Raw genomic sequence first — 141,036 nt, 5'->3', positions numbered from 1 at the left:
GTACAAGTAGCGACGAAAAAAATCTACTCAAGTACGAGTAGAAGTACTTCTTTCATAAGCAACTTAAATCTACTTGAAGTAGAAGCAGAATTGACTGACTTTAAATCTACTCAAGTAAGTAAATAGTTTTGAAAACAGTCTTAATTCGTTCGCATGGACTGTCAAAAGCTGCAAATTGAGCTATGCGGGAGGTGCAGAGAGCTTGATTCGTATTGATGCATCCCAGGAAGTATCAATCTCCGACAGAATAAGCATACGTTCGCATCATGAGATGCAAATTATAGTGTTGATGTGAAAATGCGATACTAACCCTTTGTTTACTCGAACACCCCGTTTTAGAAAATATCATGACATGGCACCCTACCCCATATTATAAGGCCCCTATATAGTTTAGGGGAAGAGCAATACGGAGAGGTTGTATCGGATACGGTTTCAACACTTTGCACAATTGCAATCTCAGAAAAAAACTTTTCATATAAACCCACTTAAAACGTTGATATATCGGGCTACAACTTCGAATATACTCCGGCACCGAAATCAGCGAAATCTTACGGAGGTGTTGTACTTTACATTGAAGAAAAAATTCCTTACGAAACTTGTATGGACTACAATCTGAATGTCCAAGATTGTGAAGAGTTATATCTGGAAGTTGATCATCCAATTGAAATCCACAAATCATTTTTGGTGGCCGTATTATACCGTCATCCCACGACAAATATAAACCAATTTACAAAGTCATTGGAACACTCGAAAACCGCCGGTCTCGACCGAATGATCATCGAGCGTACACGCATAACCGACAAGTCAAGGACTCTGATCGACCACATATATACTAACTTGCGTGAAATGAAAATCATTCCATTTTTGATTTTGGCAAAAATCAGAGACCACAACCATATTAGTTTTCTATCACACGAACAGCAAAGGACACCACCGAAACATATCACCTCTGCAGACGACGAGAGTCAGTGGATGAAGAAGCGCTCGATGATGCCGCATCCAACCAATTTAAAACATCGGCCAATCCCCACATCTCGATAAGCAACTTTCACGAAATATTTGTAGAGTTTGTGTCTGCTATAAAATCACTTCTGGAACAATTTTCCCCTCTACAGCGCTTATCGTTCAGCTTATACGTAAACGAAACCGGGGGCATGACCGATTAGACACCAAGAATTGCCCAGAACATGAACGAGAGAGATTTCGACGATTCAGGAATCGCACCTGCATTTCATTTCCGAGGCAAAAGCAAAATACAACGAGAGATTTTTCAACAGAGACAAAAAGGACACTCGTGAAACTTGGTCAAGACTTAACTCTCTCCTACACCGGAAAAAAAAGACCATAAGTCTGTTTCGGAAATCGTGAATTCGGATACCGGAAACAAACTTTCAGATCCGGCGGTCATCGCGAATAACTTCAATGAATATTTTTTGTTACGTAGGCCCTAATATTGCTCCTTCTATTACAAAACCTGTGTCGGTCAGATCAGAGGTGAGATCGATATCCCAGTCTATTGTGCTCGACTCACGACCAAATATACGAAGTCGAAGTAGCCATCTACAAACTAAAACCGCACAAGGCCGTCGGCTATGACCAAATCCCATCATGGTTTTTAAAAATGATAAGCTTGCATATCGGACAGTATATCGCCTATTTTTCAACTTCATGATTGAAAATGGTGTCTACCCAAGCTATCTAAAATAAACAGAGTAGTCCCTGTGCAAAAAGCTGGGGCTAGAACTAATGTCACAAACTACCGTCCTATATCCGTTCTCCCATGCATCGGGGTTGTATTCGAAAAGTTGATCCTCTCCCGCTTATCCTCATTCCTCGCCAAAATGTCCGTCATTTGCCCTCAACAATTTGTCTTCCAAAACAAACATCAAACCTCACATGTCCTCTTAACAGTGGCTGAACAGTATTATGATATCTCAGAGCAAGGGGATGTGTGATGTAGCATTTTCTCGATCTAAAACAAGCGTTTCACTGCTCGGATCATAAAATTCTCATCTCGAAATTGGCGCGTTACGGACTTCGGGGTCCACAACTTGATCTCATAAAAAGTTACCTCACTGGATGCCAACAAATGGTTGCAATCTCAAACACCTTGTCCTCTCCTCATCTGGTGACTTGTGGTGTACCCCGAGGTCCAGTACTTGAACCGGTCCTCTTCACCTTATATGTCAATGACATTTTTGATACCTCCTCATTGAACACCACTCTGTTCGCTGATGATACTCACCTCCTCTCTTCCGCATCTTCGACGGCGGAGCTGGATGCCCTGACTAGTGACCAAATGCCCAAATTGCATGAGTGGACGGCCCAAAATAACCTTTGCATAAACGCCTCGAAATCCCAATTGCAGAATTCGAAAAATAACCTAACCGTTAACATCGCTGGTCAGCCCTGTTCCAAAGCGCACAAGTACAACACACGCGGGTCAACATCGTCCACATATCATATGATCGACCGAAAAGATCATCCCTCGATCAAATATGCCGGACCTGACGTGTGGAACAGTATCCCGCTGGCCATCCGACAGTCGACTAGCATGTCCAGTGTCCACATTCAAGTCGAAATACAAGTAATTACTACTAAATAAATATTAGTCCATCCTCAAGATTACCGGAGCTCGACCTGACCTATTGATCTCGCCTTCCATGACATGTCACCGCAATTTTATCGCTTGCTTTTTCCAATGCTATCTTCTTTTACTTTTCATTCAGTGTGCATGCCTCCTCTTTACATTGCCTAGGCCGATGTAGGTGTCTGGTTCCATATACTATACTCCAAGTCACTTCGGCACCTTGCTATCTTTTCATTGTATCGCATTTTTGTGGTGTATGAAACTGATAAAATTGCTAATAAACCAATGATGATGATGAAGATTAGTATACGTTAATAAAAAATATGGTGGATCGTAAAATTTTAGATAGTGGAGCTTTATTTTAGGAAAATAGAGTCAATACTACATTTACTTTTATACTTCAATATTATGTTCTGCAGACGAAAGAACTGAAATTAATTAAAACTCAAAGTATGAAACTCGGAATTGAAAGAGAAGGAGCGGAAAATATATTTGACGTCTTTTGTCCAGAAAGGTGGTCTGCTAAAACAGGTGTAACGTTCAAAAAAAGCCAGCGTCCACTTTTCCAGATTAGGACACGTCATGGGCTGCTAGATTAGGATGTGATAGGCAATAGCTAGATTGTGAAACGGTAGTTTCAAGCGTTATGGTGGGCCATATTTAATGTGAAGAAATATTTGAAAGGAGCGACAATGCGGTGTGAGCGGAACCACGCGATCCAGTGCATAGATTATATTCACCGATACTTTCATAAAAGCATATATTTTTCACTCCAAAACTACTGTGCGCGAAGAGCAACAAAAGTTCTGGGTATTACTTGACTTTTATGAAAATTAAATGTTGGTACTTCGTGAAAACAGTCCCGAAATTCGTCAGGCTATCTTTCTTATTGGAGGATTAAACTACTTCTACTTGACAAACTGAAAATAGTGACAAGTAAGTAAGTAAATTACTAGATATTACGAAGTAGAAGTAGAAGTAGTGAAAATCAGATCTACTTGAGTAAGTACCAGAAGTAGAGGAAATCTACTTGAGTACTTCGAAAAACTAGAAGTACTTCGTTACTGACCACCTCTGTTCAGGACCACTCGCATTTAGTAGTGCCCTTGCAATCTGATCACCACGGTGCATATTCGAACCGCATAGGAAAACAATGTGACACATAAAGATATAGTACAATTTTTTTCTCGTACGTTTAAACGATTCCAATGTATTTTCCGTATAATGACAATCCTGATGAGTAGGGAGATTTTTTGACATGTCATAATAAGTCAAAATTTTGTGAAAATTGTACCGGTAGGTCAAAACATTGTTAAAATTGTTTACAAAATCGTTTGTATCGTAGATGTCTGCACTGTCGATGAACCATAGCCTGCATAAAGCCTGTGGATGAACTTATCATTTTACATTTTACATCTAGTTGCCTATTGTATAGGCTAGTGGTCGGGATCCTTTTTCGTCTGAAGAGCCATGTTGGCCCTATATTTTTCATTTGAACTCTCAAAGAGCTATACAATCATACATGTCAATCAATTGTTACGTCACAATTGAAAATTCGTGACGTCTTTGTAGTACTGATTCGAACTCACTACATGGGATTTGTCGTGGGCGCAATACTTTCTCCGTCAAAACTCGTAGGCTGATAATCATCCTATTCATCGTAAATATAGCTCATAATTTATAATTAAGTAATAACTTATAATAATCTAATATACCTATAGCAGTGATTCCGAAAATCTAAATATTGATCGATTTCTCAGCAGTGGCGTAGCAGCCACTTGGCGGTTCTTGCTCTGCGCCAGGGGCGGCAAAATAAGGCTGCACAGTGAGAGAGAGATATATATGATATTTTTTTCGCCTACACCATCGAGATGTTTTGACGACGGAGATGCGATACGGACTTCATATTAACGTCATCTAGTTTGCACCCTTGTTTTTTTCTTCTCAGTGATTGCTGAGCGCCTAGCGTAGTATACGTAGTGGTTCCCAACCTGGAAGGCGCGCCCCCCTTGGGTGGGCGTGAAAGCATCTGAAGGGGGCGCGAAGAATCGGTCAACTGAAAAAAAAATCGGCAATTCACGCGTGTTTTTCTCTATATAGACCGATTTTCATATTTTTGAATTTTCTCATAAACAGTCATAACCCGTCCATGCCATCAAACAATCTGTTGGGGTTGCTAGCATCCCCGTTGGATTTTGTGATATGACGATAAGTGGTGCGCGAAATGTTTCACTATCATAAAGGGGGGTGTGTCTAAAAAAAGGAGGTTGCGAACCACTGGCTTAGCGGGATAACCGCGAGTACCAGTTTTCGAGTATTTGGTCTGACCCGGCCGGGGATCGAACCCACGACCTACCGATCAAGACGCCGGACCCATCACCGTTACACTATCTCGCTCGGCACAGTGTGCACATAGCCGGCTAAAAGAAGCGTAATTGGTAGTCCTATAGCGGGCATCCCGTGAGATAAATTTAATCAAACAGGTCTCGATCGAAAGCTAGTGTCGCGCTGATTCCGAAAACACGAATTAATGTGTTAACATGGCGATGGAACCACTCCGAAATAGCCGTCAAGGCCGATTGTTCGGAGAGTACGCAGAAAAAGGTGAATGCCTGGCGAACAATCAGAAGATACTGGCCTGGTTAGTTAATGCAAATCTACATGATTCGACACCATATTTACGCTCGTGTCTGAAACTTTATCTGACCATTGGTGTTTCAATTGCGAGCTGTGTGAGGAGCTTCTCAAAGATCAAACTGAACAAGTCTTATTTACGTTCTACCATGATGATGATCGGCTATCAGCTCCATCCATTCTGTCCATAGAAAGAGACTTCGTTCAAAAACTTGAATTTGAGGATATTATCGCTGATTTTGCTTTGAGGCGGCTATTGATTTTCTATTTGCACAATACATTCATTCGCTATTTCTTGTCTTTATTATTTTTGGCCTTATTAACGTTGAGACGGTGAGGCTGAGACGCGGCATATTATGCGTAATTATTTTTTATTGTCAAGATTGCTTGAACATGAATCTATGTTGAAATTTGCTGCAGTCTACTTAGGGGGGGGGGCGGCATTTTAAGCGAGAGCCAGGGCCGGCAGCATATGCTGCTACGCCAGTGTTTCTCAGTATTCGGCGGTAACATAAACGTTGCACTACACGCCTACATTTTAACAGCAGTACTAGAAAGCTACTCACAAATGAAGAACGTGGACAGCGAAGCGTTGTTTGTAATTTGGATTTGTAATTGGCATGTCACCTCCAAGGCAGTCCATTTCTCGGTGTAGATCAGAAATACAATGTGTATCTGAAAACTAGATTTTCATATAGGCGTCCTCATGTCTGCTATTCTCTATCATCGACCAACGTATGGTGCAATCCAGGATTACGCAGCGCGCGATGTCGGGTACATCAAATTCGCAAGGGATATTGGTCGCTGGCGCTACAGCAACTTAAATTTTAGGATTTTGCAAAGAAGTACGAGCCTGTAACCCTGGATACGCCACAGTCTTGACCTCTCTAATATACATGTTTATGCTGACACGAGAAGAATTATTCCGGTCGTTGTGAAAATTTGCTAACAAGTTGCTGCAATATCGGTGAAATTGAGTACCAAATTACAAATATGTCAAAGAGCCATATCTAACACACAAAAGAGCCATATATGGCTCGCGAGCCATAGGTTCCCGACCACTGGTGTAGGCCTACCGTTGTAGACGGCCCACTGCCTACTCATTGTGAATCATAAATTGTCTAATGAAACAAATAGGTTGACATGGTGTTATGCTCTACGTAACGCAATATCCTAATTGAAGCAAGACTGCGTGAGCATTGTTTCTTATGTCAACGATGGAAAAATGTGATGCAGTGTAGACAACATTGTCAGAATGAAGCAACATGGTGTGTCACCAGCAGTGTACGCACAACTTCCGTGTTGCCAGCCAACAATTGCAGCTGTTGAACGTTCTTTCTCCATTCTTGGCAAGCTACTTAGTAAGGACAGACACACTCTACCCGAGAATATCTATCGTTGTACTGCAACAAATTATAAAAAAATTTACCATAAGGGGTGATGTAGCTATTCGAAATCTTCATAGGTCCAGATTTCGTTAAAATAAAGTTTTTTCATGTAAAATTTTTCAGTTTTTGAGTCAAAAAAGGTTTTTCAGGCCAAATTACTTCGTAAGGACAGGCAGTTCAACCAGATATGACGATAAGTGTACTATTCTAGCATTATGTGGGAAACACCTAATTTACATACATGAGGTCGGGATTTGGTCAAAATTATGTTTTAAGGTCAAAAAATGTCAGAATTTTCATTTTCAGGTCAAATATGTTGTCCCACCCGAAGATGCATTATCATCATTAATTAGCTGCCCTGAATTTTCGAAAACAGCCCTTCCGTCAGCTCTACCGGTAAATCTGATCACATAGACGGAGAAAGGATAAATATTTTATTTTAACACATGCGACCGCCAATATTATTGACGAAATTCATGTGTGAATATGAAAAAATATCGAGCCCTTCGTGTTTAGGCAACGATTCTTAATAGCTTTTGCTAGCGTTAATACTCGCGATGTCGGTGCGTACGGAAAGCCTGCCTACGCGTTCCGCTTCTACAATTCAAAACGTACTTACGAAATATAATTTTCGAGTGAACATTGACGCCTCATAACACAACAATTGCTTTCCGAGATGAGAAGTCCCCGATAGCCAATTTAACATGGATATTTTCCGTCGAGCTGGTATGTCATGGTGGTATGTCCGTAGCAATGCTGCTATAGGCCATATATGAAATCGAAATGTTGCCGCGAATAGCAAAAAAGTTAAACATCCCTGATCTTCTAAAACAGATTGGTACTGGACAGCTTAGCATAAAAATTGAAATGGCTTACCAAAATATACGACGAAAAGAGTAAAGACTCTTCCTTGGCAGCTCCGTAGTTGCTTTTACGGGTTATCAAAAGGGATTATATGCGTGTTACACAGTTTTGCATTATAAAGTGTTTGATGAATGGCTTGGTATATTCAATACCGCACAACACTCCTAACCTGAAGATATAAATAATGTGAGTTCTATGCGATAACGTCAGCATGGTGCAGCAGCATTTCCTTTGATAGGCAACAGCACCGTATTTTAAATGCGATGCCTGCCTTCATACGCATAACCAAGAAGCGAGCAATTGATTTTCTACTCGATGCGGACAAAGTCGTTTGTATAGGCTGGCACGACCTTATATGAGTTCATTGTCGATTGTTAATTGATGGATGGATTTTTTTTCACCATAATCACTCATTTCGTGTGAAACGAGCGAAATAGTGTTTATTACACCATAACTTAACGATAAGAGTTGTCCGCATTGAGCTGAGAATTGTCTGAGTTAACCGGAATTTTTACTTCCGATTTTTACTTTTGTTCCGTTCCGAACATTTTATTCGAACAGAGCGATTGTCCGGGTTATCCTGTGCCCGATTTAAGCGAAGTCGACTGTAGGTATTAGCAATCCATCTTGAACAGTTCTAGGGATGACTAAAATAATATTCCATTGCTTGCTGACACACGCAGCACTAGCAATTAATTTATACGGTGACGTCACACCCTACTTTCGATTGAAACTTTTCAGATGGCTTGAAATTTCTAGAATAAAAATTTGCAATAACCTTAGTAGACGGCTTGTGGATCGACGATAGATACTCACTCGATCTATACTAGATTGTGATTTAAATAGATGACACGCGGTTCAAATTCCCGCGGAAATCACCGAACGCCACCATTCGTATCGCGCACGCAGTAAGGAGAAACTCATTATATTCGCAAGGAGTTCAAATTGAGTAATTATTTGTATCGATTTCTATTTACGGTATGAAATGGGCTAAACAGCGTTGATGAGCTTTAGTTGAATAATGTGCAATTATATTGTGGGTATTTTACCATCATAAACGTGTTGAAGCTCGGTATGACTCAAGCGAAATTGAGAGAATAGAAATTATCCACAGCTAGTAAGCTACTATATGGTACGTAATACATATTTCGAGTGACTGAGGACGAAAAAATGCGAACCTCAACTGTGACCTGGTGGTCACCAACAGATGAAGTGTGTATATAATCGAACAGATTCTTGGTGGTATTTATTCGTTGTGTTACTCCGGGAACTGCATATGTTATATTATACTAGATAGGTTTTGTATCACAGGTAGAATATCTCTTTTGACCCTTCTGAATTGACGATGAGAAAACAAATAGCAGTGTAGAAAAAGTAATGATATCTTAAATAATTTACTTCAATGTGGCGGTTATATCAGAAGTTTTAGCGAATTAATGCACCGCCATGAACACTCGCAATGAAAACCGACCGATTCAGCCTTAGGTTAATCGAAATTTGAGAACTATTTTGCATATACAAGAATTTGCCTTCAAAAGGACGATGGCCAAACTTTATAGCTTTACGAGGAATATTGACTATGGCATAAATTGAGTTTTCCGATTAAATACTATATTCACATTGATATAAACCAAAATATATTCGACTGACACTCGCCAGGTGTAATCACGAACAACTAGCAGAGCACCCAAAGGCACTTCGTTCATCAACAAGTGTCGGCCTAAATATTCAGGCTTATTTCAATATGATTTTTTATCAAAGAGCTTTCTGAAGATACAGAACTTCAATATAGAATTGAATAGTATATTTATATCAGTCAATTTTATACTAAAGTTCTCTACCTCCAAGAATCTCAGGAGTTTCACAAGGACCATGGAATAAGCTTGATAATGGAAAGAGCGATTATGTAGTGACACAACGTGTGAGGTGTTTGCGAACCGCATTTCTTATTATGGAGTCAGAAGCAGTAAATACCTTGATACCTGGTAAATATTTTTTGGCAATTAGGCCTACTTGTAGTCGCGTAGTTTTCGGTCTTTGTTGTGATACTATCATTCAGTATACCACCTCTCTTCCATATTGCGGGTCCTCAACATACACAGCTAGCGCGTAGGAGAAAAACGATAAGCACTTCCGGCTCGGATTAAAAAATTTGTTGAATCTTCCTTATCGACACCAGGGTTGAAATGACTCCAGTCATGACTCTACTCAAGTCCGATTCGAGTCGCGATTTTTTGGGTAATCGACTTGACTCGAACCATTTTTCAAATGCGTAGAATGACTCGACTCATACACGTTGAGTCAATACATAAATGGACTCGACTTGTCCTAGAGTCATTGTGCATGACTCGATCCAAGTCATACGACTCAAGACTAGGACGGCCAATACGGACATTTCATTGTAACTTCGAAGAATAGTAAAATCATCACATTATTGGTAGAATGATTCGTCTGTCAGTCCTGATACTTGGAAAATAGAGCAAGAAACTGTTAAGACTGAGGAAAATGACTATATTATGAATGCGAGCCAATCTATCACTCCTGTGGAGTTGAAAAAGTGGATTGAACCATATTGCCCTGAAACTGAACAGTGAACACAATGATTTGGACTTGGAATCGAGTCACAACACTATGACTCTACTAGCTGACTTGGACTCAGACTTAATTGAAACTGAATCGTCTTCACTCTAGTCAATACCATAAAAGTGACATTGACGTGTGACTCGGAACCTTATGTAAGCGATCTGTTTTTGTGATGTTTGTAACAGCCATATTATCTGAATTGCAAGTATTTTTGTGTTACGTATTCTAGAAGCGAGCACCAACTGTTATCTCAGCACTGTGTACTGAAGGTCGCACCCGGTTATATAGCAATAGATTTTTGCAACGGATATATCACGATTTCAAGTTCTTTTACGATGAATCCTCATTTCAATCGTTATAACAGTGAAATTGACTTCGAATAATGTGTCAGGCCAATTCTTAAGAAGCAAATTAATGAAGTCGCGATCGCTTTTTTCCTGCCTTCGTAATCGACTACGGCTAGCTTTTGCTGTAATCGTAATTATGCATTTTCGAAGTAATCGCAGTAGGAATCGATTCCATCGATGTGTTTATCGTCCGATGTCTGCAGATCATCATTTTCTAATCTTATTGTTTTACTCTTTCTTCATATTATTCAAAGTTTTACATTTACGTACGAGTTACTTTGCGTCATCTTGGCAACTTCATGCAAGTCAACAATCACAACTGCACCACCACGACAACAGTAAGAAATTTCAGTATTCCAGGAACTTATAATGTATATGAATTTGTACGAGAAACCGCACAGCGCAACTATATCCAATATATATGCAGAGGTAGTTATTGACGAAGAAGCACTACCTATTCAAAATCCGCAAGTCGGTTTTGCCTAGCTTTACTATGTATGGGAGATGTGGTACCGATGGATCAAAAATGGAAAAATGATCTCTGGCCCTCAAATCTTAAGCCGAGAATAGCAGATCTTTTGCTGTCTCAACACTTCGATACAAGCTCTGCCTATCGCGGATATTTACGTGGATATCCGCCATAAAAAAATATTTATATACGTTTAAAATTTGTTGCTCGAGCGTATCATCCTCGGTCCCCACCCGGTGGGTCCAAAGGCACACGACCACGGTACCTATGAGACATACGTTCAAAAACTCAAGTTTGTCAACTTTTTTTGTTGTGTACTATAATCTAAGCTGCAGCAAGCCAAATAACAATGTTTTGTCACCACCTTCAAAAATGAAATAGATTATATCAACACAAATGTTGGCATAAAATCACGTTCGATTTACGCCCAAACTTACAAAATCAATGTCACTTGTCACATACATATTATTCGCAAATCGACATTTTGACTTTCAAATGCCTTGTAACAGCGATTAAACACCACAGGTAACTATGATGTACAGCCTCTATATATGTAGGCGCGTTTCTGTTGTTAAGTAATTATAGTTGGTCCATCTATTTTGCTTGATTTGGCTCTGGTACCATCGGTCCCCCACCCTATAAATATTGTAATTGTATTGAAAACAGTCCACTCGAAGATGATATTGATTCAAAAAATATGTGACATTATATACCCTGATACAAGCCCTATACTTCAAACCAAAAATAATGGCTGGTTTGTTAGTCTGGAAGGTGATATAGAAAAATGTATATGTCGATCTAAATTTACTTCACAAACCCCATAACTCACGCAGGTCGAAGTTTTGTGCATGTAAGGAAAGATTCTGCCAGCATCCCATTGTTGACAAATTCGCGTAGTGTAATCATGGGATTATCACAGAGAATTCTACAAGTATTTTCGGTGTGAGTGTTTCATAGTTACCACATCCTCCCTACCTACGCAAGTGGTTATGTTTCGATTTTGTAACGATTTTGTGACTGAATTTGCGACAACATCTGAATGAAATATCCTCTCTCTCTCTCACGTTAACTAAATGTATTTTAATGCTCGTAGCTATTTGTATAACCATTAGTCATTTTGCGTTAGTCGGGAAGATACATCTTACGATCTCGAAAGTATCCTTCAGTCTGCAATCCTTCGACAAAATATTATTTTTCATACTGCATACTTCGGTTTCTACTTACACTCAACTCCTACATATGATTTGTGATGATACCGCTGGTTGCGGGCAATTAGATCAGCAATGGAATTGTGAATATTGTGATGGTACGTCGCGTGCGGTGGCGTACACAGAAGAGATGGGAGTTTGAAATCGAAACCCCAACCTACTGCAATACAAATTTTATCTCCAGTATTTAGATTATTATTTCTAATTGAGCAATTGGTATCACGCTGTTGCGTTTCGACCGAATATTACGATTACACTTTCCGAGGTGATATAAATATTCATAATCATAGTTTCGTTGTTTGTGAAAATTAGACTACTCCAAGTTCGTTGTTTGTGAAAATTAGACTACTCCAAGTCGCTTCGTCACCTTCCTGTCTGTTCATTGAATCACATTTTTTGTGGTGTAGGCCTATTGAACTGATCAAATTGCTAATAAACCAATGATGATGAAGATGAATGTTTTGATGATTTCGCGATCTTATCACTCTGCTCACGCAGAGTGTGTACCAGTAATCTACAATAATGCATTAGATGTGTATTGCGACAGATGTTTGTGTTTATGAATAGCCGAAAATGTGGCGTTTCGCGGAAATCCTGCAGCTCATGGTAACATGTGTTCCGTGGCTCGTGGGTTAGCATAGCTGCACCAGTGCTCTAATTGTAATTGAATATAAAGGAACGGCATTTCTTCTAATTCTAGACGTGATCTTCAATGCTGACTGCTTTGACCATCTTTGAGCGTGTACGTGATAAAACGTTCATTGAACGACTACCAGATCCAAAGAAGGATTCCCTAACACGAATTTATCATTCGCGTATCGTTTAGCCAGCACCGTCAGCACTTGCTTTGTCGTTAGAAATTCTAACGTCAATCGTCGCTTTTTTCCTGTGCTTGACTTGTTTGCGCACGCGTTATTCGACCTATCAAACATGTGCACAGTGCATCGCATAGGGTATAATCGACTATCATTTGAATGCCCTTAGTGTGAATCGTGGCAATTGATACAAACGACATTATCAGAATAGTGTGTCGATTCACAGGAAGCAATCATGACACCATTCATTTCACCGTCGATACATTCAACAAAATAGGTGGTAGTATTACAAGCATTTCTTATTTGAGACATATAGTGTGGATCTATGAAATTCACGTCGTAATTCCTTCAGTAATATTTGGGAATCCTATACTGAAGTAATACTTCTCAATTATTCAACGGAATGGTCTTACTTATTAGTTTTATTGGAACACATTATAGCTCTTGACACGCCTCAAGCGTAACCTATTTCTAATTTGAGTTTCAATGACTGTCGGATCTATTTCCGTTTTCATAGCGAATGGAGATTACTCATCTTCTATGTATTCTACTAAAAGCAGTAACTTTCATCACAGAACACGCCATTGAAAGGAAAAGCCGATCCGTTCCAGTTCTTCGAGGTGATGCATTGTTTTGGGCAAATGACCTGTACGATAGCAACTCGCTTCTCTTACTAATGACGATAATCGACTGGTTATTGGCTGTGTAACTAGTAACAGCGCTCGTTAAATATTACGTAACTCCGTGGCCACCAGTTTCCCTTTCTAAACGGACGACGCGTACCGCGTGTAGGCAATGAAACACCGGAATCCTAAATAACATTGTTATACGTTATGAGTAATACGCCTCGCATGAATGTGACCAGAAGCCATGTGCCAATTAGTATAAATTAACGCAGCACACATAAGCCTAGTAGGGCGGAGCATGGACCGGAGCCGTATTTGATATCCGGCCGGATATTCTCATTTTTGACCGAAGCCGGTTCGGGGCCGGATCAGTACTTTTTCTGATACGGCCGGAGTCGCATCGGAACCAGATCAGTAATTTTAACTAAGAAATGACAGCCTTACCCTCTTCCACACTCGAATCAATAGTTAAAGTGAAACGCTTATGGAAATAAGCCACATGCCAAGTCCAAGTTGGCATAAATACTATAGATAGGGGTTGGGTTTGGTGTTTGAGTTGTTAATTTCCTATTTGCATTGTTTCAACCAATATTCAATACCATCCTATGCGTAGATAATTATCATCGGAGTTTATCGGGCCGGGTCGCGGTTATTTCTAGAATCTGGCTTTCGGGTCGGACCAGCGCTTTAAAAACAGGATCGGAGTAGGACCAGCGAATTTGTCGATCCGCTCCGCACTAATGCCTAGGCAGCACTGTAGTCAATTCTTCAAACTCACGAAGTTATTTCAAAATAATGTCTTTTATTGGTGGTGGCGAATATTCACCCGCAACTTATACGGTGAAACTTTTGACGGTACGCAACTTAAGTATACACTGGAATATTATTTCATGCTGAAATAGGCAAAAACATTTTCTGCTGACACTTGTCAGCGGTAATCGTCAGCAACAACGGTGGAAATATAACGTAAATCCAGCATCGGGAGTCTTCAACATGTTTTCCGGCGTTCACATTGCCGGAAAGCGTATGTGGCGCATATTGTTGCTCCCTGTAGATCCGTGGGTGGGGATGGGGTCACAGGAGTCACAGATGTCCGTGGCTGAAAATGACTCAAAACACGAATTCTTCTGGAATATATATCAGGGGTTCTGTTTTCGTGTTCCATCCAATGGAATCCAAAAAGGTGGTACTCGCAAACACCCTTCGGATATATGTCTATAGGGATTGGTGCGTTTGAGTTATTTACACTAGTTGGAATGGCTGAGAAAGCTTTATTTGAAACCTGAAAATCCCGTATACCTGACTACACCTCACACTGTGGTGGAAATCTAAAGTCTCCACATATTTGTCCAATGTCGGCTCATGGATTTACAATGTATACTCTTATCGAAAAGAATGTGTATCCACACCCTAAGGGCGGGAAAAGGTGGCACACGAAAACACAACCTAACTCAGAATTATATTGCGGCCGTATACCTTGCATACCATGCATATACCTGTTTACGTTCCTAGGTGCATACATAATTTAGATATAAATGTTGAACTCGATTTATACCGCGGTATAAGCCTGAGGTAGGTTCTGGTTTGGTCTGGAATGGGTGTTTATTCACACACGTATATCAAAGGCGGTACATGGGTGAAAATACACTCTATTTTCGCTTAGAGTGTACAGCTATAGGAATTCCCATTATTTCCACGTTTCCCATGTAATGTGAATGCATGCCAAATAACTTATGCATGCTGTAATCTAAATGCAATATCTAAATAAATATTAAAAATATAAATCTCTAAATGACAATGTGAAATCGCATATATGTTCCAATTGTTCAGGTGATTCACGAGCCATGCTACCTGTTAACGGTGCGGGTGATACGAGGGAGAGGAATCACGAAAGGGAGCCTTGGAGACTTCTGTGAGTGTTAACCGTGGTGTTTGCTACGAGTTTGGTCGCTACCGTCGAGTCACAAGTCAGTTAGAGTCATAGCAAATTTCCTACATGACTCTATAGCAGACTTGGACCACTAGATAATTCTAGAATCATTTCACAAAATAGATTATACTTTGATTACTGACATTTCGCTGTCATTAGTCAAATTTGACAACTAGAATTATTTAGTTGCAAAGTCTGTTTGCACGAAGATATTTTGATTGCAAGCAGCACCAGTATCTTTGCTTACTAGCATTGGCCAAGACTTATCGCGAGCACAGTCCTGTACCGTGTAGACTCCGCTAAACTATAACAGTGGTCAACAAAATGAAAAAAAATAATTGGCAGAACATCTAGGAGCCGTTTCTGGGGTTTTCAAGGTTGCTGATTACGAATATCACATTGGTTTTGCCAGATTGGCTCTAGAAAAGAAAATATTTACACCCCTAAAAAGCTTAGAATCACTGTATTTACCCTCGAATATTTCACTTGGTAGGAAGTAAATCTTAGATTTTTTTACTTTTATACTGCACATGCACATAAATGGACAATTGACTATGATGAACACTCATGTCAATCTCAGTTATTCCATCAATATTAACATGACCTGATGCGAGAACTTGATTTGTTAAAAAGCAGTTTATCAAGCCTAAAAATGATACTTTTGCACAATGGAAATATATTTTCTCCTGTATCAATTGGTCTTTCTACCAAGATGAAAGAGGAGTATAAAGCTATCAAGTTTGTCCCTGGAAAGTTTAACTAATATACTCATATGCGTCTCATTTCTTTTCACTTGTAAATGGATAATTTTCCGTGAAGCCAACAAAGTTGGTACGGTATACCTAGTATCCATAACAAATGAGAAGCATAAATCAGGAATCTTTGATGGATCATAGATTCGAATACGGACTGAGGATTACAATCAGACTAGATGACCTTCACGGTCTTATCGATCATTCCTATCTAATACCGAATACTGTGAACGCATATTTTCTGTACCACCATCACTGCCGTTTGTTATGTATTTTGGTTCGATGAAAATAAAGACTCTCTCTCTCTCTTAGGAAAGGTGCTCACTGCATGGAATCTCTTCTGGGATGTAGTAAATATAACTTTTAGGAAGATCACAAAGCACCTAACTACAAACAGTTCGTCAGAGAATTGGTATCTGCATATGGAAACCTTGGAGCAAGCATGACGATTAAATCTAACTTCCTGTTCAGTCATCTTGATATATTTTCTGATAATATTGTTGATACGAGGGAATAGAAAAGGGAAAGGTTCCACCAATACATCAAAACAACAAAATAAATATATCAGTGCAGATACGACGAACATATTATGGCAGATTATTGCTGAAACCAGACAAAAAACTGCATTAAATTGCTTACAACCGAAAATAGTACGAGAACCAATTTTGCATTAAGATAAGTTATTAATCTTATATTCTAATTGATTATTTTGAATTTAAAATAGGTGGTTTCGAAAATGCAGCCCATGAAACTGATTCAATTAATGCAACGTTATTTGAGTATTCAGGTAAATACTTATACGTGATTGAAGTTTATTTATTTACATAATATCCGTAAAAGTCTCCAATTATGATAAATCTAATACCCCGAAATGTAATTCTGTTGATGTATTTCGATTTAAAACAGGCTTCAGCGTGTCAAAATAAAAAGTAGATTGAATTTATAAACTTTATAGTACAACTGAGCCGATTTTTTATCCATTCATTACAGCGAAAATATGAGATTTTAGTGAAAATAACTCCATGGATTATCTCCATAAATAGAGCCAATTTGAAAAAACTAAGGTCATATTCGGAATCAGTGCCCTTCAGAACCCCCAATACCACTCTTACTTTGTCTGCCTAAAAATATGTGTTGACCACTGTAATCTATTTACCAACACATAATCCGTTCAATTTGGACGAATCATGCTTCTCATATATTCATATTGGATCCATTCATTCCGTGCTTTGAGAACATACGGTCTTGCTAAGCAAATCATCCACGTGTGATATTCGCGACGGCTAAATCGAACCTAGACTGCATTCAAAAGGGCGTCGAACGCACCTGATTCCAATGCACACAATTTCTTCATGTCGACTGCATCCGTCTGATGTCGCCAAATTATCACTGCATTATTGCGATATTCGCTTAGAAATATCTACGCAACACTAAAGGTTTCGTGGGATTGCCAATCGATAATCGTACGTCTTCCAATTGCAGTTGATCTTTCCGACTCGTATATTGTCGTGAATGTCCCCGGAAGTCCCGAGGCAACGAAGCGCACGAGGAACGTGAATAATACGCAAACCCCGGAATGGAACGAAATCTTGAAATTCTATATGGCCGCTCGTCCGAAACCAGGCAATATCGTAGCGAAGGTAACGTAACTTGCTCCATACAATATATCCATTCAGGCAATCCATGATGCCTTAAGATACTATTGATTTCTGATTTACCAAAAACAATAACCATCACACTTTGTTGACTAGTAAACATGTATTCACCAGAAGATAAATATAATGGACAAAGGGATTCTGTTTATCCGTCCTTTTCAGCCAGCTGCATCTAATACCTTCACCAGATATAGACTTTGGTATGTCCAATAGGTACATATAAATTAATAAATGAACAGGCACAGTGCCAAACGACTCAGTTGACGATATGAACCCCTCACATACAAACCAGAATTTAGTGCATTGATGGCGATGGTGTAGGGCAGTGGTTCCCAACCTTTTTCGACTCATCGCCCCCTTTTGAAGCTCCACACAGATCATCGCCTCCCAAATATTGGGAACCGAAAAGTAGCACTTCGTCATCCCTACCCCCTCCGAAAAAAAACGTTGGTCTTTGGCCCCATAGGGTGATGAGCCAAACCCCAGACCCCTCAGCCAGTGGGCTTTTTGTCGCTACATATCAGCTATACCCTATTTCATGTACTGTTTGGTGAGTCAACGTATTTAGCCTAAACGCGCCAAGCGCGACAAATTTATATAATTCATGTTTGAATCGGTCAATATGGTCGATGTGGTATGTTGGAAAATGTAGTACCCCTGAATAATAATTAAACATCTTCGGGTGGAATCGTTGTTATATTGACTTCTTCACATGATGCTATTTCATGACCTCCTCCTATCTGCTATGTCAGAAGATATGGAAATCGTCAAAACGTACCAAAGTAAAAGAAGTACATGATTTCATATTGGTATTTCTTTACTGGCAAATAATTTTTTCCTCGCCGGATGGCATTTTTCCTGTAGGGTTAAGGTCGCCAGGACAGGAACATTCGACGCCAGCGAATGAGGCGCGAATGGACAATTAAACATATTGTATATGTATGGAAGTTTTCGGTCAGCACAAGGGCATTCCTTTTCGGCCAAGGTCTTTTCGCTGCTGGTCGTTCTGGCACACTTCTCGGAGTCGCATGTTACATGGCCTCTAACTTCATATGTCTTGGTGTGTCGTGGCGCAGTAATGGCCGACGCCAAAGTCTCCCATTTCCATAAATCATGCGTATTTTTGTTGGGTGAAGGGGACCCCAACATCAAGATACATGAAAATATTAAGTCCCACCAAGTGCGAAAATTTTTTGAAAAAGTCACATGAATTTCTAAAAAATTACTCTATCATTCATGTTAATTCACGAAATAATTTTGGGCTTCCTTGGTTTCGGGCCCCCACCCCCAATTGGGGGGTTTGTGATGCGGAAGTTACGGTCCCGACTCCAATAAAGTCGTTTTAACGCGCCGTCGCCCCCCTATCGCCCCCTTCGTTGTTTTCGCCCCCTATCGCCCCCTTCGTCCGTTTTCGCCCCCCCTATCACCCCCTTCGTTGTTTTCGCCCCCTATCGCCCCCTTTGTCCGTTTTCGCCCCCTATCGCCCCTTCGGTATTTTCGCCTCGCTAGACCGCCAAATCGCCCACGTTGGGAACCACTGGTGTAGGGTGTCTCTGGTCTGTGTTTTTCGCTTACGCGTACTGAGCACCCAACTATCCGAGCACCCTGTACAGTCGGTTTATAGTCGTTACGCAATCAATAATTGCGTGTAATGTTGCTGCTGTTACAGATTACTCTTATGGACGCCAACTACACATTTGACGGGAGCTTGGGTAGCGTCGAATATGATATCAGCAATATAACGGAAGACCTCACGCTTTCGGAGACTTTCCAATTTTCATCGGTAGGGTGTTATGATTAGTAGTAATAACATTATAGTAAAAACAGCATGGTTTGGAATAGTGAGTCCGCTGCCTTTCATTGACATTGTGCTTTGCATTTACAGTATTGAAATGTCTAATAATTACTTTTTGACTTCAAGATAATTACGATCGTATCGTCGGTACCAGTCGGTAACGATACAACCATTAAATCATAATATATCAACTATAAAAAGTTTCATATAAAATTGCAGTAAGTCCTTCCGACTGATGTCGGGAGTTAATTATGTCATAATCAATGCGCCAGCCGACACCAGATTTTAAGACTGCATCATTTGTTTTAGGTGCGCGAAGTTGATTTTGAATTCACATTGGAAAAGATGTAAGTATATTGAATATATTTCCTAAAAATTCATAATTTTTAACTTGGTGATTTTGTAAAAAAAATATGATGACTATCGGGATTTTCACTATACTATCAATATGAGGATCAGGAATGGTGCTGATTTCCTAATCATAATTTATAACAGTATACGATTGAACGATACCAAGAATTAGGCAATTTTATGAAGTTGATTTATTGAAGTTAGTTTCAATTGTAATGTTATTTCAACTATTTTAAGTCAAAGCACCACGGGATCCATTAAACCATGCAACATATTTACATATGGCGAAATCACTGAAACTGTAAGGCGATGACCTGACTCCCTTATATCATGTTATTTATATATTGTGCAGTGTGCCGTGCGCATGCAAAGTCAAGCTTATCTTATCAATATGGCATTGTATTATCACATTATCAGACGTGTACAAACTATTGGATTTTCAAAATCCGCAACTATAGAAAGAGTACTAGAGCTACTCTCCGGCGGCAAGGTCATCTTTATCGGGGCTCAGTTTCGTAAATTCCCAGTCCTCTACATATCATATTTATGGATTGCGTAAAAGAAGAGCAAGCGAATCTGTAGACTGGATGTCCTTACTCTTTAATACGGCTCTTCAAGATCCAACTCGAATTACGTAGCAAGGCTCCTGGTAGTCAACACGTACCACAACCAAATCCACACTTGTATATCCTTCATTATATTCGTTGACTAAAGCCAAGGCGCAGAATATTCTTATTGCAATGGAAACACGGAAGTGATACGGCGAACTAAAAGTTACACAAAAACAGAATCAATACTAGCCTACTGCGTCCTATCTAACAATGTTAATATTACCAATCTATTCCGGCAACAATCCTACACTAACATCATTGATCCTAATTACTAGTTGTGCCTGTAGAAAGGTAAACAATTACTAAATATGCTAATTAAATAAGAAACACAGCAGACCAAGAGCATGGCTTACATCAGGATCACACGCATGGCTTGGTACATCTAAACAACGATGGTACGCTATCGTTACAGTCCTAAAGCGAATCATTGTTCGGAATATTTAAATGAATTTATATATTTGTGAGATAAAGCCAATCAACTGCATCCGATAAACTAGAGACACCAGTGTTACTTCAACTTGATGCTGGTAACGAAGACGCAACAGATTATTATCCTTATTGTAGCAACAACACTGATCCCTTATATAGTAGACTATAGAGCAGTGATTCCCAACCGGTGTGGAATTCGCCACCTGTGGTGAATTCAAGGGTTTTTGGTGATAAACTGGCGGACTTGGAAACACTGTATATACATGAGTACGGAGTCATAACACCACAATCACGGTTATACCAGTTGAGTGCTATCGTCTGCATGCGTCGCTAACTTTACGGCGTGTTGTACACAAAAACTCACTTTGCATCGCGGATAAGCAATATTGGGGTCATAGACACGTTTAGCATACGAGCGGCATGACGTGCAATAAAGCTATCGTAGAATTTTACGGGTTACCGGTGCACAAGAAGCTTAAGGTTGATTTAAAAGGCGATTCATTGTGTCTACTGTCAGACGTCGCAGATAGTTTGTGTCTTTATAGGTGCTCCAAAATAAGCAAATGGATCGTCCGTGACACCCGGCATATCACTCTAGTGAAGTTATGATACAACGTAATAACTAATGTTAAAAGAGAATAGGACAATAGTAAACTCGACCTCGGGATCCGGATTCTCGGAAAAATGATGAGCAACTGGCACAATATCGGTTTTTCTTGATACGATTCGTCACTATTAATCCTGGGGCGTCTTAACTTGTAGCAATAAAAAGTCGATACCAAACAAATCTTACCAATCATTATTGATGAGAGCAATAAGGCAGTGCTAAGGGTTGGATCAAGGTATTTTAGGTTTTTGGGATTGAAAAATCTGAAAAAATCAGAATTGGAGAATGAAGAAAATAAGGGCGGGAACCACTGCTATATAGCAGGAGTGTCCAACTTAAATTGCGTCGTGGGCCTGATTCAAATCTTCTAATCGCTCACGGGCCAGACCAGTCAACTGATACCAATTTGTTACCTCGTGCCCTTGCTTTTCGCTTGAATACTTTATTATCTAGCATATTATATTGTACCGCGGATCATAGGGATTTTAGTCTAGCAAGTAGCAACACCTTATTCACGAACAATGGAATTGGCAAAAATTCGATGATTAGCTAGTTAAACACAGTAATGAACTGTTAAAACAACGGTGCTAACCACAATATTCTCCACGTAAACTGCATATAACGGTTCCGCATTGGCGTTTTCGCTTCTTTCTATTACCACTTTCTGTTGGATTTCCCGATAAAACTGCGAAATGAGTGGGCACTTTTTGCTCCCTCCAAATCGGGTGGCAATGTTGCTTGTGGTCACTAGAACGAAATCACAACACCGCAGTCGGTTGTTAATAATTTGGCCTATGAACATGCACGACATTTGCTGTCTAGACCAGTGGTTCTCAACCTTTTTCACCTCGCGGACCAGTAAAATTTCAAAAAATATTTGGCGGATCGGGGGACTTTTAAAAATTGAAATTAACTCAAAATGTAATGTATTCAACAGTTTTTGCGAGCATATGGTCCTAGAGAGTGGCATTTAGAAAGTTTTGATCGTACTTAATTATGTTCGTGATGGTATACATATGATTTTACGGTAGTGATTCTGCTGAGTCGAGGTAAAATCGCTTCGCCCAGATAAACGTGCTACCGCCGAAAGTCGTTTAAAGTCTTTCGCGCTGAAGGCCGTGGATTTACCCGACCACAATAATTCGAATAAGATTCTTCTCTTCGACAATAGCGAGAGAAGAATTGTTACGGAGTCAAAACAAGCACTTTGTCGTGGTACCTTGATTATTGCCCACTGCCACCAGAAATAGGCTACTACGAATACAATGCATCGCATGAAAACACCTGACAACAGCTATGCCTGGCCAGGCCATCCGTAAATTCAGGGCCAAAAATGCACTTCGTCAGTTCAAAAAAACATTGATCTTGGGCCACCCATAGGGTGATAAACCAAATTTCTGGGGGTTTCCCCAATGACTCCACACTCACAGTTGTATGGATGTTTTCACCAGTACTTGTGAGCACATTCATTCTACTCATACTCTGCCTATAGGCAGAGAGTCTAGGTCACCTAATCGCACCGAGCGTGAAAATTTTCTATAATTCGCGACTGAATCGGTCAATAGTATTGATAATTGCATACATATTGCCATATTTTTTTTTTATCCTTTCAGAATTATCAAATGTTTCGATAGAGCTGAGTGAGGTGTTGCTTTCGAAAATTTAGGGCGTGTAATTATTTATTAAACATATCCGGGAGGGCCTTTTATTATTTCGTGGCCTGTTATATGAAGAATAGATATTGAAATCGAGTTCTAAGCTAAAAGACACACGCGATTCCAAATTGCTATTTCTTCTATAAAATAATTTTTTTCTGTGGTATGGCATTTGTCCTGAGGTACACAGATTGCCAGGTCGGCGAGATTCGGCGCCAGACATTTAGGCGAAGTTTTCGGTCAACAAAGGACTTAGGCAAAGGTTTTCTAGCTGCCGAATTTTTGGAACACGTTTAGGAGTCCGATGTCATTCTGAACTTCATTATGTGTTGGTGCGTCGTGGAGCGGTAATGGATTACGCTAAAATGCTTATTTCTATAAATCATGTGTATTTCTTAGAGGAAGGGCACCCAATAATGAATACATTTTGTGATACTAAATGGCGCAAAGCGAGCATTTTTTAAAGTAGTAGAATGTGTCAAAAGTTACTATATAAGTTATGTTCATTCACGAAATAATTTTGGACCCCTTCAAACACGTTCCCGCTCCAATTGGGGGGGGGTGCGGCAGTTACTGTCCCGCACAAAATGAATTTATCGAAAACGAATGATTGCGCGAACTGCTCGATTTGGTGAATGAGCTCATGCTAATCGCTTACATGTCGTCAAATGACGCGGCGGCTTGAACTTGAAGTCAAATCGAACATCTTTCCAGACCTAATATATGCAACCTCACGAAGCTCTGAATCAGTTTAAAATTTGAAGTTTTATTTATTTTATCGACGGCTCGTCCTTCAACATATTTCATCTTGAAATTAACGTATAAAATTGTAATATACCTGGCGGACCGGCACCGGTCCGCGGACGGGCGGTTGAGAACCACTGGTCTATACTCTAGTCTGGATGATTATTGGATTGAGGTATTTCGTACAAAAATATCTCAGAATTTTCTACGTGGGCGGTGGGCCACATTAAATCGCCTGGCGGGCCGTATATTTCACACCCCTGCTATAGAGCATATGATCCGTCACCGTACGCAATAATTTGATCATATCTTTACCGTATTTACACAGAACAACATCCGACATCCGCTACAGTCTTGCTCTATGTGACGACGAAAAACGTTTCAGAAATGAGCGTAAAGAGCGGGTGCATCTTGCAATGAAAAAGCTGTTCGGATCTTCAGGCCCCAAGACTCTACGAGAAGTGAGACCAGCAGTGGCCAAGTAATAGTGAATGCTGTAATCAAACATTGCCTTCTTTCAGACTCCTTCAGTTGCTATTCTCGGCTCAGGTGGAGGCTTTCGCGCCATGGTCGGTATGTCTGGAGCGATGAAAGCCCTTCAAGACTCTGGCATCTTGGATTGTGCCACTTATGTCGGTGGATTATCAGGATCAAGCTGGTACGATCAGAGTCAGGAGAAATCCATTTTAGAGCTTACTTTACGACGCGAACATAGATGGGTTAGGTTCACGCCGAACTGCATTAAGATTTGGGAAACTATAGAGCAACATACTGCTAATATAATTATAATGGAATTTTCAAATTGTTTCCATATTTTCATCTAAAATCTGGTTTTCCGCCAATGCTACAGAAAAACGGTACAGTGCGAAACAAGCCAATCTTGGTGCAGCCTACATACATTTGCCAATCTAATGCTTGCTAACTGAAGTCTAATTTGGAAAAAAGCTGTTTACCTATAATTCTAGTGCTAGTCTAATTTGGAAAAGCACAAAATTTTCTAGCTATTGAACGGTGCTTGCCCCCACCTGAATATATAAGATACTTGATATTTACGACATTTACTTTCGTCGATAATTTGCGGGGTATGCTATCACAGCCCGGTCGACTCGCAACATCAATACTTGCAGGTATCTCAGTACGCTCTACGCACACCGTGACTTTCCAGTACACGGAGTGAGCCCATCGAACAGTGAAATTCGCCATAATATCGACTCGAGTCCGTTTTGGCTTCTGCGTCCGGATATTTTCGTGAAATGCCACAGAAGAATGAGACAGAAAAGAAAGCAAGGACAACCCGTGACGTTTACGGACTTGTTTGGGATGCTGATTGCAGAAACGCTTCTTGGCCCGGAGGTAAGATACCATATCACGCTCTTAATTGCAGTCGACCATACGCGTTCATAAGGGATCGGTAGACTGAGGCTTGAGACACGGACTTATATCACTTCACTATACTTAAGGTTGCATTTAAAACAAATGGTTGTTTATCAAGACTTTTTTTAAAACATGTTGTTTTGAAAAAAAAGGTGTTTTTTTAAATTGTTTAATTATGCCATAATTGTGTAAATACTTTACAAAGAACATGTTGCATGAGCCTACAAACGATTATCACCATATATAGCCACATATACGATATGGGATGTTTGGAACCTTCATAACAATCTTTTCCAAAAGAGCTATATTTACCCCATATTTTAAATTGTCAACGTCAATCCCCTAGGACACCACTATTGAATATTCATGACGCCATGGCTTAAAAAAAACAATAAAAAACATGTTTCAAAGAAGGGCATTGTTTTAAACATGCTTGTTTTAAATACAACCCAAATATACTACGGCTGGCAAAAATCGAGAACAGCAGTAATTCAATTCTGACTCGTACATTCGGCTTCAAGTCGACTCGATTATTCGTGCATCACTCCTCGTGACGTTATAACGGTCTGAATATGTGGAGGTTTCAAATATATACCTTTTTATTACCACGAAGAATGTAAGGCAAGTCCTACATATATCACATTGAAGGTAATATGGTACTTTTACTGTCATTTATCCAATTACACCTGAGAATGCTGTGGTTAATGACGACTGCACAGAAACGTCATTTCCGCTTACGTGCGTATAGCTTGTACTACAATTGTTCTTATGCTGAGCTGACGATCAATCTGGATTTAAATCCGTCCGCAGTGAAGATATTGCCGAAACTATAATTTTGGTTGCTAAATTGTCTCTTAGTAGCAAGGAGCGAACAATCATCTCTCCCTGCTTACTCGGATCATTTCGAAATAATACTCGATTCAGTCAGGAGTACTCGAATCATGGTACCCAGCTCTGCTACACAAGATTACATATCAATAACTGCCAAGGTTTTCTCGGCCGAAAAATATTCAGATGTCTTCTTGTGTTTAGAAAATGGATTGCAGCAAACTCTCGGATATGCAATTAAAAATAAAGGAAGGACGGGCGCCGATGCCAATACTCACTTGCTTGCGCGTCAAATCTAGTATCTCGGCAATGTCGTTTCATGGTAATTATAAGTTTACACGACTCACACAATTGACGTTGATTACCTATGTGCGTGCTGGGAGATTCTAACTGGTTTCAATCTTTCCCTTGCTCCTCAGAATGGATTGAATTCACTCCGTACGAAATTGGCGCGGCCAAATACGGCTCGTTTCTGAAGACTGAAGATTTCGGTAGCAAATTTTATAAAGGAGTGATCGTGAAGAAGTTTGATGAAAGTCCCCTGCATTTTTTACAGGTAATGGTGGCTTTGTTCGCAGCAAGAGAGATCTATTATACTTTGATTTAAAAGTAATCCGAGAACAGAAATTATATTAGTAAACTGAGCTTTCAAAATACATACGAACTCCATAAATGGCAGTTGAACAGAATGGGTATAGGCCATAGGGTCGCATACATGATGTTGTGCCCAGAGGTGGTCAGTAACGAAGTACTTCTACTTTTCGAAGTACTCAAGTAGTTTTCCTCTACTTCTGGTACTTACTCAAGTAGATATGATTTTCGCTACTTCTACTTCTACTTTGTAATATTTTGTGATCAACTTACTTACTTTTCGCTATTTTCAGTTTGTCAAGTAGAAGTAGTTCAATCTTCCAATCAGGAAGATAGCCTGAGGAATTTCGGGGCTGTTTTCATGGAGTATCAACATTTAATTTTCAAAAAAGTTTAGTAAGGCCCTGAATTTTCGTCGCGCGTCGCGCGCAGTGCTGGATACGGAGTGACCAGTATGATTTCACGAAAGTATCGGTGAATATAATTTAGGTAGAGGGTTGACGTGGTTCCGTTCACACCACGGTGTCACCCTTCGTCTATATCAAATAATTCGTCACAGTATATATGTCTCATCATAACGCTTGAAACTTATGTTTCGCAATCTAGCATTTACTTGTCATATCGTAATCTAGCATGTCCATGTCCATGGCGTGTCCAAATCTGGAAAAGTGGACTCTGAATTTTTTTTTAGTTTTAGAGCTGTTTTAGCATGCCACCTTTGAAACTTTTTGGACTAAAAACATGAAATACATGTTCTGCTTTTAGAAGTAATATTTATGTTTAACTTTCAATTCCCAGTATCATATACTTTGAGTTATAATTATTATCAGTTCTTTTGTCCGGATAACAGATATGTATGAGTATAAAAGCAAGTGTAGTAATGCCTTTAATTTCTGGAAATAAAGCTACACAATATGGCATTTTTACGGTCCACCATATTTTCATTAACGTTTACTAATCTCGCAAAGTGTTTACACCGTATCCTATACAACTTCTCCGTATTGCTCTTCGACTAAAATACGGGCCTTATATTATGGAGAATGGCGCCATACCATGCTATTTTCTAAAACGTGCTGTTCGAGAAAACAGAGGATTAGCATCGCATTTCCATATAAATACTATCATTTTCATCGCAAGATGTGGACGAATACTTATGCTATCGAAAATTGGATACCTGTTGGTATGCATCAATATGAATCAAGCTCGTCACCTATCGCATAGCTCAATTTGCCCCTTTTTACAATCCATGTGAACGAATTAGGATCGTTTTAATAACTACTTACTTACTTGAGTACTTTTAAAGTCAGTCAATTCTACTTCTACTTCAAGTAGTTTTAGGTTGCTTATGGAAGTAGTACTTCTACTCGTACTTGAGTAGATTTTTTCGTCGCTACTTCTACTTCTACTTGAGTAGATTTCTTGACTAATTTGACCACCTATGGTGGTGCCATCTTACAATATTAATTCGAAGACGAGATTCCTGAGTAGCCTATATGATATTGCTAGAAGTGGATTTATAAACGCATGTACAATAATGACCAATGGTAAACGAGCTCCAAGACAACCACATCGCATTGAAATATCCGAATATTGGGGATTTGATGAATGACAGACAGCTAGGAGATTCGTGTTAAAGTTAACCATCGTCCCGAAATCAGAGTTTCATTTAAGAAGTGTAGGCCTAACTAACGTTAGTTCGATCAGATGCAGACGAGTGGTTAAGATTCGATCAAAATGAGATTATGAACAGGTCCAGCTAGTCTGATATTCAACAGTTTAGCAGTTTATATCCTCCGTAGTATTAGATAATCCTGATCGCTGTGTATATTGCCTCGTATAGGGAATCTGGGGAAGCGCCTTTTCCATACTCTTCAAAAGGCTACTGAATCCGTCTCCTCCACTTTCGCAAGACGAGAAGGAGCGTCTTGACGCAGAGTTGGGTATGTTATCGACACTTCTATGACACGCTTTTTTCACAGTTTTGTTACGTGTAATCCCCATGTACCCCACTATTGTGACAGACGATATCGCAGCTTCAGATGGCGAGTCTCCGTTAGAAAATGGTTCTGAAGACGAGTGTGAGAGTGATAGCGACGAGGAGGACGTGGACGTCAACGGGTATGAGAGCATTTCTGTTTGCCGATTACGTATTTGAATCACCAGGGAGTTACACCTGCCTAGGTCATAGCCTACTTTTATAACCTACTTGATTTTTAAAAAAGCGCAACCAGAACTTGAACTAATCAGTTTTCGAATCTCGTAACATGAACTAAAGCTGCATCGACCGTTAAAATCCTCAACTAACTAAATAAGTAAACAACTAAAACACAGCAAACTATATTCAATTCCAAAGCAGCTTTTTATTTTATCGGAATAGGATCGGCTTTCCAATTAACCTCCGTCCAAGTTGGAAATTGGAGCGGTTTCATCTCCCTACACCAGTGGTCTAGAACAGTGCTCTTCAACCGGGGTTGTCGTACACCCTAGGGTGTACCAGAATTTGCAAAGGCTGTACCACTCGGAAGGGGTGTACAGGGGTGTACCAGATCCGAATTACTATGAGCCGATGGCTAGCTATCACAAAGGCAGGTTTATGGGCCAGTACAGGTGAACGCACAGGTTAATGAGCAATATGGTACGATGTTATCTCAGTGTAATACTGCACACCGCCTGATTGTGATGTCATAAGCAAATATTTCTCCTATTCATTTAGCCGTCGGCAATAGACCAATGGTTCCGTTCGGTGTTGGAAAGTATACAGTTAACAAACATGTGTGCAGCTAGTCCAAGGGTCGGCAACCTACGGCCCGCGGGCCGGATCCGGCCCGCCAAGCGAAATCGTCCGGCCCGCGACAAAATAGTTAGTTATCATAAGAATACGGCTCGCCGTTTCATAATGAGTTTCAATCTGCAGTGCAGCGCTGCATGAAAAAATGCGGCATTGCTACGATATGATAGTAGCCTACATCGTATTAGTCTATTGTTACGCCATAAAACGAAGGTGGTAGAAGTAGGAGATGGAGAACCGAAGTGAGCGTAAAATATAGTACTAAGAAAAATTCCGGCCCGCCAAAAAGTTGTACACCCGAAATTTGGCCCGCGACTGACAAAAGGTTGCCGACCCCTGAGCTAGTCATTTGTCTTTTAGTGATAGTGAGGGAACCGCCGCGATAGCTCAGACTTCTTGAATCGGTACTTCCTACCCGACGTTAATAAATACCGCAATGCACATAAATGAAGTGACGTAGCCAGCCAGGGTCGAAACAGCTTCCATGTTGAAATCGAAACCCTAAGTTTTAAAATGCCGATTTTATGTCCAATACTTCGCCATACATTTGCAATTTAGTATTTTGTTATTAGTTATGCAAATTAGCGAAAAATAGACTCTGTATAGCGGTATACGATCTGAGGTTACTGACATCTCTTGCAGCCCAAGTGCTACTATCGACTGTGTGTGGTGTGGGGCAGGCCTGATACGTAGTAGGCTGGTGCGCCTGCTATCATCGCTGATCTGAATTACCACTTCTGCAGCAGTAACTTTACCTACTCTCTCCCCAATACTGTCTCATTTAGGTTGATTAACGTTCGTAATGTCATGCTGTTTTTGGGCTGGCACGAAATAAATTCCAATTTGCGTGGCGGGCGGCTTAACTGGCTGCGAATAGACTCTGTGACCAAATACCATTTTATTCAAATCCAAATTTTTTGACGGCAATAACTCCGCTTTTACCGGTTGGAATTGAACCAAATTTGAAGAACATCGTTTTTATAGACAACCTAATACTTTCATGGGTGAACAGAAAAATTTCAAATTTTTCGGTATTTATTTTATATAATAAATAGAAACTTTCTTCTCCCGTAGCAATGCGGCTACCGGTTGGAATTGAACCAAATTTGGTGTGTAGGCTTAAGTTAGGTAGCCTAACAATTTTATCAAGTAGCCTGTACGAGTTGAGAAAAAAAGTCATTTTTGAAGACCCCTAATGAACAGGGGTGTACGAGCTTTGAGCAAACGTTAAAAGGGTGTACCACGTCGAAAAAGGTTGAAGAGCACTGGTCTAGAACCTTTTTCAACCGAATAGCCATATTGGCCTGATATTTTCGATTGTAACTCCCAAACAGCCAACTGTTACGTCACAATTGAACACCCCTGGCGTATTGGTGGCACTATGCACTAATATATGGGATTCGTAGTGTGCGCCGCATTTTCTGCCCACATGGGTAGGTGGAGCCAAACATGGTCACTACAGCAGTACATACACACCGTGTGATACGTCAGTGATGTGGGGCGTGCCCTACACCCACCCCAGGCTACATCACTGTTATTAGTGATGAGTCTCTGTGTTAGCAATGGCTGCAAGAACATCATAAAACGAAGAAATGGTATCACGATTCGCGGCAAATCCCGACGGCACTCGTTTACTAGTTGCCCGGAATCTAGACTGGAACTACTCATTTCCTAAATCAGCAACTCTAACTCAAACTTCTCTAAAAAACAGTGATTATAGTTGACCACCAACTATCTAGATCGGTAGTCTGTATAAACCGGGATTAGGTAGGTAATTTGTTGTAGGACAGCAGTGTATGATCATTGCTTATAAACCGTTCATGGAGTCACTGTCGTTAGCAGACTTCTTGAAAAAATCGAAGCACCTAACTAGTAAGCTTCCGCCATCGGGATCATTGAATCATAGCCGATTAGCCAATCAAAAGTCGTAATTTAAAGCTGGCCAGTTTTTTCGCCATTCCAAAATCGATGGCACGCCCACTCTTCCACAACTATACTTTCAAACGCTTTACGCAAAATCTTAACACCTTTTCTGTGAGCTTCTTACACGATGATTGATGCTTTTCATAAATAATAATGTATTTGAAATGAGATATTATTAGAGCCCGACCGATTATCGGTTCGCCGATAATATCGAGTCGATATCACACTTAGGAAGAATTATCGGTATTGGTCATCGGAATTGAAAATATATCGGCAATTTTCGTGACGTCACAACATGGTGGCACGAAGTCAGAAACCTACAATCCTGGACCGTTAGACTGATAATATTGCTGTATTTCATATAGCTTACAGTGTGACAATAGCTTTAAAGCTGTTGATATAAATGCTCTGCAGTTTTGAACATGCGCCTTTTGAGGTAGATTCTACCTTATTTGGATATCGGCTGAATATATCATTGTTATCGGTGAAGGTGTTAGATATCGGTTTTATCGGTATCGGCCCAAACATCCAATATCGCTTGGACTCTAGATATTATACAAAGCATCATTTTTGATATTTCGAAATTTGGACAACCCTAATGAGCACAGTCATTCATAGGCTGCTTATTCGAATTTCAGCGGCTGGATCGTTTCCAGTAGTAAATAGGCCTACTAAATATTTATATACCTATACTGGATTAATTTGTAAACTTAAAATATAATTTAATAATCATTTATATTAATATATTTAAATTTTTCTCGCTGTATAATGTTGCAGAGACCAAGAAAATGGTGGTTGGTTTTCGCGGCCAAAGTCAAGAGCAGATTCTGACACAGACCGTGATGATGAATCTCAATCCAACACCTGGATTTATCGACTTCTCACTTCCTCCGGCTTGATGAAGGTTTGTACGCATTCAATGCCGCGCAGTGTCCACCCACAGATTTTAATTCCGTGTTTCATGAGTCCGATTCCATCCCTGCTATCCATTGTCTTTCACTGGATTATTACATTACAAAATAACATGGGTAATACGTGTTTTTTTTTCAGAATCGTGGAATACGCACCGGAAGGATATTAAATTTCATGCGAGGTCTTTCACTGAACAATATTCTTCCATTTCGCCATTTTCGTCATCTCAACCAATCGCAGAGGGTGAGTGTGCGCCATGCTCACGAATGATTAACAATAAGCTGTTCGAAAATAGCTTCTTTTTACTGATTACTTGATAAAATGGTTTGGTTGGCTAAAAAACGCTGTACCCACGCACAGTAGACACCGACAAAGATATATACATTGTATACGTTAATTGAGAGCCCAATAAATCGGTGCGATTATTGAACCTCCAAAGGCACCGCGAGAAAAGTGCTATCTTGTTTCAGAGGATGAATTTAGCATGATCGGCGACGCGATGCAATGCTACAAGAAACAAGCTCACCTCGTAGACGCGGGCCTGACGTTCAACAGCCCGTACCCGCCCGTGCTACGTCCACAACGAGGGGTCGACATCATCATCAGTTTTGACTTCAGCGCAAGACAGACCGACGAAAGCAATCCTTTCAAGGTATTGATACCTCTCGAAAATCATATATTCTAAGCTGATGTCGTGCCACGAGTTTTATTTCCATACCTCTAACTGTCTCATTATAACATTCGTCGTTATTGCCACAACGTCTCTATAACGTGGGCTGAGCACAATGATTCGAGTAGGTTACTGGAATCTCAATCGAGTATAATTCTAATGATTCCCATAATGAGTAATGGTTTTGTTCGAGTACTCAAATTGTACCCTCCTTCCCACCAAGAGTTAATATAGCAACGAAAATGATATTCGATACTTTTTTTCAATTATATATAATCTTTAAAACCTCGATTGCTCGTATAGCAGCACACAAAGGGAAAAGCATTGACAGGAACCGGATTGAATCGGCCGGATTTTCTCATTTTTTTGATAGAGCCGGATCAGTACTTTTTACTTCCACCCTCGAATCAGTCATTTAAGTGAAACATTCATGGAAATAAACCACATTCTAAGTCCAAGTTGGCTCAATAACTTCAGATAAGGGTTGGGTTGGATCTTTGAGATTTTAATGACCTGTTGATTGTTTCAAGCAATTTCCAATACCATCCTGTGAGTAAATTATTATTCTTGGAGTTTTTCAGACCGGACCACGGTCATTTCTATAATCCAGCCTATGAGTCGGACCGGATCTTAAAAAAAAAACAGGATTTAAGTAGGACCAGGGAATTTGTCGATCCGCTTCGCACGGGGGGTGGGGAGGGTGGAATGTATAGTACAAAACTGCGGATGTTACTGGAAATGACAAATCTGCGCAGCCGTGACCAATCCGTATCATTAACAAAGTGAAATGAAATAGGCATGGTGGAAGAAATTTCCAAATATCATTAATGCGATGTGAAACTTGGATTGTATTCTATGATGATGCATAGCATATAGATATTTGAACGTTCCACATCATTCGATACTGTTACGACGTCATGATCACTAATACCGGAATAAGCGCGACCCGATTCGAAGCCTAAAACTCGAGTCAGACGCGAATCACTCAGGTACCCGATTTTTCCCCAATCCCATCTATAATCTGAGATTCAATTTTACGGATATCTCTCTCGCCGTAAATATAGGAAGTTTGACTTTCTTCGCCATTTCAAGGAACTACTTCTCGCCGAGAAGTGGGCGCGGATTCACAATGCTCCGTTTCCGAAGATCGACCCCGGCGTGTACGATCCTAAGAAGGGCGTGAGAGAATGCTACGTGTTCCGTGACGAGGATGACGAGAGAGCCCCTATCATCGTGCATTTCCCGCTAATCAACCGAAGTTTCCGCCGCTTCTCCGCTCCAGGTGCGTCCTTCGCATATCATTAGAGCATATTCGGAATGTGGATTATTTGCTCATCAGCGAGTGAATATATTTTCTGTGGTAGTGATCATGATGTTTTATCTGAATATAAAGCCGTCAGAAATTGCCGAAACTGTTAGTCTTTCTTTGTTTTTGCCTTGACAATTTATTAACGTTTGTTATATATTATTGATATATTCTCTATTCACAGTAAAACTGATAAATACACACATAATTCGGGGAGCAACCTGTCCCCGAAGGAAAAATATACCTCTATCGTAGTGGTTTTAACGTGAATTGATTGATCTCAATGTATCTCTCATGCAGGCATACCACGGTCTTCGGAAGACCAAAGCGGTCATTTTAAAATCTACGACGATCCGGACTCCACGTATTCAACTTTCAACTTCCAATACTCGAATGAGTCGTTCGACGATCTTCACAAGCTGATGGAGTACAATACTCTGATTAACATAGAAGTAGGTGTTTTCTCAGCGTCTCACCGTTGTGAATGAATGGTTTTTACACGCACAAGTGTTCAAACGAGCGGTCCCTATCTAAGGTTCAAGTCTATTTTCGCTAGTGAAAATCGTGAGGCACTAACCATCAAAAACGTGCTTCAATAAGATAGAAACCTAATTGAACGCGACATAATGCAATGATACTCAACTATTTATCGAAGGAGCAGAAGCACAAGTTTAAACGTCGGGATCATAACAAACGTCAGTGGCGAACAGTATAGTGCCAGATATACCGATCTCGCCTTCCGACACATATGCCACCTCTTTTTGTCACCTGTCCTGTATGAATTTTTTTTTTTTACTTTCGTTCAGCGTGCATGCCTCCTTTTTACATCGCGTAGATCAGGTGGGTGTCAGATTTCAAAGACTACTCCGAGTCGTTTCGACACCGTCCTGTCGGTCATTGTATCGCGACCTTGTAATTTATTGGAATGACGAAATTGATTAAATTGACTTGAATTGAAATATTCCAATTGAGTTGACCGAACAATATTTCTCAAAAATCCGCAAATCCAATCCGAATCCGACCGCATACTCTAATCGGATGAAGATAGATATCGGTAGACTTTCTTATAAATTGAATCAATTTTTCCTCATATTTGTGTTGCGATTCATAAATGCGTCCTTGGTTCTGTTTCTATAATCTCATTCATTTCGTGTGGCTGAGACTTGACTATACGACCGTGATTTTAAGAACGTTGTGAGTGGTTTATGGGTGGACATGACAAGTTCGATATTATTAAGTGGAACGAAAGTCTATAAACCACATAAATTCTGAAATATAGTGCTGTATTCTAATTTTATGTACGACACAAATGACAGATTACAAACGTCTATTTATACTTCAGTCAATTATTGGATTATTTTATTTCTTCCAGACGATCAAGGACCAGATAGTCAACACGATTGAGCTACGCAGAAAGTCAAAGGTCAAAGGGGTTCTCACCCGGGACGATATAAATGCGTCGTCTCGACATCTTACTGATATGGGAAGAGAAATGTTGCAGAGAGAGTTGGGAGAAAAGAATTTAGTTACGCTCGATTAACTTTCACAAACGCACTTGTATGATTGTAATGTAGAATGTATATAGGAAATTATGGTGCTTACTGCTTAAGGATATCCCTGTTACTGCTTAGCGACAATTGCCCTGTGCACCTTATCGAATTATTGTAAGTATATACGCTCGATTACCCTATACTTCATTGCAGTTTCCTCTCAGTTTATCATACTTATCTCGAGCTTATAAATCATACGTGCCTACGTGCATATGCATGCCTTACTACGTCCACACGTCCAAGCGTCATTTGGATTAAAATGTTTTGTTAGATTTATACCTTGGTGTAAGTCTGATGAAGGTCCTGGTTTCGTGCACCACGGCTGTATATTCGCACACGTATATCACGGGTGAGGCACGGGTGTTAATACACACTTTCGCAGGGTTGGGATGACTCGAGTCATCTTTTTCGCATGACTTGACTCGGAGTATCAGAAATGGGGATTGACTCGTGACTCGGATCAAAATTCACGAGTCAATTTCAAGTCATCAAGTAATCGTTGTCGATAACAATCACCGTATCTTGAATATGTTCGGATTGTTCGCGAAACGCTGGTGTAACCCGTGAAAGCGACCAATCATTCAATGATCGTGCGTTTCACTGAGCCTTGATTGTTCTCTCACAAATGAATTGACCGCAAACGAAGTGATCGATGCTTACAGCTTACGTTGTCGTATCTCTGGTAGTAAAGTGACAAAATAGCAAAATGTCTATTTCCGTTCTATATTCTTACCTTAACCAATAAACCTATTGTTTTATTGTAATTGAATTCTAATATAGTTTATATAGTCATCAACCATTGGCGCAAGCTCGAATTGTAGCATATCTATTTGTAAATGGGTAATGTATTGCATATGATCAATCTGTTTCTCTATTCTATATTTTGGCTGGTAACTATAAACTGTAGCTAGGCAATTACGTAGTTCAACAGTTCTACGTATATGTGAGTGATACAGCGCCATCTTGCGTGTTTATTTACCTCTATATTCGTTCATCGGTTCGGAATCAATGACCAGTGACCACTCAAACTGTATTTCAGACAGCTAGCAATTTGCAATGACATAATCATGCCTCATACATACTTTTCTAAAAGGCAACTTGACTTGAAATGTGACTTGATTCGTGACTTGACTTGACTCGATTCACGTTTGAAAATTGATTGACTTGACTTGACTCGAGTCAACATTTGCAATGACTCGAAATGACTCGTGAATCGAATGTAGTGACTTGATCCCGAAACTGCACTTTCGTCGCTAAGAGTACACATTTAATTACTTGTAAAATACTGTGGGGGGTTCCCAAGCATGCTTCTACCATATCTATGGCCATGTTTCCGCTTGTGATATATTCTTCAAGTAATTCCGCTTCGTGTGATAGCGTGTACATGTACAGTTAATCAAGAATTGCTACACCGTATCAGTTACGCCCCCTCCGTTCGAAGGCCATATTTGTGGCAAAGTAATATAACCAAGTGCGCTTGAAAATCGTTATAGGACGTATAAATACTATAGCTTGCAGTCACCTAATCACTCTTCATTTTTAAATACCTGGAGTGTCTGTATTCACCATTATTGCCCCCTCCACCATGTATTTTGAGTTGGCTTTTGGTGTGGGGGGGGGGGGCTTTGGATTTTTCTTCTTATGGTATATATTTACTTTCTTCTGAGTCCAGTCCTCTCTTGTTCTTTCTTTTTTTTTGTCTTGTAAATCTTTTCAAGTGATATTTCGTCATTTATTTATTTAATGACCTCTAGGTCTTGCGAACTGAAATTACATGTAGCCTATTTGATCTTGTTAAATTATTAATTCAACCGAGGTGACTAAACCGCGAAAATTGTGTTCATTTCTACGCTGTTCACGTTTCCACGCAATTGCTGAAATAAACAACTTTGAAAAACAAAAACAAAATCTGTAGCTATATTATAGGTTAATTGTGTATTGAGCCCGATGCGCACTGGTTCTCAGGACATGACACTGCAAAATGAGAGAATCGCGACTGACTGTTACATAGCGATACTGGACCATTTTCCACTATAGGTGACGTGCGTTAGCTGATTTTACCGACTGAAGACTCGGTGGTACTTCGCTGTCATTTATAGTATATTATTATTATTACACATCAATGTCAGTGGCGCTTATCGCATGTTTGAGCTCTTGTGCGCCACCACAGTACATTTCTTAAAGTTCAGTTAGTTTGTTTTTATGTAATAAGGACGACTTTTTTTTGCACGCGCACTCCCACTCTTCATTCCCCCCGCTTTCGTGCATCCACTTTCAGCACTCTTCTGTCGACTTTCGAGTTCGGTACACTCTTCTTCTGGAAGCTGCGTTAACAGCGGGGGCGGTGACGAGGGGCCCAGATAAACCTCCGTCGCATAAAAACATGGCAGAGCCGAAACTCGTACCATCAACCATTGGTGTCGTGACAGTGTCGCTTAGCACACTGCGCCACTCGCTTCATTAACTTACTTGCTTCATTTATAGATATTTTGATCGATTGAAAACCTTAACAATAACGCGATAAAATTAAAAGATAGGAAGGTTCCGAGCCGACTCGGAGTATAGTCTTTGACATCTGACACCCACCCCGGCATAGTGCATGTGTATACAACGGGTATGCGCCGTGGATGGAAAGCACAGTACAAGGATTACAATCAATGAAAATGGAGTTGCGTGTAACGGACGGCGAGGTCGATGTCAGATCATCCGGTAATGTCGTGGCAGACTATAGTATATATTCAGTACAAACTGATTGCATCTCGACTTGGGTATGCTCTACGATTGTCAAGTAGCCGGCGAGATCAGACCTGTCTATTTACACTAATTAAAGCTAAATCCCGGCAATCTAATTCTAATATATCTGTGAAATGTTCCTATGTAATAATTTTAATTCTAATCTAATTTCTGGTTTTCATGATAATACTGCTGCAGATCGGTGAGTAAGAAAGGAGCCAAGCTTGCTGTACAGACATCTGTTATTCACAAGCTTTTGAGAATGTACGGGGATTTGCTATGAACTGAACTATGTTTCTGTTGGTTGTTTGTTTGATTTGATATGAACAGAGCTTTTGATTCAACTCCGCAGTTTTTTCCAATTCAGTGATTTTAATTATAATCTAATTTGTTAAAAACTTCATACCTATAATTCTATTCTAATTTGGAATTAGCTGTGTAGCTCAGGGGCGGGCAACTTATCCATCCGGCGGGCCGGATAGGGGAACATGAAGATAAGCGGAGCCGGATTCCAGAAATTTTTATGAGTTTTTGGGAACTTCCTCGTGGGAACGCGCCACAGATCCATCCGTCCTAACCAGTACTACCTTTTGTACATACAATTCAGGGACGCACGCATTCTTGCAGTTGCGATCTATATCTTGTATACGGCGACCGATTCACGCGCGAGCCCACATCGGTCATATGAATGTGATAAAAAATCAGTATGCATATGGCTTGTAGTCGAGCGAAGCGCGAATTTTTTTTTCGAACAAATGAATGAATTTGATCAATGATATTGGTGCATGTATGAGCAAGTGGTTTTTTCGAAAATTTACGACACGTAATTATAATTTTGAACATTGATCATGCCATAGGAATATATATTCATGAGCTTGTCGTAGATTATCAACTTCCGGCGGGTTCATTCGTAATAATTACTACGTTGAAAACTTTCGCAACCCAACGGCCTCGGGCTATTCTAGTATACATATATGTTACTCTATTTTCACAATCAAGACACGCACGTAGAAAGACGAAATTGCGCGAAGCGCGGAAAATTTTTTAGTTTGAACCCATCTGCCCGAAAATATTTCGCTATTTATAGACATTACGAATATTCACGAATATTTGGGAATGGCATGGCCCCATTCACCCCTGGCTACGCCTATGCGGTGAACATCAGTTGTATTGGAACGTCGCTTTGTCTTGCTAATGTTCATGGTCGAACATTTTTGCGTCTAAATGCCTGTAGTCGGCGACGCAGGCTGCATCATCACATAAGACCGCAAACTGTCGGCGGGCCGCACAATATCCCGTCGCGGGCCGGATCCGGCCAGCGTGCCGTATGTTGCCTGCCCCTGGTGTAGCTATATTTCTAATTCTAATGTAATCGAAAAAACTGAACATTTGTAGATGTGTAACTCTCGGCGAGATATTGCTTAAGAGTTGGTGGCCGGCCTAACTCATAGAGCGATATATTCTTATGAGATTCGTGCGCAACATGTATATGTTATAGTTGGATGACTCGGACGCGCTTGTGTTGTACTCATGTTCTTTGGATTTTGAGGCGAAGAAGTCGTTGAATTTCTCTGTGTCGATAACACCAAATATTTTGCGTAGCGATTTGTTGGTTGCATATCCAGGCCATTTCTGGGCCCCTAGCAATGATACAGCAAATCAGATGCTGCAGTTGCTTTGTGGTGGCTCAATTTCATACACGCTGTGAGTACCCCGTTAAAGAAAGATGTATTGTAACAGCTGTATGTGGTATCAGCAGAACCTATACCGGAATAAAAATGAAAAATCTCGGTCTGGTGTAAATGACCATGACCATAGTAGTCGACGAATGGATACCACAAACAAATAAACTCACCTAAACCGGCAGAGAGTGTATATCTAATGCCGCATTGAGTATTCGCCTAAAATATTTGGTTGGGAGGGTCTAAGGCCGTAGAGAAGGCCGCATTCTTGTGATAACTGCGGTTTTAGCGACTTTATGTGACTCTTTCACGAAATGTTCGAGTCAAGTCAAACTCCAATGATTTTGGAATTGTCAGCGTTGAAAATATGTTGACTAGCTATATCCGCGGTTAATAATTGGTCGACTATGTGATAATTGGGATTTCGCAGCGTCCATAGGGATGGTGTGAACCCCTGAAAGGTTCAGGTTCGTGTGAACTCGAACGTTTTTGGAAGGTTCTGTGTAAACGCGAAAGTGAACGTATGACGTCACGTGACTTCATATTGCTAATTTCTAGGGATGGTGTGAACCTCTGAAAGGTTCGGGTTCGTGTGAACGCGAACCTTTTTGAAAGGTTCTGTGTGAACCCGAACGTGAACCTCGTGACGTCATACTGCTAATTCCAACCCTATCTTTCAATGAAGTGATAGCCTAAATTAATGTACACGATACCTAGCGAAGACTCGGGCCACATAATGTCGCATTGCTGAAGTACATATTGGCGTTTTAAACGTCGCTAAATGTATCAACCACGGCTATTAAAGGATATAATAATCTCATAAAATCAATACATTCCGTGGATTTGCCAACAATTTCGACGAGGACTTACCAGGGAATATAAGCTTACGCCTTAACGGTCTTAGCCAGACCGGACAATGTATTCGGAGTCTGAGTATTGCTACAATGATATTGAGCAGAGTGTAAAACGGGTTTCTATACTCGCTAGTCGCTACCGATACCATAAACAACAAGTTATATACAGAGGTGGTCAGTGACGAAGTACTTCTACTTTTTGAAGTACTTGAAGTAGATTTTTCCCACTCACACTACTTTTTAAGTAGTTATGATTTTAGACTACTTCTACTTCTACTTGACAGTTTTCAGTTTAGTAGGCAAATCTAACCGTAGAATACCTACTTACTTACTTACTTGTGAACCACAACTCCTACTTCTACTTAAGTAGAAATTTCGGCGTTACTTCTACTTCTACTTGAGTAGCGACGGTGACTACTTTGACCACCTCTGGTTATATAGCAGTAGCCAGCACCTTAATCACACGGATCTGGTTTTAATGGTACAGTAAAGATATGAAGTCAAGATTAACCCCGTACGCCCGCTCGATTTTTTTTACATCAGAAGACGATATCAATGTCATTGATTGGTTGAATAAGCATCATTTGCTGACTACGTATATCGCTCGTGATGTTGTGTGATTGCGGGTCAAGCTCTCAGCAGAGAGTCACTAAATATTCACAAACGGAAAGCTGGATATTTCGAGAAATTTTTTGTAACAAAAAAGCAAGTAAAACTTTGAAGGTTGTCAGGGTGCATGCTCGTTTAGTGTTGATTTTTTTTATGCTGCCAGCGACATGCATAGAGTGACCCGCAGTTGAAATGCAATAAATTTGAACCAAAGATCTTATAATGAAGTGCAAATTACAATTTACCAAAAAGGTTCACAGTGCAGAACCTACCAAGGTTCTGTTGTGAACGCGAACCTCTAAATTTCCGAAGTTCACACACAGAACGCGAACGTGAACCTCACATTCACACCATCCCTACTAATTTCAGCCTTCAATTTTGGTGAAGCGATATATTAATATACATTGTAAACGATATCTAGCTACGACTGGGGCCACATTATGCCAAAATGCTGAAGTATATGCTGACTCTTTATATGACACCTAATGTATTAACTGAAGCAATCAAGCGCTATAATAACCCTATAAAATCAATATTTTCCGTCGCTTTTCCAACAATTTCGACGAGGACTTGCAAGGGAGTCTAGGCTTACGCCTTAACGACCGGAAATTGTATTTGGCGTCCGACTATTGCTATTGAACAGAGTGTGAAACGGGCTTGTGTTTTTGTGATACAATAAGCATGTTAAATCAAGATGGATCCCACGAGCCTGCTTGATGTTTTAAATTAGACAGTAATGTATTCTGTATATCAATTCCAATGATTGGTCGACTAAGCATCATTCGCTGACTACCTACATGCAGTGTTGGGATGACTCGAGTCATGACTTGACTCGAGTCAGACTCGAGTCACTTTTTCGTATGACTTGACTTGACTCGAGTCACTTTGATAAAATGACTTGACTTGACTTGACTAGGCGTATCAGAAATGTGGATTGACTCGTGACTCGGAGCAAAATTCACGAGTCAATTTCAAGTCATCAAGTAACTGGTGTCGATAAAAATCACTGTATCTTACATATGGTCGGATTGTTCGCGCAACGCTGGTTTAACCCGTGAGAGGAGCCAATCATTAAATGATCGTGCGTTTTACTGAGCCTCCATTGTTCTCTCACAAATATATTGATCGCAAACGAAGTGATCGAATCTGACAGCATACGTTGTCATAAACTATGGTATAGTAAAGTACTTTAATAGCAAAATGTCTATATCTGTTCTGTGTTCTTGACTTAACCAAACCTTTTCTTTTATTGAAATAGCATTCGCAAATAATTTATATAGTCCTAAACCATTGGCGCAGGCTCGAATTGTATCATATGAATTTGCAAAAGGGTAATGTATTGCATCTTATCAATTCGTTTCTCTATTCGCTATTTCGGCTGGTAACTGTAAACTGAGGCTGTGCAATTACTTACGTAGTTTATTAGTTCTACTTATATGTGAGCGATACAGCGCCTTACTTGCGTGTATATTCAACTCTATATTCGGTCATCGGTTCAAAATCAATGACCACTCAATCTGTATTTCAGACAGCTAGCAAAATACAATGACGTAATCACGCCCCATACCTCGAAAAGGCAATTTGACTTGAATTGTGACTTGACTCGTGACTTGACTTGACTCGACTCGACTTGACTCGAGTCACCCCCGAATATCGACTGACTTGACTTGACTCGAGTCCCCTTCGAAAATCGATTGACTTGACTTGACTCGAGTCAAAATGTGCAATGACTCGAATTGACTCGTGACTCGAAGGTAGTGACTTGATCCCAACACTGCCTACATGTAGTGTATAATTCGTTCTTGATGTCGTGTGATTGATTGCAGGTCAAGCTCACAGCCGAGAGTCACCAAATATTCACAGACGGAAAGCTGATAATTTGGAGCGAACTTTTGTTACAATAAAAACAAGTAAAGTTTTTGAGATTTGCAATCTGCATGCCCGTTCAGTGTTGATTTTTTATGCTGCCAGCGCCATGCATAGAGTGGTCCTCAGTTGAAATGCAGAGAATTTCAACCAAAGATGTTGTATTGACGTGACACATTATAATATATGAAAACAGTTCACAGTGTAGAACAGGGGCGGCCAACCCGTGGGCCGTGGGCCCAATATGGCCCGCGAGAAGGTTTTGTGTGGCCCGCAAGGTAATTCTCGAAATTAGTTATAACATCAGGTAAAATTTCAAGGCGAACCAATATTTGATTAGCTTGGCCGCGTAATTTGATGATGACTACCAATCAGTTCCGACGCATTGACGTAACCAGGGCCATATGACCATAAAGTAGAATATTTCGTAGAAGATCTTTCTGACTTGATATTTTTCTTAGCACTTCGCATGATTTATTATCACTTGATTATTGGCATTTAGTATTGGAGCCCCTTCCTGAAAATTATAAATACGCCCAATTTACAGAATCGAGTCCAACTATATTCGCAATTAGGAGATAACGTGTCGTCCACAGAGGTGGTCAAAGTAGTCAAGGAAGCTACTCAAGTAGAAGTAGAAGTAGCGGCCAAAAAATTTACTCAAGTACGAGTAGAAGTATTTATTCTATAAGCCACCTAAAACTACTTGAAGTAGAAGTAGAATTGACCGACTTTAAATCTACTCAAGTAAGTAAGTAGTTTTGAAAACAGTCTTAATTCGCTCGCATGGACTGTCAAAACCTGCAAATTGAGCTATGAGGAAGGTGCAGAAAGCTTTATTCGTATTGATGCATCCCAGGAAGTATCAATTTTCGACAGAATAAGCATTCTTTCGCATTATGGGATGCAAATTATAGTATTGATATGAAATGCGATACTAATCCTTTGTATACTAGAAGACACCATTTTAGAGAATATCATGGCATAGCGGTATACCCCATATTATGAGGCCCACGTTTAGGCTAGGAGCAATATGGAAAAGTTACATCGGATACGGTTTCAACACTTTGTGCGATTATTATATGTCAATAACAAACATTTTGGATCGTAAAATTTATATTTAGTGTAGCTAGAGGCACTAGAGGCATTACTACACTTGCTTTTATGCTTCAGCATGTATGTTCTGCAGACAAAGGAACTGTCAGTAATTAGAGCTCAAAGTACGATACTTGGAATTGAAAGTGAAATAAGAATACCACTTCTAAAAAGCGGAAAATATATTTCATGTCTTTTGTCCATATAGCTTCAAAGGTGATTTGCTAAAACAGGTGTAACGTTAAAAAAAGCCGGATTATCCAGATTAGCAGGACACATCATGGACTGATAGATTGCAATAGGATAGGTAATTACTAGATTGCGTAACGGTAGTTTCAAACCTTATGGTGGGCCATATTTACTGTGATGAAATATTTGATATGGGCGCCAATATGGTTTGAGCGGAACCAAGCAATCCGGTACCTAAATTATATTCACTGATACTTTCGTGAAAATATATTTGTCACTCCATAACTACTGTGCGCGAAGCACAAAAATATTTCTGGGCTTTACTTAACTTTTATGAATATTAGATGTTGGTGCTCCGTGAAAACCGCTCCTAAATTCCTCAGGCTATCTTTCGTATTGGGGATTAAACTACTTCTACTTGACAAACTGAAAATAGCGAAAAGTAAGTAAGCAGATCACAAAATATTTCGAAGTACAAGGAGGAGTAGAGAAAATCAGATCTACTTGATTAAGTACCAGAAGTAGTGGAAAACTACTTGAGTACTTCCAAAAAGTAGAAGTACTTCGTTTAATGCGACTTCGCTCATGCGCTCGCAACGAGATCGTCGGCTATGAGACAATTGCACCAAATGATAGTGGCATGTTCACCGAAACCTTCGATATTGCTATGTCTAAACGCCTAATAATCCTGTCCTTGATAAATGAGCCCAGTGGTTTTACAGAGCCGACCCCAATATATGCAGGCAATATTTTCATTGATCGAATTCATTCATTAGCTTTGAAAAAAATTCGCACCTCGTGCGACCAGGACATGAATGAACATTGCACAGTTGCACACAGAGTTTTCATGATATAATTGTTATCAATTTCAAAGCGTAGTAATATAAGTATTGTTTTCAACGTTACCTTATTCGATTCGCTCCTATCCGACGTCTAAAAATAGATCACCAACATTCAAGCGTACATCGCAATGGTTCGTAAATCTCAGGTGGCCCTTTCGCCGAAAAGATTGGCCGTTCCTGGGGTAGAAACTACCAAGGATCGTTTGTGAACGTGAATCTCTAAATTTCTGAGGTTCACACAAAGAACGCGAACGTGAACCTCACGGTCGTCAACTCCTGCACTTTGGGCATTTGATCACGGGCAAGGGTTACATTAGTGTCGGTGGGAACGTCTTAGGTTATTAGTAGGACAATTTTTTGCAACTTTGTTTTACATCTTCCGGCAGCTTCCTAAATACTCAGAAGTTATGTAGTATGGTGTTTTAAGTAATTTGGAGGAATCTCATATTGCAACTTTTTGCAACTTTTCTCCGTTTTTCATGCAACTTTTTGCACTTCATCGGATTTTGCAGGAACCATTTTGCAAGTGTTTTTCGATTTTTAATGCAACCAACCTTTTTACCGGTAATATTTGGCACTATATGTAAATAAGTCGCTCGATTATTCATGTCGTTGAAATTTGAGGTCCTTTCTGATTTCACGTACATTCAGGCTAGACCGCCGAAATGTTTATTTTCACTGTGTCAATATTTTCAGGTTACGGATTTTGTTGAAATCTCCAACACTGTGTATTGCTATAGTGCCTTGGATGCGGATTGATCTGAGTATCTCATACCCTAATAATTTCAAGGATCTAGTCAATACATGCAATATTTCAGTGTTACTTTTGTGAAAAATAAATGCAGCTTTCCACGACTTTGACTGTAACAAGCACTTGTCCTAGTTATTGTACACTGTAATAATATACAGTATGGGTCACCGACACTAAACACACATATGGCCCGGGCGGTCATATTCTACAGTCAGTGGATGGTTTGACATCTCAGAAACAAATATCTCTGTAATTTATATTTACATGCTTGGAATAACTTTCAGTTTCGCCGCGAGGAATAATATACCGCATCTGATACATTCACGCTCATCCTCGTCTGTCTTCGGCATGGCTTCAACATGGCTTTGTCTGTTACTATTGATTATTTATTTATAGTACTATAATGTGACAGCAGAATGCTCACGATGGCTTACTCGCCGGTATAGCAACGAATAGGCTTGGCGAGACGTGACAATGCGCCAGTCTTAAAAATGATCGAGCAGCCAACAACAAACCCGTACGACATTGAGTGATCAGTATTATGGAATCTGTAGACTGTAGCGTATTGCTTTGAAATACACTGTTATATGTAACTTGCACGCAACTATTATGTTATTGTAGTGGTGATGATCTACAGAATTTTCAGTTTTTCCTAATGAGATTATAGTTAGAATAATAGCTACACATATTTTGTCCAAATTAGACTAGAATTAGAATCATGACTAAACGGTCTTCATCTTCAAACTAGATAAAAATTGGAACTGCTGATTTCACGAAAACTGTTCCTGGCCATGCACCTAGCCATGGCGGAACCGATTCCTTTTGTTATCTGCTAATTAAAACATGGTCATGTGCCCGCTAATAGAAGAGCGAACTCGTGAAATATCGTAATTACGATCACACCATTTGTACATTCTGACCGAAATGAGTGTGTGTTCACGGTCAGAGGGTGGCGCACGCAAGCAGAAACTACTTCAGAGTTCAGAAACCCCACTCTCATGGTGTCGATTGAAAATTTCACCGCGCTTGTTGGCGACTGAGCAGCATTTCGTTGCTCATATGTTTCGAATTAAATTAAATTTAGGCCAATCATCATTAACAGCCGCCGTTTATCTTGCTCTGCGTTGAATCTCCAGCTTAGTTCATATAGCTACTTTACGGGACAGTAACGAGAGACTGTTCTGATTGATTTATTATGTAAAGCCTAGCAGCGTTCCTTTGTACACCATTGTGATAAGTCAAACATCATTTGGATTGAATTGTTGTGCTTCATTTAAACCGAGTGTAGTTCTGAGGCAGGTTCCGTCTCGCGTACCACCTTTTCAGTATGAATATGAATATACACACTAATTTCGCTGAGAGTGTAGTAGACCATTCAAGCCGACAGTAGCAAATGCGTAGGCCTAAATGAAGAGGAGAGTATCGTCAGCGAACTGTGTGGTACTTCGTGAGAGGATTTGGGAAATTCATTGACACATAAAGTAGAAAGGATCGGACCAAGTACTGAGCCAGATAGAATTACCGGCGTATGTTTGCAACAGCTTAATATATCTTTTGATTTGTGTAATTGGCAAACGGTAAGTTCGTAGTACGGATATCAATACGGTAGCAGTATCAGAACTATCGGAACCCGAACTGAGTTAATTTGCGCACGTTAAAACGTAATCCCGAGTTGAAGTATAAACTGTTGCGCACGATCATTACGAAGTTTTTCTGTATTTCAGCTCAGTAGGTTACAAAGTTGCTTTGTGCTATCTAGGCACCATCATGCAGGACAGCAATGGATCATACAACGCAACCATAACAGTAAGTGATCCCATTTTCCAGGGACGTATGACCTCTGAGTGCATTGTATGTCCTGCCGAAATGTTTATATAATCCAGGAACATTGCAGGAAAGCTATACAATCAACAAATCCGCATGCTGGTATAGTTGAATGATTCAAATCCAATAGTGATGTATGCTCCGATTATGTCATGGAGATCACTTCTGTGCCTTTTCATTGGGAATTCGCCAGCGCTAATGCGTCTTTATTGCTGTTTTTTCATCGCCCATTGCTGCTTTCATCCGGAACTAAACTGCATCCTCTTCAATTGACGATCAGTCGAATGTATTTCAAGCAAATGTCGCCCATAGGAAATAATCATAACATCATTAGTAACGTTTTAAATTACAGAGATATACAGCCATGTGCGTAGCCTACTGCTCGTTGCGCTGCACTTGCAACCGTAAAATTTTACTTAACGGATCTGAACGAATACGAAATTTCACCTTTGCATACACTAGCATCATTGAGAGTTCTTATTCGAAGATAGGCATATATAGTGCTCCTCATCATCTTAGTCAATTTTCATATCGATCAGTTGGGAAATGTCAGGGTCCGTTGGGCATTCCGCGTTTTTAGTTGATATTACACTATAGTTACACATTACTAGCTTTGTAACAATTATTTTTTTCAATTGCGATTTCTGAATACGTTACAACTTTTATCGCAGGGCACGCCGGCGAAAGATGCCGCCGATCCATTTCAGCACTTCGAGGTAATGCATCATTATTTGCTTTATGGTTGAACGAGTATTCAACATATATTACCTCAATTTGATTACTAATGCATATTCCCGAGGGGCTTTACACTTGCGGCGTCGTTTAGGTATTTGAGCAGTGGCCAGAAGCGATTAAATTATATTGAACAGGAAATATGATCTATAATTATTCTCGTTCAACTTGGTACAATCACGTATGCTGTTTCGTTATCGGACAGCGTCCAATTCTCTCTGTGTCAAATAATAGTCGCGGTTAACCTGCAATTAAGTTCAGGACGACACTTTCATATGGCTCAAAGCCTAAGAAATCATCGAACATACCCGATACCGATCATCATTTTGCAGGATTCGCCATACATCTGTAAATATACCATTCAATCATAGGCGGATGGCTAATGTTTTAAATATTTATAGAAAATTAATATAGGCTGTGACATCAAAACGAAAGCAAGTATTTTGTAAAAGGTGGAGTGCAAATCAGATGTTAACGGGTTGATGTTTTGAGATCAGACAAGGTGTTGTTCATCATCTATTATCCTGTAATTTTCCACTATCCGCAGGTGATTTGGGTTGTTTTTATTTGTCGCATCACTAAATATATCGTGATGTAGTGTACTTGCAGAACTAGTTGAAATGTCTTTCAAGAATTGGCAGGTCATATAGCAATATATTTGCCTATTTCAAAAATCCAAACTTTAGCCTTCATCCACTTGATTATGGTACTCTGTACAGTGTACAATCTATTCCGTTTTTTTTTTGCAATATTGTTGCGTTTCGCTAAACACATCAATATTTGCATTCTTCTTGTTATTAGATGGTACATTTACATTTATAATAATCCTATGACGAAGTCTGCGAAATGGTGATCAGTGTTAGGTAAATTTGATGTTTTTAAACAGTCTGCAATATAAAACTGACTTCCTCAAGTGAAATAATTCGAACAGCAAGGCTTTGTAGCACCAGCTACGGAGACCCTACACCAGGGGTCACCAACGCGGTTGCGGGCCCCAGGTATCTCGTGAGGACCAGATGAGTAGCCCGCGAGCCTGTTCTAAAAATATGTTGAATAGCAGCATTTTCCAATATTGGTCAGATTATTACCAGTGAGCTTTTAAATGTATAGATTGATTGATATAGCTATTCTTGTTTAAATCACACCAACATCTTACTTGGGCTAAACACTTAAAATGATGTTGCTATCAACCATCCTTAATTAAAATTAGTGATATACCAACATGTAATAGAATCACAAGATATCGAAGACGTAGGATACGACACACTGCCTATACAGGCGTCATGACGGAATACCATCCACGGTCTTCTTGAAAGGGCGGGGCTCCGTTATGGTAGGGTTACCATATTTCAGCAACCAATATTCCGGACACTCTTTAGCGCCCAATAGTAGATTTCAAAATGAGTTATGACGTCACACTAGCAAAGCTTTTCTCGTAGACCAGAGGTAGTCACGGTCCGGTTCAGGAGTATGTGGCTGTGTGTGGTGTAACCGAGACCGAAAGCACATGTTTTCAGCCCCCTCCCGCCCAAATAAACAATGATTTGGAGCCCACACTATAGGAGTCTAGGGTAATCAATGCAACTTCTGGGGGGTGGGAGGACTTGCTATATGAATCTAGTTTCAATATGCATCTGGTCGTTAAATTGTTTGAATGAATTCTGTCAATAACATTGGTCGTTCCATATATTACTGATACTACTCTCCGCCCACATGATCAGAGTTAGCGGTAGAGCTGGTGGGGGATGATGAGTTCGAAAATACGGGGAGCGTAATTGCACATCGTTAAGTCATGTTCAATGTTCATGTCCCACCGATAAGATTGTTTATCAGCCTTATGCCGGTGCGCACCACGGAGCTTCATAAACCCGCCACATCCAGTGTTTTCCAACCTTTTATGGTCGCGACTTCATCTCCAATTTGAAAATGTTCCGTGGCCCAGATCAAAATTTTACGAGCTGATTACTGAAAGAATTCAGTACTTTTGCCCAGACTTACTCAGGGGCTTTTTTGGAAGCTGATTACGTTCAACATATTCGAAAACTCCAGAATAAAGGCAAACAACTCCCTCCTACCCCGCGCGTTTGGAACCACTATCTCTGAATAAAGCATTTAAACGGCCTTAACGATCTCTAGGAATATACCGTGTTATGCTATAATTGCGATTACAATTCCAGTAAATGAAGGTTCGTTTTTATTTATATTTTATGGCAGTTTTTGCGAGGGTGGTAGTCTCCATATTAAAATCAATAATGATGATAGTAAATCGCGCGCAGCGCGAAGAAAAATATCATACATCAGCATAAATATTCCCAAAAATATTGTTTTTATGCTGATTTACGAAAAAAGATATGAGCCTACGTCAAAATTCCGGACATTTGGCATATTTCAGAAATTCCTCCCGGACGCTAGTTTGAACAGTGAAATTCCGCACATGTCCGGGAAATTCCGGACGTATGGCAACCCTACGTTATGGTAGCTCAACGTCCAGGACAATGCCAAAGTAGTGAACAATATTACTATTCGGTAGCATATAGCCGTGAAGTACTAGCAGATTTTCGATATCTATAGTATGCCCATTACATATTGCATCTTTTGACACAGTTTGTTTCTCTTACACGCAACGTAGTTTAGTACCATGTTTCTAACTTTTTTCTGTAATCGTTGCTGCTGTCCGGTACTATGAAGTCTGTCATGTCTGGATTCGGAACAGTTGGAGATTGAAATTGTAGCACTGCAAAATGACCTCCACCTCAAAGTCCACCAGGCTGCAGCAAACTTTTGGTGCCTTGTTGACACGGAAAAGTACAGTGGTGTATGCGCAGCAGCTATGAAGGTTGCAAGCGTGTTTGAGAGAGAGAGAGAGAGAGAGATCAGATTTATTTCCGCCTGCACCATCGAGATGCTTTGACGATGGAGATGCGATACGACCTTTAAGCAAGGTCATCTAAGTCTGCACCACCGTATTTTTCTCCTCCGTGCTATCCGTGGATGCTGAGCGCCTAGCTGGATAGCCGCGGATACCAGTTTTCGAGTCTCTGGTCTGACCCGGCCGGGGATTGAACCCACGACCTACCGATCGAGAAGCTGGACGCATAACCATTACACTATCTCAGTCGGTTGGTTCAACTTATCGTTGTGAATCAGTCTTTTCGGACATAAACTTCATCAAAAATGAACACAGAACACGCCCCACTAATACATATGGAACACTCGCTCACAGTTGCAGTGTCAAATTGCATCCCAGAGTACAGCGCACTACTTGATAGCATGCAATGCCTGGCTTCCCACTGTCTGATATAGAAACAGATAACAGGATGCGCGGTCTAAAGTGTGACATGATTTATTCGAGTTGACTGCTGTTGTATAATTTATACCAACATGGTGCGGAGAAATTCACGAATTCTTAAAAAATCTTAGTGGCTAGCTAATTGAAATGAGATGTTTTGATTTGAAAGACCCTCTTAGAAGTCTTACCGCAATGTGATTCCTGCCCAGTGTTATGAATATCAAATTGGAGATTCAGTCTGGTACGGGTAAACGGCGGGATAACGAGTTCTGATTGGATATGAACTAAACTTGATGCAATTTCGTTAATTCTAATTATATTCTAATTTGGAAAAATAACTGTGTCGCTACAATCCTAATTCTAATTTCTAATAAGGCAAAGATGAAAATCACATATTCCGACTCTCTATATGTTTGCCTGCAACTCAGGTGATTCACGAGCCATGCTATCTGCTATCGGTACGGGTGATACGTGGGCGAGGAATCACAAAGGGAAGCTTCGGCGACTATCGTGAGTACAAAATTGTGTTGTTTGCTCAAACACGACCATTCGAGGTTTTATGTAGGGATTTATGCTCGCCAAGGTGCGAAGTGTTCGGTAACAACCTTCCTATGGAATTAACTACAATCGTAGGACTTTCATCCACATGGTATGTCATCACTAGGGCCATTTTTATATGACCTTAAAAAATCAATTATATGACTTTATTTTTGGGAAAATATGATTTTATATGACTTTATGCGAAACTCGTGTATTTTTTCATGTAACCAACGTCACTCATGGAACTGACGAGTAAAACATGAGCAACATAACAAGTAATACACATCTATTTTTAGTTTAACCACTTTTGTAGTACAGTTTCGTGTAGTGTGGAATGTTGGAGTCTTTAAAGTTACGATTTGGACGTAAAAATGACTTTAGTTAGGAAAATGAGCGCTCCATAGACGCTGATGTTGGTTGGCACTTCTGCAGTTTTTCACACAGCGCTGGTGAAATGTCTTGTCTTTGTAGCTCCATAATTTGTTTCACATCGTTTTTGTCCAATCGGTTTTTAAAGTAATTTTTGAGCTCAAGCGGATCTTTTCCGAAATCGAGGGCATTCAGATCAGCATGAGCCTCTTTGATAGTGTACGTACAACTTTCCATTTTCAGTATCAAGTTTGAAATATTGTTGTAGTGGAGGCATAGGCTATTTCTGTTAACTGACTCGTCAACTTTGGATCGTTCACTGAATCTTTGACGCTCTTTACAATAACTCATTCAGCTTCCCAAGCGTTGACTATTTCTTTCACTTGTGGAAGTCTCTGAACTTCAAATGACGTCCCACTTCAGTGCACAGAAGTAAAACAGATTGTGTAGCAACACAATGCAATGTGTGACCTCGTAGTTCTGCGACTGTAATGTTATGTAGGCTAACCTTACAGTTTGCCTTCGTTCAATCAGAAATTGCCTTACTTTCTTAGTGCGTAATTGCTTCAATTGGCACTTTTTATTTAAAGTATACAACAATATGGCTTTATAACTCAAATATGACCTAACCAGGAAAATATGACTTTATATGACTTTATAACTTTCTTAATATACCCCATATGGATGCGGTTTTTGCGTTAAAATTGATTTCACGACTTACTGATGCATAGAAAAAAATATGACTTTAATGACTTTAAATGGCCCTAGTCATCACACGTGCTTACATTGGTAAAACTCATTATATTCACGTTAATGCATTTTGAAATATGTCATCATCACGCGTGGAGTGATTCGGACCGACATTGTGTAGTTGCTTCCGTTATCATAATCCCCACGCGCGAGCTTGTGTAAGAATTGAGATTTTGCTTTCGCCGGGCCATACCGTATCAGCGTTGTTTAGGATATTTGGCACACCATATAATCCTTTAAATTTAGTCAAGCTATGTTTATAAAAATTCATCCACCTAGGTATGGTACTGATTCCGGTTAGGCCGGTGGCATCTGGTTCATGGTGTTGGTATGGGAAATTTTTCAAAGCATTTCCGTGCCCGTTATCATAGAGATGTCACTACTAGAAGCAGACGGATTATATGGGTTCACCGATAATATCGCGTCGATAGCACGGTGTCCGGTTAATACCGAGAAAACCATTACCGAGAATGCCATTACCGAGAATGGACACCACCGAGGATGGACATTACCGAGAATGGACACCACAGAGCGTGGACATTACCGAGAATGGACACCACCGAGAATGGACATTACCGAGAATGCAATATATGCAATGCAGGCATGTTATGCATATGCACAGGTCGTGTGAGTGCATCACGGCGTTGCCACATTCAGTAGCGATTCTCAGGTATAAATTTCTCGACAACGTCAGTCCCAGTTAGCTATATTCTTGACATTGGCCATTCTCGGTAATGTCCATTCTCGGTGGTGTCTATTCTCGGTGGTGTCCATTCTCGTTAATGACCATTCTCGGTAATGTCCATTCTCGGTAATGTCCATTATCGGTAATGGCGTTCTCGGTAATGTCAATTCTCGGTAATGGTTTTCTCGGTATTGGTATAGAACCGATACCACACTTCTAGAGAAATGTCGGTATCAGCCGTTAGCGGTTCAAAAATATCAGGAGTAGGAAAACTATAATCATCTGCGAACGCTAGAGTGAGAATGATGATACTTTTCTTATAGCTCGCAGATGTCCACTGTCCAGTCTCGGCCATTCTAGTTTACTTCATATGTCTGAAGAGTGAACTTAGCAACGACTGTAAAGCTGGCCAAATTAATGCTTTCAAATTTTCGAAAGGCGCGTCGTGCTCGATGTCTTTTGAATATAGGTTGAACATATCGGGGATATCGGTTAAGGTGCTGGTTACGGGTTTTATTGGTATCTGCACAAAACTCGGATATCAGTCGGGCCCCGGTACCCCCTTCACCTTCTTAAACGGATTTGCAAATCTTGCAGTGGTTTGTAAGTTATTGGTTGTTTGAATCCAATATTTCCGTCCTTGGTTAGCATGCCTCACTAATATATACTACTGTGATTATTACGCTTATATTCACATGAAGCGTGATTTGATTATCTGGATCACCATTCGGCGATTGATCATTTCAAGACTTTTCTTCGCAGTGGACGTCCCCGACCCGTATGTTGTTGTGCACGTTCCCGGAAGTCCCGAAGCAAAGAAGCGTACGAAGTGCATCAACAACACGAAAGACCCAGAATGGAACGAAGTATTGAAATTCTATACCGAAGCTCGCCCTAACCCAGGTAGCATCGTGGCAAAGGTAATACTCTTGAAACTAGAGTCGCATTTAAAACAAATGGTCGTTTAAAACACTTCAAGACAGTGTTTTAAACAAATACCCTTTTAAAAAACAAATTTGTGTTTTTCAAGTTGTAAAATCATGCCATGATTGTGTAAATACTTTCCAAAAAACATGTTGTATGAGCCTACGGACAGTAACCACCCGATATAGCCGACGTATACGATATGGGATGGTGGGAACCCTCAAAATAGTTGGTTCAGCAGCTATAGTATACGTAGATATTTCGTCAAAGGAGCTATATTTACCCTATATTTTCAATGGTCAATGTCAATCCACTATGACGTCACAATTGAACATATACGACGTAATAGCTTTAAAAAATTAAAAAATAAACTTGTTTTAAACAAGGGCCTTGTTTGAAACATGTTTGTTTTATATTGATTTTGGATTTAAATGCAACCCCACGTGAACAATGTCATTTAGGTATTCTGTCAATTTTTTGGCGCTATAAAGAGGTCTTTTTTCATCTTTAAACCAATAAGCAGGATGATACGAAACACTAAGATATAATACAGCGGTTGTTAACCGGTAATCCATGGACACTATGGGTTGCCTGAGCCAGTCTCAGGATCATATAATGGAATTATAACCGTTGTGGTAATATCTTTCGTGTGCAGTGGCGTGCGCTGGGTGGTTTAGGGTTCGAAATCCAAAGACAATCCCTCTGAAATACCAATTCCACCTGCCAGATGTTAAGCCCATTTTTAATTAGGCAATCGTTGCGATTCGACCGAACAATGAGACTTTCCAAGCATTTACGGACTGCTATCTGGGAGGGTACAAAAGGATTCACACTCATTTGAAAATTACATTTTAATGCTTTTTTTCTTTAAACACTCCCTTGCTGCACATTTAATTTTGTGCGCAGTACTCTATAGTAATGTATTAGTTGAGTATTGCGGAAGGATATTGTGCGAAAATTTGGGGTTCCGCTAAAGCTTGCAGATGAGCGTAAGCGTCCTCAGTTTAGTAATGGATGAGAACCATTGGCGCTGCACACGTTAACAACCATAATATTCGCATCCGTCTACAAAATGGCATATCCATTACCCTATTTGATTGTGAATCTATAGCATAGTACCACGCGCTGATTATTATTGATTGCGTTAAACAGTGATTGTATTTCAGATTACGCTGGTGGATGCCAATTACACGGTGGACGGGAACCTCGGTTGCGTGGAATATGATATTAGCAATGTGCCGGAAGACAAGATACTCTCGAAGACTTTCCATTTCTCATCGGTATGGTTTTATTTTTATGAAGTAGGTCAAACTATAGCAAGGTTGGTACGCTTTGTAATTATAGTATCGCTAAAACAAGAGGTTTGCAGACATGAGTCAGCGGATTTATTTTTATATTACTCGTCACAGTACCATGTTATTATAATTCTGATAATGATCAGGTCCTCACTCCAGATCACGGACATAAACTTTGACATGGTTTAATTGAACATTGATGAATAATAGAAGTTCAAAATGGGTTATTCCGACAGAAGTAAAACGTTTGGATTAGGACTTTGCGTGTGACTATTCTTTATCGGCAGAATTAGCTGGCTTGGAATAATTAGATTTATCATTGAAGAAAATCTGTTGGCATTCCCGCGGTGTAGCCGTGAGCAAATCTCTCTGTTTTACTCGATAATTGAGATATCATATTTTTACGTCTTCGGAATGGAAACACAGTACCCAATATCTCACCTAAATATTACAAAAATCCCGTCCATATGACCAATTCTTTACCTGACCAGCGCTCAAACATTTTCATGCGGGTACGCCTATGTGTGGTTCGTGATGATAGACATATTGGGAACTACTGTATTGAATTTGTATCGTCAGAACTAATATACAGCATTCTATTGACTAAATTATGTTATCAACTCTTGAGTGAAACACTGCAGCTGCAAATGAAATTTGTCATAAACAACAATTTAAACTAACAGTTTCCGGATTGAGAGTTAGTATTTTATGTTATGCTGAAATGTACTTTGACGTTTTGAAATATTCACCACCCACGAATACGAAGGCATGATTGGAGACAGCACTATGCAAACATATGAGCTGCATATAAATTGAAGATTGTCGGTATGAACTAAATTTGTTTTCCGGATGATTTTAGAAACCAATTGAAGATATCCAATATGTCACTTGACATCAAATTTCATAATCCTATATATAGATACCTGCAGATTGCAGGTTCTATGATAATTTGAATTATGTGTATTTTTTTAGGCCGGCGAAGTTGACGTGGAATTCTCTTTAGGAAAGATGTGAGTATATCCAGTGCGCATATGTATTAGTATGATGCAGGTTCGTTTTTGGCAGGCTCTTGACATTTGAGATATATACCAATATCAGTTTGCGACTTGGTGGTCTTTACGCACCTCAGTGAATAGCAGAAGACGATTGACGAGTCGATGAATTTTGATCACTTAGAACGCTGCGCTAATTGCAATAATTTGTATTTAACAGTATTATAACCTACTAAACGCAACGCCAATTGACGAGTCAATGACTTTTGACCACTTAGAACGCTACGCTAATTGCTATAATTTGTATTTAACAGTATTATAACCTAATAAACGCAAGGCAATTGACGAGTCAATGAATTTGGACCACTTAGGACGTTGCGCTAATTTGTATTTTACAGTGTTATAGCCTACTAAACGCAACACCTTAAAATTCGCTTCCCGGAACTTGAAGTGTGCAGAGCAAGTTTAAGTTAAATACGAGTACAAATATAGTATATACAGTCGCCGTCGCTTAATTCAGACACCTGATAACCCCGACAACCGCTTTATTCACTCACCGGGACTTGCCCCAACGTCTCTGGGGATCAGTTGCGTTGCCGCACTGCGCGCCGAAGCGCCAATCTCCGCGTCGAGACTCGAGAATATATTAACAAGATTCCCGATAAGCCTTCGCGTGAGCGAAGATGCGCAACGCCCCCCGAATTGCATTCGTATGTTCCTTAGTGTCGACTGACCCATGTAAAACTGCTGCTCATGTAAAACCCTTCTCCGCTTCAACTTTCAAATCTCTCATTTGAATATTTGCCACTGCGACCGCGGGCGACTCAATTGGTTCTCGCGGGCGACCGGTCGCCCGCAGGCACCGCGTTGGTGACCCCTGTTTGAAAGCATACGAATTTCTTGTAATTTGAGACAGTGTGTCAGTGCTTCAAAAAAAGTGCGGTTTTACTAGGGTGCATGGCATTGTACTATATATTTTGGATGTTATGGATACTACTAATCGAGATTTCAAGGCTTCTCTGGTGGAAACAAAATATAAAAACTATAATTTCACAGAGATTGTCAGTAACAAAGTAGTTCCTGTAGATTTCCCCTACTCTCACTACTTCCTCAAGCAGTTAGGATTTGGGAATACTTCCACTTCTACGTGACTGTTATCAGTTGCTTCGGCGAAACTAAGCCCGAAATACTTAATTTTTACTTGTAAGTCGCTACTTGTACTTGAGAACAGACGGTGATTTATTGACTACTTCAGAAAAGTGCAGTACTCGAAAATATCGTCTCTCTCCAAGTCTTCACGCTCGACTCGAATCATTTTAATTATTTCTTTATTCGGGTTGGAATGCTCAATCATTATACCGAGCTTGAAAAGAATATCGTATTAACATTCAACAATCGTGGCTGTTGAGTGTTGATATAGTATGGTCGTTTCAATTCTCTACTAGTTGCTGACGGATACATATTCATGTTTATTTCAACATTACTATACTATCCAACTATTATAAATTCCTATGTTTACACAGAACAAAATCCGATATCCGGTATAGCCTTTCTCTGTGTGAAGACGAGAAGCGATTCAGACGCGAACGGAAAGAACGGGTTTATCACTGGATGAAAAAAGAGCTAGGCTCTTCGGGACCAGAAACTTGGCGACAAGTATGCACATCTCATCGTTAGATGAGTGAGTTTGAAGTCAAGTATGTGCTGCATTTTCAGACCCCTACCGTTGCGATTCTCGGCTCTGGCGGAGGATTTCGCGCCATGGTTGGTTTGTCTGGAGCGGTCAAAGCCCTTCGGGACAGTGGGGTCTTGGACTGCGCGACTTATGTTGGGGGATTATCAGGATCAAGCTGGTATGATGAAGCATAAAAATTCTATTTGGAATCTTTCCGTGCCAAGCAAATGTGTATAATGTTCAGGGATGGTGTGAACGTTCGATTCGGAGTCGACTTATATCGAACTCCACCAGCCTATAGTTTGCGCCAACAAAAGGAGTTCGTGTATAATCTAAAATGGGTACACTGAGCTCAAGCCTTCAGCTTGAGCTTAATAATATGTCCCTCGATTACTCGAGTTTTCATGCCAGTTTCATCATACATACCTTCAACTCTCTGCTATATTTGCTGACATTTACCCCTGGCCCTGACGCGTGTCAGCCGGAAATATTCGGGTCTATTTCAATATGAATATATTAATAAATTGAATATTGAAGAGTCTCTTCCGAGGTTAGTAGTCTCACAAGAATGTAATTCTACCTGAACACTTTTTAAAAATGCCAGAACCTTCCAGTAATCTCTACATTTTCGATCAAAGTCGGTTGTATTAAAACGTTCTGTCACTCTGGGAGGAGAAAACTAAATGCGATAATCGGGAGAGTTTAGGAAGCTTAAATGTTCTCATCAAGTATTGGGATTAAGTAGTCTTTTTGAAAGCTACCACGATATGGATTGGATTGTGCGCAGTTGCGTTTCGACCGAACAATGATGACACTTCAAGGTCAAGGCTCGCATTTCTGAATACAGCAGCTGAAGTCTGACTGATCTGCGATAAATATTCATTATAATGTGTTCGTTTTGTATGAAAATGGTATTTTTTTATTGATTTAATGATTCTTTGATCACTCTGTTGTTGCACTGTCCGTGTTCTGCACCAGTACTCTGCAATATTAAGTGTGTATAGGTATATGTGTATATTTTGGAAGGTTTTTGTTTATATGACAAAAATTGGGGGTTGGGGGTTTCCGAATTAAAGTAAGCGCCTTAGCATAAGTCTTCCCCGGGTTAGTAAAAGTGTTTATAATTGTCGAAATGTAGTGTCTGTGATTAAGAATGTGATGTCGAAAATGTTCACACACAGAACATTTAGGAAAGTTTTTGTGTTCACTCGAACAACAACTCTCCGGCGTTCACACCATTGCGACATTGATATATATCCTATAGTCCAGTGGTTCTCAACCTTTTTGGCTTCGCGGACCCCTTTTGACCGTCACGGACCCTCGCGGACCCCCTCAAGTTTTAGTTCAATTTTAGCTCTATTTTGGTGCTACCTTCATCTGTCTTGTGCAAATATGAACTGTAGGCTTGTGATAAACAGCAAAATAATTGATTTTCTTGAAGATAACATCATACTATTTATGTAGAAATTGGTGGACTTTCATTATTTCAAAGCTAATTTTGCTGCTGTATTTCTTGAAGTACGTGGTCGTGTCTTGAAAATCCGCGTCTTCGTTTTGATATGTACGAGGAGTGCCGAAAACCATTTCAGCAAATGTAGGTGGAGGCTAATGCAATATTATCACATAACGCTTCTGACGATACTTTTGGTGTGATCGCAACATTTATGGCACCAAAATGAAGAAACACATATTTTATGAACATATCACGTCCAGCATCTAGCGCAGGGACGGGCAACATACGGACCGCTGGCCGGATTCGGCCCGCGACGGCATTTTGATCGGCCCGCAGAGAGTTTCTACCGTCAAAGTGAAATCCTAATCTAAAAGTATAGACAAATTTTATGCTCCAAAGAACGGATCCAAGTTTTCCAACCAGAGAAAGACTGTCATGAAACGACTTGTTCTGTTCTGGTTCACATATATATTTACGATCAAACATTTTCGACCATGAACAATTGAACATTAACAAGACAAGGCTGCATGCCAATATAACTGATAATATGAATTTCAGGGTTGGAACGTAATGCCTTGATAGCAACGAAACACTCCTTGTTCATCAAAAAATCAGCCTTGTCGATAGGGCATCCATAATAAGAATGCGCAAAATCTGATAGCCGAGCTTTAAGAGCAGGTATATCATTGTCCGATTTATGACGAGTGTAAGCCGGAAATATTCGGGTTCATTTCAATATGAATATACTATTCAATTGTATAATAAAGTTCTGTACCTCCAAGAAGCTGTTCCCTGCATTGGGACAAATTATGGAAATACTCCGGAAATTTTTATTTCAAACGACTGTTCACTAATTTGATGAGACTGTCAACTTCAAATCGAGAAGGTTTCGCAGACATTAAGTCACCCTGATTGACGTTACTATTCCCATATCTTAATTTTTTCCACAAACCCCAATAAAACGTCTATAAACAGCAATATATTTGTATCAGCAGGTTATTGGAAAACTGGCAATGGAAATGAGTTTCCATACTACGATAGTCCATGTCAGACGATTATTATGATGATATGAGTCATGAGGTTTTAGCAGCTGTGGTGCGAAACTGCCTCATGCTTTCTCAAATTAAAAAAAAAATAATACTTAGGTTATCAACCTTTTTAAAAATTTAGAGGTCTCGCGGACCCCCTGGAATTGCTTCGCGGACCCCCGGTTGAGAACCGCTGCTATAGTCTATAGCAGACCTGGGCAAAGTGCGGCCCGCGAAAGGTTGCTTGTAATTCAAAACATGAAACTTGCTTTTTGAATGACTAAAACCATAGTCTGTATCAAATGAACAGTAAATTCGTATACTTTGAAGCCTGATCAGATTCAAAATAAAGGAAATGTGGCAAATTATGACTAGCAATTGAAGTCACAAGATATATTTATTTAAATATAGTTTTGTTCAAACCTTCTTCGTTGCCATTGTCACTGTGACAATGCCACATTGTGCATTATACGGTATGCGTTTCAAATTGTTACGTGATACGTTTCTAAATCCCTAATTCGTAAAACGTTTCCGAGTCCCTAATTCGTAAAGCAAATCAATCAGTGCTCGCGATAACTATACGACTCATCATATCTATCACCCATAAAGGACTAACGGGCATGCCAAAAAAAAGCCGAAAACTGAAATTCAAAGAAGGTTTAGGTTTAGAATAGAGCACTAAATATTTGTATACTGGAGTCAGGGGTAAACCCGCCCTTTTAGTTTTTGCGCAGCATGTCGCCAAGATTATGGATACGGTCTTATGACAAAAACACGAAACACTCAGTCAAGAGAGGGCGAAGTTCAGAAAAACTGCAAGCTTTACTCAACATAAGGGCTTTTTAAGCTGCACACTGCACAGTGCACACTGCTCGGAAGGTAGCGACCACGAAAACAAGCTTTGTACTATTGCATAAACATTTCAGTGCAGTGGTTCTCGAACTGAGGAGCGTTAAAGCATCAGAAGGGTGGCGCGAAGCCGACGTTTATTGAAAAAAAATTTCGCGCTCCGCGCGCTTTACCCTTAGCGTTTCGTTTTGGCTATATGTATTCTGCGACACTCATATTTTTTAATTATCCGTCAGTTTCTCATTACTTCACATCAACATATTCACTGAGCAGCATTTACTAACAATGTAATTTAGATATGAAATTAAAAGGCGCTGGAGAATATAGCTAAAATTTCCCACTCGCCCTCCAACGTATTTTCTACTTCTCATGGCCCGCGGAGGAAAATAATTGCCCACCCCTGGTATATAGTGATATGCCTATGATTTTAAATTACAGCTCAAACCCAGTGGATTAATTTTAAAAATATAGGAATGCTCATCGCAATATCCTCCTTGCAGGTACATCAGCACGCTCTACGCCCACAACGATTTTCCCTTAAATGGAGTGGACCCTGTGAATCAAGACATTCGCAGCAACATCGACAGCAGTCCTTTTTGGCTTCTGCATCCGAGTATGTTCGTGAAATGCCAAAAAAGAATGAGACAGAAGAGGAGACAAGGGCAACCTGTGACATTCGCGGATTTCTTTGGGATGCTGATTGGCGAGACGCTCCTTGGACCCGAGGTTTTTTGAGATAAACGGAGTATCAAGCTCCATATTTTGCTTAAACGTATCCGTTTATAAAGCTTCTTAAGAAGTGGTCAATACCCAAGAGCTCAGAGTCGCAGTAATTCAAGTTTATTTTGTCATGGTTGAATTTTCCATTGACCTAACAATGTGTTAGTTGTTGGTTGAGTGGTGGAGGGAGGAAAGTAAACCCAAGATCGTATAAAATTATTGCTTTAGTATTTTTTTTTTAATAAATTACGCTTCATTTCTTTTCTTATATGGGAGTATAGAATTGGAGATGATAGGTCTTTTCAGTTTTTGGTGACCTCCTAAAAAAGGCTCATGCCCCCTGCCGCGAATACCATTCCTGGATTTTTCCACCCCGATCTGGGTTTCTCCAGCATCACATGGATTTCTAGGTTTTTCTTCTTGAAATCTGTTTTTTAACATCATGCTCTTCAACTCCATTGTACTTCCCAATATTGAGCAAAATGTATAGTATGAACGATTGGAATTTCAATATTAAGGGCTATAACCTACTTTTACTTGAGTATGATTGAAATTCATAACTATTTGTTTCAAATTTCACAGCGATGACATAGAAATTCAAGCGAAATATAGGATCTTTTTGTGGTTTTATTTAGTGTCCAAAACTGGAATACCTGGCCTCCAGGCTGGAAACCCCTGCTTAGCAGGATTGGGAAGATGCTCAATGCCCAGCATTGCTCACTGTCCCCATACATTTAGAAAATGGATCACAGAAAACTCTCGGATATGCAACTAAAAATAAAGGACGCAAGTGTACCAATGCCCATACTCACTTGCTTGCATGTCCGGTCGAATGTCTCAGCTATGTCATTTCACGGTAAATATATCGGTGACCATTCCTTTCTCGGTTTGATTCGGCTAGTTTTATGTATGCCTGGCAATTTTCTACGCAGAATGGATTGAATTCACCCCGTACGAAATTGGCGCTGCCAAATACGGCTCCTTCTTGAAGACGGAACACTTTGGCAGTAAATTTTTCAAGGGCGTCATCGTCAAAAAGTTCGACGAAAGTCCGCTGCACTTTTTGCAGGTACGGTGAACTTTGTATTTGCAAGTAGATTTCGACAATGAAACAATATAAAATGAGCTTTCAAAATTGCTCTCGTGATAGTCCCTGACATATAAAATAATGACATTGAAATGAGCGTCACTTGCATAGGCCTATATATGAGGTCGTGCAAGACTTTAATATATATGCAGGATCCACTCGTGATGGAACAGATTATTACCTGCGCCGTGATTCCAATGACTTAAATTTTATATGTAGATTTTATCAGTGTTGGGATGACTCGAGTAATGACTTGACTCGAGTCAGACTCGAGTCACATTTTTCGCATGACTTGACTTGACTCGAGTCACATCGCTAAAATGACTTGACTTGACTTGACTCGGCGTATCAGAAATGTGGATTGACTTGTGACTCGGAGCAAAATTCACGAGTCAATTTCAAGTCATCAAGTAATTGATGTCGATAAAAATCACTGTATCTTGCATATGTTTGGATTGTTCCCGAAACGCTGGTGTAACCCGTGAGAGCGACCAATCATTCAATGATCATGTGTTTCACTGAACCTCAAATAAATTGACCGCAAACGAAGTGAACGAAGCTTACAGCTTACGTTGTCGTAACTCTAGTAGTAAAGTAATAACATAGCAAAATGTTTATTTCTGTTCTCTGTTCTTACCTTAACTAAACCTAATGTTTTTTTGAAATTGAATTCGAATATAGTTTATGTAATTCTCAAGCTCAACCATTGGCGCAGGCTCGAATTGTATCATATCTTTTTGTAAATGGGTAATGTATTGCAACTTATCAATTAGTTTCTCTATTCTCTATTTTGGCTGGTAACTATATAAACTGAGGCTATGCAATTTCGCAGTTCTACGTATATGTGAGCGATGCAGCGCCTTCTTGCGTTTATATTTAACTCTATATTCGTTAATCGGTTCGAAATCAATTGCCACTCAATCTGTAGTTCAGACAGCTAGCATATTGCAATGACGTAATCATGTCTCATACTTCGAAAAGCCAACTTGACTTGAAATGTGACTTGACTCGTGACTTGACTTGGCTTGACTCGACTTGACTCGAGTCACTTCCAAAAATCGAGTGACTTGACTTGACTCGAGTCACCTTTGAAAATAGATTGACTTGACTTGACTCGAGTCAAAATGTGCAATGACTCGAAATGACTCGTGACTCGAAGGTAGTGACTTGATCCCAACACTGGATTTTAGTGGATGAATTATTCATACCCATCTTGGTAAACGCCTTTCAAAGATAGATGTACCGCACTTTAGGATTTGATTCCTCAAAACGGTTACAGGTCAATAGCGAGTGAAAGATTGGTTGATGATATCGGTGTCTTATATTGCCTACGCAGGATTTCCATTCGCGAAATGTATGGGTTGAAGCACTTCGAATACGACTCGTTCGGCTGAAAATTACTTCCGACTGTCATATTATGAGTTTGGAACGGTTGCCCGACATATGAGCATGCGACACAATGAAAAACGACAGTTGAGCATGCGACGCTATAGCATGAGGACACATGAGCATTGAGCATGGTAACACAGGAGTATAGGGAGACATGCGCATGGGGACACGTGCGAATGTGGACGCATGAGTATGGTGAAACTAAACATGAGCAAGGGGACACAGTGGCATGGGGACAGTTTAGCGTGCGACACTTGAGCATGAGCATTGATACACATTAGCACGGGGACTAATCCACATGGTTACATATGGGCATGGTAACACGTGAGCATGGGGACACGTAACAATTGGGACACTTCAGCATGTTGACACTTGTGCATGGTGACAAATGAGCTTGGTGAAAAATGAACATGCGGACACTTCAGCATGCGACACTGGAGCATGCGACATTGGAGCAGGTGTCATTTATTAGTGTGTAGTTAACTCGATATTTTTTGAGGAATGCACGAGTGATTTGATGTATTGTTTTAGTTCGTCTGATACGTGTAAACGATTCCAATATATCTGGAGCAATGACAACCTTTATCGCCTTACCGCGATCTTTGGCGCTTTTCAGACAAGTCTATTTAGTCTCAGACCACCCACCCACTCAATCAATCTGTAACTTTCCTCGGGCAGCAATCAAATAGGTCACGCGCTATTATATGGCCACATGCTGAAGTGCCGCATGCTCAGATGTCGGCATGCTCAAGTGTCGGCATGCTCAAGTGTTGCATGTTCAAATGTCGCATGCTCATTGCTCAAGTGTCCGCATGTCTAAGTGTCACATGCTCAAATGTCGCATGCTCAAGTGTCTGCATACACACGTGCCGCATTCTCAAGTGCCCGCATGTACACGTGTCGCATGCTCAAGTGTCGCATGCGTACGTGACCCCATGCTCATGTGCACCTATGCTCTTGTGTCTCCATGCCCATGTGTCCATATGCCCATTTGTGCCCAATGCCCATGCTTTTGTGTACCCATGCTTATATGTCGTCAAGGCTCATGTGTCGCATGCTCAAGTGGCACTAACTAAATTGTCACCATGTTTGTGTGTCCCGATGCTCACGTGTATCCATGCTCATGTGTCCTTATACTGATGTGTCCCCATGCTAACGTGTCCTCATGTTAATATGTCCCTGTGCTGATGTGTCTACATGCCCACGAGTCGCCATGACCAAAAGTCGCTAAGCTCAACTGTCGCTCGCCATTATGTTGCATGCTAATATGTCCACTGACCGTTTGGAACGTATCTGTGAGGGATTGGGTAAACTTACAATCGATAGTAGTCGGCAGGCTTGTACAAACTACCAATCTAAAGTTGGTTGACGGTTAACTAACAACTACTTCTTGAAGTATTTGTAGCTCTAGTCGAGCATTTAAAAAAATATAATTACCGAACCACTAGAACACACACACGGCCAAAACGGTACTTTGTCAGCCCTCCCCCCCCCCTCAAAAAAAAACTTCGTCTTGGGTCCTCCATAGGGTCATAAACCGAAATTCTGAGGATGTCCGCATACTCGCTAACCCCAGACCCCCTTGACTATGGGCCGATTCAGGACCACCAGATAGAGAACGTTTGCTGTTGAAGGAGTTATGTGTATATGTATTCGTAGTCACGAGAAGCGCGAAAAAATATCATATTCAGGATTTAATTTTGTCTATAATACTGGTAATTCCATATGTTGCTATTATTTAGTTATCTTTTCTCATTCCACGTGATTATCTGAGGTGTTGGTAGAGATGATGGATGTGGTGACTTCAGAGAGAAAGCACAGTACTATTTCTCGCCTATTAACAGTGGACAATTGGCAATATATATATCGATTGGTGATAGAAAGCAGAGTAGGCTACTATTCCTCGCCTACTGACGATGGACAATTCGCGATGGTTTCGGCTAACATCCGGACGCCATTTTCGGCCAATGTTAAATTTGGTGATACACTTCACGAATTCGCATCTTGGCCGAAGATTGGCGTATCGTGGAGCGGTAATGGCCGGCGCTGTAATGCCTACTAAAAATATTCGTATTTTTTCTTGGGACATGAAAAGTAGACATTTTATTGCATGATATCCCGCTGAGCGCGAAGAAAATTCTGAAGTTGTAGGAAATCTCCCTCAAAATTCTTCAAAATCGATGTGGTTTTGTGAAATAATTTATGGTCCCTTTCGAGCTCGGTTCCCCAATTTGGGGCATGGGGATGCGGCAGTTACGGCTCTGAACACACATGTCGTCGTTTAGCGTCAATGGCGACACCGATGTTCTGTTGTGTGATATTCGTGCAACCATTGCTAGCTGAAAATCAACAGTGGCGCAGCCAGGGGTGGGCTTTAGGGTCTGAACGCCTCGCATTCAGCCAATCGGAGTCGATTCATATAAAATAGAAACTGCTGGGTTACTTTGAAATTCAATCTAAGTAGTTGTGTTCTAGTTACATATTTCTAAAGGCCGTTATTTCTAGTTCTAGTTGCTCACTTTGAAAATCCAGTCCCACGTACAAGTCTAACAATAGTCTATATTCTAGTATAGCACATCGTCCGAAACTTCTGATAAATAGGAATTTCGTATTGGAATGTCTCTTGTAGGGTATTTGGGGAAGCGCCTTTTCCATCCTCTTCAAAAGAGTGGTGGATCCATCGACCCCGCCTACCGAAGACGAGAGGGAGCATCTAAGCGCAGAATTAGGTATGTTATGTAAATCGCAGTATGCTCGGATTGCTCGTTGCCAGAGCTTTATTGCGTGCAGCCGGCGTACAACCTGATGATGTTTCAGATGACATCGAGTCTTCAGAAGAAGATTCTGAAGAGGAAATCGAGAGTGACAACGAGGAAAGCGAGGACACCGGAATTGAGTACGAAACTTATTTGACATTGGGTAGTTGGTACTTTGAGCTGCATATTGAAGTGCAAACGACAATGTTTGCAGTGAGGAAAAATCGACCAGTTGGTTTACTTGGGGAAAGTCGAACGCCGATTCTGACACCAACGAAGTCGAACAATCGGACTCGAAAACTTGGATTTCTCAACTTCTCACTTCTTGCGGCTTGATGAAGGTTTGCCGACATCTAACTTCCTATCCTTATTTTGTGACCTGCAGTACTTAATTTCACCCATATGCTATCAGTAGCACGTATTTCGATTCCAACCTCTGCAAAGCCCTCTGGTTTTCTGTGTATTGGCCATTATGAATAGTCTACTTTCATGTATTCGTTTGTCTTTTTCAGAATCGCGGAATACGTGCTGGAAGAATATTGAATTTCATGAGAGGCCTTTCACTAAACAACATCATACCGTTCTCGCCATTTTCATCATCTCAGCCGATTGCAGAGGGTGAGTGTGCTGCACACTATCGAATGTTTCAATATGCTACCACACAAGTCAATATACCTCCCTGTGAGGTCTTTGTTTCGTTAAATATAACACACTTTTCGGTCTGTAATGCTCATTTTCATCTTTCCGGTATGTATTGATTGCTGTCGTCTAATTATGATGAAGTCCGTAATTTATTTGGAATTAGGTGTGATTTTGTGACATTCATACATTTAGTGGTGGATATGTAACATAATTGTGACTTACTAACTGAAAAATCCATCGGCTACGCCCTCGTTAGTCGTTACGCCGGTCCGGTTACGGTTACAGAATAACCATTGTCCTTCATTGGTGTGGAGATAATGAAATCACACGGTTTACTACCATTTTTCACGTCATTCTCTCCTTTTCACCAAAGGAAATTTACAGCAATATTTAGACTGGTTTGCCGAAAGCGAAATTTCATCAAATTGGCATCAATACAAAGCTACCGCGGTAGTGATTACGAACATATAAATATTTCTCTGGTCGTAGACCGGAAACCTCCCAAAATCAGCCTTGTGCCGATATTAACATCGCGATGGAACAATGCCGTCTGAAATAACATGCTTCAGCCTAGGAGCAATTGAGCAGCGGCGTGGCGAGAGTGAGAGTGCACAATCGTCGGCGCACCCATGGGCAATACGCTTGTGGTTTGCGCCCTGTGGACTTGCTCCTGAGCTACGGACACGTTGTTCCAGACGACATTGTCTGAATATCGTCCTGGTGCAAATTACCATTGCACTCTAAAAACAGCATGAATACCGCAAACCAACGATGTGTTGACATGAAGCCACCGACGAAAATTATAGATACGTTGGTTGAGCTTCCAGTCCAGTCGCACGGCTAAGGTAACTCCAATAGAACCGAGCGAAAAGAGATATCTCTTTCCAGAGGACGAATTCAACATGATCAGCGACCCGATGGAGAGCTCCAAGAAACAAGTGCACCTCGTCGACGCGGGCTTGACGTTTAACACTCCGTATCCACCGGTGTTACGCCCACAGCGAGCAGTCGATCTCATTATCAGTTTTGACTTTAGCGCAAGGAAGGCCGACGACAGCTTTCCGTTTAAGGTAATTCGTAGTGACGTAATACCGTAAACCAGGAATGTCAAGCGCACTGCTTGCATAGCATAATATCCCGTCCAGGAAGGTTGCCAATTTTGACTGGTTCGAGGCCCGCCAAATGGATTTCTATTTTGTCTTATTCGGTACGTTTGAACCATAGTTGGACAGCTATGGATCATCCTAGTTGTCGAATTAGTCAAATGAGCAAAATGCTGGTTTGACCCTATAGTCTGCAGGAATGCTCTTCCCGGAAGCGTCCTTAAGCACTTAGACATTACTAATATTCATTATTTTAACATTGATATGGATAAAATGACGACAATTATTTATAGAAGCAAACAACAGCTGTCTATTATATTTTGTGGTCACTTCGGGGGTCAATGAGAGCCGCCTGAAGACTGGCTTGGAGCAGGTTGAGGCTCCAAGGGCCATGGTTAGGAATCACTGGTATAGATTTTGACCTTTAAGTCGTTACGGTTGCTTCTAATTCATATCTCATCACGATATTTATTTATCGTCTGAAGCCGCAGAATCAAGACCTATTATCATGGCAAGGTATTCGCTAATGACACTCAAGTAGGCTACGTGCGGATGTGATATCGATAAATTTTCACTCAATTACGACTACACTCAGTGATTTTCAGGACACGCCAAAACTTTGCTTTGAATTCCCACATTGATTTTCATTCAAGGAAATCCTGCTTGCCGAAAAGTGGGCTCGGATTCACAATGCCCCGTTTCCGAAGATCGACCCCGGCGTGTACGATCCCAAGGAGGGCGTGAAGGAATGCTACGTGTTTCGTGACGAGGAAAACGAAAGAGCCCCCATCATCGTGCATTTTCCGCTAGTTAATCGAAGCTTCCGTCGCTTTTCCGCTCCTGGTGCGTACTTCATTACTACAATCATCACATTGGTTATCAACCGTTTTTAACTTGGCTAATTTTTAAGCATATCTGCAAGCCGTCGGCGAACCCTAAACTGTCGCCTATAGTCACAAAAATTCGATCATATTGTATACATTTAATACATGAATATAGTATACTGACAAAATTACGAATTGTTCATCAACAACAGTGCTGAAAGAACAAAACCACTCTATTAAAAATTCGTTTCCATACCGCTGTCTCCGGTACATTCAAAATCACCGCCAAATACCCGCCTTTTTGAACTTTCATGGGACGGCGAAGGCAATGCATGCAGTCATATTTTTGACTAACTTAGTAATCCATAGAGTATCACCTCGCATCAACCTTGCTCTGTATTCTACCTTTACAATAATCCCTCTTCTCCTTCTCTCAATACACGAATAGCTCTGGCAAAATCAGATAACCCAGTTACTCCGAATCGGGTAATTGAGTATCGCTTATTATGTCGTCATATCTGAATGAATGGCATACATGTCTTATGCAGCTTTTATGTGACGAGAAAGAATACAATGCCAAATCTATAAACATTGCTTGGTATTTTTTTGACAATATCCATTTCATTGTACTTTGTGACATGCTTTGGGTTGATCAAGATTTCAGAGATGTCATTTCCAAAATAGGTTTCAAGGAAAATAGTATCTTTGATAAATTAATCTTAGTGGAAAAGAACGTGTCATTACGGTGCTTTGGCGATGGAAACATCATTCCGTCGAGGGAGATTCAGCATTCAGCTGGTATGAATGGGCATATTGCCTTGACGTGCAATGGCCCAAACACTGCCAAGACCGATACGCTTAGACACGGCTTTAGGCACCCCACAAGATCAAGCTTTACGATGAGATGGTCTTGCAGCTAGTATCGTGTCTCGCTAGCCCCAATATCGATTCCTCGGTCGCCGAAAAGCGTTGCCCGGTATCGTGTACAGCCCTGAGTTCAAAATGAAAGGAAACTGATGATCATGATATATAATATTACTTATATTTATTTATTGTAACATGCCCATCGCCTATGTTAGAGAGCACACCTTTCTACTGGTTTTAGGACTTGGTTGCTGAACTGTGCGATCTATTTTATATCGATATTGAAGTTATGCGGCCCGCGGCCTCTACGGAATTTGAAAAGTGACCCGTTTTCAGTTGGTGGCCCCTGGCCTATAAGGTCGTCCTTCCAAATGTTGAACTAGCTCATTGCGACACCATTTGTACTTTATACGTCATTATCAATCTGTGAAGTCGCATAATTGTTAAAAATTGTAGCTCCTCCCCCAAACAATTTACCAGTGCCCAGCTACCATGAGTTTTCAACCTAGTTAAGTCAATGACACCTAGGAGTTTTGAACCCAGGATTTATAGCTCCCACGCTTATAAGCACTGTGATATAAAACCCTCCACTATGGTGCATTTCCACCAAATGATGCGTAAAAGATGATGCACTTCCTTTGAAATGTAATTACCAACTTGAAGCTTTTATAGGAATTTATAGTTTTCGGTTATGCAGGCATTCCGCGAACGCCCGACGACAAAAGCGGCGATTTTCCAGTATTCGACGATCCGGAGTCTCCGTATTCCACGTTTAACTTCCAATACCCGAACAAGTCTTTCGACAACCTTCACAAGCTCATGGAATTTAATACTCTACTCAATATCGAGGTAGGTATATTCTCTCGGCGTTTACTCGTCCTGGTTTTGCATTAGCACAAAACAGATTGGACACGTCTTACTTGACTCAATCAACATACGATATTTCATCTTTCAGACCATTAAGACGGAGATCATTCACGCCATAAAACTCCGCAAAGACTCAAAGGTCAGAGCGGTTTTAACGCGGGACGATATAAAAGCATCGAGACATCTCACTGCTATTGGAAGAGAAAGATTGGAGAGGGAGTTGGGAGAAGAAAATTCAGTTACGCTCGATTAACTTTTGCGACTGTATCTGGTATTTGGCTGTCAGAATTTAGATTAATGATGTGCACAGACGGTGTGGATTCATGAAGTAAAAATCGCAGCAATCGATCACTTTTAAGACAGTGTGTGTAAAATGTTTTGTGGGATCGTATGCAAAATAGATCTATCTACCTGAACCGAGCTTTATTTTATGATACCTCCAGTCGAGTAAGATAAAAAATAGTAGTTTAGATATTCCATGTAAAAACACCCATCCTGGTCTGAAGGCTGTTTGGTGGTAGGGTGCATTCTACACGTGAGGTATTGGCAAGTTTTTTTTAATGAGGTAAAACTCTTCTATTTAGTATTTTGAAAAAGGTATCATTTATTTAGTACAGACTTTTCTTACATTATAGGCCTACATATATTTATCATCAACTTTATGGACACTTGGTTGAGACTAGGGATGATGCGGAATCCTAAAATGTTCACTTTCGTCTGAACACAAAATTTTGACATATGTTCGCTGCGAACACAAGAAGGAACTAAACATGAACATATAGCGCCAAAATGCTAATTCAATCTCAAATTGCATTTTGTCTTGCCGTCGGCTAGGTCTCCATAATATAGTCCGGGAATGTATCCGTCGTCATAATCTGGGTGTACGCTTGGTGCCATTTTTGGGACCTCACCCTTGACACAAAATAAGCAGATGATAAATGGAAAAGACACCAGGAAAGCCATCAAATGGAGAGCTCAGCCGTCCGCACGGTGAACGAAGTCCGGCCGGAATAATTCTTATTGCCACGGCTCTGAGTGTGTGCAGCCCGACAAAAGAGTTTCTAATTTCGATTTGTCTGGTTAAACTAGACTAGAGAGTGTCAGTTCGAGGGTGTTGTTCGTAATCGAATATATTTATGATGGTGTTCATGTAATTTTACGGTAGTAAATCAGCTAAGATGAGGTGAAATTGCTTTGCTGCCACAGAGAGTTGATTACAGTCATTCGCGCTGAAGGCCGTGGATAAACTGACTACTCCAACTCGAATAATACTCTTATCTTCGACAATATCGAGAGAGTATAGGCTCATTTCCCACTACCAGCACCAGACTACTACGAACGGAATATTCCGCACGAATACACCTGGCAGCAGCGACACCTGGTGACCTAGTCATCCACAAAAAAAAACGAATGACCGCCGAAACTGCGTGGTTTAGCGAGTCAACTAGTACTTGTCGCTCGCATGTCCTCACCGGAGACGGCTTGTACTTAAGCCAAATCGAACAGGTTATCAGGCAAAATGTTACCTCACAAAGTTCTGAATCAGTTTATAATTTGATGTTTTATTTATTTTATCAATGGACAAGCCTTCGACCTCTGGCATCTTGAAACTAAGGCAGGCGCCGGCAACCATTCGTATGCAACGTACCAAAATGTCAAAAAATGTGACATTATTATACCCACTGGTGTGCCAAACATTTTTAATTTTGTCATATTTAGCGTTTCAAGCAAGGAATCCCACCAACCGGTTATCTGCAGCTGGTAACGGCCTCGGTTACGACAGTGATTCCTAAATTATATTGGTCGCTACCGCACTAGACATATTGCTGTACGTAATGTTTGTACCCTTTATTTTTAGTCCTGTAATGATCGATCATCTGTGGTTGCTTTGGTCGTTTCCAAGTCAACTGTGTTAGCTATACCATATCCAATTACGATGATATGTCCTAATGATGAAATATGTGGTAGTAAAATCAGCGACATGTTGGGGTGCCCGAAGGCTTGCAGATTAGCGTTCCCCAGATTCGTAAAGGTTAATAACGCTGTTGTATAGCTATACACGAAGTGAACGAAGGCTATCGTGCCAAAAGCAAAATAAACATGTTCATGGTGACTGTGCTCAACTTCAAGAATCTACGATTGTTGTGTCGTCTTATATCCTATTTCATTGCAGAGTCACGATCACCGCTACCAATTCATCACGGAATTGTACGCCTTACATCCGATACTATTTCTCTCCATACAGCATAATTCTTTCGAAAACACAGGAATACAAGGAAACGAATTTTCTTCATTATCACACCCACGCACAATGCGAACAAACACGTCCAATCTTGGCATGCCCACACCTCGTACCAGAAAATCGAAGCATGTCAATCAAAAACGCTAAGACGTGACGCGGTGAACGCCTCCTCGCACTCTTTCATTTGCTGCCTCACTTTCGGCTCGTCGTGGACACGGAGAGATTTCCGGCAAAGCGCCATCGCGGTTTCATAGCGCTTACTGAGAAACTCGACGCGCGCGAGTCTGGCGAGCACCCTGGGACCAGAGGGTAACACATAGGAATTGTTGAGTTTTTCAAAATTAATTATAACACTGGTCTACAAATTTCAACTTTTTTTTTCAGGTTTGGGTTTTGACATCTGATTTTGGCTAATTTTTGGGCGCTGATTCCGAAAATGGCCTCAGATTTTCTCCATCACATCACGTTTTTGAGATATGAAATATCCCTAATTTGAAGAAAAAATCAATTTTTGACCCCCCTCTGTTTTCAAAACAAGGAAATCTGATGCAATAAACAAGGTTTTATCTGCAATAATCCAGCTTTAGTTAGCAAACAGGCATTCTATATTATATTCAAACAAATTTGCGTTGTATTTATTAAAATTTCATGCCTTGGTATAAAAAATTAAGCAGGCAAAAGAGCAACTAACAAAGCTGGTACAAGCGTGACATTTTATCGCAATGAACAATGAAAGAAGATTATCAGAACATCAAAACCGTTTTCAAAAAGTTGTAGTAGCATGACCATGGCTGGCTCATATGTCTAGATTTGAAAATGGTGAACTTTTTGCTGGGGCTACACCGAATACCCATGTTTCCTATGCTACCGGGACAGCAGGGTCAAGGATCACCACTGAAACAAAGATGAATGGCCTCCAACGCTCACCTTGACGCCCGGAGACAACAATATCATACGTGATCAGTTAGTTGATATAAAAAAAAGATCCTCTTGCCTCCTCTTCACATCAAACTTGGTCTCATGAAACAATATGTAAAAGCTTTAGATTGTGAAGGGGGGTGTTTTAAAGGATATATGTTATGCTTTTTCTGGTCTCAGTGAAGAGACAAAAGAACTCGGATTTTGAATGGACCTCAAATTAGGCAATTGTTAAAGGAATAAAATCTTGTGTATAATCAATGTTGCCATTGGAAGTTAGAGCTTGGAATGCTTTCGGTGCTGTTTTTTGGGAAACAAAAAAAACAGAAAATTATAAAGATCTCTCAAGGGAGCTACTGCTTAGTTATGAAGATTTGGGATGCAGGATGAGCATTAAAGTTAACAATTTGAAAACACATGCGGATGAGTTTAGACAAAACCTTGGGAAAGTTAGTGAAGAACAGGGTGAACGTTTCAGCCAAGATATTAAAATTATGGAGGCACGTTATCAAGGTCGGTGGGATTTATGGATTCATTTATTTCCCACACCAGTAAAAATCCGGTACGAGCAAGGACAAGGACACAGTTGCCACCTGCACCTGGATTTTCATATGATAGCCGACTATTGATGGAATTAAAAAAGAAAAATTCCAGATGCTGTTCGTAAAAGAAAGTCTCTCAAAAGAGAATTTTTAAGCTTATAAGTGCTGAAGACTTCATATTTTATGAAAGCTCTTTTTTTCACTGTTTCTGAACTCGCCCTGCCCAAGTCCCTGTCTTCAGAATTTATGCACTTCATTGGAATGTCTATGTGCATATTGTGTGAACTCTAGGCTGTAATTCAGATCATACCTTGCTACTGTCCTATCCACATGTTCGTCAGCATAATGTAGCATTTAATTTTATTATGGTTGCTCTTTTGCACGCCTATTTTTAATTCCGGGGCATAAAACTTTGATAAAGACAACTCAAATTTGTATGAATCTAACATAGAATGCTTGTTTGCTAATTAAAGCTAGATTATTGCAGGTAAAACAGTGTTTATTGCATCAGAATTCCTTGTTTAGACAACAGAGGGGGGTCAAAAATTGAATTTTTTTAAAAAATTAGGGATATTTCATATCTCAAAAACGTGATGTGATGGAGAAAATCTGAGGCCATTTTCGGATTCAGCGCCCCAAAATTAGCCAAAATCAATTGTCAAAACCCAAACCTGAAATTTTGTGTAGACCAGTGTAATGATAGCAACACATTTTTACAGAACAGATTAGAAATAAAATTATGGGATTCGAAAAAACTTGATTCAATTCTAAATTTGAAAGAAACACTCAAAAAATCAAGCTCAGTTCGCATCAAATCTAAAACTCGTTCTCATAATCACGACAATGGCAAATGTATGTACGCCATGCTTGGCTCGTTACTCACATATTGTGACGATACAGTTTTCGTGTAACATTTTTCACTAAAATTAGAAAATTGGTTAGAATTGAAATAAGAACATGGAAACCTTTCACGAGTTAGATTAGAATTAGATCACCGGTATTTCGCTCTGCTTAGCCTAATTATACAACTAAAACAGTGATTCTCAAACTGAGGGCGCGCCTCCGTGGGGAGCGTGAAATCATCTGAAGGGGGCGCGTAGCCATCTGAGAGATATGAAGTTTCTTGAACATGGAATGAGTTTAATATGTGCTGAAACTTCTTGGTTTAAACAACGGTGATAATCTAAATTATTCTACGTGTTAAAATGTGATAGTTGCGTTGTAATATCCCTACTCCGTAGATTGTGAGTGATACCGGACCTTGCACGGATCAGAAGATGTCTCTGAATTAGGAGTGACTGGTGAATGCGTGCAGGTGTTAGCTAATGCTTTTATGGCATGTCTGTTAAGCATCTGTGCAGAGCGAGTAGTGAGACACAACGTTATTGAGAAATGAAATATTTCCTTATATAGGCTCATACCATATCATATGCCATGTTTGACATGAATTTTGAATCTTAGAAATGATGATTTGAATCGAAATGGCTTACAACGGGGCCGCGCTTCTGGTGTTCAATTTCGCTTATGGCCAGGCACGCTTGAGCGAATCCCTCTTGAGGAAATGGAAGGTATTAGACACCAAAATCGCTTGAGTATGTTTATGCTACGTGCTAACATAGAACCTGATTATTTTTGACAAGCTGTTTGACTGATAATAACTACACTGGTCAACACATATTTTTAGGCAGACAAAGTAAGAGTGGTTTTGGGGGTTCTGAAGGGCGCTGATTCCGAATATCACCTTAGTTTTTTCAAATTGGCTCTTGTTATGGAGATAACCCAAGGGGCTATTTTCACCAAAATCTCCCGTTTTCGCGGTAATGACTAGATATAAAATCGGCTCAGTCGTACTATTAAGTTTACAAATTCAATCTACTTGTTATTTTTACACACAGAAGGCTCTTTTAAAACAAAATACAGCAACAGCACTATATTTAGGATTAGTAGATTTATCATAGTTACGGACTTTCACGGATATCATGTACATAAATAAACCCAAGTCATGTACATAAGTATTTACCTAGATCAGGGGTTCCCAACCGGGGAGGAATTCCCCCCTTGGGGGGAATTTTGCAATTTTTAGGGAGGAATTCCCCTTTAGAATTGAAACGGATTTCCCAAATTGTTCATGTTTGAACTGTCATGTAGTCAACCAGTTATATCCGAACGTATGCTCCTTATGGCTCTTATTTGTTTGCTGAAAGTAAGTTCAAATGCTATTTGAAATCTCTTTTTCACATACAAATCCCCCCGCCCCTTTTTAAACTAGTTCAGATGTGCTGCAGTTCGCAAGACAATTTTGCAGGCCAGCGACGACCTCTTATTCAAATATATCCTAAGCGAGTAAATGGCGTGCGGAATCTATCACAAGAAGGCCTCTAGTGAAAGTATTTATCTTATATTTTCAAGTCAACATTTTCAGACAGTGACTAAATGTTTCAACGTCACCGATTCAAGTCAAAGAGACTTGCTTTATTTTTAGTGAACAGCTGCCCGATCGAAAAAAGACATGGTAAACTTGGTGCAATGTTGCCGAAACGTAATGGGAGTCCTAAATTTCAATGAGCTCCAGCAGGGAATCTGATCACGTGTATGTTATACATCAGCGCTGTAACCCAGTCACGAGGATCCGAGTCACAAGTCAATCTCACTTTCATAGTTTTTACTCGAGTCAAAGTCAAGTCATCTTTAATTCACCATTGAGTCAAGTCCGAGTCCAAGTCACCGAGCAGACGGCCGAGTCCGAGTCATGGTATTATGACTCGAGTACGAGTCCAAGTCACACTCAAGTCAACACTGTTGATATTGAATGATTTGGATTTATGATATACTAATTTTCCTCACTTTAAGCAGTTTCTTGTCGCATTGTCAAGTACCAGGATCAATAGACGAAATTCCAACAGGGTGGTCAATTTACTGTTCTTCGAATTTACAATGAAATGTCGGTCTTGGCCGTTTTATAGTCTCGAGTGATATGGCTTGGTTTGAGTCATTAACAATGACTAGAGTTCAAGTCGAGTCAATACCCAGATTGTCTCGAGTCGAGTCGTTTCCGTATTTTGAGAAAATTACTCTCGAGTCTAGTCGAGTAATCAGAAAATGGTCAAACTCGACTCAAACTCTGGTCAACCCTGCTATATATGAAAGTACCACTATTGTCGGCCAAATGCATACGCAAGCTTGAGAAAAAAATCGTGAGGCCAGTAAATTTATGGATACTGATTCTTCACAGCAGTTATATTAGCGATTGGTACATGGTAAGCCGAAAACACAAATGGAAGTGTGGGGGTCTGTTGAGTCAAGCCTTCCAGAATTTCTGTGATTGGGACCAAGACCGTGGTTTTTGGAGGTCTACAAAGTGTTATTACAGCACTGCTAGAAACAAGCACTCGGTACCGCCCGTCTTATTCTTTCAGTCAACGGGTGTTTGCGCGGTAAAAATGACCATTTTTAATCATCGGGCAGATTTATCATAAGGGGGGAATTTTGGCTCAAATTTCGGCCAAGGGAGGCACGAGATGAAAAAGGTTGGGAACCACTGACCTAGATAATCAAATAACGTGGCAATAATTCAATAAGTTTTACGTCAACCACCAATTGCATATTTGAAATAATCAGTTGGAATATAATGTTATCGATGTATTTTAAATCACAATTGATTTTTGTACGGTTTTCGCCTGTAAGCTATTTAGTGCAGTTTGTCGAAAGGTTCCGGCAATGGTCTGACATAATATGTTCAATTCTTCATCTCATCTGCCCTGATATCTTTCTTTTGTTGTTATGATGTCTTGGTAGAACCTGTACCCTTGCTAATCAACAAGATGATCAGGAAATATATCAAGATGACTGCACAGGAAGTGAACTTTTATGCTCATGTTTGTGCTCAAGTTTTCGATATGCAGATACGAATTTTCGGACCAACTGTTTGTAGTTGGGTGTTTTGTGATCATCTAAAAAGTTTTATTTACTACATCTTTGGAGAAATTGCATGCAGTGAACTCCTTTCTAATGTGAAATTGGAATCTTTCATCGGTATTCGAGTATACCAGATACCACTACCAGATACCAGATTTAAGCTTATCGTTTGATAGGGTTACAAGGTATACCCACTTTGTTGAATCAGCGGAAAATTATCCATTTACCAGTCAAAAGAAATGAGACGCATATGAGTATTGTTGTTAAGCCTTTCAAGGACAAATTTTACAGCTTTTACTCCTCTTTAATCTTGATAGAATGACCAATTGATACAGGATAATATGTATTTCCGCTGTGAAAAAGTGCAATTTTAAAGCTTGACAAATAGCTTTTTTGACAAACAAATATTTCACATCATGTCATGTTGATATTCATAGAACGACTGAGAATGACATAAGGGTTCTTCATAGTCAATTAGCTATTTATGCGCAGTATACGATTAGGAAAAACTACGATTTTCTTCTAACCAAGTGAAATATTTAGGGGTAAATACAGTAATTTTGGGCTTTTAGGAGTATAAATATCTCCTGACAAAGAGCCAATCTGACAAAACGAATGTGATATTCGTAATCAGCAACCCCAAAAAAACACAGAAACGGCTCTCAGATGTTCTGCCTAAAAAAAAAATTCATTTTGTTGGCCAGTGTTATTGATCTGTGTATATTCCGAATTTCATATTTGAAAGCTCTCTCAACAGTCAACAGTCATAACCTAAAATGCCACCAGACTATGTATGCGTTGGGATTGCAATCAATTTTGTTGCTCTTTTTCATAGTTTTAGGATATGGCAATAAGGGGGGGCGCGAAATTATCCACTAGGATCAAAGGGGAAGGGGGCGTGTCCAATAAGTTTGAGAATCACTGAACTAAAGCAAGTCTGCCCGAGACGCAAATGCGGTGATGACCGATCCCGCAAGCTACGCTTCTCCAACAGCTAGTCAATCGCTCCGATTCAAAAGACGATAATTCAACATTCTCAAGTCTATATACGTTATACATTTACACATAGGTGGTAAGTAACGACGTATTACGTCTACTTTACCAAAGTACACAAATACACTACTTACAGTCAAGTGAATAATGAATATAGACTTACTTCGCGATATCCATGTCGTCGCTGTCGGCTTGAAACTGCAAGATGCGCATGGCATCGAGACACGAGGACTTGGCTTCGTCCAGCCGCTTTTGGCAAATGTAGACGGCTGCCTTGTTGAAATGTAACAAGGCGTCGGAAGCGTCGAGCTCGATGGCCTGGCCGTAATGTTTTAACGCGTTTATGTATTGCTTCTTCTTGTACGCTTCGTTGCCTTTTTGCTTTTCCTTGCGCGACTGCGAATGGCCAAATCGTAGAGCGCGTATTATAGATGATGTTTAAAAATGGCGAAGACAAGGAGCTATCCCTACAGGTCGCATTCGCATTCAAGCAGACTTGTAATCGTAGTTGTGCATCTGTCTAGTCCAGCGGTTCTCAACTGGGGGTCCGCAAAACCTCTAAATTTACAAAATGGTTTATTTTGGTAATCTTATTTCCTAATTATGACTTTACCTTCATTTATGCTTTATCTTCCCGTAAGAACTCTTTATCCTATATACTCCCAGATTTTATGTTACATGATATCTACCCAAAACACCAAACTTTGAATTCTTGTCGGTAGGGTCAAGCCCGCCTATGACAGCTTACGGATGAAAATCCTTTGGCCAAAACACCAGAATGTCTTGTTTACTGAATTCCTACCAATATATATATCTTAAATATATTTATATATATACATCATGTCTTAAAATCTGAACAAGAACTTTGGTGGATCCATTGCGGAAACTCTGTACTACGCCCTTACTGGCGTAGCTATTAGTTTTTCTCGCTATGCTGCATTCGGCAGCTTAACAAGGAGATCACGAGTAGGGCTGGGCAATTTCGAGTACCAGGGTGATTCGATTCTGAATCAGGTATTATGCTTCAAGTCGAGTCGAGCAATCGAGTATCACTCATAATCACGTCATAACAGAATGAATGATGTCGTTGCGATAGGTCAATCAAGGTTTCAAGGCTTTCAGAGTGGAATATAGTATCAAAAATACAATTTTCGTTAATAAATTAACATGCAGTGGCGAGGAGCGTATAATTTCAGTACTCGAAAAACGCGCATTTTACTACTCGACTCGGATCATTAAAATTAATACTCGATTTAGATTCGAGTACTCGAATCACTGTGCCCAGCCCTAATCACGAGGCGATTTCACTTCATTACTGGTAAAACTCCATGACTCTCATTAACAGAATGCCCGGCTGAGATGAAATATCCTACTGTGCAAACTCATTTCCAATAGCCGACTGGCATAAACATATTGCTGTTTGGCGATGTTTTGTTGGGGATTGCGGAAAAATATAAAGTTGTAGTATAGTAAGGTCAATCACGATGACTTCGAAATGTTTGTAGAAATCCATTTTCTCGTTTGATACACAAAACCACTATTCCATAATATATTCAAGATGGGCTGCTAGATAAAAATGACCTAACGGGATGATATATATGTCCATTAGGAAATATATTTCTCAATTTTGTGCCATATTAGATGCGATCATATTAGTCGCGTTATTATCACACTCACCACCACCTTTCTTTGTGGAAATGGATTCAAGGCTCTCAATCGGTGACATCAAAATCGAAAGCGCGAATTTTCAAGACACCACGTATTTAAAAAATGCAGTTTCGGGACACACTTTTAAAGTATACCCAATTTCTACACAAATAATGTTATTTTTAAGAAAAGTAATTTTGTTGCTGTTTATCACTAACCTACAGTTGATATTTGCACAAGACGGATGACAATTGCACGATAATTGAGATAGATTTGAACTGAACGGTGAGGAGGTCCGCGGGATTGAGAATCACTGGTCTAGCTAGAGCGGAAGGCTGGTAATTTAATTCATATATAATTTATGAAACGATTCCACGCTCCAACTTTAATTCGAATATAATTTTTGGTAAGCAGTATTTATGTGGTGTTGGCTCCATAGTACATAAATATCTAAGAAAGGGTAACCAAACCAAATTCACCTATCTGATAAATGCCTTTGAAATTTGAGTACAAAAAAACGGCCACGATGGAATTTCTTCAATGTCCTTATGGAATACCGCAATTTCTTTTTATAAAATGGACCATTTATTTTGAAATAGTCTCGAGGCGAATGGAATTTCATGATCATGACACAGCCGTTGATAAGGAAGAATGATTTCCGAAAAATGAGCTACCAGTATCTCGTATTCATGTGATTGCGAAGTATCTATACAGCGAGACATTTTTATGACCAGGTATTATGATCTAGTGATCGTCATATTTGCCGTCAACCAACATATTCGTGCATCGCTTAACCAATAAACCATGTGTCCAACATCAAGACCAACCAAAACGAAACTTACCTCATTTTTGTTGTCACATAAAGTCGACCTCAATCGTTCGAATGACATTGCATCAGACGAAAGTCTGCAGAAGTTAGGAAAATCTAGTTTTCATGATTAAAAAATGCTTTAATGTAAGGGGAAATCGGATTCCCGACGAAAAGACGGCTTACAGCGGTATAGGATGACGGTAGACCATACAGCCTCGCAACAAGACTTTGTTTGGCATTGAGGCCATAAACAAGGACAGGTTTGTTCGCAATTGATCGGCAACTGTTCGGAATGGATGCAATCAACAATGTCAGTTTACTGTCTTCACTAAGCCAAAGATGGTCAATAATATTGGTCATGGTTCACTGTTAGGGAGGATAGTTCTTATCGCCACCCCAAAAGGTAGCACGCGAAAATAGAAGCCAGTTTATTCTTTGATATATCGTCCCGTGAATTAGCGTAATTGGCTCATTTCCATCAAATAGAGTGGGTGTGACAGCGGAAAGTGCCGACGACTTTATTCGTATACCCTACATCAGGGGTCGACAAACTACGGCCCGCGGATCGCACGCGGCCCGCGAAAGGCTCAAAAAACGTATTAGAAATATTGATAAAATACATACTACAAATTTAATTACTGCAGTGACTCGATGAAACTTTTATTATTATAGTTAACCACGTTAAATATATGTTATATTCACTGCTCACAGTTTCAAATTTCAATCCTGTTCTAACAATATCGGAAAAACCGACTTTCACCCCTAGTTTTGAAAATTGGTTATTGAGGTTGACCAGCATATGAAATATCGCCAATGTTATTGACGCGTGCACGATATCATCAAATCAATGGTTGATTTGTTTTAAATAAACATGTATATTATTTCCATATCCTTACTATATAATAAAATACCAATATTGCGTTTTCGTTTATAATCTCAATTTTATGCAGAGCGGCCCGCGAGCTAAAAAGTTTGCCACTCCTGCCCTGCGTTATAGAGGCAATCAGCAAACGCACGATTTTCGTTTCCATCCCGTTGTATACCGTTCCCAGTAATATTAGTTGGAAAAGTTAGTCTGATCATATGATTGGCGTCATCAGAAGACTTAATGTGGAAAGAGTGATTCTTACCTACGTCCGGAATTCGACAGCATAGGTATTTCGTCGACCAAGTTCAAAATAACGTTGATCTTTCTGATCCGCGGGTCCAAAATACGCCTAAAATAAAACGAAATCATTTCGTAACGTGTCCATACCAGCGTGATCACAACTCTGCGTAGATCGTGAATCTGATGAACAGAAAGCGCGGACGTAACGGCACAACATTCAAGAATAGATTTTAGCTACATTTTATAGTCTATGAAGTTCGTAATTTCATTCGTCAATGCGGGCCGTTTGGTGGCATTGTTGGCCAAAGAGAGAACATAGATCATTATATAACGGCTGAAACTACTGGAAAAAGAAGCGTGGAAAACTAACAAAGAGTTATACTGTGAGCCAGGGATAGCCTACCATTTTCTGTCGACGTCTGCATTTCGATTACTTTTACAAGGTACGGTCGCATGCACGCAGACAGTCGTAAACGAGCACATCAACTCCAAATATCAATGTTAAATTGATTACTTGAACGCATCGCGGAAAGCCCTCGTGATTTCTGTTTTACCACTGTGTGCTTGTACAATACCTTTCACGTGGCAGTCTCAAATTGTAGATGAAAAACATCCCATTATACACAAGCAAAGCGGCGTCTTTCTTTCCACGGCAACGTTTGGCGTGTTAGTTGTGAACATCGCCATCCGTATACTTACTAGCCTACGTCCGAAGTAGCATTTCAGATACAAAGAATTCTTTACATGTACCAAGGCTTGCAGATTTAGAAAAATTAAAAATGGCAACGACGCTGCTCTGTTGACGTCACAATCTTAGATGATCGAAATTTCTATATAGTATCAACTTTCGACCACTCGTCGCATCACGACAACAGCGGAATTCAGAAAAGGCGTTCTTCGGAGTTAACACTACTACGACAGCAGCACTATCATATTTTCTCTTTCGCGTTCCTAGCGAACTTCCGACAAATTTTCGGATTCATATGAACAAGATACTGTCCGGATTCGCACCCTCCCTCACGCCTACCTTATTTTACACCAAGCTCTTTCAATGAAATCACTTACTTCTCCAGTAGAGCTGGGTTTTCAGATATTTGCGCCACGGATTTGTATAGACCAGGGTCGGATATGATAGGTGCCACTTCCGGATATTCCTCGGCCAGTGAAAGTATCTTCCTGAAATCTGACCACGCGCTTTCGATTCTAGAGGACGCATCTGCGAAATAACCACTTGTCACCTGTCACTGGAAATTTCAAGACCATTAGCGCTGTTAAACACGGTTCCTCGATTTATATCCTTCCGTCATTGCGATTGGGATGTTTCATCGGCGTCGCTAGGGCTAAACAGTGATATGACCTATGATCATCTATGTCCAGATTGATGCCCATTTCTAGAGGTTGAGAACCACTGTTGTCGAGCAACGCGAAATCGTAGTCGCTGTCTAATACGGTAAGTCAAACTACTTACATTTCTTTGAACCATAAAGAGTATCGAAGACACGGAGAAATTAGCTTAGAAACCAACAGTTATACTGAACGACAACCTCTTAGAGTTCGCTCCGATTTAAATATATTATTATCAGATTTACTAATTTAGAAAATTACATTACAAAACGTTACTAATTTACACGAGCGTGTAACAACTGGAATTGTTACCAAACATCTTGAACGAATACATTTGAAAGAGTGTTGTTCGCTTGTTGGATATTACGAAAATGGTAAACAAGAAAGCATAATACCATTACACAATCCGCATCGACCGAGACTATATCCCCCAAAATACCACGCAAGACAGATATGTCGCAACAAAAACAACGCATTACGCATACCGGCTACCTGAATTTCGTTGCGGCGAGTCCATATCCCAACAGATACTTCCCAACCGGGCTTCGATGCCGTCCAACATATACAAGACATAATAAACGGCGCGCGATCGTATCAGTGGATTGCATCCCGTCAAATCGCGAATGTAGTCAACGTCTTTGGTGACCTGCTCAGCGCAATAACTTATTTTATTGTGATGGAGCCACCGGAATACGATAAAGTTAATGAAAAGTTACGCGAAACATTCTACTAAATAATCGGTACCATACCATTAGACCACGAAATAGAGTTAGCAATAGCGGAAACCCGATCATGCATTATGGATGGATTGAACAATGTACAAATTGTACATGAATCATACGCCGAACGCCAAATTCCCAACCCGACTAGTATGTAGACTGCCGACCATATAAGGTCGTTTATAATTTGAGCGCTTTTTAAACGCAGACAGCAAACAGCAGCACTATGCGATTCCTATTGTTTACAGTCGTAGGGTTTACCTAGGGTTACCGTACGTCCTCATTTTTCACGAACTTGAAAGTGTCATCATTTTGGGAATTTGACTTCTTCTTTTAGAAAAAGTATTAAAACGCTATCAAAAAGTCGACTCCTAGGGAGAATTGGTAAGCAGAATTGTCGAAAAGTGGGTAATGTGTGAGTCGATCAAAATGATGACCCTTTTTTTAGTCGACACCACAGGAGTATCGTTAAAAAGGGGGTTATTCGGAAGCCGAGACAAACTGATCACCATTTTTATAGTCAACACAGTACTACTGGTAGGAAAAATTTCAAATCCACCAGTTTTCTCAGTCGGTACTAGACTTTATGAAAAAACTGTCCTCTTTTTCAGATATCTAAATATGGTAACCCTATTTTACCTTCATATAGCAAAACCGCGCTGAATTAGACCTGACAAAATGCAACAACATGACGAATGGTAATATTATATCTTTTAGTGGCAACGAACGTGTAATTTTAGCATTCATAAATATTCGTCTTTTGCCATATACTCGGCTCGAATGATTACAATCTATACTCGATATGCGTCCCGAATACTCGAACCCTTGCGCCCAACCCTAATCGCGAGCAGTAGCAACCCTGGAATCCTTGGAACCTCGAATAATGGTAACCAATGTTCCCTCTAATTTGTCACGAGTCTGCGCGCACTCACCAACTCACTGCCCAGACACTGTCGGGACCATGCAAGACGCATAGTAAACGACTTCGGGCATGACAACAGGATCAAACTTTACGAGAAAAAAATCCAAGAAAATACCGGGTCTAGCTAACCCCGATATCAATTCTTTAGTCACAGAAAAGTTTTGTCGGGTATCGTGCGTATAGGTCATCATTTAAAATAGCATGAGACGGATGAACGCAATAGTTTTGTTGCATTTGTATTTCACTATTAAAATATTATTACTTTTGTGGTAGCTATGCCCGTCGCCAGCCTTGGAGAGCACAGCGTTGGGCAGACGTAAAGTATTAAAGTTGTGGTTATTAAAGTATGTGGCCTATTTTATCTCGATATTGAACCTACGCGGCGCGCGGCCTCCAGGAAATTTGGAAAGTAGCCCGCGACGCGTTTTCAGTAGGCGACCCCTGTTCTAAATGATCTATTATAATTTGATAATGAGGAATATTCGAATATTCGACTCGATTCGAAGCCAAATACTCGACTCCGGATCGAATCACTCTGGCATTCGATTTTGTGCAAACCATAGCCGTGAGCGATAGCAGCGGAATACCAGCAAGTTAATATTAACCTTTTCAATGTAAGTCCGAAATTCCATTTGCATCCCCACCATCCCCACGCTGCTCAAAGCGTCTTGTATGACGACGCAGCACATCATCATGTTACTCAACATAATCTCAATACGATCGTTCGGGTCTTCGACTTTGCGAAATAACGGGCTGAAAGCCACCACCATATCGGCGGCCAACGTGAACATCTTTCTCCTGAGCAGCCTGTCTCCGAAATCCGCGATATCCTGGCGGAACATGGCGTAGGAAACGACGTCTTTATGTACGGTTGGAGCTAGTCTCGCGACGCGTAAAGCCGTGTCCGCCATCTCAGTCGTTTTGTGCAGTTCGAAACAGCATAGGCCCAGCCGCAAGAGCATCTGGATCCTGGAAGGAAGCAGTTGCGGGCGCATGTACGATTAACCAAAATCGGAGTACTGGTAACTTATGCGGGCATAACCAGAGGCAGACTGTGGCATTCTTATTCCTTCGGAGTGCTCCAGTAGGTTTTACTACTTGCTACTTGCATTATACTTGCTAAAGTTGTTATCCGGCTACTTACACTTCTGTGTAATAGTTTTCGGGCGAAACTATATCCTTTTTACTCTTTAGTAGAGAGTTTGTACAGCAGAGATATATTTCCGGTCATTTGCGTCACCTGCATGACTGGAATTGCCATACCAACCGGGACTAATAAAACACTGGTCGATACATATTTTCAAGCAGACTAAGTCAGGCAGAAGCATCAAAACAAACATGCGTATTTTGCACCCCGAGCTGGAGCCTCGGAGACCTTTGTGCCATAAGAACGATTTCACCCAAGAACCGTTTTTCACTCGCGGAGAATACGCTAGGAGTGCTGGATGGTTTTCACGAAGACCTGGTCATTCAAGCACTATAGTTCTTGTACATAACCAAAGAACTGATCTGTCCGAAAACGGTTTTAGGGCACTATAGTTGAAATCGAAACTTGATGGCCTAAACCGGTAGCCTATACTTGTTGCGCATCTGAACAAAATATTGTTAAGTATCTTCATTCTCTATTTTAAAACAGTTTTCGGTTGATTGTACGAATGAAATTTTTTTGCAAAAAAAGTGCGGACGCTGCTTAAAAAGGTTTTAAGGGACTGATTTAGTGTGATTCAACTTGAGGTACGTTACAAACCAGAAACCTCCATATTGTATTTCAAACTTCAAGTGGTTCTGACATGCCGTTGCAATTGCAATCATTACTTCTCAATGTATTGGAGTAGAATATACGCCATTTCTCCCTCCATCCACCTCTACTCACAGTAGCCTACCAACGAAGACTGTACTTTGACAATGTCTTCGAATAACCAACTCAGCCGTCCTGATGCACAAACCAGCTGTATGTTGGATACTTGCCTTTACACGCTTGCATGTTGGTGCCTTCCAAGGCACATACTAGAGACGCATCTATTATACTTCGTGCGCTGAGGTTTATATAACGTAAACAAAAGACATCTATCAAATTTGAACCGGGGTGAATCTATATAATACACTGTAACTATGAATATGGCAAATTGTTATATAGTACTGATATCAGATGTCACCGTTATGATAGTTCGCGTCCAGGGTAGGCGGAGCAATGACATATACTGGCACTGCAAGGTTCCATGACGTGATGTCATGTGCCATGTGACGAACCGGATCGATGTCAGCAACAAGTCGCAACCGTAAAATGAACATTTGTACAGACAAATAACATACCTATCGCCATTCGTAACATTGAATTGTAGTAGTTCCTTCAATCTGGCGTACGCGAATTCGTGCGTTCCAGAGCCCGCGAGATTGGAAATACGTTCTGTGAAGGCGAACAATAAAATAAGCGATTACGGAAATAAAATACGCTTATGAGTGCGTTAATCATTTTCCGGAGACGGCGATCGTCGTCAGAATTGATGCATGGCATGCAGACTTGGACAACTACACTATTTTCAGCTTTTCCATATTAAATTAGCATCAGAATCATAGCCTCCCAGTTTATTCCAAATAAGCCCAGAATTAGAATCATAGCTATTGCTTTATTCCAAACTAGAATAGAATTACCGAGTTCGAGAAAACTTCGAAATCGAACCAAGTTCACTTCACATCAAATCACAGTTCATCCCCGCAAGCATGAGAATGGCAAATGCCTATACAGCAAGCTTGGCTCGTTGCGAACAGTCTATCCCGTTCTCGTGTGGCATTTTCAGGGAAACCAGAAATTAGATTAGAATTAAAATCGGAACAAAGAAACATTACACAAATTAGATTAGAATTTGATTACCGGCATTTATCTAATTAGACAATTATAATTACTAGTGTTCCAAGTCTCATTGAATTTAGTATCTCCATTTTAGGCATAGTGGGAGTGTCATTATTCATCAGCGACGCTGGCCCATCTGCTGGTTGTTGGTGAGATTCCTATAGATATGACTTGTTAACAAATTGTTGTGACCTTGCGAGGAAAACCCACCAATAGACATACGGCTTTCTAGGCTTTTATCCACTGAAAGTGCAGTGTGTAGACTATGCTACAAACAGAGAGAGAGAGAGAGTCTTTATTTTCATCCAACCAAAATACATAACACACGGCAGTGATGGTGGTACAGAAAATACGCTTGCACAGTATTCGGTATTAGATAGGAATGATCGATAAGACCGTGAAGGTCATCTAGTCTGATCACACCAGCATCAAACAGGTACACTTGACTCTAAGCAGTCTGGCTGTAAAAAAGGTTACAGTAGTTAAAAAAATAAAATAGAAGAAAATTTAAGCGATGGTAGCAAATGATCAATGAAGCAATGTCTGGGCGAGGTAGGGCAACAGTGTTAGTGTAACGACAAGAGGTGATCAAGTAGGGCTTTTTTGAATCTATTATAAGGCAATTCACGGATGTGTGGTGGTAATGCATTCCAGATGATAGGTCCCGAGTAGTCGATAGATCTCTTAGTTAGGATATAAACGTTAAAACAGAAGTAAATCAGGAAACACATGCTACTCTCAGACGCCTTACACCAGAATGATGGACTAACTGATAGACAATGCATGAAATAATTACTAGCGAAAATGAAGAGAAGGTAGACAGAAGACACCTAACGGAGAACTATACCACCACACGAATTACGTGCAAAAGCTTTACGATACACTTAGCGCAGAACTGCGGGTACCTGCGTAGTCCCCAGCATGCCTTTTCCCATTTACATCGATAAATCATTTTAACCTGAATGAAAGCCATTTTGCATAGCGCTACTCCCAAGAGGATTGTACATTGTATATTATTTTTCCATGTTGTGCCAAATCCCATCTATGATATATATGGCATATCAAACATCATTTAACGCTAGTCCAAAAATGGTAAAAAAAATTTGAAACACCATTGTAGCAGTAAAATTTTATTCGGTTGACCTAAATTGTAAGACGATGCTTATTCTGATTCTGTTCGACAGATATATTTATAAAATTTGAAAAAATCCTCACCCATCGCACGCAACATGTTGAATCTTGCCTCTAATTCTGTGTCCGTGGCTTTTGCATGCAGAAATGAACGGAATAAGTCGTGAATATAGAATAGCGAATGGCAAAGCATACCTTTCCGACTAGAATCTCTTTTCTTTGAGTCTCCTCCCCTGTAATGAATGGACGTTACGAGAGTTGTCATGCAACCATAATTATAATATAAAAATAAAATTATAAGAGCTTCTTGAATGTACAGAACTTCAATACACTATTGAATAATTTGGTCATATTAAAATAAACCCGAACATTTTCGACTGACACTCGTCCACGAAAATTGAGAAACCGCTACACCTATACCGCTTTGTCTGCGGGTTTTAAGATCCATTTATACTCGTTAATGGATGTCCCACTCACAAAGTAGAATATATTACATATACACAATCGCGTATACAATACTGGGGCCCTGTTGATATGAAATATGAAAATGAGGTAAGGCGAAATGGCAGTGATTCTTGAATAATACCAGTTACTACACAACTCCCATCACAGCCATTGTATAAGAGATTAGATAACGACAGGTAGATGCACCAAATATTTTGAAAATTCCGATACTGCTTCGTTATTAGACTAATACGCACATGATCTTTATCAGTTTGATGCTAATGTTTTCGTAAAGGCTTGGAATCGCTCCGCGCAGGTACCGCTCCAAGTCCTTTGCCAGCTGCCCACTGGCTATCCGATTCAATACGAACTGTTTATCATCCTGCGTCATTTGTAAAGCTAGACCGCAGCGGCTTACGTCTATCACCCAGACGTCAACCTGACAGTGAAACGTTAAAGCATCATGTATCAAACACACGACTTGCCGTGCATGGATTTTAATCGTGCTAACCTGCGGATAAGTTTGACGCAGACCCCAAGTTAATGTTGCGATAATGCCGGCATCGGCGCATATCTTCTTTGCTGCCTCGTCACCGTCGGAGCCCTGGAATGCCCAGCTTCCAAACCGAGACATTGGATACTGGAATTTCACAATAGGTAAATAATACAACTCGGTCACCTGTACAAACCATGGATCTCGTCAAATATTTGGCTAATTTGCTTTTGACAGCAGGCTGGCTTGAGACATCTTAGAAATTGTATGTAGCGCTTTACGTTTGAATCATAACAAGTTAATTATAGCCCGACGCCGACGGTTCAGAGTTTACTGACAATATCACCTATCAGTATAAGTACTACGACCTACTCGTCTTACCTCGCGCCCATTTACGTTGAATGCTTTCCTTTCGGACGATACGTCTGACAAGTTCACTCCACCGACCGCAATCTCGACATCAACCGATGATATGCCTTCCGAGTTATCAGACACAACTCTACAGTAGCCATCGTGGTGAATACGTGCTGTTGACTTACTGCTATCGCGGATGAGGGCTACAGTAGTTCACTACTCTGATAAGACTCAAGTGATCCGCCTTTCAGTTATTGATGATAATAAATTTATTCGAACCTGAATCTAAACGCGGTACCGTACGAAGCAATCGTCAATCAGCTACAGCTCTGCGTGTCAAGTGAGCAGCGCTACAAATCTCTCCGGTGCGTAAGAGGGAAATCACCTAGCAAAAATGAAAAATCCTATAATTGCGCAAACGCTTATCGCCGCGTAATGGATTTGATTAATACGTCTTGGTATGCCGGTAGTGCTGGTACTCAACATTTTCCAAACCCACCCAAACAGTTGAAATTAAGGCTGGGCAGAATTGCGTGATACGTGAGTGATTCAATCCTGAATCGACGATTAGGCTCCGAGGCGAGTATTCGAAAATAACACACTATGACGTCACAACATGTAGTATGAATGATGTGGAAAGTTCATATATGTACCATTGTACCTCTTATCACGTTTTATGGGACCTCAAAGAGTGTAATGCCAGTTCTACATGACATAAAGTTTGTTCGGTATTTTTTCGACCATATCAATCTCATTGCACTTTGTGACAATGCTGAGGATTGATCACTACCTCACAGATATGTCATTCCAAGAAGGTGCGTAGCTTATAGTTACTGCATGTGTCATATGCTGCGAGGCGACCAATCGAGGTTTACATCCTTCCATGGTGGGAAATACCATCAGAGCTGCTATTTTCGTTGATATATTAAAACTCTGACAATATGGACCGTATTATTTCAGCAGGGCTGTAACCAAGTCAAAAGGTTCAGAGTCAAAAGTCGATCTCACTTTTATAGTTTTGACTCAAGTCAAGTCGAGTCATTTTGAATACACAACCGAGTCACGACCGAGTCCAAGTCAGCTAGTAAAGCAGTGGCTCTCAACCTTTTTGTCTTCGCAGACCCCATTTGGACCGCCACGGACCTCCGCGGACCCCCGAATTTTTAGTTCAAATTTAGCTCAATTGCCGTGCAACCGTCTTCTGTCTCGTGCAAATATTAACTCTAGGCTAGTGATAAACAGCAACGAAATGACTTTTATTGAAAATAGCAACATACTATTTATGTAGGAATTGGATAGACTTTTATTATTTCAAAGCGAATTCTGCAACTCCCTTTCTTGAAATACGTGGTTGTGTATTGAAAATCCGCGCCTTCGGCATGATATGAACTGGTGCCGAAAATCCATATCCACAAGGATAGGTGGTAGCGAATGTAATAATAATGCGTAACGCCTCAGACGACACCTTTTGGGTATGATCGCAACTTATATGACACCAAGATTGAAAAATAGATTTTTTAAAACCATTAAACGTCCAGCATGATCGTTTCTATCTCGCAGCTCCTCTCAAAGTTATTTTGGAATAATGTTTATTTGAACAGCTTCTTGGAGGTACAGAACTTCAATATACAATTGAAGAAAATATTTTCGGCTGACACTCGTCAGGCGTAATCGTCAGCAACTGCATTCACGGCTGCATTATCGATTAGTTATATAGCGTTCGGCCTCATGGTATGGGACAGTCGTAATAGACCATGCCAAATATCCGTGTGAAATTGGGTACTTGGGACATCGGCTTAGTATAATCGCCAAAATCGCGATTACTATTGTTATGAAAATTTCGGATTTGGTGTAGTCGCGTGAAACGTTACTATTTGGTAGCCACAAATGCTACTGTCAAATATTTATCATTTCTCGGCACATGTGGTCAGATTTACCGAGCTGATGTTCACAACACATGTAAATCAAATTACGTGTAAACGACGTGTAATCTTTTTTCTGCGGTCGCATGCAGCCATCCGGCAACAGGTTTGCCACCCCAGGCCTGTGCTATCAATACATAAATCTGTAGGCCGCGACCATAATCGGAGTTTAGTGCATGGCATCTCACGACCAAAGCGTCGCACAGAATGCATTTGTATGCTATCTATTATTATGCTACATTTTTGCGAGCATGACATAAAGGACGCACAGACAACAGTTTACGCCACGCCTCTCTGTTACATTTCTGTCGCACGCGATTTGAAATTGGGATGCGAAGAATTTTTTGTTGCAAGAAAGTCAACAAATAATACATACAAATATTATATCGCTTCGGTGCCTCGCGAAATCTGGCTATGATCGGGAGGCATGAGACCAAATTCTGAATTACAGTAAAAAACAATAAAAGAGCAATAAATTATCACTCTCTCGGAGCCGAAACACTCCGTAAAATATTACGGACTCATTAGCGGATATTCAGTACAGTTCATTTTATTATAATTTTATCAGATCGTCAAACCACAAGATCGCGATACAATGAAAATATAGTAAAATGCCAAAACGACTTTGAAGTCAGACACCCACCTGGGCCTAGGAAATGTAAGTAAGAGGCGCGCGCATATGCACACTGAATGAACAGTAATAGAATATTACGTAAAAGGGACAAGCGGCAAGATCGCATCTGTCGGAAGCACTGAGTTATATAAACGGAAGGCGAGGTCGGGTATCAGGTCGTGTCTAGGGCTGGGCACAATGATTCGAGTACTCGAATCTGAATCGAGTATTAATTTTAATGATTCGAGTCGAGTCCTAAAATACGATTTTTTCGAGTACCGAAATTATACGCTTCTCGCCACTGAAAGTTAATTTATCAACGAGAATTATAGTTTCGATACTAATTTTCGCTGCTGAAGCCTTGAAAACATGATTGGAGGTATCGTAGCATACGAAAAATATGGTACGAAGCTTCGATTGTTACTGGACGTAGCACATTTCCGAAGTCATGATCATCCCACAACATTGTCACCAAGTGGAATGAAATCGGTATGGCCGAAAAAATACCAAAGTATCATTTATCAGATGGATAAGAGGCATTATAGTCTTTGTGGGGGCATAAACGGTACATATTTGAACTTTGACGTATTACATTCTTTTATGACGTCATATCGAGTGATACTCGATTACTCGACTCGACTCGAAGCCAGTGTTGGGATGACTCGAGTCAGCATTTTCGTATGACTTGACTTGACTCGAGTCACTTTGCAAAAATGACTTGACTTGACTTGACTCGGCGCTTCAAAAATGTCAATTGACTCGTGACTCGGAGCAAAATTTACGAGTCAATTTCAAGTCATCAACTAAACGGTCTCGATTAAATCACCCTTTTTTTTATGTATGTTCGGATTGTTCTCGATACGCCGATGTCACTTGTGACTGTGAGGGCAACCAGTCATTTACTGATTGCAAATTGACCGCAAACGAAACGATCACAACTTCCGTTGTCGTAGCAGTAGTCGATTAATCGAATAGCAACGTATCTTTGTTTCTCGATGCTCAGTACGCAGCGCCCACCTTTACCAAACCTCTGGTATAATTTCAATCGAACGAACATCGTTTATGTGTTTATATTCTCGCAGGTGTGTAGATGGGTAGTGTAGGCTACTGTAACATATCAATTTGTTACGACTTCTCGAGGCTTCGTATTCGATCCTCTATTTTGGTTGATAATAACAGACTGTAGCATGTATCTATACGCAGCAGGTATTCAAGTATTTTATTAGCAGCTCTAAGTGTGCGTGAGCGATACAGCGCCTTTTTGCATGTATATTCAACTTTATATTTGTAATTTGATGCAACATAGAAGTCCAATTAATCTGTCTTCCACCCAGTTAGCAAAATTTAATGACTTTGCATCATCACTCATACTTCGAAAATCCAATTTGACTTGAATCGTGACTTGACTCGTGACTTGACTTGACTTGACTCGACTTGACTCGAGTCACCTCCAAAAAACGAGTGACTTGACTTGACTCGAGTCACCTTCGAAAATCAATTGACTTGACTTGACTCGAGTCAAAATGTGTAATGACTCGAGATGACTCGTGACTCGAAGGTAGTGACTTGATCCCAACACTGCTCGAAGCATATTACGTGATTCAGAATCGAATCACTCAGGTACTCGATTTTGCCCAGCCCTACTCGTGTCCTGAAATCTCGAGCGCTGACTAGTATTTATTGGAAAACGATCATAAGATGCCTCATTATACTATAATTTCCATGACTGTGACATTTATATTGTCCACGTAGTAGTCGTTATTGTAGTTCAGTAGAATGAATGTAAATGCAAAATACAATACATGTGTGAGTTATGCCTGTAGGGAACTAACGTAACTACCCCAATTACCATCGTGAAACTTCACGTCCGGTGATTATATGCTGGTTAAGCGATGTTGGTAGAAAGCGGAACTCGAAGATTCACCTTTTCGCAATGTTTGATGTGTTTGTATTGTGTCTCGTGCTTCGTGAACTACCGCAGACGAGGTGACCTAATGACATACGTCAGTCGAGTAGCGTTCCGCTCAACTAGAATTGTTTATCTGTCAGGTGATTTCCCTTTTACGAGACCCGAGAGATCGGTAGCGTGCACTCCAAACAGCGCTTCTCACATCACATGACGCAGAGCGACGGTAGTGTAGCTAATTGACGATTCCTGACTACAGTACCGCGTTGATATTCAGTTCCAAACAAAACTGATTATCACTAATAATTGAGAGGCTGATTGCTTGTGTCTGATGAGAGTAGTGAACTACTGTACCCTCCATTAGCGAGCAAAGTAAGTCGACGGAAAGTAGTCATCAGGATGGCGACTGTAATTGTGTCGGACGACTCTGAAGGCATATCTTCGGTTGATGTCGAGATTACCGTCGGTGGAGTGAACTTGTCAAACGTATCTTCCGCAGGGAAGGCATTCAATGTAAATGGGCGCGAGGTAAGGCTAGCGTGTCGGAGTATTTGTATATTGATATTGTCCGTAAAATCCGAACAGCCGGACTAGTAATAAATCAACCTTTTATGATATGGGCTGGGCATAATCGAGTAGCTAAGTCTGAGTGATTCCGTTCTGAATCGAGAATTAGGCTTCGAATTGGGCTCACTATTATAGTATCACTCATTATGATGCCACAACAGTATGAAGAATTGGCGAAGATCAAATATGTAGGCCTACCTTTTATTCGACTACAAAGCATCAATGGCAGCTCACACAACATCTAGGAATATTAGGTCTTTTCGTCCATATATACCTGCTTTATTACACTTCGTAACAATGCTGTGGGTCGATCACGACATGTAATTTCCAATAATGTGAGTAGCTTTTTACTGCATATTTTTTATGCCAGGTTTACAGTCTTCCTCAATTGACAATAGTATCGTAATTATGTATCGTTGATAAACTAACCAAGCTAATTAGCCAAATATTGGTTGCGATGTAGATTTTTGTTTAATACGATGTGACCTACTTGTAATTATAACGTATTATTCCATTCTAGTATCCCATGACTCGATTTGGAAGCTGGGCGTTCCAGGATTCAGACGGTAACGAGGCAGCTAAGAAGATTTGCGCTGATGCCGGCATCATCGCAGCCTTAACTTGGGGTCTGCGCCAAACATGTCCGCAGGTTAAAAAGATTAAAATGCAGGTGCGGCAACTCGTGTGTTTGATACATGATGGTTCATCGTTTCACTGTCAGGTTGACGTGTGGGTGAAAGACGTAAATCGCTTAGGCCTCGCGTTACAAATGACGCAGGGTGATAAGCAGCTCGTATTGAATCGGATAGCCAGTGGGCAGCTAGCAAAAGACTTGGAACGGTACCTGCGCGAGGCGATTCCCAGCCTTTACGAAAACATTCGCATCAAGCTGATAAAGATCATGTGAGTACGAGCGAAGTGGTTTTTAAATTTTGAAAACATTTTGGTACATATACCCACCAGTTGTTACCTAGTCACTTGCGCATTGGCGCCAGTGGGAGACGATTGTTGATATTCTGTGCATTGTGTACAATGTTCGTTTCCATTCTCTACTGGTTTCTGACGAATACCCCTGACGAGCATCAGTCGATATTATTCTATTGAAGTTTTGTAATTCCAAGAGTCTGGTCGATGTTATTCTGGTTTTATTCATGATATGCATAATCGAAGAGCGGAATTGCTATTAGCCGCGTCTGGTCGCTGTGGTCTTCAGAACTTACGCATACGGGGATTCTTTGAACGTTGCATGGCGCGTGACTCTATAACAGTGGCGACTAGGAATTCTGGCATTCGTCAATAAATTAATGCGTTGCGTATCCACTATATCAGTGCTTTTCAACCTGTGTGACGGTTCGCACTGGTGCGAATGAAAAAAATTGTAGTGCGAATGACGAAGGTGGTGCGAACGGTGCGAATGGAAAATCCGGATGAGTGCGAATGAAAATCGTGAATAATTGTTCATTTCTCTGACGTGGAATATTTCAAATAAACCTAATAGAAAAATCAAGGGCCCTGTAACTGTTGTAGTTGAGACGCAATTGTAAAAAATTGTTTAACTTGACGCACCACTAATTGTAGCACTCACAAGCCGTAGTGAATTATCGCTTTCGCATTATAATTATTACGTAATCAAAAGCCTGGTTTAGAAGCTGGTGTAGTTGCCGACATACAGTAATATTTGTTCAATTTATTACAAAGATCCTGCCATAGTTTTTACATATCCAAGGGTATTGTGTTGGGTACTGTAGTCAATAAGCGAGACACGCAGAAAATATGGCTTGATCATGAGAATCAGCCGACATTGGTTTGAATTCATGATAAGAATTGTCCGAATGTTTTTTTTTTCTGGAAAAATTGGACGAAGACCGTTGGGATGAGCTAGTGTAGGGGTGTGCAAAAGCGATATCAGGCATATTATTATTATTAATATTATTATGACAACACACAACAGTGTGCTTATAGCCTGATTAAGGCTTTGTGCTCCACGACATGATATTTATCACACAGTTCAATGCATTTCTTCATGTTCAATTTCTCTTGCACTCTCAATCTTCAAGGCTTTCATCGGTTCTATTGACGTCGACTTCCAGCTCGACCCACTGTCATATCTGGGCTTTGCAAGTCACTGCAATTGCAGTGAGATCGGCTATGGGGTGGGGAGCCCATATAACCTCTGACACATAGAATTTAGTCCGAACCGGGATTCGAACCACTGCCATTGGTGTCGTGTGGCTTGTAGCCTACTTCCCCCAGAGTTCAGGTCTATGACATTCATTCATTTTGAGGCCAACACCTTCTGTGTCGGATCACGTGAACGCGTAAAGTTTTGGCCAACGGCTGATAAAATGCGGAGCTGCTGGTAAAATATGATGCCAAAAACATCAGCGGCGACAAAACCTTGGTCAAAATCACCGTCGCTGGATGGCCAAACCTTTCGATATGGATATGATCCGTTGTCGGCACGGAATAGGCCCGTACTTGCAATCTGAGTAGACAGTATAGTACAAATGCGACACGCAGAGGAACTTGCATGCTTCACCCTAATTTATATCGCGTGCGTCAGACATATTTTATAGATCTCTGTTGGGTAGAATTGTGTTGTGCGCGTTCTGTATGTCATGCATATGCTCATAAAATCGTAGAATACTATACTCTAATACTAAAAATTAATTCCTTTTCATGGGTGAGGCTCGGGTTGCGAGATGCCACAAAAGTTCAGATTTTGGTGGTAGTCTAAAAATCTGGTTCAAGGTTATTAAACTGTTATGAATATTCAAGCTAGATTGAACTAAAGAACGATCAAACAGTATCGTGACTTTGTTTGATCTTCTCATATACTCACGAGACAGAAAATGGGATATCGAAAAAAACAACTCAAGTTGAAGCAACGTATCATAGGTAGCGAGTTCTATTATGCCCAGTGCCTACTCTCCTTGACAGTATTGGAGCTTATTTTCCAAGACATCAGGCACAAGCCGCAACACAGCTACACAAGATTGTGGATTTTTAACCCTTTCGACAGACTAGAACCTCCGGGACCTTTGTGTCATCTCTCAAAAACGATTTCTGCCAGCAGGCGTTTTTCACTCGCGGAAAATACGCTGTATTTTGGATAGGAGTGCAGAACAGTTCTTAAGACCTGGCCATCCAAGTACTATGGTAGGCGCTATTGTACAAAATCTGCAGAGAAGCGTTTTAGTTCTATAGTTGAAATCAAAACTATGGAAAAGAGTTGCATTTTTAATGAGACACTTCATGGCTTAACAGCTATGGTAGCCAATTTGTTGCACATCTGAACAGAATATTCTTATGTATCTTCATCTCCTTTTTGTACAGCAATTTTCGGTAGGCTTGTGCGAATGAAATTTATTTTCCCAAAAAAGTGCGAATGAAGCTCAAAAAGGTTGAAAAGCACTGCACTATATCAATAGAGTACCCCCTGTGACGCGAGTTCACGACATATATCGAAGCCTGTGCTGTCACTGGTGTGCTGATTAGTGAATGATGGACCAGATTTTTTCAAATTCAGACCGGATGAGCGCCAGGAAAATGACAGGCGATGTACCATGTAATTGTAACAGTATTCCGTTATTGGTATCTATGGTCGTTTTACACCAGTCCAATATAGTTAATTTGGATTCCCTCGGTAGCGCGCCATAATCACTACCGGTAGCAGTCGTAACTAATTTCATAAGTCAGATTAGTATGGTAGATTGCTCTTACCGACTGTTCGTACGGGTACGGCTTTGTTTTAATGTTTCAATTGTTATTTCGGGAAGCGAGTCGTTTATCCAATTATTCGTCACTGATGTGAGATTGGGAGTTATCCCCTCCTGTTGTACCATAAGAGTTCGTTCACTATGTCAACAGGTTCTGTGTATTATATATGCAATTATGTATATGTTATGTATACTCTGATTTGGGAATTGAATACTGATAGTGTCAAGTATAAATGGATCTCCAGCCACAGACAAAGCGGTACAGATTTCGTGTATGTTGCGTGGATCGACCTTATTCTCACGATCAGCGGATCCACGATCCATGTTGCATTGTGTCCCAAGCTGATATACGCTAATAACTGACGTATTTCAACAAAAGATAATTGGTTATATTTTATTGTAAATATATTATTTAATTGCATATCGAAGTTCCGTGCATCCAACATACCCCGTCAATGTTCGGGTATAATTCAATATAAATATATTGTTCAGTCGCATGTAAATTTTAAATATCATGCCCAAATCCATATTCTAACGCAGAGTTCTCAAACTCAACTGTGCTCGCGGGCCAATTTCCTATTTTTGATGGCGCCGCGGGCCGCACCACCAATAATAGGCGAATTCAATGTATTTCAAAGTAGGCCTTATTTCCTGGTTTCGAGCATAGCTCTACTCCTGATAACTACGCTATATTGACATGTCATTACGGAAGTCTAATAGAATCAGCGTTTGATTTTACCTTCGAATGTTGGAACAGATCAATAACAACTTGAACATAATGGATCTGTGCAATAGCAATAGAAATGTGCAATCTCCGAAGAATCCGTTGATGTTACAGCTGTGAAGCGTAGGCTACGACAAGTTGATACTCGCCACATTAAGTTGGCCATTTCTGCATCATAATGCCAATGTCACATACAATGCAACACTCGAGGCTTATTTTGGGGAGTTCCGGGACCACGAACAGAATAAATTTATATTTTCGCAATCAGTACCGGGGTGGCTTTCGATTGATACTCGTTTTATGAAATTTAGGCTAATACAGGACAAGCCGGACAAAAATTACCGTGAAATAGCCTTCGACCAAATGGAAAGTATGACGTACAGCAATTTCACTGAGCAGTGAGATTTGCGTGGTTGTACCAAACCACGACATTCCGAGTCACACAAATCCTTCTCTGATTATAACGTTTGACGTGACGAGTACGAGTAATTCTACAGAGGGTCGCGTCCAAGACCAAATCACAATTTTCAGTCACGAATCATCAACGGGTCATGTTTTACCATATTAAACAAGTAATGTCACGTAATAGTTGATCTTCCACTGAGTGGTAACTTTTGAAACTGATGTATAAGTGAAGTTTGATGAGTAGTTTCAGGCTTCTGGAGTAGTTTCAGAGCGAATTTTAAGTCCTCAAAAACTGGTAATAAAATATTGTCGAATACTTCGAAATCCATAATGCCGTCGCGGGCCGCGTGTTTGAGCCCTCTGTTCTAACGATTCTTGAAATTAAACTCCGATTTTCCTAATATTGGGTTGAAATAACCAACCAAACATTTTCGATGCGTTCCGTTCACGAACAGAATGGTGGTATGACTGTCACTCGTCGCGTTGAATTCGATATCGAAATACTGTGTCGTATTGTCGATATAAAATGATATTGTAATTGTTAAAAGGTATCGTGGTACACCTATATTTATGAAGCAGTATATACGGTAAATAGGTTGCGCTCGCATATAATATCGTTGACCTGACCCGCGATTTTCGTGAAGCCTCGCATATTTTGTTGCCCTACAACGCCCGTATTTAACACTTGGTCACTACAGGGGAGCAGCCTCGAAGAAAAGAAACTCAAACTGGACAGGTATGCTTTGCCATTCGCTATTCTATCCCCGACTTATGTTGTTCCTTACCGCATGCAAGCCACGCACATGGACCCGGAATTTCTGGCAAAATTCAACATGTTACGTGAGATGGGTAAGGATTTTTTTAATTCTATAATTTTTCTGTCGAACAGAAACGGAATACGCTTGTTTTACAACTTAAGTCGAAATATTTTATTTGACTAGCACGGTCTTGTTCCGAAATGATACCAAATCCGGACTAGCGCCGATGCTATTGTTCTGTCTTGTATATCATAAATGAGATATTGCACAGCGTGGACAACTAACAACTAGGGCTGGGCAAAATCGAGTACTTGAGTGATTCGATTCTGAATCACGTAATATGCTTCGAGTCGAGTAATCGAGTATCACTTATTATGACGTCACAACAGGATGTACTATGTCGAAGTCCAAATATGAGCCTTTTATGCCACCACAAAGAACGTAATGCCTGTTATCCATCACATTAATGATGCTTTGGTATTTTTTCGACCATACCGATGTCATAGCACTTCTTAACAATTTTTTTGGATGATAATGACTTCGAAAATGTGCTATTTCCAGTAACGTTCGTAGCTTTGTACTGTGCCTGGTATGCTGAAACACGGCCAATCAAGGTTTCACGGCTTCCTCAGTGGAAAATAGTATCAAAACTATAATTCTCGTCAGTAAATTAACTTTCAGTTGCGAGGACCGTATAATTTCAGTACTCGAAAAAATCGTCTTTTACTACTCGACTCGAATCATTAGAATTACTACTCGATTCAGATTCGAGTACTCGAATCATTTTGCCCAGCCGGCCAGCCCTACTAACAACATATAATCCTCTCGGGACATGCACAGCAGACTTATAATTCTAGTTGTGTAACTAGACTAATTAATGCGAAATGCTGGTAATCTAATTCCAATCTAGCTTGTAAAATGTTTCTTCGCTCTAATTCTAATTCCAATCTAATTTGTAAAATGTTTCTACGCTCGAATTTTAATTCTAATCTAAGTTCTGGTTTTCCTAAAAATGCCACACACGAAACGAGCCAAGCTTGCCATTCCCGTGCTTATGAGACCGAACTGGGGTATTCATGAAGTGAACTAGATCCGCGAACACAGTAATTCTAATCTACTATGTAAAACCTGTACAGCTATAATTCTAACCTAATTTAGAAAGGTGGAAATTTTCTACTCTAAAATCTGGTGCACAGTATGTATGGTAACTCGCAGAAAAATGTGGAGTTTGTCAACAGCCCAAAGTAAGAATTTAAGCAGGCTATCGCTCGTTAATGATGACACCCTCACTACGATATGTCTAAAATGGATATGATACATTGAATGCCTCAATTCTGACAGAGTTAGCAAGCTCCGACAAAATGATAACCGCAATTAAAACGAGTATTTTCTTTCCGTAACCGCCTATATTTTATTGTTTGCCCTCGCAGAATGCATTTCGAATCTTATGGACTCCGGAACGCACGAATTGGCGTACGGCAGATTGAAGCAACTAATAGAAATGAATGTCACGGACGGCGATAGGTGTGCTTTGTTCTTAGATCATATTATGTATGTTCATTTGTTCAACTAGTACAATATTGAGAAAGCATTATCTTTGTTACGTAAACCTCGGCGGGATTCACGATATTAGAGTTCAGTTGTCAAAAGCGCATCGAAACATGGCCGAGCTGGTCGCAAATATTTGGTGGGGGGACCAAGAGTCATTTTAAAAATTCCCAAGGGATCATTTCGTGAATTTTTTTGGACAATTTCGGAACCACTGATGTTAAGCATTGTTTTAAATCCCATACGGGCCCACCTTCCTTCGTGTTCCATTTGTGCTAATTCTACTTTGTCAAGCGTCGTTTTGATCAAGATGATGTGTTTGATTTATAGGCAGTATGATTCTGAGTTAGGTTCTGTTACTTGTGTCACCTTTCGGGTCTAAATGCACACCCTTTTCGCCAGGTAGCACTCTAAACGTTAATGCTGTCTTTCACCGATTTACACCCTAGCGTAGGGTGTAAATGAGATAAACGCCACATCCGCGTACGAAATCGTGCTTTCACACCCATTCCAGCGGGCGAAAACGAGCCAAATGCACCAATCCTTATGACGGTATTTACCAGGGGTGGAGTGGATTCTGTGTACGTGTAGGCTACCACCCCATAAAATACCAAAAAGTTTCTACACGTTGACAGAAATTTCGAGACTCCTGCAATATAAATTCATGGGGACTGGCGTATATTCAACTCGTCTTCATCAACTGGAATAGCTTGGAAAGCATAATTTGATACCTGAATCAAAATGCAGTTTATCTGTTAAAAACACCTGTTTTCCAACCATTGATTTACAGTGTGCGGTTATGCCTGCACGAGTCGCTACACTCTCACCGAACGAAAAAAGTTATAAATCTGGTTATAAATCCTACATGCCTGCCTTCCTACCCGTGCAGTACATGCATAATTTGGATTAAAATGTTATAGTCGATTTCTACCGCGGTATAAGTTTGAGGTAGGTTTCGGTATCGTGTGACATGGGTTTATATTCGCACCCGTATATCAGGGGAGTTACGCGGGTAGAAATTACACTCTTTTCGCTAAGACTGTAGTGCTCCGATATGGATGAAATCGTACATGCCTCATCGAGTGCTATATTCCAGGATCCACATGCTCATACGGCTTGGCATGTGCTGTTTCGAACTCGACAAAACTAAAGAGATGGGGGACACGGCAATGCGCGTCACCAAACTAGCCGCAACAGTCGACAAGGACGTCGCGTCTTTCGCCATGTTACGAGAGGATATCGCTGACTTCGCCAACGCGCTGGTCAGGAGCAGGATGTTCGCTCTGGCCGCCGGCATGGCGGTGGCTTTCAGCCCGATATTCCGCAAAGTCGAAGAGCCGAACGATCGCATCGAGAAGATGTTGAGTCATGCGATGCTGTGCTGCGTGGTCATGAAGGACGCGTTGAGAAGCAGGCCAATGGTGGGAGAGCAAATGGAGTTTCGGAAGTACGTTGACAAGGTTGGTATTAACTTGCTGGTATTTCGTTGCTATTGCTCGCGGCTCGTGGCGGAGGAACCAGAATGGCACAGCTGGATGATTCTAGTTGGCTAATTAAACTATAGTTGGAGTGAAATAAGCGTAATCTAATTTTAAACTAATAGTAGAAATGCCTCTATGCTCCATTTCGCATTCTAATCTAATTTCCCATTGTCCCGAGAATGTTACGGGAAAACTGCATAGTGCGAAACGAGTAAAGCTTGTTGTACAGACATTTCATATTCTCAAGGCTTGTGATAATGAACTCCGAGTTGATAGGAACTGATCTTCATTCAATGTCCAATTTTCGCGAATTCTGTAATTCTAATTCTAATTTTTTTCGAAGAAAACTGTAGCTATAATTCTAATTCTGTAATGATTCGAATGAAGTAGTTTTTGTCGGGGCAAATTCAGCGCGTTGTTCCCATGTCCATATTTTTTCACGCCGACGGTGAACACATCGAATAGCAGAGCATCTTTAGCTGTTACCATGTATCGTACACGCCTTGATCTGGTCCCACTAGCAATTCTAAGATTATTCCGTGGTATCCGATGGTATCGATTGAGGTCCACGTAGCACAGGGGTGGCTAACATACGGCCCAAGGGCCGGACGCTGCCCGCGACGGGATTTTCAGCGGTCCGCAGGCAGTTTTCGGGCCTTGCACGATAACGTGGAAAGCAGGCCTACATACATTTGCAAGCAAACATTTTCGACCCTGAACAATGTAAAGCTGTGTTCCTCTAACTGACGTTCACCTGCATTCTTTACTAAGGGTTTTTACGTACGACCTACAGCCAGTGTTCAAAGAACTTCGATCATCCGCAGATGTCTCATAGTAGAGTTCAACATCTATGGAAGTACATTACGTTGATAAATTCATTATACTGTCTTTGGTCTATATGGTTTAAACTTATCGTTTACAATAAATACGATTTATTCCTTGTAAAGGAAGTTATTTACGCGATTCGTGTTCTAGTCAGGAATCCAGCCCGCTAGTTACTTCATTTTCCCATGTGCGGCCCGCCGACTGGAGATGTTTCCCGCCCCCGAGTAGCAGAATGTTCCGCGTACCAGTGCTGCACGTGTCATGAAATACATTATTTGGGTTACAACGTCCATAACCTCCTGCACCGTACAGGTGGCCAAAGACGTCGACTACATACGCGACTTAACGGGGTGTAACCCACTGTTGCAATCGCGCGCAGTTTATTATGTCTCGTATATGTTGAACGGGATCGAAACCCAGCTGGGAGATCATGCGTCGGGCATCCCGCAGAGGAATTCAGGTAGGCGGCTTGCTTTGTTTGCGTTGCGTCATATCTCTCTTGCTCGGTATTTGAGAGAATATTGTATCGGTCGGTGTGGGTTGCGTAATCGGGTTCCGTACGTTTTGTCGTTCACCCTTTTCGGAATATCCCACCAACGACACTGCTCTTTCAAATGTATTCAACGGAATAGTATATTCATATTGAAACAAACCCGAATATTTTTGACTGAGGCTCGCAATGGGTAATCGTCAGGAAAGTACAGCATCGAAAAGAACATTTTATAGCAAAATATTGTGCCGATTGATATAAAATGTTCTTTGAACAGCTTCTTTGAGGTACAGAAATTCAATATTCAAAATGTTCTTTTCAATTCTCAACCTTTTCGGCGTCCCCTATCCCTCCAATAAAGAAGCCATCAACCTGGACCTTGATGAAACAGGGTTCCGTAAGCCTAATGCTCACCTGACGCTATGGTGAAAATATGCAAGATCAATGTTCAACATTTACGGTGTAGATATTTCATCAACTCTTGTGCGATATTTCGCGTATTAAAGTTGTACGAATTAAAGCACCATTGTCAACAGTGTTATTGGTCATGAAATTGACAGCAGTTTCAAGTCGTTTCTGATTCTAATTTCGCAGATGCGTTCTCGAGAATCGAAAGCGGCTGGGCTGATTTCCCGAGGATACTTTCGCTGGCCGAGGAATATCCGGAGGTGGCGCCTATGATGTCCGACCCTGGTCTTTTCAAATGCGTGAAAGAGATATCTGAAAACCCGGCGCTGCTGGAGAAGTAAGTGATTCCATTGGAAGAATTTGGTTTAAAAATAAGGTACTCTGTAACCAAAATAGTGTGTATTCCGTTCACACCAAAATGTGGTACAAACACGCAAGTAGAACCTCCCGGAATTATACAGCGGTATAAGTCAAGCACAGAGTTTAAATTCAAAATATGCTTGACAAATCAGTAAAAGCACAAATGGAGTACGAATGAAGATAGGCACTTAGGGTTTATGACCGCGATATAATTCTGCGGTGGGTTATCTTTGCTTGTACCAGCCTTTTGGTGTGAATACACCAAGAGTTCAAATGTTGCAAATTGATTTGGTTTTGCTTTAGGCGCATTTTGGACCCGCGAATCGGCAAGCTCAACGCCATTTTAAACGCGGAAGACAACATACCGCTGATGTCCAATTCCGGAAATAGGTAAGTATCACTCTTTTCACTTTTAAAATCATCTGAACACGCGAATCACGGCGAGAGTAGGGTGAGACTCGTCTTTCCAAATGGTATTACTGATAACAGCGATATACCTCAATTATTCGGAATCGCCTATCGGAAAGTCTTATTCACGATTCTTGATAGACAATGTTCTTTCCAATTCTCTACTATAGTTGCTGACGATTACCCCTGACAAGTATTAGCCGAAAATATTGAGGTTTATTTCGATATCAATATTTTGATCAGTTATGTTGGAGTTCTGTACCTCCAAGAAGCTCTTGAAAACAGTTTATAAGTGGACGGACATAAATCATGTGTTTTGCTGATTCCCATCATAGCGTGGTACGAATTGGTTGTCGGCACATACTGGTACAAAATTGAGTTGTCAGACTCAATCCCATTTGTTGAAAATGAGCGTATTCCACGACATTTTCTGAAACGAAGCATTGCGGTAAATGACAGTTAGGAACTGCTGTTCAGTGACAAATAAAATATTATTTGCATTCCGTGATGATGTCGATTTCTTATGCCGTGGAAAATTTATACCTCCTGGGATGTAGCAGCGTAAACCCCCAGCTCCATGCACTTTCTGCATACCGTGTTTATGACCGATGTTCACAACTATTTACTTGGGCCATAGATTTTTTCACTTGCGGTAGTTTTTGATTGCTTTTAAAGCGCTGCTAATTCGACGTTAGTAGCTTTCTTGACAACTGTACCCACCTCTGGATATATCCCATGGACTGAGTTTTCATGTGCCGCCTTTTGGGTAACATGAACCATGGATATTATATCGATAAGTAACAAAGTTGAACGACAATATTGATTGCATCCACTCCAAACCAGACTTGTACAAACTACGAATCTAGTTATAGTTGACGGTCAACGCATGAAGACGCCCACGACCACCTACGTTGGAGACGCTAACACGGGCACAAAACTGATTATCTCGATGTTCTTTTGTTTCCTATTTTCTTTTGCCCTTTTTATTTTATCTAATTGAAAAGTCGATATATATATATAACAGTTACTGGCATTTATCATTATTTTTCATGCATTTGTCATTTGCCATCGCTACCAACAGTGGTGTACTCAGGAAGTGGGTTTTGGGGTTCTAGAGCCATCCCGTTTTAAACTAGAAACCCCGTTCTGTAGTAGTTCAGTCTGTGTAATTACTCGGTGATTTTGTTGTACTGATGCGCTCCTATTCCAATAAAACGAAATTGATTGCGTTGCTTCGGAATTGTTTAGTCGCTTGTGTTACTTAGTTAGTTGCGGAGTCCTAGTTCTCGTTGCGACATTGACAAGTTCCAGTTCTAGTTGAGCGTTTTGAAAATCCCGTAGTGCGTTCAAACCTGTTCTGAACAGTTGACCCCGACCGCATCATCTGTGAAACAATTGACGGTCTTTATTGATGGCATCATCGTCAAAGTGTTGATGTGAGATAATTGTATGTTTTTTGGTTGGCATCCAAAATCTAATATATTCCTCTTCAGCAAAACATTGTTGAACTCTGGTAAACGAGATTTTTTCACTTCTGCAGACTCGGAGGATTCGGGCCGACTAATATGTTTGAAGCTATGTTGTTCGAAGGATTGAGGTCGAGAGCGTTTGATAACAAAAATGAAGTAAGTTTCTTCTGGTCGCCATAATGTTGGACGATTGGGTGCGCGATGGACGAATGTGCTAGTGGCAGACGTGGCGCGATCGTGATTCGTTATCGTAATCCTTTGATTTAGCAACAGGGGCAATACACGACTTGCGTGCCTCTAATTGGACAGCTAGATTATGTTCAGATTTTCCAATTAAGATTAGTATAAGAATTATAGCTACAGTTTATTTTCGACACATTAGGGATAGATTTGGTGAATTCGCACATTGGAAATTGGACTCGAATCCAGTTTAGAAAGGAATACAACAAAAATCAAGGTAAATTCGTATCAGATCATAGTTCATCCTCGCAAGCACGAGAATGGCAAACGAATATAGATATTGACTATCACTTGAGAAATATATATTTACCCGTATGTTACCTGCTTGTCAGTTCATTTCCTTTTTGTGGTCGGTAATTTCAGTGTGCAAAGTACTCTATTTGAAAATTATCGCACCATTATTTTAACGTGGCTATTTCAATGAAGTGGACTAATTTCTAGCTAATCCGTGTCATATCTTTTTTTCGCTTACTGGCGATGTCTTCTTCCAAATTCCACCTTAGGCACTTGTCAATATCAAAACAAGTGGAAAAGACATCCCTGCCTCTTCGGGCATACCTTGAACACGATTTTCGGTCGTGTCGGTGTGACGAAATTGGTCACCGTAAATACTATTATTTCAAAAATGACCGCAATTTAAATTTGACTCACCTCCGCGTCTACTGGTTGGAACCGAGTCAAATTTGGTGTGCAACGTTTTTTCAGGTAACCTGACGATTTGAAAACTAAGCCGACAAAATTTCGGAGGAAAAAAGTTTTTTTTTAACGCCCCTGCTGTACAGCAAGCTTAGGTCTTTTCGCGCTATACAAGTCTCGTGTAACATATTCATGTAAACCAGAAATTAGAGTCGCTTTAATTAATATTAGAGCATGGTGATATTTCAGAAATTCAACTACAATTAGATTAGTCCAATTAGTCTATTATGCAACTATAATTATCTAGCTAGTCCATGTCTGCCTGAATGCAACATGCGTTTTGTCAATATACCATACACAAACTATGATTCTCAGGCGCGTAAAGAAAAGGAGAAAGGCAACGAAGCCTACAAGAAGAAGCAATACAAAAAGGCGCTTGATCATTACGACAAAGCCATCAAGCTCGACCCTTCCGACGCGTTATTGCACTCCAATAAAGCCGCCGTCTACATCAGCGAGAAGCGTCTGGACGAAGCCAAGTCCGCGTGCCTCACTGCCATGCACATATTGCAAAGTCAAGACGAAAGTGACGACAAGGATATGGCGAAGTAAGTCTGGTAGTAGGACCTATTTAGCTTACCGACTCTATCATATCCGATTGGTGTAGGTAGAGTTAATCGCTTTCGCTAAAATCCATTTGTTATGTTAGAGGCCTGGTTCTTAACCGGAAACCCAATGGCATCAGTGAATGTTATGGTGATAGGATAGTTGACATACTTCTTTCAATTCTCTACTTGATTGCTGACGATTACCCCTGACGAGTGTCAGCCGAAATGCTCGGATTTATTCCAATATGAATATATTGTTCGGTTGCATAATGCGGTTCTGTACCTGCAAGAAGCTCTTCAAAATCATAGTGTTCCGTAGTTTTTCGTAACGATCTGTAATTGGAAGTTGATTCAAAAACATAGCCACTTGAGTGCAAGGAGTGCAATTAGACAAACCTTACTCGTGTACTCCGAGAAAGCAGACGTAACGAATAAACGATACTTCGTTAGTGACCAGTGATCACCTCTGTAATGCGTAAATGGGTGTAAATGTGGAAAAACTTCATAACATCGAATTACCATTTTTTAACTGGAACGATTGCCAGGATATTAGGGACCTAACGGCTGTTGGAGAAGTTAAGCTTGCGAAATGTACGCAATTCGGGATCAGTGATCACAGCATTTACGTCACGTGTATATTTACACAACTTCATAATTCTTGGTGTCTAATCGGGCTAATTCGAGGGAAATGACTGCAATCTAATTTTAACCTAATTTGTGAAGTGTTGCTGTGCTCTCATATCAATTTTAATATAAATTTAGTGAAAATGCTACGGGAGAACTGTATAGTCCCATAGTGTAAAACGAGCAGAGTTAGATGTACGGACCTCTTCCATTCTCACGTCTACGAGAATTAACACTTGATTTGATGTGAACTAAACCCGATTTGTTGCAGTGACGTGCGGTCCAACGAGGCAGGTGAGGCAGTGCCTCACCTGTCGTCAGGGTGAGTGAGTGAAAATTGTGAAAACCCTACATGAGTCGATGATTATATTGATATTTTACATCGATGCTCATAAATAACGAAATTTGAACATTTTTTCACCCAGCACCATCAATTTGCATAATTATTATTCAAAAATACAGCGCATAAGGAGAGGTGAGGCACGAGCGGGTCGTTCCTCACCTGCGACAATGCAATTCATCATAAATAGCTCGGAATTCATAATAACTGGTATCAATCAAGTGCTATCGTCACACTGATTCCGAAAATCCAAATATTAATAGTATCCAAGCTCCAGAACCCCTCCAAAATCGCCAAGGAAGGTGACATTCGGCTTTATTACAGACAATGCCATCGCAGAAAAACAATGGCCAGGTGTGGTACAAACGAATATGCCTCTTGCACTATTCGCTAACAATTGGACAATCGCAGCACAGTGAAACGCGCTATCGATTTCGGAATACAACGGTCTTGTAGGAATTATATAGTAGAGACGGTCAATACGTAATGTGGAGCAAATACATTCCCTTGCTTATGTAGCTGTTATGTATTTTCCATCCATAGGTACGTTAAATTGTGGTCTGTGACAGCTACTGGCATAGGCTGCATTGTCGTTGTTTGTGGTCTTTATGCTGTGTTCAACTACAATACCTATAACCCTTAATTGTGGTATGTGATAGCTATTCTTACATAGCCTGCGTTGCCATTGTTTGTGGTCAGTGGTGCCACTCCTAGTGTTTTTACACTAGATCCAGTATATTTTGACTTGACCTATAGTGTCCTAGTGTATTTTCCTTCGAAATCCGGCAAATCTAGTGTTTTTTACAGAAAAAACATTTGTAAATGAGGATGCTATTTTCATGTGCTTCGGATAATTTATACCGGTACTTGAAGAGATGGTAATTATTATCCGTCTAAACTTGTCCAATCAGCACAATAGCGCCCAGTCCTACATGTATTGTAGAATGTGGAATTGCAACGGCTATCAGTGTGCAAAGAAAATGCTCTTCTATACCCGTTGCTGTTGTTATTCACATTTTAGGTCTCTTTATCAGGTACTTTACGTACGTGCGTGTTTGTGTGTGTGTGTGGGGGGGGGGTCGTGCCTCACCAGCCATGAACCTCACCGTGCGTCACTGATTTGTTGTCCTTCTTTCTAGATCGGAGTCGTAATCAATTTTCAATTTTTTACGATTTCACTAATTCCAATTCTAATTCTAGTCTGATTTATCCAACCCTGGTCCCAGGTTGCTTGCAAGACTCGCGCGCGTCGAGTTTCTCAGCAAGCGCTACGACGCCGCGATGGCGCTTTGCCAGAAGTCGCTGCGTCTCCACGACGACCCGAAAGTGAAGACGCAGATGAAGGAGTGCGAGGAGGCGGTCCTCGCTTCAAGTTTTAGCGATTTTATGAGGTTTTAATGGACACCGTCTGTCGATTTGAGGGTTTTGTTTTGGCACGAATTGTTGGCAGATCAAGATTGGATGTGTTTCTTTGCATTGTACATTGATGTTATAATAAAGCAATTTCGTTTCCTTGTATTCCCGTGTTTTTAACAGAATTACGCCTATTAGTTTAACACCGAGGGTTTTAACCGGGTTTCTCACGAACTCCAGTGGTTGGTTGGACGTCAATGATAGAAATGAGATGTATACATGAGGGTTCACATTGATTTGTTGTACGATTTTTTTATAATCCTACAGGAGGTTCTTGCAGGTACGGAACATCAATATATAATTGATTAGTATATTCATGTTGAAATCGACCCCGATATGACACTCGTTAGCGGTAATCTTCAGCAACTATTAGAAGACAAGTAGTCAAGAAGGCTACTAAAGTAGCGGTAGAAGTAGCGACGAAAAAATCTACTCAAGTACGAGTAGAAATACTTCTTTCCAAGGTAACCTAAAACTACATGTAGAAGTGGAATTGACTGACTTTGAATCTACTCAAGTAAGTAAGTAGTTGTGAAAATGATCGTAATTCGTTTGTATGGACTGTCAAAAGCTGCAAATGGAGCTATGCGGAAGGCGTAGAGAGCTCGATTCATATTGATGCATCCCAGGAGGTGTCAATTTTCGACAGAATAGGCAGTCGTCCACATCATGGGATTCCACTTGGTTAAAGGCAATTTGACGGTAATTTTTGACCGGCTTACTGAGAATTACATTTGATAAAACTGCTATCAATCGAAAGCTGCCGCTGTACTGATTACAAAAATATGTATATTTTATTCCACTCATGGCTCTGGAACCGCCACAATTAGCCTCGAATTTTTCATTGTTGTGGAGATTGGCATTTTGACGCAAATATGCTGTCTGGCTCAACGCGAAATGTTGGGCTGTTGATACTTTCTATAGGCGCTTCGGTAGAAGCGAGTACCAATTACCAGCCTTTCCTTGACTTGTGCGCTCACACTTGACCAAAGCGACTATATAGAAAGTATTGATACTCGCCATCAATAGCGCGACGTGTTTCTGGGGCCCTACAAAACAAGCGGGCTAAGCCAATCGATATCATAATAATATGATATATCCAATGTAGATAGCTACATAGACGGAAATATCTCTTTAAATTGAAGGAGAGTGCGTGAAAATTCGTAAGCCCCTAATGCATTCTGTGGACATAGTTTTACCCTTACACACCAAGGAAAGGCTGGTAATGTGTGCTCTCTTCTACCGAAGCGCATATCAACAGAACAACGTTTCTCTGCGACGCGATTGCACGTCGAAACACAAGCTCATTATCCATGGCCGCGACGGCAGCTGAGCCCACACTGCATTTTTGCGTCACAATGCCAATTCCCACAATAATAATTATATATCATCGGAGTCCGCACTCTGGTGGCCGGTATAGCCAATGCCGTCGTCAGCCCGAACTGATATTTATTAGATATTTTCGGTAAAAAATCGGTAAATGCTTTTCAAAAAATCGCTAGATTTATCGCTAGGCGTTACATCCATATTATTTGGCGCTAAACCGGATGAAAATCGCGAGATCTAGCGCGAAAATCGCTAAATTGGCAACACTGCCATATAGGACACTATGATTACACAATTTATTTCTGTATGATATTGAGTACTAGGGAATTTCCCGGGTGAACTCGCCAGTGCCGAGACTTTAGTATCAACACCATCAAATGAATGACGTATTTACAATGTACATTGTAGGCTACACTATAAGTATTGTACGTAAAGTGCGCAGTGTTCAAGCTGGTATTTGTGTACATAAGTTCACGAATCGAACTTCGTCACGGATCATTGTCTGTTTTCTGTCTTCGCGACTCATACTTCTACATTTCACTGTATTGGGTAACAGCTAATAGGTAATTATGCATAATTTCACCGCTGCTTTAGCCTACGCCAAACAGCAGAGTCGTATTTTGACAGAAAAGTAGTCGCATTTCATCAAATCGTATAACCTGACCGTCCGCTGTCATGTTGGCATAAACTCAGCAACTAAGGTCAGTGGTGTTGTTGGTCTGAGTATAAAGAATGCCAATGAGATTGTGTTGATTTACCGAATGTTAGATATATCCCAAGATGTATAAAAAGCTGTTCGGTATAGGAAGGTTTGATGGCATCAGGTACGCGAATACGGTGCAGGTTAAGTCAACGTAAAAGTAACTTTATTTAGCAGATAAAACAGAAGTGCCCCGATACTGTGTTATTATCATTATTTGTAACAGTAGAATCGTTGAAGTGGCGCTTATCAGGTCACAGGTTTTGGGCGCCACGTCTGTAATAGTTATTATGACAGGGAATCAGGTCATATAAATATATATATAACATCGTATAATCTTAGTCATACTGTCTGGTACATTGATCCAAGGTATGCAGTATGCACGTATGCACGTAGGATTTGTAACAATGGACAAAGTGAAGTAATGAATCAATCACAATCGTCTCTTCCGCGTAGTAACCAAAATGACTGTAAGTTACCGACTGAATGTATACAGAGAAACAAACACACCGATTGAGAACATTCAGTGGTTCAAATGGGCTCTATAGTAAAACAGGAAAGGAAGAAAATGGTGTCCAGTCGCTAACAATTTCGGTGAAATAATCGATCAACAAACCGGGAACGGGGTCTTTGAATTCTGAAATGGATTCCGTTTTCGTGTACCACCCGTAGGGTGTTATCAAACACTCTTTCCGCTGAGAATGTAGGATAAAGGGTGCTCTTCAGTGCATCACCCCCAAAGCTTTGGTTGATCATTTTATGGGGGAGAAAGATGATGTACAATTATGCCCTCGATTGTGTGTTATCGTTTTGTGTCTCATGTGTCGCTGTATGTCGTGCCAACGACTCCTAGATCAAGTCAGGTCATGTATAGTATGAATTCAGAGTGACAGGTCTTAGAATAGCGCTAAAAGCAGTTTATTATATACACTGTGAAATCACGATTAAAGGTGCGCAACATACTCTCGGATGGTAAATCAAATGTTTGATACGACCATGCGCCTAGCGAAGGTACATGACAGCATTACACCATCAGTTGTAATCGACAAACAAACGTAAACAACAACTACAAGAACTTGTTTCATTTGTTGTTCTATATGTAACAGGGTGGTATTCTATTTATTTCAGGAAAATAACTATAGTTACAATAATACGTTTAAATTTCGTGAATTGGCTTCACTCATATGGATTCAGCTTCGAGAGAGAATCCTACTGCTGACGATGTCGATAAGAGCAGTTTCTTTTCCATTCATGTTCAAATAATAACAACGATATCATCGGGAGAATCGGTGCCATCTGCGAAAAGTTTTAACGCGAATGGGAAAGAGGTGACGCAAAAAAGTTCTGCTCAAATTCATGAGGTTCACGTAATCGATATAATATTGGTGACTAGCGTGATGGCGTCACATGGCGTCATCTTTCGTATTAACAGCGAACTTTTTCTATAAGTTAGTGTTCACATGAATCAAATGCTGTTATGGGTTCGCAACATACCTAATAAATGGACAAAATCAATTCTGGCATCCTGAAAAAAATGAAACTACTTTGTTACTATGATCATCCCTGCAGTATATGTGTATGTATGGTATATGCATTGCGCGTTTTGGGTCGGAGTATAGTCATTCCCTCACATTCATTCTATAGCTGACCCATTAGTAATTCATACCACTTCATGACTTCATAGCTTGATAGTATGATACATATGACAGGACATGACGCATGAGTTACCCTCACATATATCGACTGCATATACTCATAAAGATAACAAAGAACTTTACGAATATCCTAATAAAATATGCGTTGCTCTAATGAGGTTCTATAACATTTGCTATTTTGCGTTTTAAAGAGACTCTTGGAGGTACACAATTTAATATACAATAGGATCATTGTAATAAACCCGAATATTTTCGGCTGACACTCGTCAAGGGTAATCGTCAGCAACTAGTAGAGAATTGAACAGAACAATGTATATCAACAATCGTCACCGGCATCAAATGTCGAATTCTCGAAGCGAAAAGAAGGCTTGCTTGACTATTCTATTCTATGCTTGATGATTCGGTGACGTCATATTTTGTGATACGATTGTTGATATACAAAGTTCTTTTCAATTGTCTACTAGTTGCTGATGATCACCCCTGGCGAGTGTCTGCCGAAAATATTCAGGTTCATTTCATTATGAATATACTATTCAATATACCGTTTTGTTCATAAACACTCAAAGTTATTGCTGTTATTGCCAATTCAAGAACTATCAGTACATCGTAGGCCTAAAAAGGATATTGCGTCAGTTCATTATTTTGTTGAAATCATGTGTGATATTATTCTCCGCAGTACCCGATGAGACGTTTCGGATCGTGGGTATTTCGAACTTTGTCAGATGAAGAAGCTCGCGATAACCTTCTCAATACCGGAGGTCTTCCCGTAGTGTTAACGTGGGCCATATTTCAAAAATACGATGATACGGTATGTATGGACCCCTGCGCGTACAACGTGATCGTAAGTTCAAACGCTTTAAATAACTCATACAGGTCACCGTCAGGGTCAGCGACCCTGACCTTAGTCACTTCGTATTTGAGGTAAACAAAAGCGAGCAATCTCGTATCCTAGGAGATATATCAGCTGGGCGCGTGTCATCCGCGGCGGATGATGCTCTGAAATCTATGGCCAGCCCAAGCTACTGTGAGAACACAAAAATCAAGTTGATCAAGATCCTGTGAGCTGGCTATGATACCAATTTGTGCATTGTTTTAGTAAGGGACATTTATTTTCAGACGAGATCACAGAAGCGGGGACAAGGCTCAAAATGGTAGGCGTGTGGTATATTTATATATATAGACAATGTATTCAATTCTGAATCGAGTGTTAGGCTTCGAGCTTAATCCAGTATGCGAATATCACTCATTATGACGTCAAACAGTGGGACTGATGTGCAAAGTTCAGATACGTACCTTTTGTGCGGCCACACAGAATCCAATGTCAGTACTACATGACATTAAGGATTATTTGGTATTGTTTGTGAAAATGCCGTGGGTTGATCACTGTTGAGCCTGGATTTGTATCACATGTTTCATGTGGTACGATACGACCAAGACCAACGGAGGCTATCACAGTGGACAATAGTATCGAAACTATAATTACCGTTGATAAATTAACAAAAGTTCAACCGATTCCGATATAATCACAATTAAGAGAGTTGCTTCGGAATGGAATCTTGTTGGTTGTATTTTAGATGCTGGTTTTTAAGGTTTCTAGTTATAGCTTTAGTAGCGAGTTTTCAAAAGTGAGTTGCTCAAGTTCTGGTCCTAGTTCTAGTTGCGCAATTGTTTTTTCAAGTACTGCTTGCCGTTGAAATGTCGAAATGACTTTACTCACCTGGGAGATAACACACGAAGCACCTTCCCTGACTGCAAAAACCACCAACCATTGTTCCCTCTGATTTTTCACGAGTCTATACCAGACATGGGGTAATCGCGATTAGTAATCGTAATCGATTACGACGATTACAGCATTTTGAAGTAATCGTAATCGCAATCGATTACATTCGAAAAAAATCCGAAGTAATCGTAATCGTAATCGACTACTTCCCATATCTAATCGATTTCTTTGTGAAAGAACGATTACTTTTTGTTTGTACAAGGACTATGACATGAACTGAATATTCCTGAACAAGAATGAGATAATATACCACGTTAGCGATAGCACAAAGTCTGTTTTCAAACGCCACTGACTCATTATTACGTAAGAAGTATTAGCTCCGCTCGTCATTGCGTAAGAAGTATCCACACATAGTAAACAGACATGCGATGGACATTGTAGTGTGATTGTAAGAACACCTCTTGTGGTGTATATCATGTTATCAATTCCTACAGAAGCCGCTACCTCGCAGCAGGATATTGTTCACCACTCTGCCTATAGTTTCAAATAGTAACTTATTAATAGTATTAATGTTTGGTTGTGCTTAGTTAAACGCAGTTTACCATTGCTGCTTGGCGAGCAGGAGGCCTACGTACGCACGTGCACCTGACGAAGATTCGGAATTTTGTACTCGTCGAATAAAACATTACAGTTTCCACAACGGAGCATTACAAATAAATAGCAGCTCGCTGTATATGTATTAAGTTGAAGGCAGAATTTTTGTTAACTATATCTTATTCTCATATAACTACTTGAAACGGGCGTCAATCGTTATTTCACAGTTCGTTACTTAGCATTTGGACTTGCGCCATAACCATCCGCTGATATAGCCTGACATGTTAGCGTGGGTTGTAGCTAGAATCAGCAATTCCCCTGTCCAATCGTTGGTCAATTTTCAATACTGAATTTCGTCAATAATATTGGTAATTGCATTATATTACTATTCATTTATAACCTCTCTTAGCCCCGAGTGTCAGATTTACCTGTAAAGCTGGGGCACGTAATTCATATTCATAGCATCTGGTATGTTGTTATAATGACTTTATGTTGTTAATTCGCCACCTCTAGTCCGTTGTATAATCAAAAGATATTGTACTCGCCCAAACGTAGCAGACTAAAAGAATATCTTTTGTGAGACGCACACACAAATTGTCATGGCTTTATTCCTTTGTGGATGCGGCGGGTGATATTTGCATTGTGGGTCCAGATTGGAAGGACAGGAGTTATTAGTCACGCCCACCCAGCGCGGCTATTGACAATGGTCGAATACCCTAAGTTTCGGCCGAGGTATTTCTTTGGTATCACATCCCGTGGAGTTGCGTGTTGGCCGAAACTGCATATGTCTTTTGGTGTGTTGTGGGATCGTGGCGCGCTAATGACCGGCTCCGAAATGCCTGTTCCCATAAAATATAGCCTATGTATGATTTTTTTGAAGGGAAGAGGTATGCATTTCAAACCCAGCTATCTACTGGAGCAGGGGTCACCAACTGTTTTGAAACAAAAAGTTACTTCTTGTGTAGTGTGTACTGATTATTGTGACGACCGACGGGGTACCACGTACTCCCGTCGTTTATCCATGTTCAGTTGGATTTCTTCACTTAGAGTTAGACAATCAGAGCACTGGGCCGGGTTTCCGCCCCTTACCAAGAAAAAAAAACGCTTACTCGCAGGGACTCACACCAGCTCCTCCAAGCTCAGTTGCGTTGCTGCAGTGCGCGCAGAAGCGCCAATCTCCGCGTCTAGACTCGGGAATATTAACTATAGATTCCCGTTGAGCCGCCGCGTGGGCGAAGACAAGCAATGCCCCGAGCGACTGCGTTCGTATGTTCCTTGGCGTCAGCCGACCCATGTTCAACTGCTGCTCATATGAAACGAGCTTCAACTTTCAAATCTCTCATTTGAATATTTGCAATAACGCAGTGGTGGCCATACGAACGGGGGTGGGGGGACTGGGCGAGACTTACCGGGGGGGCCCTATAAGTATCTATCCGTAACTTATGGGGGGCTTCGCCACCCAGACCCGCCTTTCGCATCTGTTATTATTATCTATCTATCAAGATTTGGCGAAGTGCTGAATTCGGTCATGTCTATTTTTTCATGTGTGCAAGGATAGACTACATTAAAACTAAGTAGCTCTACCGCATGCAGAGACGTAATGATTATCGGGATATGGTACTTTTCTAACAAATGCAGAGATTTGATGATGATTGATACATCTGTACGGCATCCGATTCTTGCTTTACACGGATTTCCATGTTCATTCGTTATTATCCTTGGAAAAAGCGTATAATCCAAAAAGGGGAGCCCTTCGACCAGCCCCCCCCCCGATTTTATGATGACTCGACTTGACTCGAGTCATTTTCTCAAAATACGGAAATGACTCGACTCGACTCGAGTCAATCTGTGTATTGACTCGACTTGGACTCAAGTCATTGCGCATGACTCGAACCAAGTCATATGACTCGAGGCTCAGACGGCCAAGACCGACATTTCATTGTAATTTCGAAGAACAGTAAAGTTACCACCCTGTTTTATCTATTGGTACTGGTACTTGAAAATGCGACCAGAAACTGTTGAAAGTGAAGAAAATTAGTATATTATGAATGCGAACAATTCGATGTCACCAAACAGAGTTATAAAATTGGGTTTAAGAAGACTTTGACTGGAAAATGTGCAGTCAACACAATGACTTGGACTCGGACTCGAGTCATATTACTATGACTCGGACTCGAACCTCTGCTCGATGACTTGGACTCGGACTTGATTCGGTGGTGAATTGAAAATGACTCGACTTGACTCGAGTCAAAACTATATAAGTGGGATTGACTTGTGACTCGAAGCTCTGTGACTTGGTTACAACCCTGCCTAAGACACGCCCGAATCGTTTTTTCTCAGCACAATACGGAATTAATTAAAAATGGAAAAATGAATCCCACCCGCGATCCAAATTATGTCAATCTCGTTGCAGCTATCCCGCTGTGATATTAATTATTTACCTTAGATCAGTGGTTTTCAAACTTTTGAACCCCCCCCTCTTATGATGGTGAAAGAATTTCGCTCCCCCTTATCGTCATATCGGAAAACGCAACCAGGATGCTATCAAACTTAACGGGTAGTTTGATGGCATGGAAGGCTGCGACTGTGGATGAGAGATTTTTGAATATGTAATTTAGATTAAATACAGAGCAATAACAACGAATTGGATGTAAATCGCGTGGAGCGCGAAATTTTTTTACCGTTGGGCACTGCTTCGCGCCCCTCTTCAGATGCTTTCACGCCCCCAAGGGGGAATGTGCCCACTAGTTTGAGAAACACTGTATTAGAATTACCAGGGTCAAATATACTAAGAAAAAGTTAATCAAGTCCCTGCATTAATTTGATTTTTAGTATTTTATCAATATTTTTGAAAAGTTTTTTCAGACTCTCGCGGGCCGCACAGAACAGTGTGGCGGGCCGCATACGGCCCGCGGGCCGTAGTTTGCCCACCCCTGCTATAATATATGTTGGTTTACGAAATACTTTTGAGTCCCCTTCGAGCACGCTCCCCACTCTATTAAGGAATTTGGGGTGCGGCAGGTAAAGACCTGGCAATAATGCAAATCGCTGGATGCGATAAATCATCCACTATAAAGTTGGCAATTGATATATTATGACGTAATAAGCAAATGACGCATGATGTATGAAGAAAGTTGATATCTCATTAAGCCTTTTCATCGCAATCCTTGTATTGTCTTCCCATATATCATTTAAGATAATAGTCCTAAGCAAAACAAATGTAATCGTGAGTAATCGTGATTACTTTTTAAATGTAATCGTAATCGTAATCGACTACTTCCTGATTTTGCTGTAATCGTAATCGTAATCGTAATCGCGTGATTCCGAAGTAATCGTAATCGCAATCGATTACATTCATAATGTAATCACCCCATGTCTGGTCTATACGCGCACTCACCAAGTCACTGCGCGGTCCCTTGGTCCACAGTGCGTAACGACTACAAAAAGGTCATCACTTCGGCTTTTTGTGCGCGCTACACATTTTTCTGCGCGCGCAGACTTCAACAGCAGTTGCTTTTGTTGATTTTATTTTAATTCAGGTTCGATTTTTTCTTGGGTGCAGCCTAGATTTCTGTGCGTAGAGGCCGTGTCAGCACTGCGCAATTGCGCACGCGCGCAGCTTAGAAGGAACGATGCCACCAACGACACTGTGTGGTTTTGTAATCTGTTCGACGGAACTATGAATTGTCGAACCCGTTTTTTAGGAGGAATGCATTGTAATTCTGGATCGTTCGACAATGATAACATGCGGAAACTTCAAGAAGCAGGTAATCGATAGCTGTTTTACTGTAAATCCTTGTTAATTACAATTTATATTCCATTTAATAGTAAGCCCCCAGAAGTTGCATCGAATACCCTACGGTGGGCCCAAGATCAGTGTTTATTTCGGCAGGAGGGGGCTGAAAAATGTGGCTTCGGCCCTCGTTACCACTTACAATACACAACCACGTACTCCTGAACCGGATCGTGACCACCTCTGGTCATTAGACAAAGCGTTGCTGGTGTGACGTCATATTGATCGACAATGATCTTACACCTCATTTTGAAATCCGCTAGTGGGCGCTGAAAAGCGTCCGGAATTTGTAACACAAAAATGTGGCAACCCTAATTTAATCATTTTTAAAATAATGATCTAATGGTTGAGGCATATAGATTCTCAAACTATTTGCATTACATCTCTATGAAGAGGGATGTTTAATGATGCGCAAATCTTGATGCTTACGAATCATTTCGAGATCGATCTTAAAACTCCGTTCAGAGAAAGTGGCGCATCACATGAAAAGCGAACAATATTCCTGGGCACTGTCTATGCTGAAGCAATCCTTAGCGAGAGGACAGGATGACACCTTCAGGTAAACTTCTTTTTAGTATAACACCTTATTGGTGGAAAGAACGTCCACATCAAATTCTAATTTTGATATTGAACAATTCTTCAAAGTGCAAGCATCCCCATTTCTCAGACGAACTATAGGTTATAACTGAATGACGGCGATTCGGTGTTTCAGGCTCCAGCTGCTCATTCGCGCATATATTTGCGCTACTCACTTGAAGAACGCGAAAGAAGCGGATGAATACTTTCCACGACTTATCGCTTCAATGAAAACTGCACGAGTCCCACCTTCCGAAATCATATTGTACGCGGAAGATTACAAGGAACTTTTCAACCTCCTCGTGTCAAACGGTTCAGTCACAGAAGCGTTGGAGATAGGCTTCGCGTTTCAGAAGTTTATTTTCAACGTGATGGATGTTGTTGAGCGGCTGGAAGCAAGTGCCGACAACATTCAGCGTCTTTGTCACGGGATTAAATCGATCCTCCGCGTCTCCCCCGGCGTGTGTTTGAGAGCTGAAAGCAGAAATTACATCAAAAAGGTAACTTTCGAAATCGTCTTTCATCAAATCGAATGATCACACGCAGACTTGTGCGAACTACCAATCACGTTAGGTTACGGTTAACTAACTACTGTTTTTTAAGTAGTTCTAGTTGCGTATTTCAAAACAATTAGTTGCTGAGCAACCAGAAAACACGTGATGTCATTTGGCTTTAATCGTGATACCGGTGTTCTGTTATGTGATGTTCATGCAGCCATTGCAAGCTCAGAGTCATCACTACTAAAAGTGGCGTATCCAGGGATGGATTTGGAGTCCGAGACCTCTCCCATTTGAAATTCAAATCTCCATCCCTTTGATATGCTGATTCTATCTCCAATATTTCTCATTTGCTGGAAAGCCGATCCGATTCCAATAATATGAAAACGATTAAGTTTTTGTGGGAATGAATCCAATTAGTTTTATTTTAATTGGTCAGTTGCTTAATTATACATTTCGTTAGCTTTGGTTCTAGTTGTAAGGTTTTTTTTAGAAGTAAGTAGTTCTAGTTCTAGTTTCAGTTTGAAAATCTAGCAGTTTGTAAAAGTCTGATCAAAAGGTACTTTTGCGTGGATTAAACAGATTCATAATATCTTATCGCAGAAAAGCCATTTTCTTCGAACGCAATACTCATACACACAAGCAGTGTATAGGATTAACCTTGTGTAGGAAAATGAATGTACTGATTATACAACCTTACTTCAAAGGTTCACGATGAAATAGACTTTATGAAAAAGTCTGAATGCGACGATACGCTGGCACACGCGCAATGCGTTTATTACTGTGAATTCGCGTTGGATGAAGTGAAAAAATGCCTTGATCAACGTATCGGAAATATCTTCAACGGTGCATGTAAGACAGACGAACAATAGTATCATTTTAACGATGAAGGCTAATCATAATGATAATAAAAATAAAGATAAACAATAAATGATGATAATAAGGTCTTCCTTTTCAATCATCTCCACCGCTAGATTCCTTTCCAATTCTTTATCTACCAGAATTCTGTAACATAACCATGCATCGCACAGGAATACCAATTGAGTCTATTACAGAAATTATAATAGTACACTTTGATCTCAAGAATTTCCTTACGGTACAGGTACGGTTCATATCAAATCAGAATCCATACTCATGAGCAGACATGACAACTAGAAGTCCAGAGTCTAATATATCTCATCTGCTTCTAGCCGTTGAATTCAAACACTTGAGCAGTTGCTGGGCTGATTTCCCGTTCGTCATCACAAGGCTGCGACGTCATCCCCAAATCTCGAAGTACTTGCAGGACGACGATTACGTGCGCATGCTACGGAAGATCAGTGCGAAGCCGTCGATGCTCGAAAGGTAGACTGGCCCCTGACGGTCACGACACACACACACAACGCGCACATAAGATTTATGATGAGCAGCCCATCTTGGCCATCACTGGTTGCAAGTATGATTAGATACGATCCGTGGTTGAGTTGTGACTCTTGTGCTGGCACGCCGTGTACAATGGCGTACGCCGGAAAGGTTGCGGGTTCGAAATCGACACCCCGTCCTTCTGAAGTCCCAATTGTATCTCCGATATTTATACGATCATTTCTAATGAATCAATTGGTATCAAGGTTGCGTTTCGAACAATACGATTACACTTTCCAAGGCGAACCTGAAGTGGCGTCGGAGAATGAACAGCATAAGTCGCACTTATTTGCAATAAATGTTCATCATCATGTTTTCGATATGTTAGAAATTCATATTTAAAAAGTCATATTTTTGTACTGTTGATAAACAGTTCAATTTGTGCACCAGTAATCTATAATAATATATTGGATGGGTATTGTGGAGGATTTTGTTTTTATGACTTGACCAAAATCTGGGTTCCGCGAAGGCCTGCAAATTAGCTCGAGTGTTCCCCAGGCAATAACGCTTAAGAACCGCTGATTCAGATATGTCAAAGATCCAAAAATTGCTGAAGCTCACGAGATTCTGACATCCGAGTTCGGTCTTCTGGATAGCATCGGAATTGAAAAGAATGACAGGTAATCATATACTTGATACAACACACCAACTGTATTTAAGATATTAGGCTACGGCCTATATGCACTATGTATTAGTCTGGTATACATGTAAGCATATACCGTTCGACTTACTACAAAATTTTTAGAGAAATATTCGATCTGCGCTTTGTTTCAAGGACATGAGTATGGTAAAGGGGCAAGATATTTGAGGCTTTCTGTACTTGTGCACTCGAAAGTAACACATCAGAAACACCAAAAACATAACTTCTTTGACACATGCGTAGTATATAGTTTCTTTGACATACATCATCTATAGTTAGCTACACACATATTACACAAACCCGAGCTTTTACGTATAGATGTATGAATGTGCATGTGTAGTGTGTACTCAATGAAAAACATGAACTCCTCGTCAAACTAGGGAAGATCAACTAAATTCGTACCTATTGCGCAATGACCTATAATATTAACAGTCTACTGTGATCGAGCCATATGCATATCTATATCGACTGTTTCGTTTACGATATACTTCCGATCATACGATTTGAAGGTGCCAAATATGATAAATCAATTTGGCCAATCAATTACACCACTGCCAGTGCTAAAGGTATTATTATGCCAAACAGCCACAATGACGCTACGCCTCTCAACTCGAAAGCAGCGGCGAACGTTAACCAAACCAAGCAGGAGGAGACAATGGATCCGAAAGTTGCGGTAACTTGATTTATTTGAAATATTTCAGTTCAGATTTACAGCCTGAAACTTTCATAATCATTTTAAAAGTCTTCAAGGTTGTATGCGTAAATAAGAACAGCATCAATTTGTAACTACAGATGGGCACATATGATTGCGGGTAGGTATATTTAATGATTCTAGTCGAGTTGTGAGAGATGAGGTTATCGAGTACTCATACGATTTTTGCCAAAACCAGTTAATTCATCAACGACAACTATACTTTCAATACTATTTTCCACTACGGTAGACTCGAAAACCTAGATTGATCGTATCGCAGTGCTCGAACGATATAGTACAAAGCTACGCACACTAGTGGAATGACATATCTTTGAAGCCGGGATCAACCAACAGCTTTGCTACAAAGTGCAATGGAATAATTGTGGTCAGAAATTACCAAATTATTTTTAATGTGATGTAGAACTGACCTTGTATTCTTCGTGGTCGCATAAAAGTCTAGTTGAAACTTTCCACGTGATACTATAGGATACACGATTCGAAGCGAAAACACTAAATTCAGATTCGAATCGCGCAAGCACTCGATTTGCCCCAGTCTATTTTTCACTGGGTCTGTCACGTTGCTGAATCTGATTTTACTTATCGGGTGACTTATCTTGCCTTTCAGCAGTATAAAGAAGAGCGGGACAAGGGAAACGATGCTTACAAGAGATTAAATTTCACGGAAGCTCATCAACATTACAACAGGGCTATTCAGCTTGACCCGAGCAACGCCATGATTCACTGGAACAAAGCGGCGGTATTGATCTCGGAAAAGAATTATGAAATGGCGAGGCGAGCGTGTGGGCATGCTTTGAACTTGATCCAGCAGAATCCCACTCGATACAGTCCGCAAGATACAGCCAAGTAAGCACTGTAGACTAAACTCTGCAGAATTGGTGTGTGTATTCACACGAAAACAGAACCTACCACAGAATTATCCGCGATATAAATCAAACACATTTTAGTCCAAATTATGCATGACAAACTGCAGGATAAATTGAGTATACGAACTAGCGTGTCGGCTAGGGCTGTTCAAAAAATACTTTTTTACTGAATCTTGCTGGCTACGTGATTAAATCGTTAGGTCGCCTTAAAAAACGACGCAGACCAAATTTGAATTCATTCCAACCAATAATCGCGGATTTTGTACAGTTTGAAAATTTTGAATTTACCCAAAAATGCAAACAAATTTTTCAAAATTTTCTGCCAATCCCATAAAATTGTTGCTGTGTCTTCAAAAACGATGTAAAACAAATTTCACTCAGTTCCAACCCGTAGAAGCGGAGTTTTTGAGTTTTTTTTTTGATGATTCGGAGATTATCCTCGATCGGTGGATAATCCAAGAATTATCATCGAAAAACTCAAATAACTGTTGGCACAGAGGGACGTTGGATTTATAAAAATGATGATTTTGATTTGCTAACGAGTAAGTTGTTTGTGGTATTCATGGTGTTTATTGACGGCAATGGTCATTTACACCAGACCGATGACGACAGCGGCGAATCTACGCATACCTTTCGGGATAAAAAGCCTATCAGATCCTCGGATATTACTGTCAGTGCCTGAATTTGTTATCCTCACCGGCAGACAGTTGGAACATTGATGAATTCTTAACCATTTAGACCATAATATTTCAGCAACTCCAATTCCGGACACTCTTTAGCGCCCACCAGTGGATTTGAAACTGAGTTATGACGTCACATAGCAAAGCTTTGCTCATAGACCAGAGGTGGTCACGGTCCGGTTCAGGAGTATGCGGCTGTGTATTGTGTAACCGGGACCGAAAGCACATGTTTTCAGCCCCCTCCCGCCCAAATAAACAATGATTTTGAGCCCACACTATAGGGCAATCGATGCAACTTCTAGGCCGTGGGGGGGAGGGGGGGTGCTTGCTATATGAATCTAGTTTCTATATGCATCTGATCGTTAAATTATTTGAATAAATTCTGTCAATAATATTGGTCGTTCCATATATTACTATATAGATAAGCCTACTACTCTCCGCCCTCACGATCAAAGTTAGCGGCAGTGAAAATGTTCCGTGGCCCAGATAAAAATTTTACTATCTGAATACTAAAAGAAGTCCGCAACTTTGCCCAGACTTACTCACGGACTATTTCGGAAGCTGATTACATTCAACATATTCGCAAACCCCAGAATAAAGGCAAAAGACTCCCCCCCCCCCGATTGGAACCACTATCTTTGAATAAAGCATTTAAACGGCCTTAACGATCTCTAGGAATATACCGTTCTCCTATAATTGCGATTACAATTAGGCTTATTCCAGCAAATGAAGGTTGTTTTTATTTATATTTTATGGCAGTTTTTGCGAGGTTAGCAGTCTCCATATTAAAATCAATAAATGTGATAGTAAATCGCGCGCGGCGCGAAGAAAAATATCATACATCAGCATAAATATTCCCCAAAAAATATTGTTTTTATGCTAGGGTTGCCATACGTCCGGAATTTCCCGGACATGTCCGGAATTTCACTGTTCAAACTAGCGTCCGGGAGGAATTTCTAAAATATGCCAAATGTCCGGAATTTTGAAGACTTGGCGTAGGCTCATAATTTTTTCGTAAATCAACATAAAAACTTTATTTTTGGACTATTTATGCTGATACATGGCCTACTAGTAGTTCATTTTCACGAGCAGCCAATAGCAGTAGAAGGCCATGGCTGATACATGATATTTTTCTTCGCGCTACGCACGATTTACTGTCACATTTATTGATTTTAATATGGCGACTAGGACTACCATCCTCGTAAAAACTGCAATAAAATAAAAATAAAACAACCCTCATTTACTGGAATAAGCCTAATTGTAATCGCAACTATAGGAGAACGGTATATTCCTAGAGATCGTTAAGGCCGTTTAAACGCTTTATTCAAAGATAGTGATTCCAAACGGGGGGGGGGGTCGCTTGCCTTTATTCTGGGGTTTGCGAATATGCTGAACGTAATCCACTTCCAAAATAGCCCGTGAGTAAGTCCGGGCAAAGGTGCTGACTACTTTTAGGTATCGGCTCGTCAAATTTTGATCTGAGCCACGGAACATTTTCAAATTGGAGATGAAGTCGCGACCATAAAAGGTTGGAAACCACTGGGTCTGGGGTGTTTATAAAGCTCCGTGGTGCGCACCGACATAAGGCTGATAAACAATCTTATCGTACGACATGAACATGACTTAACGATGTACAATTACGCTCCCTGTGTTTTCGAACTCATCATCCTCCACGAGCTCTACCGCTAACTCTGATCATGTGGGTGGAGAGTAGTATCTATATAGGAATATATTTAGCGACCAGATGCATATAGAAACCAGATTCACATAGCGAGCACCCCCCCCCCGCCGCCCTAGAAGTTGCATCGATTACGCCATAGTGTGGGCTCAAAATCATTGTTTATTTGGGAGGGAAGATGCTGAAATCAAGTGCTTTCGATCCCGGTTACACAACACACAGCCACATACGCCTGAACCGGATCGTCACCACCTCTGTTCTATGAGCAAAACTTTGCTAGTGTGACGTCATAATTTATTTTGAAATCCACTAGTGGGCGCTGAAGGATGTCCGGAATTTGTGTCGCAGAAATATGGTAGCCCTATTTTATGCTGATTTACGAAAAAAATTATGAGCCTACGTCAGAATTCCGGACATTTGGCATATTTTAGAAATTCCTCCCGGACGGTAGTTTGAACAGTGAAATTCCGGACATGTCCGGGAAATTCCGGACGTATGGCAACCCTAATTTAGACCTGGTGTAAAAGACCTTAGTAGCCGATCTCCATATTCCAATACCAACAACAGACACTACAACACCACATCGATATTCTTAATTATGATTCCATAGCTGCCGACTTGTATCACGGCCCACGTCTAGGCTCTTAAGACATCGCTTATACGCGGATAAGATGGCGAGGATAAGCTTAGATAAACCTCCAACACAGTCGCTAGTTAGTCCGGTGGAATATTCGATCGGCCTCAGGGAAACGGGGTATCTGAATTCTGAAGTAGGTTATCCTTTCGTGTGCCACATGTGGGAGTGTGAATACTCACTCTTTTGTCAAAGATAGTCCAGCCGCTATTCAACCTTCTCGTTTCTTCAGGATCTTCGCAAGATTTGCAAGGGTCCAATTTCTCAGCAACAATCTCGATATGGCGTTACAGGTGTATCAGCAATCCCTCGCTTTGCATCACGATCCAAAGGTGGTTGCAGACATGACGCAATGTCAAGAGGCGATTCGCAGAAGAAGCCAATGACGACATGCAGGGACGGAGATTAGTTTCGTATTAGCATACCTGACTTGTCTCCCGAAGGGACCAGAGTACTCAAGTAGATGTTGTAGAGTAATCAATTTATACTGAAGTGCAAGAAAAGGTGGTCAAAGTATTTTAGGTTAGTTTTTCCTCAAAAACCGAAATTTGTCTAGTAGAAGTAGAAGTAATCTAAAATTTTCACCCGGCCTTGAGGCACTAGTGTGATTAAGCAAAATCTTCTTGAAGTAATTCCAAAAGTGGACGTTTTTCATTACTTACGACCTCTGAGGGCAATCACAATTAGGTATTTCCAAGGAAGTATTCCATACGCCTATTTTTTCCTGCAATGACAATGTAAGTAGAAGTAGCAGTAGCAGTCTTAAATCATGACCTCTTGATTAATTGATGCAAGCAGGAAACATGCTCAAGTACTCCGAATAAGTAGGCTATACCTTGCGTTTCACATATTGCCTTACAAAATTCTGATATGAACTGTTATTGCCTACATTTTATAGTTTGAGTATTAGCCCAGCCGATGATTGAGCTCATGAATTAAAACTTTCATGCCGGTTGCAGTGCAAGAGATATATTTTGCATTCCCTATGTGCAGTTACCAAAGGTGGTCAGTAACGAAGTACTTCTACTTTTTAGAAGTAATCAAGTACTTACTCAAGTAGATCTGGTTTCCTCTACTTCTACTTCGTAATATTTTGTTATCTACTTACTTACTTTTCGCTATTTCCAGTTTGTCAAGTAGAAGTAGTTTAATCCTCCAATAGGAAAGATGGCCTGAGGAATTTCGGGGCTGTTTTAACGGAGTACCAACATTTAATATTCATAAAAGTCAAGTAAGGCGCACAAATTTTGTTTCCCTTCGCGTATAGTAGTTATGAAGTGACAAGTATATGTTTCCACGAAAGTATCGGTTAATATAATTTAGCTGCCGGATTGCTTGGTTCTACTCACACCGCATTGTCGCTCATATCAAATATTTCATCACAGTAAATATGGCCCACCATAACGTTAGAAACTACCGTTTCGCAATCTACCAATTACCTATCATATCGTAATCTAGCAGCTCATTACGTGTCTTGCTAATCTGGAAAATCGTAACGTTACACCGGTTTTAGCAGATCACCTTTCAACCTTCATGGACAAAAGACATGAAATATATTTTCCGCTTTTTCGAAGTAGTATCTGTATTTCACTTTCAATTGCTAGTATCATACTTTGAGTTTTAATTACTTTCAGTTCTTTTGTCTGCAGAACATACATGTTGAAGCATGAAAGCAAGTGTAGTAATGCCTCTATTTTCCGAAAATAAAGCTACACTTAATATAATTTTTACGATCCACAATATTTGTTATTAACGTATACTAATCGCGCAAAGTGATGAAACCGTATCCGATACAATTTCTAAGTATTGCTCTTCGCTTAAGCTTGGGGTATTTTAATATGGGGTAGGACGCCATGCCATAATATTCTCTAAAACGGGCTCTTCTAGTATACAAAGGGTTAGTATCGCATTTTCATATCAATACTATAATTTGCATCCCATGATCCGAAAGAATGCTTATTCTGTCGAAAATTGATGCCTTCTGGGATGCATCAATACGAATAAAGCTCTCTGAACCTTTCGCATAGCTTAATTTGCTCCTTTTGGCAGTACAGCATGCGAACGAATTAAGACTGGCTTCAAAACTACTTACTTACTTGAGTAGATTCAAAGTCAGTCAGTTCTACTTCTACTTCAAGTAGTTTTAGGTGGCTTATTGAAGAAGTATTTCTACTCGTACTTAAGTAGATTTTTTCGTCGCTACTTCTACTTCTACTTGAGTAGCTATATTGACTACTTTGACTACCTCTGGCCGTTACACATGTATTATTTTGGATCCGCTATCGAATTTGTGTGAATCAATCACCAGACTTATCCATATGTGTAAATATGCTCAGCGCAGCTTCGGGCTCTCGAATGGGCGAACAATTACGAGCTGAAATCTCGCCAACGCCTCCCTTTGTTTGTGAGATCAACATCGCATTTTATCGTCGGAAAAGAATTTTCGTCTCTATGGAGTGATTTCACAGCATTTAGTCACTATGCTATGACACAGAACAGTATTCGTGTGAGGTCCCGTGTCTCTTCGCCATTGAGCAAGAGAACGCTACTTGTATTCTCACTGCTGTTTTTTTTTCTTTTACATGCGATGAAAATCTATTCTTCCTGCTTTTCCGAACATAATTTCCACATTAAAGTCATTAGTAAAAGATTGTCGTTATGCACTTGAGGATTTCGAGTCAGTAAATACAGTCGCAATGGAAGCGGTTCTGCAGGGTTGTAACCAAGTCACAGGGTTCGGAGTCACGAGTCAATCTTACTTTTGTGGTTTTGACTCGAGTCAAGTCGAGTCATTTTCAATTCAACACCGAGTCAAGTCCGAGTCCAAGTCACCGTTTACCGGGTCAAGTCCGAGTCATAGTGTTATGACTCGAGTCCGAGTCCAAGTCACAGTATTGAAGTCATGCTCATCCAATGTTTTCAATCCTGCTTGGGTGATATCGAATTCCTTGCTTGCCTAACATGCTTATTTTGTCCCTAGTCTTGGCACATGTTTATTTAGGTAGATTACGGACAGTTCTTGGCCTCATTTACCGATGCCACAGATAGACGACACAGGCCGCCAATATGATAACTTTACTAATCTTAGAACTTAAAACCAAATATCTTTCTTGTCAGTCTGATACATCACAAATACAAGCATTCAGTTTTTATTAAGACCACATCGACGACAGCTCACAAATAGCTGATTGAGAACCAACGAATTCAAGTCTACATACTATCTGATAGAGAACCTACTAATTCACGTCGACAAATAAGGTGATAGAGAATCAACAGATGCATGTTTATGTAGGGGTAATTTCACCAGGCCAGCATGCTGTAAAAGCGTGCATGTAGCTATGTGCAGCGACAAAAAAAACAGATACCTTTTGATATTACCAAAGGTTTTCCCAATCGCATTACAGACTACGTCGCAGTTACAGCATTGGAGAAATAATTAGGGCTGTTCAAAAACATTTTTTCCAATTTTCCGGCTACTTCTTAGAATTGTTAGATTGCCTACAAAAACTTAAATTTGGCTCAATTCCGACCGGTAGAAAGTAATGCTCTGGGAAAAATTTTTGGATTAATTACGAATAGAGATTTTCGAATTTTACTGGCTACCTCATGATATTGTTAGATTGTGTAAAAATATGATTCATAGCAAATTTGGCTCAATTCCAACAAGAAGAAGCAAAGATATCAGGGTAGGATATTTTGGATATGAAAATATAGTCAGCTTACCACTAGTATGTAATTATATTATATGAAAGAATTTCTCACTAAAAATACTCCATTAATTTTCAAATCCAAAATTTTCTCTTCTCATATAATTGATTCTACTTTTCCAAATTTCACCCCAGATTCAGTGTTCTTTTAATGCAACATAATAATTTTATCAAGTAGCCATCAAGTAAAATAAAAAAGAAGTTATTTTTGAACAGCCCTACTGTACAAACATCACACAACATTAGCCATTCATTATTACTCACGTGCACAATGCACATACCTAATAAAACGTCAAATGGACGGAGGGTATTGTGTGTTTTCACAGACGGCAGATCAAATCAATGATGAGTTACACTTCAAAAATACCAAAGTGGAGAGGAGATCCTCAGATATATTAAAACGGCGTAGTCTTAGAATAAATCCACATTTACTGAATACACTTTCCACTGGTGCACTAGATGCAGCATTTTTGAACCTCACTGAAGAGCGTTTGATACTCATTCTTTCTAGTCGCCCAAAAATGCAAATAATCATCGCCTTCAGATCTACACATGAGCTTATCAGTCTCTTCCAAGTACTTGACCATCTGAGTCATTGCATTGGCTCTAATTGATTTTTGCTTTGATTCTTTGCTAGTATAATTGAAAAGTCTTGAGTACGGTAATTTGCTTGCGGAGAATTTATTACCTCTTCATCGCTATGATTTTGTACAATGCATTGCTACTATGCACCATTGTCTGTTGTTTTTACGGCCGCCTATCTGATATCAGACTAGTGTAGGGTTGCCATATTTTAGTTGAGCAAATCCCGGACGCTCTATAGCGCCCACTAGCGGATTTCAAAATGAGGTATGAGCACATTGTCGATCAATATGACGTCACACCAGCAAAGCTTCGTCTATCGACTAGATGTGGTCAATGGTTTTGATCCGCTTCAGGAGTATGTGGTTGTGTGTTTTAAGTTCTAACCTGGGCCGAAGCGATATTTTTTCAGCCCCCTTCCGCCCAAATAAACACTGATCTTGGGCCCATCGTAGGTAATCGATTTGACTTCTGGGAGCTTACTAAATGCATCTGGTCATTATATGATTTGAATGAATTATATCAATTATATTGGTTCTTCCATATACTACTATATAATTTTGATCCTCTCTTCACCCGCATGATCAGAGATAGCGGTAAACCTGGTTAAGGATGATGACTTCGAAAATGTAAGCAGCGTAATTGTACATCGCTAAGTCATGTTCATGTCACACCGATAAGATTATTTATCAGCATAATACCGATGTGCACTGCACCACCGAGATGTACAAACACCGCACATCCGGTGGTTTCCTATCTTTTATGGTCGCGACTTCATTTCCAATTTCAAAAGGTTCCATGGCCCAGCTCAAAATTTGATAAGCTGATTACTAATTAAAGGTCGGCACATTTGTACAGAATTACTAATGGCCTATTTTGGAAGCTGATTAGTGATTACGTCCAACATATTCGCGAACCCCAGAATAAAGGCAAACTACACCCAGGTTTAGAACCGCTGTCTTTGAATATAGCACCCAAAGGGCCTAAACCGACTCTATGAATAAACCGTTATCTTGTAATTGCGATTACAATTAGAATTATTTTTGTAAATGAATGTTATTTTCATTTTTTTTTGATCGCGGGTTTTGCGTGGGTGTTATAGTCCTCATATTAAAGCCAATAAATATGATACTAAATCGCGCGCAGCGCGAAAAAAAACACATCCATGTAGCCTAAATCTGCCCAAAAATAATATTGTTAATGCTTATTTACAAATAAACTATGATCTTACTTCAAGTCTTCAAAATTCCGGACATTTTGGCATATTTTAGAAATTCCTCCCGGACGCAGATTTAACAGTGAAATTCCGGACATGTCCGGGAAATTCCGGACGTATGGCAACCCTAGACTAGTGAACGAAAGCAGTGGTGACAAATAGCAATGTCGGCAGAATTCGTCAGATGCGTTGATCAGGCCGTTACTGTCAGAGGTGGTCAGTAACAAAGTACTTCTACTTTTTCGAAGTACTCAAGTAGTTTTCCTCTACTTCTGGTACTTAATCAAGTAGTTCTGATTTTCGCTACTTCTACTTCTACTTCGTAATATTTTATGATCTACTTACTTACTTTTCGCTATTTTCAGTTTGTCAAGTAGAAGTAGTTTATTGCTCCGATCAGGAAGATAGCCTGAGGAATTTCGGGGCTGTTTTCACGTAGTATCAACATTTAGTTTTCATAAAAGTTTAGTAAAGCCCAAAATTTTCGTCGCGCTTCGCGCTCAGTGGATACGGAGTAACCAGTATGATTTCACGGAAGTATCGGTGAATATAATTTAAGTAGCTGGTTGGCGTTCACACCGCATTATCGCCCGTCGTCCATATGAAATATTTCATCACAGTATATATGGCTCATCATAACGTTTGAAACTAATGTTCAGCATCTACTTATCATGTAGTAATCTAACAGTCCATGGCGTGTCCTAATCTGTAAAAGGGGACTGTGAGACTTTTTTTAGTTTTAGAGCTGTTTTAGCATACCACCTTTGAAACTTTCTGGACTAAAGACCTGAAATACATTTCCCCTTTTATAAGTAGTAAGTATATTTCATTTTCCATTCCCATCATCATATACTTTGAGTTCTAATTGATATCAGTTCTTTGGTCTGGATGGCATACATGTTGAAGTATAAAAGCAAGTGTAGTAATGCCTTTAATTTCCAGAAATAAAGCTACAAAATATGGCATTTTTACGATCCACCATATTTTTTATTAACGTTTACTAATCTCGCAAAGTGTTTACACCGTATCCTATACAACTTCTCCGTATTGCTCTTCGACTAAACTACGGGCCTTATAATATGGGGGAGTGCCCCACATACCATGATATTTTCTAAAACGTGCTGCTCGAGTAAACATAGGATTAGTATCGCATTTCCATATCAATACTATCATTTTAATTCCATGATCCGGACGAATGCTAATGCTGTCGAAAATTGGATACCTCCAGGTATGCATCAATATGAATCCAGTTCGGCACTTTTCACATAGCTCAATTTGCAGCTTTTGACAATCCATGCGAACGAATTACGATCGATTTCACAACTATTTACTTACTTGAGTAGAATTAAAGTCAGGAAATTCTACTTCTACTTCAAGTAGTTTTAGGTTGCTTATGGAAGAAGTACTTCTACTCGTACTTGAGTAGATTTTTTCGTCGCTACTTCTACTTCTACTTGAGTAGCCTTCTTGACTACTTTGACCACCTCTGGTTACTGTTCGCAAATTTCTTCGTCTTCGAGTCATATAAAATAAATCAAGTCAATGACTTGGGTCGAGTCATGCGTAATGACTCGAGTACAAGTCGATTCAATCCAAATATTGACTCGAGTCGAGTCGAGTCATTTTCCGATTTCAAGAAAATGACTCGAGTCAAGTCGAGTCACAAAAAAATCGTGACTCGAGTCTGACTCGAGTCGAGTCATGACTCGAGTCATTACAACCCTGCGGTTCTGCCAGCTGTACCGTAGATACAAAGTCTACCTCAGCTATACGTCATGTAGCAGATATCCACTCCTATCAAGGGATTGTCTACCATAGACATCGTTGACTGTGAAGCACCTTGCGAAAGCGCCATCCATTATTGACTGATTAGTTGATGAATCAATTATTATCAGACCGAATTACAGCGCGGCAGGACTAATCCCAGATTACTTAAAGTCGTTTCGGCACCTTCCTATCTTTCATTGTAACGCATTCTCGCGATGTTTAGAAATGATGGAATTTTATGAATAAACTTGAACTTGAAGGAAAACATGGACCCGTAACAGAATCTGTCACGTGTAGTAATTCTACGATAAGCAGGGACGTAGACTGTACATAATTGCCATACGAAAAAAACTACCAGTGAATTAATTATGACCTTACAACAGCACGGCACACTGGCAGTTACCCAATGTGTGTAATAGTGGGAGCCCAACTGACGAATTCACTACATCCATGGATATATTGTCCCTCCCCAGAGGTCGATCGGCAATCAAAGTATCAGTCAATGCCGATATTTTGTAGCAATGCCGTCATCGACACTGTAATATGCATATATGTATTCATTCCGAGATGAACCCTAGCTCACCTCCTAATTTGATAAGCTGATTACTAAAAAACGATTAGCACCTTTCGTAACCCTCAGAAAAAGGCAAACTACCCCTGGGAGTCCAGACTCTTGGTTGAAAACCACAGTGTTTAAGGGATCCGAATGACGTAGAGCGGGGCCTACGATAACTTATCGAAGGCCCCGCTAGAGCAAGGATTTCATACTCAACTTATGTCGTAGGCAAGATTGAAACCTTTTAATCGCCTGCGTGCCGGACTAGTAAAATGATTCCAAAATGTTGCATCCAAATCGATATCCGTGTTTTTCACTCGAATGCATCATTATCAAGCCTATACATAATGGTATAATACATTATATCATGAATCACAGGGACCCTAACTCTAACAAAACTTTCATTCGGAACCAGCGGAATTGACAAGATTACAATACCGATGTGCCGGTTGAACACAGTCATTAACCACCACAACAGGGAATCTAACAACGGTAGAAGTTGGCACATTTATGCTCCCATCTTTTCGTCGTATTGCGGCGTTAGACCTGGGTATGCGTTATGAGGAAT

The 141,036-nt window shown here is 40.4% G+C and overlaps 5 protein-coding genes and 1 long non-coding RNA gene across 9 annotated transcripts; 5 read left to right on the top strand and 1 right to left on the bottom strand.

Annotated features, from left to right (window-relative positions):
- The first annotated feature begins 10,598 nt into the window (after positions 1–10,598).
- On the top strand, positions 10,599–36,309 carry LOC145440565 (cytosolic phospholipase A2-like). The gene is given in 20 exon segments (XM_080318205.1): positions 10,599–10,744; positions 13,474–13,518; positions 15,355–15,436; positions 17,689–17,846; positions 19,531–19,644; positions 19,966–20,003; positions 24,382–24,514; positions 24,575–24,711; positions 25,181–25,406; positions 26,460–26,577; positions 26,675–26,811; positions 28,687–28,786; positions 28,868–28,964; positions 32,335–32,461; positions 32,608–32,674; positions 32,677–32,712; positions 32,940–33,121; positions 34,232–34,421; positions 34,746–34,897; positions 35,818–36,309. Coding segments are annotated over 20 exon segments (2,346 nt in total). The 5' UTR covers positions 10,599–10,705; the 3' UTR covers positions 35,986–36,309.
- Positions 36,310–47,854: 11,545 nt separating this feature from the next.
- LOC145440262 (cytosolic phospholipase A2-like) lies at positions 47,855–73,631 on the top strand. Its single transcript, XM_080317827.1, has 19 exons — positions 47,855–48,422; positions 49,112–49,156; positions 52,890–52,971; positions 55,568–55,725; positions 56,896–57,009; positions 57,997–58,034; positions 59,540–59,672; positions 59,733–59,869; positions 63,522–63,747; positions 64,480–64,597; positions 64,674–64,810; positions 68,847–68,946; positions 69,035–69,113; positions 69,188–69,314; positions 69,486–69,591; positions 70,504–70,685; positions 71,372–71,561; positions 73,104–73,255; positions 73,362–73,631. The coding sequence occupies exons 1-19, from the start codon at positions 48,384–48,386 to the stop codon at positions 73,524–73,526; spliced, it is 2,328 nt and encodes a 775-aa protein (XP_080173953.1). The 5' UTR covers positions 47,855–48,383; the 3' UTR covers positions 73,527–73,631.
- A 1,912-nt stretch (positions 73,632–75,543) lies between these two features.
- LOC145440263 (uncharacterized) lies at positions 75,544–94,237 on the bottom strand. The gene is made up of 13 exons (XM_080317828.1): positions 93,735–94,237; positions 93,372–93,500; positions 93,118–93,299; positions 92,612–92,649; positions 92,501–92,548; positions 90,748–90,841; positions 89,040–89,403; positions 87,286–87,439; positions 86,515–86,665; positions 85,472–85,558; positions 84,373–84,436; positions 82,047–82,279; positions 75,544–75,811 (listed from the first exon to the last, which is right to left on the bottom strand). Exons 2-13 carry the CDS (start codon positions 93,492–93,494, stop codon positions 75,646–75,648), a joined length of 1,704 nt encoding a protein of 567 aa, XP_080173954.1. The 5' UTR covers positions 93,495–93,500; positions 93,735–94,237; the 3' UTR covers positions 75,544–75,645.
- Positions 94,238–98,342: 4,105 nt separating this feature from the next.
- Positions 98,343–115,276, top strand: LOC145440274 (uncharacterized). Its single transcript, XM_080317835.1, has 13 exons — positions 98,343–98,676; positions 99,236–99,364; positions 99,437–99,618; positions 104,262–104,299; positions 104,359–104,412; positions 105,752–105,845; positions 106,966–107,329; positions 108,488–108,635; positions 109,260–109,410; positions 109,737–109,823; positions 111,382–111,466; positions 112,562–112,794; positions 114,985–115,276. Exons 1-13 carry the CDS (start codon positions 98,548–98,550, stop codon positions 115,154–115,156), a joined length of 1,866 nt encoding a protein of 621 aa, XP_080173961.1. The 5' UTR covers positions 98,343–98,547; the 3' UTR covers positions 115,157–115,276.
- LOC145440275 (uncharacterized) lies at positions 99,625–102,506 on the top strand. Its single transcript, XR_013915499.1, has 2 exons — positions 99,625–100,028; positions 102,128–102,506. It is a non-coding gene; the product is annotated as an uncharacterized LOC145440275 (long non-coding RNA).
- A 2,643-nt stretch (positions 115,277–117,919) lies between the features above and the next one.
- Positions 117,920–135,527, top strand: LOC145440272 (uncharacterized). Of its 4 annotated transcripts, none has more exons than XM_080317832.1 (13): positions 117,920–118,525; positions 119,529–119,660; positions 119,726–119,910; positions 119,969–120,003; positions 124,871–124,933; positions 125,425–125,518; positions 125,672–126,035; positions 126,740–126,884; positions 127,223–127,376; positions 127,961–128,053; positions 128,659–128,746; positions 129,393–129,628; positions 132,873–135,305. In XM_080317832.1, exons 1-13 carry the CDS (start codon positions 118,382–118,384, stop codon positions 133,024–133,026), a joined length of 1,887 nt encoding a protein of 628 aa, XP_080173958.1. In that variant the 5' UTR covers positions 117,920–118,381; the 3' UTR covers positions 133,027–135,305. The 4 variants fall into 4 exon arrangements, with proteins under 4 accessions (XP_080173958.1, XP_080173957.1, XP_080173960.1 ...); XM_080317831.1 differs by having other exon boundaries at positions 117,921–118,525; positions 129,390–129,628; positions 132,873–135,527; XM_080317834.1 differs by lacking the exon at positions 127,961–128,053 and having other exon boundaries at positions 117,929–118,525.
- Positions 135,528–141,036: the final 5,509 nt, after the last annotated feature.

Source organism: Botryllus schlosseri, chromosome 6 (genome assembly GCF_051294905.1).
Source record: "Botryllus schlosseri isolate E-star chromosome 6, Bs_hap1, whole genome shotgun sequence".
NCBI classification, from domain to species: Eukaryota; Metazoa; Chordata; class Ascidiacea; order Stolidobranchia; family Styelidae; genus Botryllus; species Botryllus schlosseri.
Note: the sequence above shows the minus strand (reverse complement) of the source record. Positions and strands in the feature narration are given on the sequence as shown.

Bases quoted from the DNA above. Each gene is read 5' to 3' on its own strand.
- LOC145440262 (XM_080317827.1), top strand. From the start codon at position 48,384: ATGCAGGACAGCAATGGATCATACAACGCAACCATAACA. The intron at 55,726-56,895 runs GTAATACTCTTG...ATTGTATTTCAG, and splicing joins CAGGTAGCATCGTGGCAAAG to ATTACGCTGGTGGATGCCAA. The intron at 64,811-68,846 runs GTACGGTGAACT...TGTCTCTTGTAG, and splicing joins GTCCGCTGCACTTTTTGCAG to GGTATTTGGGGAAGCGCCTT.
- LOC145440263 (XM_080317828.1), bottom strand. From the start codon at position 93,494: ATGTCTCGGTTTGGAAGCTGGGCATTCCAGGGCTCCGACGGTGACGAG. The intron at 90,842-92,500 runs GTGAGGATTTTT...TCGCCTTCACAG, and splicing joins CAACATGTTGCGTGCGATGG to AACGTATTTCCAATCTCGCG. The intron at 75,812-82,046 runs GTAAGTCTATAT...CTCTGGTCCCAG, and splicing joins GACGACATGGATATCGCGAA to GGTGCTCGCCAGACTCGCGC.
- LOC145440274 (XM_080317835.1), top strand. From the start codon at position 98,548: ATGGCGACTGTAATTGTGTCGGACGACTCTGAAGGCATATCTTCGGTT. The intron at 108,636-109,259 runs GTAGGCGGCTTG...CTAATTTCGCAG, and splicing joins CATCCCGCAGAGGAATTCAG to ATGCGTTCTCGAGAATCGAA. The intron at 109,824-111,381 runs GTAAGTATCACT...TCACTTCTGCAG, and splicing joins ATGTCCAATTCCGGAAATAG to ACTCGGAGGATTCGGGCCGA.
- LOC145440272 (XM_080317831.1), top strand. From the start codon at position 118,382: ATGGATTCAGCTTCGAGAGAGAATCCTACTGCTGACGATGTCGATAAG. The intron at 126,885-127,222 runs GTAAGACAGACG...ATCTGCTTCTAG, and splicing joins AAATATCTTCAACGGTGCAT to CCGTTGAATTCAAACACTTG. The intron at 129,629-132,872 runs GTAAGCACTGTA...TCGTTTCTTCAG, and splicing joins AGTCCGCAAGATACAGCCAA to GATCTTCGCAAGATTTGCAA.